A 124,746-nucleotide genomic window follows, 5' to 3' on the forward strand; every position below is an offset into this window, starting at 1 on the left:
ATAAGTCCATCAAATCATCCTGAAATGTAACTTAAAATATACAATATTACTAACTCAGTCAAATTGCAGTTGTTGTGAATAACCACTTTCATTGAATAATAGAATATTTCTACAGAGGTTTGTGGCATCACATTATTATGCTGAACCAGTGTTTCATGAATACCAGTGTTTCATGAATTTGGTCTCTCTCGTCATGTAATGAGGAAGCCAAACAGAGAGTCAGTCTCTGTGAATCTGGGGAAAGTAACAACTCTTTTTTTAGAAGGGAATTTGCTTTTTGTGGCACTTTTAGAAACAGAAAATACCGTGATAATCAGGGTGATGTACTGCAAACTGAGGGGAGTTTTTGTTGAATATTCTTTTCAAATCCAAATGCAAAATAAGATGCCAAATTTGTGTGTGAAGTGGGCTGTAAACCACAAACCATCTTTCCTGTCTTGAGCTCCCCTCCTACTGAAGTTAAGCACCTTCATTGGAAAAGTTTTAGTCATTCTTAGTGAATAAGATTGAAAGCCATATTAGTAATCCCCTTTTTTATTTCATACGTTTATTCTTATCATGTTTGTTAATGTTAAAACACTCACTTTTTTTATAACTCTGATCTGAAGGGGCCATCATTTTACTACATTTAACTGTCAGCTAGAAAATGTAGCCTCCATTGAGGAGATATTGTGTGCAAGAGTGAGTTGTAACCACATGATAGCATGTTATCAGCTGTTTGAATACAGCTGATGGAAAAAATTCCAATGTTACTCCTGTCTTTGTGACTTGATCTGGAATTTCAACAAGAATTCTACTGCTGGAGTTTTACCATGGTCTCATTGTGTGTTTTACATATTTCCAATATAACAAAGTCCAATTTAAGTCACATACAGTGGCGACTGTTATAGAGAGAAAGAAGGCTAGGAGGATAATGTACGTCCTTCTGTTGATGCTATAATACCTCTTGTTAGCCTTATTAGTAACCTCAGTGTCACAGAATCAGATGAGTCCCAGATTTTAGCAAAACACCATCAACACTATATTTAAAAAAAAATGATCATATTGTTGTATATACCAAGGCACTGATGACCTGTGACTGTTCACAACGGCTTAGCTTTATTGTAAAAGTAACTTATGTTATCTTTGATCAGAGTTCAATTAGTCCAGACAGGGGTCTTGAAGCAAAATTGAGTTGCAGATGCCTCTTTCCCTTCATTATTTGTGCTTTCCACCCAGTTATCTTCAAGTGCATATAGAGAACACAAAGCAGACTAGAAAATACTAACAAGCAACTCTCAAATTAATTTTCACTCAGGGTATGAATCTGATTGATGTGCAGGAGAAAACAGGTCAACAGTAAAATTATTACACCAACTTTCTTGTCCAAATTTGTCCCATGTGCTTGGCGTGTTGCTTGTGATTTTAAGACATTTTGGACACACCCCCTTTTGGTTTTATGCTGCAATTAAAATGATGTTACCTGGTAGCTCAAGTGTTGTGCCCACAGTAGTTATTTCGGGGTATTCAGGCGTAATTCTGACCATGAGCAATGGCTTAGCTGGTGATTGTATCTTGAACTTGACTTATCTTTTCTTTTTTGTTTTTTAGCACCTTGCAGTGTTACCCCACCCAAACTGTAGCGGAATGACATGCTTGTCCTCTGACATGATCTCTGACTTTCGAAAAGTGGGTCGAGCCAGTGAAGAAGGAAGCATCATATTCTCCGTGATGAGTAACATGTGATTTGTAATGTAACCACAAAACCTCCTTAATTTAACAATTGTCCATTTTGTACAGCATTAATTTCCTGAACTTGGATATGAAATGAGTCCTATGTGCCAAGGAGGTTAACATTTTCAGCAATGTTGTTCTGCGAGGCAAAACACTTCTGTGTGGATTTTTATGAAATACAGTGGATTATAGACCTAAGGTCAGGGAGCTAAAGACTAGACCTTGTGCGTGATCCAGATAGGAGCTTTCTGCCATCAGGCAATATATTATCTATACCAAACCAAGACATACAGAATTAAGTCTGAGTGTTTGCTTGGTGTATTCATTCCAACTGAAATAATGTGCAGGACTGATATCTTTGTGTTAGTTGCTTTCTCTGTGACACACTGCTAACTGTTACAGAACTGTGGTTTCTATGTTTTATTAATGAATTACTTTTACATGTTTTGAAGGCCGATGGGTTGTTTGAACTGTCAACTTTTTCAAGTTTACTCTTATGGCAGCAAATGAAGGAGGATTTTCCAGGGAATGAAGGAGGATGCCAGCAGCCAGTGGCAAGACAATTACATTTTTGATGATCAGCTTTTCCATCTTGTTTTCTATCAAACTGAGATTTATGGCAGCTCGACAATATGTCTATCAATGTCTATTAATATGACTGGATCAATGACTAATTCTCCCACACAGACTCCCTTCTGCTAATAGACATGAAACAGCCACACTCATTGTTACTCATCTCAGGTGATACTGTTAGTTATTGTCTCTCTGTGATGATTTCCTGGGCACCAGGTGAAAACCTGAGAGTCATTATACCCAAGTGTCCTTGAGCAACACACTAATCCCCTACTTGCTCCCAGTCAATACAATAGGCATGCTATTGGCATTATTATGAGAATGAACTTTGTTGGCTGCTTTGATTAGTTGAACACATTTCTTATTAGCCAAATGTGACTTTGTAAGGCCTTTAGTTTAAAATGGTACACACTACATGTGTTTTCTGTAATGTTGTCAATGACTTTAAATGGGATAGCCTGATGTGAGTGTATGTGTGATGTGGGTATTTGAGAGTATGTGCCAGGCGTGTATCTGCCGGCCTGTGTGCGCGTGCATGTGTGTGGTCTCTGAGGTGTAAAAGAGGTTTCTGCGCAAATGTTTGTGGATGTACCACTGGGATAACTCAGTCATGTACATAGAAGCCATGTGTGTAGGAGTGTGAGGCGTGTAAGTTCCTCCCAAACTCTGGGTCTCTTCCTCACCAAACTTTTGTGCACTCATAGAGTGAGTGACATCACTGGAGTTTCCCCAAGAGGAAACTGTTGTGTGCTTATTAACAGAGCCTCGCAGTGAGAGCCTGCAGATCATAGCAGAAGAGCAAAGCAATCAAAACAGCAGCTGAGCGATCAAGGAACTCATTCAAAACAATGGAAGGTGAATGCAAGGTAGTTCTGGACACGATGGTCGACACAGAACCCAGGAAACAATCATCACAGGGCTTCAGGCTAAGCTCAAAGCTAATCATGTCCCTGTTGACATTCACACTTTGCCTCGCTGCTGCTGTACTTCTCTTCAACAGGCATGCTAAGGTAGGAATTCAAATCTTACATTATAGTACCCAGATGATTCACAAAATGAGAAGCTGTACTCACCTGAACCGAGCAATTCTATAACAGTCTCTTTATCATTCTCTTCTTGAAACAGAGTAATGGACAACATGAAGAAAATGATGGTGAGTGCTTTTCCCTTGATTCTCTCAAATGTTTAATAATATACCTTTAGGTTAATAATGATGGCATTTCACAAGTAATGATTAACTGATCTCCTTGAATGTTGTCAAACAAATATGAAAGTCAAAAGAGTATAGTCTTATTCAGATATTTCACATATTAGCAACAGAATGTCACAAAACAAAAAAGACCACATTTTCTAAAATTGTGTTTTCTCTTCTTTGCAGATCTCCGTCACACGCTGAGACAGATTTCCCATGTAAGAGCTGCCATTCATCTGGAAGGTAAAAGCAATCTATATATACAACATAAAAGGACTTGAGGTCAAACTTTTGCCTTAATAGTACATTTTATTTCACACTAAGTGCCAGAGATATGAGATCTTTTATTTCAACATTTCTCTATAATATTCAACAGGAGAATACAACCCTGACAGAACGAACTCAGTGGAATGGAAGACTCAGGTGGATCAGTCCCACTCTCAAGGAGGCCTAAAACTCGAAGACAATGAAATTGTGATTCCTGAAAGCGGCCTCTACTTCGTTTACAGTCAAGCATCTTTTCGGGTCAGCTGCAGCAGTGACCCTGACGACACCACCTCAAAGCCCATGGTCCATCTGAGCCACACTGTGAAGCGCTGGTCCAGCTTATTTGGAAATGACATGTCAGATGATTCTTATCACACCATCCTGTACTCTGTCCGTACGGCTTGCCAGAAGACAGCCAGCAGTGATTCAGGTGACGAGAGCTGGTTCTCGGCCGTGTACATGGGAGCTGCTTTCAACTTGAAGAAAGGAGACCGGTTGAAGACGGTGATGGAGAAGAACATGTTGGAGAAACTTGAGGACACACCAGGGGCGACCTTCTTTGGTGTATTTGCCTTGTGAAGACAGGGGGAGGCAGCAAGTGAAGACAAAATGCACAAGTAGGAGAGGAACCATTTGACATCACTGCAGATCCACTGAGGCCTGCAGACTGCTGTCCTCCTGGAACTCTCACTGCAGACATGCAGTTGTCATATTAGGATAAACATCCAAACTTTAAATGAATGTACAACCAAGTCACTGAACTGCAGCCATGAACACCTTAGCTATCTCTAGTACTATGTACTATCTATTCAGTACCTTTTGTTGTACTACAAAGCTTAATCTCTACTGTCTTTGACTTATGAAAAGAAAGTACCATGAGTGCTGCACATCTATTGTTCACTACAGACTGACAAAGGTGTATAGATAGGTACACGTCTAAGGATGTGCTAATTTAATGTGCTAACAGAAGATTGTTATATTTATTTTATTTATTGAAGTATTTATTTATTTATTTATTATTATTTGTGTGTTTTCTGAATCTTCCCAATGAATGCCTTAAACAGTAACTGTGCTGGATTTTATACATAATTTATTTAAATTATTTGTTCAGGTATTTATATAGATTATTGGTTTGTTTGTTTTTTTGTGTATTTTTGCAAAATTTCAATTAAAGCGTCCATGGTGCCCGTGGTGCTAGGAAACGTTTGTATAGACTCAGTGTTTGCTAAAACATTCATTCTTTTCCATGTTTCAAAAAAAATGTGGAGATGAAATGTATAGTTCAACTGCTAAGCCTGACTAGAAAACTGATTGAGAAACTTCAGGAGAAAGCAGCAACTAGCGCCGGGGAGGAAGTTGCAGCTATTAATGAGTGCACTGAGGTTACGATGTCACCCACACAGCTCTGAAACCACAGTGTTCTATTGCCTTTTTAAACCTTCCCCTCTGCACAGCGGAAGATGCCTCAATACGTTTCCTTGAAACACAAAAAACATCTCTATGAGTTTGATATTTTAATGATATTTTGATCGACATTAACACTATTACTGTCATGTCAAACAGATACTGAGACACTGAATTTCATTTGAGCTACTGTGGAGATGGCTAAATATAATATCCAAGAGCTTGTTGATTGGGGTATCAATGGGCTTATTGACTTTACTATTGAGAGTGGTGTGGAATGATTTGGATTTTTGGAATTGTTTTGAGCCATATACAAAAAATAGAAACTGAACCCAACATAGGATTTTTACACTACATTCTAAAAATCAAGTCCAGTGGACAAGTGGACAAGTCCAGTGTCCCAGTTGCATACCCTGTATCACAATGCCTTTAACATTCCAAGTCTTTATCTTTAGCATAATCCACTTCTCTGCTGTTGTCCGTGCCAGTGCTCAGTATGTTCTGAATTCTAACATCCTTGTGTGGCCAAATACAGCGAATGTATGAATTAGACACGGAAATGTTTGTAGTTTGCTGTAAACATTGTGTTTAATATCACATGGGTTTTAATGAGACTAAGGTCATCTCCTGTCTCCTCCACTGTCCTGAGAGGGACAGCTATCTTAACTTGTCATCTTGACGGATGTTAAGCTGTGCAATAACAGCTCTTATTTTGTTGAATACCTATTGCATCGACTCAGGAGGCAAGGAAAGGAATCGATTCAATCCAATATCATCAATAACAATTAAAATTTACTCTGGATGCTTTACAGAACCCAGAGCCTGAAACCACTCGAGCAAGAACTAAGGAAAAAACTCAAGAAACCATGCACAAACCCAGTTCATTTGGGGCTACATATTTGCTTGAGGCCGACCGGTAGAGATGGATATAAAATGGGAGGTCGGACAGAAGAGAAGGGAGGAGTAGCAGTAGCAGCAGTAACAAGTAGATAAATCCATTCATGCATCTATATAAAGCACACATGCAGCATATGTACGTGATACAAACAATGTATGTGTAACCATGTGATACATGATATATGGGGAAATTGATAATGGATTAAAAGAATAGATAGAGCCAGCATTAAGCATTTATTGTAGAAAACCTTAGTGGGTATACAGTGTGCTTCTAAAGTTACTAATATGACAATAAACAGTGTGATAATTGACATGTCAGGTGTGATATTTGTGGCATAATGTATGGATCTACCGTATGAAGTAGTAATAAGCAGATTGGAGAATTATGCATAACATTATGATTACAATGGAACAATGGATAACTGTAAGAGAGAGTGGGATTGGTGACATGTTTTGACTGGTGTCCTTATTTAGCTGTGGTAGTTACTGCTGCACACTGACTCATGTCTCTTCCTCTATCAGCATCAATTCCGCCGGCGTTCTTTGCCCAAATTTGGAATTTCTCACTGCAGCGGCTGTGGCTCAGTAGGTAGAGCGGGTTGTCCATGGGTTAGCCGTTCGTTCCCCGGAATGTGCCACATGTTGATCTGTGAAGATTCTCAGTCATCTGGGTCATCCAAGTCGCATCTCCAAGACACTTTTGTTACAGCTTTTATTTTCGGATAAAAATAAAGCTGAATAACGAGTCCAAATCAGATACTTAGCAACTTACAAGTTCTTCATGTTCATGCAATAGTCTTTTCAGATGAAGCTATAATTTTTAAAGCTGCATTACTGATAAAGTGGGTAGTTAAAAAAACAAAAAATTCAAGGAAATTTTCAAGATAGTCTTACTAAGAATAGTTCCCAACTCTAAAGAACAACAATCAACCAATGACTAAAATGAATCACAAATGGGGCCTTTTTGTACAGTTGGTATTTTATTACTCATGCAGTCTGTGATGGGTTTGTACAAGTCAAGCAAAATGACATCAAAGCTTTTCTGTAACCTCATCATCGGGATCATCAGTGATATTACATAAGATACCATGACTTGGCTCTGTGCTCCGTGCCTACTTATTTGCAGCGCGTTTCTTACTACATACAGATCACCAGTTCCTCAGCTCAGGGGAAGTCCCTGATAATCTGGTAATCCCCTTGTTTCCTCCTCCATCAGAACTAAATACCACGAGTAGAAAGTATCAGTGTTTCATTTTCTCTTTTGACGTGTTGCATTTGTGGGCATTTTTGTGTGACTGTATAAGAAGAGACTTTTTAAGATAAGACAGGACGTTACTTATTTCATTGATAAATTTGAGTGTGTAACATGTAAGACTATGTTGCTGTCCATCACTAGTTGTCCACCACTACATAAAGTCCACCCAAACATTTGATTGGTGCCCAGCTGATCTTTCCAGAGCACTTTCCCACTAAATTAACCCAGACCTACTTTCATACAAAAAAAAAAAACTATGTGAGCCAGGAAGTTGGTAACTGACAGGTAATGTCAACCACATTATTAGCTCTTACAATGATGTTAGGCCTTCTATGTATGTATTCATATACACACAGAGGCACATGTCACACACACTCACACAGAGGCTAACACAGGTAGGATGTTGACATACTTACCTTCACTGCTGCCGCCTTGCTGTCTTTGTGAATGTTGGGAGAATGCAAGTTTTCTGAGAAAGTCTTATTACAGGAAATGTGCTCAGTTGAGCATGAATGAGTGACAAAATTTGATAGCATCCACCCAAATAGATTGTGAGATGTGTTGCAGCGGAGCGAATTGTGGGACAGACCGACAGATAACAACATACTGAGGCCTTGCTTGCCAGTGGAGCAAAACATAGGACTATATTACAAAATATTCAATTTATTGTCTTCAGGATATCAGGCAGCAGATCGGATGTTGCGCCATGTGTGTCACCATCTGTCTGTACAAAGCCACAAGTTGTAAAACCTATTCCATAGATTAAAATTTCTGATAGGGTAGACCACAAAAATTTACATAACCACAAAGGCACACACGTGAATATTAATTCATTTGCAGCAGCAGGTTGTTATCAGTCGAAATACATTGTTGAACTACATGGCTGCATGCAAAGAAATAATATACATTTGTTAATGTAACTCAGCCCTTAATTTGCTCTTGCATGACAAGGAAAAATTCCCTTTTAACAGGTAAAAACCTTGAGCACCCTGTCTAGCAGTCAAAGCCGTGAGCCTTTGGTGGTGGCTTGTTTGGCAGCATCCAGAGTCCCTCTTGAGGACATCTTCATACTTTCGAGTTCCAAACTTTTATTACTCAGATTTCTACTGTATGTTGTTTGGACTCCAACCACTTTCAACCACAGAAAAGAATTCGATATCAAAATGTCCAGCTCTGTAAGATCATTCACATGTGCTTGAATTCATTTTTTTCCTTTTACTCCATCTCTATACCCTTTACAATACTCACGTTTTTGTCAGCAAAATGTTAACATGGAAGAGTCCTTCTGAACTACTGATCCTCCTCTTAGTGGGCAGAGTGGGCAGCTGTGGTTGTCCACAAAAGGTAAGCGGTTTGATCCCTGGTACATGGACAACACAGCGAAGTGCAGGACAGTAAACCTCGAGTTGCTTCCCATATATACACTGATCAAGTATATGTGGGATGATCCACAGAGGCCCCTCCCCTCAACCCATAGGACCCAAAGGCCCCCGCTAATTACATTCTGTTGCCAGACACCACACCCAGAGAATGGACCCATGTCCATTCTCTGGGTGTGGTGTCCAGAGAAAAATAAAAAAGAAAACAATTTTCAGGAAAACATAATGCAACATAAATCCATGCTGTTTTGTCTCAGTTAAACAGAGAATGGACCCATGTCCATTCTCTGATGATTCACAACTGTTTTGGAGACACAAGGGAGACCTACACAATATTAGGAAGGTAGTGTATATTATGTTCATTCATTCATACATTCATTCATTCATTAATTCATCTTCAGTAACCGCTTGTTCCTGTTAAGGGTCGCGGGGGGCTGGAGCCTATCCCAGCTGTCATCGGGCGAGAGGCAGGGTACACCCTGGACAGGTCTCCAGTCTATCGCAGGGCCAACACAGAGAGACAGACAAACATTCACACTCACACTCACACCTACAAGCATGTCTTTGGACGGTGGGAGGAAGCCGGAGTACCCGGAGAGAACCCACGCAGACACAGGGAGAACATGCAAACTCCACACAGAAAAGCCCAGTCGGCCCATGGATTCAAACCTGGGACCTTCTCGCTGTGAGGCATCAGTGCTAACCACCTCGCCACTGTGCTGTTTCTGTTTTTAAACACGGACAGACATCAAATCTGTGCTAATATCTGGAGAAAAACAAGTAGTTTTATTTTTATTCTTGCATTTGAAATGATCTGTGATCTCAGATGGTCTAGCATATAGAAATATATTTTGAATACTGTACCACAGGAAATACAGCTGGGATATGCAGAGTCTGACTGATTATTTACATTGTTATTCACAGTCCTTGTGCATATTCTCATGTGTATCAACATAACAGCTTCACTGCTTTACAGACTCAACAGTTAAAATACATCATCACACACAAATATAGAGCAGATATTTACACATGGTCACTTGGAATGAATGTAGCACTACACAATGTTCTCATGTTTTTTTTTTTAAATCAGCGCCACATACTCAGTCAGTCAGTTCAGAAGTGCTCACACCAATGAAACAAGCTCTGCTGCCACACAGAGAAAACATGAGAATAAAGTGGAAGTCAAGACGCTGAAATGTTTATGAACAAAGACGAAGCAATGAAATGAAAATTAAAAACTGGATCCTTAATGAATAAAAAGAACTGTCACAAGGACTGGCATATACAAATTTCAATATAATAATGTGATATCTTAGAAAAAGCCATCAAACCCCCCCACCCCCACCCCCGCAGGAAAAACACTAGGGTTGATAGTTTGTGTAAATGCCAAAATCTAAATAACAAACCTTGTAACCAGTTATGTGACTAAGACCTCTGTTGCTATGGTGAATTTGAATTTGTATTAGAGGAAGTAGGCACATGCAGTTAAAGACACAATGGGTGTATATATTTCTAGTTTCCTACTGAGTCACTTTTGCCCAGGAACATGATTTTCAGTGATGATTTTCACGACAAACCTCTAACATTACCAAACATTAACCAGTAGCGGCCAATCAGAAAGCAGCTAGCAACTGCAAATTCAACATTGTTCCTTTATACATATAAAAGGAAATTAGGAAAATCATACCACAGCCTCTTTTCAGTGGACTTTTGCCAAATATTTGGTCAGCGTTTGAGTCAGTAACAGTTTTCATTATGTGGAAACCTTTACTTTTTGACTAAAATAACGATGTCTGACCTACTTGCGGTGCCATTTAAGCAGTGCTTGAGACATCAGCAGCTCTCTTGTTATATAAAACTTTGTGAGAAACATTTGTGATTCGGAGAAGCTCAGACAGACACTAAGAAACCCATTTTGTTATCTCTGTCAGGTATACAGAAATAACACAAATGACAGAGTTTCACTTTCTGCCATGAAAACCTTCAAACTTCATCAGAAAAACTTGATAGATATTTTGAGGTGACACCAAAACAAAAAAAGCAGAAGAGTGAATAGAAAAGAGAAATACTGCAAAAGGCCTTTTAGAGGAAGTCTGATGTCATTCTAGTAATTTCAAGAACATGTTTATTTTAAGCTGAGGAGGAACTGTGTCAAACCTGTCAAAATGTAGGCTTTTTGAGGGGGTGTTACTCCTACTAATACTGAAGAATTAAATGACTTGAAGCAAGAGAGCAAGTCAGATGTGAAAACCAAAATGATCTTTCATCTGAGCCCCTCAAAATAACATGATGAGTATCACAAGAATTAATACTTGTCCCTTCCTCATTTATCTAGTCCTGATCCAGTTAGGGCAGACGCCAACAGTAATTATTACACATGTGATGACACTCAAATCAATATATCTTTTTCACTGGATGATTTTGATCCCCTTTAGTCACATGTTCCCCACAGCATGCCACAATTACCTTTCCTAAAAACAGACAAAACGGAGGTGACTGCACAGAGCAAAATGAAAAAAAAAAAAAAAAAGATACAATAAAAGGTGGCGTTATCATGTCTCTGTTTTAACTCAGTCCCTAAAAATACTGTCACAGAAAGATGTACCTAAAAAAGAATAGGTGGATTTGAAATGCACTGTAAATACGTATTCAAAAATTGTATTGAAAAAAAAATATATATTAGTTTTGTAATTCAGGATTTGAAAACTAAATATTTTTTCCTAATTTCACTAGAAAAGCTAGATTAAATCAAAAAGGAATAATACATTTCACATTTTGTAGGTCAAATATTTAAAATTCTAAATCACAAGCTAATCTTCTAATCTTGATCTTTACTGCACTGTTTTATTTGGTCACTCAACCAGAAAAAATAGAACAGCCACCAAGGTACACTTCACTACACTCTTATTTATGTGTTGCCAGTTGGAAGCTAGTCAGTATTTGTTGCAATGTAAGAGTACATGTAGGGCATGCACAGTGTGCAATGATACAGAATGGTAACAACATGGAAGTCAATATGCGATGCCTGCACAATGGAGATAAAGAAAAAAAATATGTTCAGCTCTTACTTACTATGGGTGTCTGCCTTGTTCTCGATGCCTCTTCCACAGGAGAATTAAACACCTAGATACAGCTGCAGCTTAACGTTAAACACAGGCAGTACAGATGCTTTCCTTGGTGATATGAGCCTCATGTAATGCTCCTTCAGCTCCTGAGAGTGGCAGTCACACCACTTGATTCCTGAAAATATCTGACAGATGACAGCAGTGCCCTCGGCTTACTTTTTTCAGCCTTGAATCAACCGGACTGAGTTGATCCACAGTGACAGGTTTAGTGTTAACAAGCACAACTATCTAACAACTCTGCAGTCTCTTTGAACAGAGACCAGTAACAATGTAACAACCACCGTGGAACACTGAACAAGAGGAGCTAAAATAACAAAGCTTATTTTGGAAGGGACATAACCAGTAACTGGCATCTTTTCCCACAAAGTCTGTCCTTTTATCTAGCCTCTCAATGCCGTAAATAGCACTATCTAAACACATTAGGAGTTCTAAGGTACAGATATGATAAATGATTTGACCCTCTTAATTTGACCCTCTGCTAAGTTTTCATTTTAAAGAGTGCCACGTTTAAAGATGTCTTAAACGTGCGATTGACGGCTACATACATGATCATGCTAAGAAACTGAGGCATTGTATACATTTGAGTGGACACAGGTAATATTGTGTGTTGGACACAAATGTTACAGTTTAGTAAGTAGCTCTTTTGAACTATTTACTGGATATGAGGCTACCAAACTCTTAGTCTTCAGTTTCAAGGTTTGCAATACATTTGCTTAGAAAACATGAACCATAAATATAAATTAAATCTCTCTCTCTCTCTCTGTTGGAATAAATGAAGAGTTTGATATTATCATTGTTATCCTGTTGCACTACAATCCTCAGACTAATTCTGTAGTACAAGACAAGGTTGTCTTCCATGAGTTCATGAGCCCTGGGGATGCTGACTTTATCTCTGGGACATGCATCATTAGACTCAGTCTTTTAGCAGTATCATACGTATAGCCTTTTTGTGCATATTAAAGACCATTTCACGGGGATTTAAGCAGAGCCAGCTTCATTTTGTCAAATGTAATTAACAAACGGCACTCCCACTAACTAAATCACTGGTTGTCAAAATTACCAAGATGCATTTGATTTCTTTCGTCTTCTTTTTGTGCACATTTTTGGCAAACTTGTTAATGCTGTAAACTGCATTGTTTACAGTGTTACTATTAAATGTTTGGCAGGTTAACACATGTTGAAGGTCAACTTCTCACACTCAAAATGGCACATGGAAAAATCACTAGAAGATGAAAGGTGACAGCATCACCTTAAAATGAACAAGACAGTTTTTCTTAAAAAAAAAAAAAAAAAAAAATTACACATAGTTCAGTTCAGACAGAGTGAAACAAGTGGAAATGTAAATCTTCACTGGCGATTTCTTCGACGTGAACCTTTCCACTGATTATCCTCAGGTCTGCTGATAGGTGGACATTTGGAGTGAGCTTCTCCAACAAATCTGCTATTCAAACTTGTTTTTGTAGTTCATTTTTCCACCTCTATGTGATGATGAATGTCATTACTATTCACATCTCTCCACCACTCAGCCTCATCTCACTTGTAGAGAAGCTGCAGCCGGCTGGTGTGGCAGTTATTTCGGCTGATCTTGCTGTCTGGCTGGTAGAGGCTGGATGAATTTGCGAAGGATGGAGGAACGGAGAGGGGGTCGGAGGTGGGTGCAGGGTATCCTGGGGGAGGAGCCAGGGACCTGGGATCAGTCTGGGTGATGGCAAGAGGGGGACTGTGGTTCTGATTGGTGACAGTGGATGCTCTTCTCCTCGATCGCAGGGCTTGTCGCTCGGACAGTTGGTTTCTCAGCTCTGACACGCGCTCTTCTTTCTGAGGGGCCACATTGTAAGGATTCAGCAATCTAGTTTGGTTATAGTTTTTTAAAACCTAGCTTTATCGTCATATAATGCCTCGCTATATTACTCTAGAAGAGTAAGAGTGGTATGAGCAGCATCATTTACTGTGACACTGCCAATTCAACACATCTGTAAAATAGGGTTCTTCTCACCTGTGAAATGCTATATAGTACTTGTGGTTGGTTTAGGTATTTCTTTCATTAGAATATCCAAAAGAATGCAGCACAAGCATTTATTTGAACTGGCTAGAACTGTAATATGTAATATGGACACATTTCACAAACCTGTATCATGTGTCTGGCTATGTATTTACCTATGCCATGGATAGATGTGATGACAACTGACAAGCTGGCTGCTGAGTAAGTCTTGGATTAAAAACTTAAAGGCTTACCTGCTATATCAATGTCACTTAAATTCATCATTGTTACCAATTACATTCATCTGTGCGCTACTGTGTGCTTGTATTTGCATATACTGAAGCTTTTCTTTACTGTTGCAGCTATAGTTTTTCTTAATGCTGCTATAGCTTTTATTTTTATTGCTGCTGTACCAGAGAGCTGCTAAACTTTATGTCGATGTTTTTCTTCCGTACAATGAAATTCTTCTTCTTAAATATGAAGGAAAAAGAATGAAAAGACAATTGTACGGACAATAAAAAGGGCCTGGCTTACCTCCTGAATTATCTTCTGCAGCTCCTTGTTCTCTCTTTCCAGTTGTCTGGACTTCTCCTCGTCATTGTTATTGGTGGACGAGCCGGTCTTCATGGTCTCCTGGGCATCTGACTGCCACTCACCCCGTGTGATCAGACGCCGCATCTACAAATCATGCACATGTTTTCCTTACTATACATGTATAGAATACCAGAATAGTATTTTGCTGTTGTTTCAATAAAAAAAAAACAAAAAAAAAAACATTTTGTTATTTTAGTTTTTTATTGATTAGACCTCTTTCTATCTCCTGCCACCCTCTGTCCATCCTCCAGATGTCCTCTCCTTTCTCCATTCCCAGTCAACCATACTGTAACCTGTTGGATCTTTTGCCTTCACGTCTGTTATCCCGCATTTTACTGAAGAACTGTTCCTAACTGACTTGTTTGTTTCAGCATTTTGGTGGTCCTTCCTATTTTCATCATTTTGAACATGGCAATTTGAAGTCACATATTCAGAGTCCGGCCTTGATATACAGTTTTGTATCAATAACATTCATTCATTCATCTTCTATACCCGTTTTGTCCTGTTAAGGGTCACGGGGGTCTGCTGGAGCCTATCCCAGCTGTCATCGGGCGAGAGGCAGAGGTACACCCTGGACAGGTCGCCATCGCAGGGCTGACACAGAGACAACCATTCACACTCACACGCACACCTACACCTACGGCCAATATAGAATCACCAATTAACCTAACCAGCATGTCTTTGGATGGTGGGAGGAGGCTGGAGTACCTGGAGAGAACCCACACAGACACAGGGAGAACATGCAAACTCCACACAGAGAGGCCAGCCCATGGATTCGAACCGGTGACCTTCTTGCTGTGAGGCATCAGTGCTAACCACCTCGCCACTGTTCCGCCCGTATCAATAACAATCCAAATCTTTAAGATGCTTTATAGAACCCAGAGAACCAATAGTCTGAAACTCAGTTATTGATTTTCATTCATTTCTGCATGGTATGGTGCTATCAGACTATCCAAAGTGTTCTTATACACTGAATAATATCAAGTCTGCTGTTGTAAGTTAGTCCAAATTGTACACCATGACATTTCTTGTCATTTTTACTTCTGAGCATCAAACCCAGAGCTGAATCTAGTACTAATCTAGTAAGTATGTTATTTATTGACTAATCAAGTTTGCTTGCACGTGGAAAGAGACAATGAGGACCTCTGGTGGGTGGACATGGAACACCCAGACTGCAACAATTAATACACAATAAATTAAAGGGTCCCACTCCCCACAAACTGTGACAGTTTTACCTTAGGAACAAACAGAACCACCAAAGTGATGTAGACTGAGAAGACGATGGCCAGAGAGGCAAACGCAAAGGAGGCGTCCTGCTGGGATGACAGGATCATGGTGACCGGAGCTGTGATCATGCACAGAACCTGGGGACAACATGGGATAGACACCACATCTTTAGTTTTCTGTAACACAAAAAATACAATTCGGCCAGGTCATCACAACCTCAAGTAAAAAAAAGTAGGTTCAACAACTACAGACCAGATCTTATCCTTAAAAGAAATAACAATATAATCCCAACACAGAGAACTGAGCTGCAATATGAGTAACTAGGGCGCCGCCATAATCATAGCTAGTGCAATTCTGTGGAAAAGAGCTTTAGCCCCTCTCTTCATATTTCTTCCACAGAAATATTTGTCTGTAAAATAAAGTAAATACTGAACTTTTTTTATTTAGTGATTTTGAAAACATGTGGTCAATATAAAATGTGTTAAAGATAAGGATTCTAAAAATCTGTAACCTGCAAGGAGTCATTCAAATCATTTCAGGACCTCTATATTTAAAATAAATGAGTGCAAAAACAAAAACTATTTCATTAAGAAGCTGTAATATTTTTTTAACATAAGCTGTCAGTATTGCTCTATGCGTTGTTGCTCTGGTAACAAAGGTTTTATTTCTGTCATACAGAGAGGTGATGAATTGTGAGATGGAATGTGAGAGGGTGGAGGCGTGAGCGACACAGACATAGCATGGCATCCAATGAACTTGAAAAACGTGGAGGTAAACCTGGAAATAATACATATTGATCAGCAGTCATCCATCTCTGAGCAAAAGCTGAAAACCTCATCCAGACTGGCAGATGGAAGCAGCAAGCCGACACCAGCAGCAGTCATGTTCTCTTTGCTATCTCATTACTCACAGTGACGCACAATCCTGTCTCCTGCTCCCGCAAAACTCGCCCTGTTCATTTCACCCACCTCACTGGAACAAATACAGTAGCGTTGGTATGCACCTGGAATTCTTGGTGCTAACCATAGTCATTCATCTGGAGACAGATGGTTTCCAGCAGCCTGCAGCCTTCACAGAGACTTTTAAGATTTAAAGTGTTATTTTATTATAACATGGACACAACTGCACAGATTGTCCACCATTTATAAAATTCAGTTGTTCAGTGAGTGAATTAGGGATGGGGCTATTACTGAGTTCAGACCTAATTCACTTTTGGTGAAATAGCGTACAGCTGACCAAAGTGAACTAATAATGTACTATATAGATTTTTGTTTTTGTGTGACGCCACACAACTGTTTCCTCGACATTATTTAGATACCATGTGTAACATGATGAACTCCTGCCAGAGAGTCTTTGTTGAGTTGATACTGTATTCATTGATTCCGCTGTGAAGCTTGGGTTTAGCTCTGTGGGCTGTGATATCAGGGACTGTCTGTGTCACGCTTACTCACATTTTAAAACTTTCTCTTGACTTATAATATAAAAATGATACTTAAATCAAGTCAGGGGAATAGAGTGGCCAAGAGTTCAGTCAGTTCAAGTCTCCATTATCCAGCTGGCTACTCTGATTTGGTTCACTTATGTTACGCAAAAAAATATTTTGTCATTTCCTTCTGGTAATATACAGCCATGCAGAGTGGGTTCATCCAAATGTCTGTGTCTGGGTTTTTTGATGTCAACATCAATATAACAGTGAGGGCATAGCATTTAGTTTGTGATGCTCACACGACTCTCTGCATAATTGCCTAATTGCCGAGATTAAACTAAATTATTCCAGTGAGACAGGAGAACCTGAAAGGCCTTTTCTTCATGAAAAGCAGACCAAAGAGGGAGGAAAAGACAAAACACAACAATGAACACATAAAGATTTTCTTTCCCTGTACCAATCTGCATTTCACCTACTCAGCTTAGGCTTAAATTGGGTTCAGTGCATAATGGATAATCCTCAGAGATGAATTAAAACACAACAATGGGAATGAAAATCACAAAACCAGCCATACCGGAGATGTTGCTGATTAGGAAGCCACTGTTAGTGTGTGTGTGTTTGGGGGGGGGGGCATTTCAAATCAGCAGCATAAGCCTCACTTGTCTTTTATGTTGTTATAGAGAGAGGAATATATTTTGAGTTATCAAGTGTAATTTGGCTACAGCAAAAGAACTCCTTATTCTTGATGCACGTTAATTATAAACACTGAGTGTTGTGATGTCTTTGGAGACATCATAACCCTGTTTGCATTTAGATAGAATTGTTAAAACATACTGCTGCCTAGGGAAATTCAACTGCTAAATCAGCAACCAATACTATGTGATAACAATTCATATGCCAGTGTGTAACTGATAAAGACATGTCACTGCAAAACTCTGTCCACCCGAGAATGAAATCAAATTTAAACTGAATTGCTGCTAGCAATACATATCTTGTCTCAGTCATTTAATAAACCCCATTTTAAAAGACCAACATAAACATGCCCATATTAGTGCTCAGAAGGTTAAAGACTTTTCTTTGTGTTGGAATGTATTGCACATTTCATGTTGCTTTCAGGGAAGCATCACCTCAACCTGCAAAGCTGTGATATATATTTTTTTTAATGTTGGATTATACTTATATTTCTGTTTCCATATATACTTTTATATATTATATAATATACTTCATTTTTAGCTATACTGAGTTGAACCAAACAGCTGTATGTGGAGAACCGGGCCATGTCATAATTGGCACTGAAATTGCATTTCTGTTTTTTATTTTTAATCACAGTGATATAATTCAAGTCTGGGCTCGGGCTGGGCCACTCAAAGACATTCACAGAGTTGTCCTGAAGCCACTCCTTTGATATCTTGGCTATATGCTTAGGGCTGCCACCATCATGCTTCACTGTAGGGATGGTATTGGCCTGGTGATGAGCGGTGCCTGGTTTCCTCCACACATGACATCTGGGCCACGCCAAAGAGTTCAAGCTTTGTCTCATCAAACCATGGTCTGCTCTCATGGTCTGAGAGTCCTTCAGATGCCTTTTGGCAAATTCCAGGGGGCCTGCCATGCACCTTTTACAAAGGAGTGGCTTCTGTCTGACCACTCTACCATACAGGCCTGATTGGTGGATTGCTGCAGAGATGGTTGTCCTTCTGGAAGGTTCTCCTCTCTCCACAGAGGAATGCTGGAGCTCTGACAGAGTGACCATCGAGTTCTTGGTCACCTCCCTGACTAGGGCACTTCTCTCCTGATCGCTCAGACAACCGTCCAGCTCTAGAAAGACTCCTGGTGGTTCCGAACCTCTTCCATTTAAGGATGATGCAGTATGCTCAGCAGAAATCTATCTGTACCCTTCCCCAGATTTGCACCTCAAGACAATCCTCTATAGACAGATGTGTGCCTTTCCAACTCATGTCCAATCAACCAAATTTACCACAGATGGACTCCAATTAGGCTGTAGAAACATCCCAAGGATTATCGGTGGAAACAGGATGTACCTGAGCTCAATTTGAGCTTCATGGCAAAGGCTGTGAATACTTATGTACATGTGATTTCTTAGTTTTTTATTTTTAACAAATTTGCAAAAATCTAAAAAAAAAATAACTTTTTTCCTTTTTTCATTATGAGGCGTTGTGTGTAGAATTTTGGGGAAAATTTTATTCAATCCATTTTGGGATAAGGCTGTAACATAACAAAATGTGGAAAAAGTGAATACTTTCCAGATGCACTGTATGTCCTCCAAGCCTGTCTCTGACAGTGGGCTACAAGATAAAACTGCCATAGCAAAACACAAGTGTGTAATGTAGAACATGCACATTATTTGGGAGGAAATCTGACATGTGATTTTATTCCTGATGATGAGGACAAGTCACAACTGTGTCAGCTCAGCTAACTGTGTTTACAGGGCATACTGCAGAGCCTCATGCAGCAGTTTTGGTGTCATCATTGAGGACACAAGTTCCAGGCTGCAAAGCCCACCAGACAGCCACGTCCTTATTTAAGTTCGCAGACTAGGCTCACCACTAAGGGCAGATGAGCTTCTTCAGCAGTGTCAAATGAAGAAGGAGAGGTCAAAGAAAAAGTTGACATGGCTACAGAGAGCAGCTGTAGTGGTGAAGAACTCAAAGTGAAAGCTCAAGTCTGCAGACTAACACAGCCTGCAGGGAGGTGAACTACCAATGCTACAGTCTAGCTGCCAAGAGCTACAGCCATAAACATACATGGTAATGTTTGTTGTGGTGAATTTAGACAGGCTGCCCAGACACTGAACTCGCACTCCACATGAACATTATTAAGCAGTTTGTATTGGGGAGTAAATACTGTTCAACTGGCCCTGTTTCAGGGCATGTTGAGTTAGGATTAAGGTATGTATATTTAGAGGTGCTGAAATGCTATCCAGGGTTTGTTTATGTGGGGTTAAAACATGATGGGCTCTCTATATTTTCCCACTGAATGTAGCCCTGTTTAATTACAATCTATTTGTAGTTTTGTTGACTCCAAAAGAATCATGAATGGATTTGTTTTACTGGGACATTATGCTAACCTTACTGACAAAGCTATTACTGCTACTTCTCTGTGCTATGTTTTTGGGATAATTTTGCTTTTATGGAAATTGGTCTTTCTGTTGGTTACTAGATAAAGTATAGATAAATGTCATGCCAGACCGCCCATACAGGTACAGACCACATGTTAATGTCAGGTGGAAATGGAATCTGAAAGTTAAACAACAGCTGGTCTGTTAGAAATCAATCAATTTATTTTGGTTCTTATCCAAGTTACCTTATGCTTTGATTAGTTCTACCAATATTTACAACATTTTTAAAAGGAAACATGATGGCTAGTTCAGTCAAAGCGGTTGATTTCTAATAATGTTTACTGATTGCTTTTGTAATCAGGATTACTTATTTGCTGTACTTTGGATTCTGCTATCTTTCTTTCAGCTTTTAGTGGAACATCATGACAGATACAGTGACACGCCTATGGTCACATTTGTTTACGCTGACAAGCTGACAGTATTTTGTCAGTGCCAACTCAGTTTTCAGTTATTTTTTTTCAAGACAAGACCACACACACACACACCAAACTAAACTTACAGCAACATTATAGATGGCCATGCCCACAGCTCGGTGGTCATTGATCTTCTCGGTGGAGATGGATTTGGTCTCATAGGCCAGGAAGATGCCAAGCAGCAGTAGTAAGCCTTTATAACCATAGACCACACCTATGGAGATGAACAAAATAACAGCTGAGAGGAATGGTGATGCTGTTTATCAGAATCAGAATCAAAATACTATTAATCCTACAAGGAAATTGTTTTGTAGCTTTTGCTCCCTTAAAATTCAATTCAATTCAATTTTATTTAAATAGCGTCAATAACAATACAAATCGTCTCAAGACGCTTTATAAAAACCCGGCCTGAAACCCCCAGAGCAAGCCTGAAGGCAACGGTGGCAAGGAAAAACTCCCTTTTAACAGGAAGAAACCTTGAGCAGAACCCAGCTCATATGGAGGAACCCATCTGCCTAAGGCCAGCCGGGTACAGACAGAAGAAAGAGAGAAGAGAACAGCAAGAATAACATACATCTGTCATAGATACACATATCTGACTAAAGCATACATGTGGAATCTTATGATACAAACTGATGATGTTACATGACAACAGTTGATTTTGTTTGGGCAGGCTGCTATCGTAAGTGTAACCTTAAAGATATATTTGGTTAAACCTCACTGGTATGGTGTTATGTGGAAGCAATTGACAGATATAGTGACCGATACGCTGACTGACTGAATAGTGGGTGATATTCCACTCACCCAGCCACGTGTTCATCTTTTCTGAGCTGCAGTGCTCCAGTAAAGGCTGGATCAAAACATCAAGGTCTCCTTTGGGGGCTTCTCTGGTGAATTTCTGTAACAACATGAGCACACAGATGAAGAACAACACAATACAATTTCAACAGCAATGCAGCTCATGGACTTATGGAAGTCCGTAAATAAAAAATCCAGCTTTGAATTTGTATGTCTGAAAAAGGTGTGAGTACTAAACTTCCCAATCTCAATGTTTTCTTTCATAGCTTTTTGATACCAGGCAGCTTTACGTTGATGTATAGCAATAAAATTAAATGAAAGCTTGGTTGAACCCAACAATATTGTAATGCTAGCTTAAATTTTCTATGAAAAGAAAAATTTAAAAGGTTTTCATTGCCATAGCATCTGATTTCACAGTAAATCAATCCTGGCATTATGGACATTTGTTTAGAAATGTAAATCAAATTAGGTCATAAATCCAGTTCAACTATGTATATGTTACATAGTTGTTATTTATTTAATTTTGCTTTAATATCATTGAATTTAATTATCATGTGGCGGTGCTAATTCAGTCAATCAGTTAGTTAATATTCGTCAGTCAGTTAATATTATTTATAGACACCAAATGTAGCAGTAAATGTAAGGTTTGACTTATCAAGTTATGATTGTTTATTGCTCTGTTGTGAGTCAAAACAGAATAAATGGCTGATCATACCTCCACTGTGATGTGCAAAGGATCTACAATCTGCCAAATCATGAGAGATAGGATGTCAATGCAGAGCAGAACACCAACAGTGGCATAGAGTTTCCATGGTTCCAGGTGCTGCAGGGAAATAGGAGAGTGGTTACTAGAGCAGCATAACAAGAGATCAAGAAAAGACACAAATCCCGTCTTTACTGATTTTGTATGAGAGGGATTTATGAAGCCATAAATAGACTGGCCTATGCTGGACGAGAAAATAATGATCCATCACTAACAGAGGCCAATTCAATCTGCCCCCAAAGTGCTGGGCCATGACAGGGAATGAGACACAGAGGCCATACCGATGAGAGTAAAAAGCTCCCTGGCTCAGTCCATAAATAAAGATACTCCTTTATGTATTCAGCTTTGAAGAAAAAAGGATTGCTTTTGTGGGACCAGATCCAACTCTCAGAAGTGGTTATTGATTTTGTTGCAATATTCCACAAAACCAAAGTTTTTTGGTTATTCAGAAATAAAAAGGATATGCAGTAAGCAGTGGGAACAGTTTGAACCCTTTGAAGAGTTTAGGTAAACTGTTATGGGTCCTCTTAATCTAGCATGGATACTGTATACCTTTTTTACCTCAGATAGATTTGCTAAATTACCCACTTATGCCATGTTCTTAAAGTGTTGTAAAGTCAGCTTTGTGAATATGACACAATTAAGTGTCACTTTTGAGTGTGTACCTTATGTTTTGGTTTTAATTGCATTCGGTGTTACAGCGCCAGATTGGGACCATATGGAGGTACATGATCAGGCTTTAACGTGCTTTAATTATGTTCCACACAGGTAGTGTGTTTACATCATTTTATTTTACTTGTATTTTAGTGGCATCATTGTAACTTATATTTAATTTTGTCTCATTACTGATGGATAATTTGACCATTTAACAACTTAGTGTAATTAACATTTGCTTTAGCTGTTGACTTGCCATTTACCTGTGATCTGATGTGTATCTAAGACAGTGTAACAGATCAGAATTTCAGATGCCTTTGTTGTATGTGTGTTAGAGAAAAGCAGCAGATCCCTACGCTATATATGCCTCCCACATTAACTCTGGATAACTGAAGGAGAAAAAACCTGCAGCCAAAACTGAACAGGAATTTCCTTTAACATTATCCCCCATAATTACACCATGGAATAAATATTGCCAGAATATATAATTGAACAGAATAAGTATTTTCATGTAAATAATAAAGTCTCTTATAGCTTCTCAATATCAACAGGGCTGTTGTCTCATTTTGGCCATAGACTTCACAGCGTTGATGCAGTCAAAGCAGAACAGTAAATGAAGTTTTAAACATCATCAGGTAACTGTTTCTGTTACTGTGATATTTTAAATATTGAAACAATCCACCCTACGTTTATAACAGCAAAAGGGCTACAACAGCTGCAGAATGAGGGTTAAGTCACTTAAAGTGATCACAATTAGTTTTGACACACACTACAAATAATCCTGCAGTAAATGCTTTCTCCATCTAATGGGCTTTATCTCAGCAGGAAAGATTCTTGCTCTTGCCTTGCAGCAGGAATATCCATTAAAATCCTCTTTTACATACTGGAGAGACAGGAAGCATGGCAGAAAACTAGTGATAGTTGACAAAGCATGATAAATAGCATGATAAATAGATGCAACACAATGCTCAAGGACATCCTATGTAGGAGCAGGGCAGAGAGTAAATGCAAAATGATAACACTCCAATGGGGAATCGTACATCATCTCTGGCTACAGGGCTTGTCAATGGATAATGTTTAAGTAGAAGCTCACCCCCCCATGACTTGCAGAGGAGCCCAGGGTGGACTTGTTCACTTCCTAAAATGTAAATCCCTAGCATCAAATCCCTGTTACATTTACCTTCCTCTTATCTTTCTTTTCATCCTTCTTCGTGAAGACGGTGTGAACCCACCAGATCTTGGTGAACATGCTGCCGTATGCAAGGCTGAAACCTAGACCAAGCAGCCACAGGCGAAACTAGTGGAGGAGAAAAGAAGTGAAAGGTTTCATAATTAACTCTTTAATTTATCAGGCATTTGAATCAAATTGACTCCTTAGTCAGTCTCCGTATTTGAGCCCTATACTGAGTTTAATAGCATCCGACTTTCCCCTACATAATTTGCCAATGGATTATGTGTTGATTATGGTGGACAAGAGTTAGACAAAATACAACATGAGGGATATGAGATATGACTTTAAATAAATTAGGCTTAGAAGGTAATAGCCTATTTAAGTGGTGCAAAATCAGCACTGCATTGTTTGTCCACAAAAGAACAGCCAAGACACTTTTCAAACAACAGCATTCTGGGGTTTAAGAAAAGATCTTCTTAGTCCTGCTGGGAAAGAATTTCTTTGGGCTCAGGCTTCTCTTAACAAAAGTTAAAAATCTTCCCTGGCATGCAGGGAAAATTCCAAATGCTTTTGTTGTACACAAACAACAACAGAAATAACTATAAATATAACTGTCTAGATAAAGACAGTGACATACTTTTACAAGATAGAATAATAGTGGAAAGCTCAAGACATGTAAATACATGTATGACCAAGGTCAAAGCTAAGTTAAGTCTAGGGAAATTTAAAAATTCAGCTTCAATATGGGATTGTTTGTTAAACTACTTTGGAAATCTGTCATATGGGTGTGTCAGCATTATAAACAATCCAACTGAATATGTCAATAACAAGTATTTGCAGTCCTATAAGTAAACCAAAAATCACTTTTGGCAATGTGTAATCGTGAAACCAAATGATAGTGTTCAGAGAAACTTTCAGTGTGCACCTGGCAGACAACGGGAAACTGCCTCCTGTGGACATGAAGGCCATCGATCCCCAGAGGGAAGACGGCAGCTAGTGCCATCATGCAGCCCACTGCAGTCATGTTGTTAAGGTAGGGCTGAGAGTTCTGAATGTACCTGGAGCAAAAAAACAGATAGATTCACAGAGATCATAAGATGTCATAGTGAAAAATGGAATGACTTCCTGAAAAACTAATTTATATAGGAGATAAGATTTTGAATGTACACTAGATGTAGTACTCATTGTCTTTGAATTTCAGGCTTAATGAAACAAAGGATCCATTCAGCTGCATTGTTATCTTGTACTACAACTGAAATTAATACTGCCAAGTGCTTGTCTGTACTGCCTGCTGTCAGAACTTCTACCTCAGCAGTTGATAATACATTCTATTGAACTGACTCTAGCATTTATACTTTATTCGAATCTATACTGCAACTTAGATATGTTCAGAAGTTACACAACAACTGACATTTAAACAGTTTTTATACTCTTGTGTGATAGTATAGGGTAATTTATCAAAATATAACAGACAGATGTGTTTGCTTTATTATATTAGGACTACAAGTGAAAAGAATTCAAGAATCACAGGGGCAGGAATTGCAGTGTTACAATTTACCCACCATGCATCAACAAACTTACACTATAATGTACGGAAGGGTATTTGTGTCTGTCAGAGGCTCCCAATGTACACAAACACACACGCAAAGCTCCTCAATGCCTTCCTCCAACTGTCAGCCTCAGACTGTCACAGAGCTCAGAATATGAGATAGCTGTGTGTCAGGAATATGAATTCCAGCAGGTCTGGAGTCACTATTAATATATACAGTGAGCTCTGTTAATGACACGATTAAGTTACCTCCAAAATACATTCATATTTTTCCCTATGTCTATCCTGAAAGAAATGCATTTTCATAATTCAATTTTCATTAACATTTCTTTCTGATTTGTCAGTTCACAAAATAACAGGTAACAGTAAAATCTTGTTTGAAGAAAGAGTCATTTTTGAAGTCATACGACACATGACTTTCACATAGCCCTACGTGATGGGACTGTTGCGCCTTTATTCTGTCTTTCTCTCCTGCAAGGAAGGCAGGGAGACAGAATGGGAGACAGAATGGGAGACAGAATGGGAGACATTGTTGTTGCACATTTAAGGCATTAAGGAAGTAGAGGTGGCTATGAATCTAAACTGATATTATTTGAAATGGTGATGACATGACAGGACATGCAGCACTAAACTTTGACACTCTCATATTACACAACACAGTTCTGAGTCTAGAAGATTTGTAAATCTCCAAACACACACTGGGGCTGCATTATGCCAACCTTGTTAGTTTAGTGTAATAAGCAAAGGCAGGAATGTAGGGTCTTCTTAGGTGCATTATCTCTAAGTGAAAATGGCTAACATCATGAAGTCTGCCTGGAATAACATAAAGAGACCCTCCATAATCTGCTTACCATTTTATTCCGTGACACATTTAACTATAGAATTTTATTAGTGTACGTCAGTGTCATCATTGAAATGTCTGAAAGATGCACATATGTAGATATGAGAAACTCAGGGGAAAATATTATAATATAGTGAAAATGCTACGTATCTATGAAACCATAAAAAAAATCCCCAAGAATATCTTGATTGTTACAGTTTGAACCCACAGAAGGACTGTGGTAAACTCTGCCAAGTACCTTGAAAAGCTACGTGCAGCTGAGGACAACTGGTAATTTGTTACTGGAACATTTGAATCGCCTATATTTGAATTAGTATTGTCTAGCGCGAATGACTGCATTGGGAAACTCCAACTGAGGAGCTTGATTTGTAATATAGTATATGACTTTGGAACTGAATGTAATATTATCAAATTGAATTCAGTTGCTCTATAAATGTATTTGACCTTCACAGAAAACCCTGCTATCTAGATACTTCCACATTCAGTTCTTTAAGTTCACTTCAGGTCTTGAAATTCAATTAAAATTCACTGGGACATACATCTGTGTAATTGAGACAAGACCAATTGAGCGCAGATTCATGGAACTCGTTTTCACATGCTGTGATGTAATTCTGATGTGTAGCATAGCTGTATTGTTTGTGAAAACGTGAAACAAAAAGGGCTAATAAGTGCATTGGACCTTTCTTTTTAGTTCTGTAGGATAAAAACCTTGGAAAATGTGTTCTAAATATCTAAATGATATTGGATTATAAGATCAAAAAAAATAAAATCCATATACAAAAATAGGGCTCATTGCAAGTTCAACTTTATAAACGTGAGCTTTTGTACCTGACATTGCTGTTATAGATGTTGAATGTGAGGCAGATAATTCCCAACAGGATTCCTAACCCAGCGAAGACAGATACAGTCACAAAGAGCTTCTGAGACAGGTAGCGAAACTCTTCAATGACTACCGTCTGGTCTGCAGGGGGTCCTGAGCCTAAAAGACACAAAGAAGATGTGATGTGAAAGATGAAGAAACTGCTATCAAGAGAGGTGAAAAAAGCTTGCAAATGAATTGATCAGAAAGGCTAAAGGGATCCCCCATGTTTGCTATGACCACTAGTTAATCAGTGCAGTGTCCAGCCTTGCCCCAACCTCCAATGTTCCATTAATGTGTGTAAAGATCACACACAGACAATTAGGGTGGGGCTCCATTACCAACATTTATTTAACATTCCCATCACAACCAACACAAATAGGTAGACAGACACAGCTTAGGACTGAGAAAAACAACTGCTGCTTTTCACGTCTTGCTTCATTTAATTCAACGAACACTACTGACGAAGTGCAAGGTCTTTTCAATGTGATGAACAAGGCTCAGTCATATGAGACTGTGAAATGTAGAAAACGTTGCTATTATGTTTTGCCGATATACAGTAAGCAAAATTGGTCAGCTAGGATATAAATCTAGCCATTAATATTGTGTTTTGATACACTACAGTATCAGTAAACCTAACACTCAAAATGACAACAATTTCTGTAAACACTGAAAAGACAAAGAAAAGAATAGGTGATGAGACATCGCAAATTTGTTAACAAAAGGACAATTGAAATGCAATAAAGGTTCAAATGGAATCTTGTATAAAAGATATGACTTATTCCAAAGCATACATTGGATTCTGTATGTATTGCAAAAGGAAGAGCATTGTGGCGGTAACTGTTGACTGGCGCTGTCTGCCTCAATTGGCTTGTTTCAGTTCTTCTAATGTAAAACCTATTAGTTACTAAATTACTCTCCAAATCACTGTTTACAAAAATAACCATGTCAAAAACAATTAAAGCATAAAACAGCCAGTATGGAGCACTGCAATTGTGAGCTAAATACAAACAGACCAGTCAGCTAAGATAAAAAAAAAAAAGCATACAAAATACAGAAGAAAAGAGCTTGTGAGCTACTTAGCATTCAGGCAGCTTAGTTGGAGTATAGAACAGGTTCGGTTTGAGCTTGGGTTCAAAAGAATGGTCTGACTAACAATTTTCTCTTTTTTTCCAGAGCAGTTTCAAAAATTGTTCAGTTTTTTGACATCTACTTTTGGTGGCAATGCCAGTAAATACCAGGACATGGACAACACAAACACTGAGTTCTAGACATATATACTTTTGTAACCTTGACTTCTTGTTTAGTAGCGTTCTCCCGAGTCAGGAGTGTGGGTGATACTGCAGGTTACAATTTGCAGTTTTGCCGCATTCTTTAATCATCACTAACAACACAGGACAGTATACAGACTGCTTTATTGTACTTCTTCGTACATGTACAGACTGTCCCAGACTGTCCCAGTCACATTTGTCCCACTGTTAACAATGACAGGAACCAAAATTACTCTCAGACTAAGGAGGTCAAAAAATACTAATGAAATTTTAGACAGACAGATAAGGTGTAGGAGCTGATAATTAAATAATAAGAAAATAAACTAAATCCTGCCAAGTCTAAAAACTAAGTCCTAAAATACAAATAACCTACACAACGTAATATACAAAATAAATTAATATGACAAGCTAGTATGACAAAACTTTCTCCTGTTTGGTGGACCCGAAGGCTGAGAGCTTTACCCTACTGCAGTAAGAATACTTCACTTTACAGAAAGTGTAATACTGTGTAAGCGTCCAAAGTACCAAAAGTACCACCCCAGACTTATTTCCACCACCATGTTTTAATGTGGGTTTGAAATACAAAAGCATCCTTTTTCCAGTTCATCTTCTTGCACTCAATCTCAATTTCAAACTATGATTCATCAGTAGAGGCTAGAGGTACTGGCTGTAACCCAGACTGCATGGTACTGGCTCATTTTCATCACCTGGCCCACCTCCTGACTCTGTTGGAGTGCCTGAACCAGACTTGGCTGATCTGAATCTGACCACTAGTTAAAAAAAAAAATCTAACATAATAAGAAAGAAAAATGGCATCCTTGCTTGTTAAGGACATTAGTGGGTCTAGCTCTGATAAATTCAGTGAAATTTGGTAAATATACAGTATTCTTATTCATAGATACTAAATACTACTGCTACCATCAGGTTCACATTTCTGGGCTTAGGTGAAATATCTCAGAAAGTATCGAATGGTTTGGCATAGAATTTGGTAAAATTAATAGAAACTTTAGTTGTCCCTTGAATTAGCTGCTCCACCAAGTCAAACGTTTCATTTATCCTGTGAAATGTAGTATTTCATTTTGACAGATGACCAAAAGAAACAATACTTTGCGATGTCTAAAGGGTTTGTCTCTCTTCTGGTAATCTTTTGGCAGTCAACATTGATTGACCTGTAAATTTTATTCATTCATTCATTCATTCATTAATTTTCCTCATTTTCCGGTAACTTCTTGGTGAGAAGAAGGGTACACCCTGGACAGGTCTCCAGTCTATCACAGGGCTAACACAGAGAGACAACCATTCACACTCACACCTATGGCCAATTTAGAATCACTAATGAACCTAACAAGCATGTCTTTGGACAGTGGCCTGTAAGTTTTAGCTACTATTTGATGAGAGCAGTGATCACCCTCATTCCTTCTGAGGTTGCTGCCAGGTGGTGCACTATATTTTGAAGAAACTTCCCAAGAACCAATGGTATCTGGTTATTGGAAGAACCTATGAACAATACTTATCATTTTACGTTTTTCATGAAATGCCTCACACCATATTGTGTATTGCCCTGCAAATTGTTCTGCAGTAAAAACAGTGAACAGTAAGGAGCCAGAATCATAACTCATAAAGATTACGCACAGTTCATGTGAGTGGGCATGTTTGCTGAATCCAGATACAGAGTATACTTGTGAATGTGTGTGGGTTACAGAAAGAGAGAGGCAGTGTGTGTGTGTGTGTGCGTGTGTGTGCCTATGTATGTGTCTGTGCAGATGTCCTTTGGGAAAACGTTCTCCTACACTAATACCTCTCCCTGCCCTTGATGGTGGAATCAGGATAGAATGTTACCATGGCGACTGCCTCCATAATAGTTACCATAGCAATATGAGAAAGAGGCAGTGATGCAGCAGCTGTTGTCAAGGAGACCAAAAGAATGACAAAGGAGTAGAACAAATACTGGGAAATATAAGTAAGACAGAGAAGGACACAAGAGGTGAGAGAGTTTAACCAGATACAAACAAGTAAGAAAGTAAAATGGGTATTAGGATGGACTGGAAGTTAGAAAAGAAACAATGAATGGTAAATGGGTTTGTATTCATACAGCATTTTTCTACCTATTGGTACTCAAGCACCTTGTAGTCACAGTGACACATCTACCCACTCATTCACACAAGTGCCAAGCACTGGTGTATGAATATACCGGGGACTGAAACAGGATTGTAGAAATAAACTGAATTGATTTAAAGGAAAAACTAAAATGTATTGAAAAGCAACCAGGGTTAAAGTACATCAGCATGCATTAACCAATATGCAACAAAGCCCTGGGGCCTCATGTACAAAGGGTGGTACACTCAAAAACGTGGCGTACGTTCTCTTTCTTGGCAAAGTTCAGATGTATCAACAGTGAAACGACAGTGGACATGTGTGGTGGTTGGCGCACGCCAGGCATGTCAAATTCCCATACAAGGCAACTGAACAGGTCAACATTAAAGTGCAATTTGCAGCGAGAGCAGGTTTTCCTAATGCAATCAGAGCTATCGACTGCACACACATTGCTATAAAAGCAGCGTCACATGATGAATTTATGTCAACAGGAAACATTTTCATTTGATCAATGTAGATCATATGTGATGTGCAAATGCAATTAGCCAACACTGTGGCGAGGTGGCCTGGTTCACCTTGGGAACAGACTACAAGCTGGCACTGTGAACGATGGGTGGTTTCTTGGAGTAAATAATTTATCCGTTTAATTGTCCTAATATTATTCTGCACTGAGCATGTGCGCCCCTAAATACTATTCCGTCTTCACAGCATCATTTCTAGTCTAGTCTAGTGGTTAAAGTTAGTGACTTTCTGTTTTTTGCTGGTTAAACTACAGCTGCAGAGCTTTCTAACAAGCCCCTGATTGTCTCGGTGTGCAAAGTACTCATGTTAATTACCCCGTGCGTAAAATGTGAAATATCTTAATCAGCCGCACCTTTTCCGAGGCGCACTTCTGTATTCATTTGCGACAATAGTGTGTGATCCATGTAAGTGGTGTACAATTAACAAATGGAAACTATAAATCCAACTATTCACTTAAGAGCTGGCTGATGACCCCTCTCACCAACCCTCAGACTGACCTAGAGCGGAGGTACAAGGACCTCCATTCCCACACTTGAGAGGACAATCGGTCTGCTGAAGGGACGCTGGTGCTGCCTGGACAGGACTGGGGGGCTATGCTGCTGTACAGTCCCGAGAAGGTGTGCCGCATTGTGATGGCGTGTGGTGTCCTCCACAATTATACACACTGGTATGCCATACTACTGCCAGAGCAGCATATCCCCCCACCAGACGAACCAGAAGCTGGACCCATGATTGTACTTCCGAACTGGGAGGCCATTCGGGCCTGGCAACGTTTGATTTCAACCATATAAAAGAGGCAAGGACGTAGAATTTACTTCTTCACCAATGCATTTATTGATTCACTGATATTTGTGAGGATGCCTATCAATTGATCTAGGCGATCATTTATGCCGCCTATTGCTCTCACTATTTCTTGTTGTGACTCCATCACAGCATGGGTGAGGACACGGCCTGTCGGGTGGACAGCAGCAGCACGAGCCGGTGGTCGCGTTGCACTGGGGCCAGAGACGGGGGGGATGCTGGAGGAGATGCTGGGCATGGTAGAGAAATCCCGAGCCTGTGACGGCAGAGATGCCGAAGACGGTGGAGGTGCACATGGCTGGGACTGTGTGTCCTCGGTCTCATTTTCTGTTTTAAAATAATAAATTGAGTAATTAAACATGAGTCAAAGTCTTTGATATCCCCTTTGATATGCTGACATGTTTCAATTTAAATTTAAAAGATTTATTCCAAACTAGGGGTGGGACTCGACTAAAAAAAAATAATCTAATTAATTAGAGGCATTGTAATCAGTCTTGATTAATCACATTTGAATCAATCAATCAATATTTGCCCCAAAAAGCACCATTTTTTGATTTAAATGGATTTCAGTGGATGACTGAATCAAATAAGAGACACAGACATGAATATTGTAAACTCAAGCTCCTTTAATGTCTGGAAAAATGCATTTAATTGCATTTCAATTCAAAACAGTGGAAAAAGAAAATATCCCTGGCCAATTTCATGTTTTTCCTACTGGTTTATTTAAGGGTCTCTGGACCACAGTTTGCGGAATCAGTTCAAGGTCTGGCTAAGTTCTGCACCACAGTCATATCGTACCACTGTCACTCCTTATTTTCACGACCACGCCCCCAGGTTTCTCTTCCGTGGATACAAAAGACCGCTCGGTTAAGTGTACCTAGGCTACGACCTCTACAACAACCCACAGCCGTCCTAAATCATTGTTCACTAAATTGCAGGTAAGTTCGGTCAACCCATACTGCCAAGTTAATTTCATGTCCATTTATAGTGTTTGTAGTTTTAGCTTTGTCGTATTAATCTAAACAGTTGTTCCTACAATTAGCATTGCATCTTTTCCCATCGGCTCCTTAGCTTTTGAACATGACCACAGTGCTAAACGTTTACGGAAGCTTTAACGTGAACAACACTGCAAACAACATTTGTTTGGTCGCTAAATCAGTCACTATCAGAGTGATAGTAGCTATTCCTGTGCGAGACTTTGGCAGGCTGCCATTGTCATAGTTAATTAATGGGATAACTGTTCTTGGTGTTTTTTATGGCAATACAGACGCTTTCAAAAAAAGCTGGGGGTGTTAATTGCCGTGTTGATTGCCGCGATCGCGTATTTATCATACTTTTTTTATTATTATTTTACCAGGCCTACTGCTACTGTCATGCGTCTTTTAATGATTCTCTTTTTTCCACAGAAACCGCTAGGTAGCGCTAACAGCTCTGGCGGTTTCTGTGCTCACTGCAACATGCTTTGCATTTAGATGGTACTGTAGGGTTGAAGTGCTCCTGTACTTTTTTCAGATAAAATTTGACTTTCATTAGTCCTACCAATGTGCTTTCATCCGATTCCTCCATTTTGGTAGGTTAGCCCTCTGACATGTGCATCAGTGTATTCGGTGTACCAGGAAATCGTCCATTGACAAAAATTCCTCATGTTTGGAATACAAACTGCGATTAAATGCGTTGGAAAATGCATAATTGTTTTAACGCGTTAATTTTTTTGTAAGTAATCGTAACACGTTAAAGTCCCACTCCTATTCCAAACCAAATAATACCATACATGCAGCATTTACGCATGAACCTCTGCCTTATAGGGCTGAGTTACACAAATACATGGGTATTTACCTTGGGGGTAGTCAGAGTCACCCACATGTGCTCCCACCACCCTTGAGAGAGCAGCGTCACCCACGATTGCGGTGACTCTGTTCAAACGGGGCGAGCTCGTCTTCTCCTGTCCCGCCGCCCGTTTTGACCACACTTTGGCGGTGGGCAGCCGTCCTCCGCTTCACATCCACCTTGATGTTGGACCACTTCTTTTTCAGTTCAGTGTGTGCGCTTTTCTGACCCCACAGCATTGATGACCTCTCACACACTCTCCCACTCACTCCTCTTGCCTTTGTTGTTTATGCCGGAGGACAGCGTGCCAAAGAGTACATTTTTGCGCGCCAGTGAGTAGCGTCTCCAATTCGCAGGTGCAGGGCCCATTTGAATATGATATGCGTAAAAGGGGGCGTGGACAGGGCAGGGTCGGGTACGCCAGCACGTGCGCTTAATTCCACGTTGATTGGGATGTACAAAGGAAATGTGCTTGGATTCATGAGTAAGCACAGATTCATACATCTGGACGTAGGATGTTCCCTGGATTTGAGCTTATGCCGTGTTTCAGTAGGAAATCCCTTCAAGTCTTTTATACATGAGGCCCCAGGTCACCTTGTGGAGGCATAATTCTGTAATGTCACCACATCAGCTATTTTTGGTGTTCACTACAAGGGAAAGAAGCTGCTGACCGGCTATAAGGGCAGAGACAAAGGAGGACATGTTAACCTGAGATGACTGTCGCTGAACTTGTCTGAAAGTCAAAAGCAGTTGTTGACTTTCAGACCCAATGTGGATGACCCTGCCTAAAGACAGCATGACCACAGTGTCAACTATCAAAAACATATGAGGTCAACGCCTCCTCTGGTCCTCCCTTGGGTCTTGTCATACCAGAGTGAGAGGCCACTTGGATAACCTTCTGTCTGTTGGCTTGGTTATAAAAATTTGTTTGTGGCAACAACTACTTGAGAATCAGCAGCTTAATCTTCAGAGGGTTGGTGGGAAATCCACATCTACAGCTACAGTATCTTCAGCAAGTTTTAAGTCACAGTAAAGGGATTTCCATACAGTGCTAAAACAAACAGCGTTTTACATATGTTTTGTAAGGAGCTACTGAAGGGACATCGGATTGCTCCTTTAAAATACCTTAAAATCTCAATTAAAAGCGCCTGCGACATCTCCAAAGGGTTTGTACTGCCTATTTCCACAGCATTGGTACAACCACTCTGCTGAAAATGCATTTTTTTTTTTTTTTTTTTTTAATATAACAACCATTTTATTTATTAATCAGTTTAACAGATTCCTTTGATCACTGTTAAATTACTGTCAGTGAAACTCAGATATTTGAAGCTCAGCTACCAAAAAAAAAGCAGACAGCGACATATGCTACTAAAATACGGTAAAAATGGAAAAAGTCATATCTATGAGAACAGGAATAATACAAAACAATCTGGTTCTCTCTTCTGTTTTTTGAATTCTGGACACCTTTTGAAATTTTACAGTAAATGCTGACAAAAAAAAAAAAAAAAAAAAAAAAAAAAAAACACTAAACAGAACTCTCAGTGTAATGGTAGCATCCTTGCAATTAATATCATCCCTCCCCAAAACCAGTTAGTAGACAGTGTGACACCTTTCAGTTTTGGAAGAGTTACACTACCCCAACTTCTTCGTTCTTCCTAAATCGATCAATGCAACTTTGGGACTACCCGAAATAGACTCAGTTACGTCCGAGACGACATTTATGACATACAGGTCAACAAACAATCCGATATTACACCTTCCCCACCGTTGCTGATTGATTCTTGATTCTGTTTTCCTCCATAGATTTCAGAACCACTGTTACCTGCATCTTGTCAGTGCTCAAGAAGGTAGAACTGATATGGATGCACACAGATCTCCCCTGTGTACTGATTAAAGAACACAGTTTCATTTCTCATAGTCAAAGTCACATGGCTCTATCTTATTAAGCCACCCACACTGCTTTCTGCTGTATTTTTATGACTGTCAGCAGGCACATTGGATTTTTTGCATTACTGTTATGGCTCTGAATGAGTTGCTATGTTTAATTAGTAAATGGAATCAAATTGTCATCACATTGCTTAACTGCATCTCCAGCTAGCACTGAATCACTTGGATATCTGTTGAGCTGTGACAAGTCAGCAGGAGCCCTCCCCACATGCTAAATAAAACCAGACTGGCTGGCTGACTGATGAACATTTGTAACCATCCTTGTATGCAGAGAGTGGGAAAAGATGAGGGAGAAGAGAAAGCAATAAAGGAAAAGAAGAATTAAAGAGATGGGGGTCCAGGATGCTGGGTCATTGAAAACTGGAGATTGGAAGGTAGAGGGAGTGCAACAGACAGTGATAAAGAGAAAAATAAAGGGGCAGAGGAAGATGAATGTCCCTCACCTATCCACTTGTCATTCCCATACCAGGACAGATTGCCTTTGGTGCTGTCGTAGTATCCAATCTTCTTGTAGCTCCCTCCTGAGAAAGAAAGTGTGTGTGTGTGTGTGAGAGAGAGAGAGAGAGAGAGAGAGAGAGAAAGAGAGGGCGTGAGGGGAAGTAATGCCTCTTACTATAATGAATGTTTCTCCTGGCAGTGTTTAGTATCCACTGATCAGATACTTCCTGATTTAAAATGTTAACAATTCTAGACTCTATTTTACATCTTGCCGTTTGTTGCAGTGTCATTCTCCACATTTTCAACCAAATAGTTGCAGTTTGTAGCACTATGAAATTGTATTGCGATATATATATATATACACACACACACACACACACACACACACCCACACACACGCACACGCACACATAGTATATACAGCACATATATACACATTTCATTTTTAATCACACTGGCATCAAACTTGCATTGCATTGAGTCACTGCAACCAGTCATTGGTAAAGAGTTACACACTGTAATTGCCCCTAAAACCACACATTGAGATTTTGTTTGTATTAGTATGCAACTTAAACAAACAAGATGCACACTTTAGTGGATTGGTTTGTGGTTAGCTTTTTAAACTGAAAATGTTTAAAGCGGAAACATATATGACAGGACTACCATGACATCCAGTGTCATTCGTAACTACAAAACCCACAAAGAAAGGTAGAATTACAATTTTATTTATTTTTTTTGTCTGTACTGCAGCAAAGCTAATTAAAGTTCACTTTAGGAAGCAAGCATACAGGAGCTTGAATGATCATTTTATGTGTATTTCTATTTTACCTCTGAGCTTAGGCCTGATCAAGGAACTTCCCAGTGCCAGTCCAATTACCATGAAACAAACAGCAGCTCATCACTGACCCATCCCATGATGGATGATGAAACCAGCACCAACAAAGCAAATCAGGTGGAACAAGCACAGGGAACACAGGCTGAGCAATCAAAAGGAAGCCACTACAAAAAGGACTCCCATAACCATGTGATCTCTTAGCCACCTCTATCTCTTTCTATATAAAACAGTAATGAAACCCTCCAGGTCTGTGCAAGGGTAATAATGTGATGAGTGCAGAAAACCGTTACCAGTCATTTTAGGCTACTGCTGAAAGGACAGAAAAACAAACCAAACAAACAAGTTTTAAATACTTCCTCCTATTTTCTTATGTAGTAACCCCTGAGAATAATAATTATTAGGGAATGCAAGCTGAAGATTCAAATAATAAAATAATTTCAATAACAATAATGAGTGAGCTGTTGCACTGGTATCAGAATGCAAATATTGTGTAGAAGAATTTTCCAAAACTATTTTATGACAAAGTTTCAGGTCATAGTACACTTTTGCAAATACCAGGTACCATTCAATTTAAACAGTAGGCAACACAAAGCATTTTTTGTATGTTTTAGATCAAATGAACTGAATCTGAACTATTTTAGGCAGCCTTTCTTCCACTCTATTTGCATATCAGGCATTGGAATATCAAAGTCGGGGAAGTGTGAAACAGGCCTGGTGCAACTTGTCATAGAGAAAAGAGAGCTATAATCTGACAGGAGAGTCTGACACAGACTAAAATGGGACATTATGCTCAATATAGACTCTTGAATTTCTTTGACAAAAATATTACTTGAATTTTCCGTTTTAGAGGAAAGAATTTATTTTTTTGCCCATTTTGAATCACTTAACGAGATGTTTCTTTGAAACGCACTGATGCCATTACATATCAATGAGGGTAATCTGGTTTCATTGAAATGGCAGACTGTGTTTCTACTTCAGAAAAGTAGATTTGACAAGGCTCTGAGAGTTGCGTTTCTCAAAATCTCAAAGGAGGCTTTCACAAATATTTCTTTCCTATAATTCTACAATATATACCCAGTCTCAGTTTGCATACATGGGTATTTGAAACCAGAAGTTTACATACACTGTATCATAAGATGTAACTTTTTTTTGTCACTGTCTGACATTAAATCAGACTAAACTTTTTAAAGATTTTATTATTACTTTCTTTAAAGTAAGAAGTTTACATACACTAAGATTACTATGTCATGGCTTTGGAAGCTTCTGATATGGTAACTGACAACATTTGAGTTAATTAGAGGCACACCTCAAACATGCTGCTTCCTTGTGTGACATCATGGGAAAATCAAAAGAAATCAGGCAAGATATCGGGAAGAGAATTGTGAACCTCGACAAGTCTGGTTCATCCTTGTGTACAGTTTCCAGATGCCTTAAGGTGTCAGGTTAATTTGATCAAACAATTATACCCAAGTAAGAAACGCCATAGGGATGTCCAGTCATCATATCGCTCAGGAAGGATATGGGTTCTGTGTCCCAGAGATGTACGTGCAAAAATGTACGTATCAACCTATATACAGTCAATGGTATCAACCCAGGAACAAAAGCAAAAAGATGCTGGCTGAAGCTGGTAAGAGAGTGTCATTATCCATAACGAGGCATGGACATGGACTGAAAGGCCACTCAGCGAGGAAGAAGCCATTACTCCAAAAACAACATAAAAAAGCCAGATTACAGTTTGCAAATGCACACGGGAACAAAAACCTAACTTTTGGAGATATGTCCCGTGGTCTGATGAAACTAAAATTGAACTGTTCAGCCATAATGACCACCATTACATTTGGAGTGAAAAGGGGAAAGCTTGAAAGCCTGAGAACACCAATCCCAACTGTAAAATAAAGGGGTGGCAGCATCCTGTTGTGGGAGTGTGTAGCTGCAGGAGGAACTGGTGCACTTCACAAAACAGATGGCATCATGAGGAAAGAATATTATGTAGAAATATTGAAGCAACATCTCAAGACATCAGCCAGGAAGTTATAGGCGCAAATGAGACTTCCAAATGGAATGACCTTAAGCATACTGCCAAATTAGTTAAAAAGTGGCTTAAGGACAACAGAGTCAGTGTTTTGGAGTGGCCATTCCAAAGCCCTGATCTCAATTCTATGGAAGATTTGTAAGCAGAGCTTAAAAGGCGTGTGCGAGCAAGGCGGCCTACAAACCTAACTCAGTTACATTAGTTCTATCAGGAGGAATGGGCCAAAATTCCAGCAAACTATTATGAGATACCCAAAACGTTTGACCCAAGTCATACAGTTTAAAGACAATGCTACGAAATACTGTAATGGATATTTACTAAAAACCTATATAATTCGTATATCTTTGATATTCTATTTTAGAAAAGTATAGTTCTGTGGGAACCTACAGAGAAGGGTGCACTTGGAATGTGTGATGGTTTCCACGCACATGCCGTAGCTGTCAAGACAGAGAAGATAAGAGGACTTGATTAACACCTAGTAAATATATGTCTGTGAAGGTTCTCGGACTGGTGGGAAGTTTGAGGTTTAAGTAGGAGTTCAGAATGAGTTCCTATTTAAACCTCAAACTTCCCACCAGTCCCCTAGAACTGAAGAAGCTACTCGGATGAGTGGTTAAACATCTTCTCAAAAAACTCTACAAGTCCAGTTGCCTTTTTTGAACCTTTTTTGGATGTACCTAGTAAACATCTTTTGGCACTGTTGAACCTTGCACAGCCTCCATTTAGATGAACCTATAAGTATTGCCAATTCTCTGTAAAAGTCAGACACAGCAGACTCTGGGTCTCTCACCATCTCTTACCTTCGCACTTTCTGCAATAAAACCGTAAATGATACTTAATCCATCCAGTCTCTGTGTTTCTCAACCAGAATCAGTCTCTGTACTGAAGGAAGCTGAAGTTTCTCCAACAATACAAAGGAAATGTAAGAAATGTAAGGAAATGTAATGTAGGAAAGTAATAAGGCTAAAAAAAACTCTCTCTGATTATGACATTTAGCAAATATAAATAATTTTGGTGACCCTAACTGACCTAAAACAGAAAAAGAGGAAAGAAAATTGTCTTTCTATAGAGTGTATGTAAATTTCTGGTTTCAACTGTGCATACATACAATTTGATGGATAGAATAAGGTTACTGAACATTTAATCTAACAGAATGAATTTCGTTTCAAAGAATAGATGTGTGCTGTAGCATACCTTGAAGCTGTTCAATTAGAGTCCAGGCCATTCGAGAACCTTGAGCATCAAATACAACATGACCCTGAAAGAAAAGGGCAGAATTTTAATGTTTTAATAACTCCCTCCATATTTCACGCAGTGACCCTCTCTCTCATTCTCTCTCATATTAGCATCCAACACTCTCAAGCCTTTCTAACCATTTGCACCCTCTCTTTCTGTCTTCCTCTAGGTTATGCACTTACTGAAACTCCTTCAAAGGAGCTGGTGTTCATTGCTCGGTAGATCTCAGAGGTGATATCTTTGTTGTTGTAGTTGAAATCTTCAAGACGGTAACCCTTGGCCTTTAGTGGTCCCACGGTCTTGTTGAGGGCCAGGGCTAGAGCCCATACAGCATCATAAGCCAGTGGTGCCTCCTGGAAACCACCCGTCTCCTCTGGATTTTTACCCCCAAGTTTTGACATCAGCTGGGCTAGAAACTCCTGAGAGGTCTGAAGAGGAGAGAACATCACAAAAGGTTGGTTTGAATGAGTCAATTGCATCAGAAGATTAACAGGTTGAAGTGATATAAAATGGTATATCTCATATGATGTAATATCTTATCACCAGTGAATCAATGGCAACAAAGTATATGAAGCTAACTGACTCATATTTGACTCAGCCAAGCCTCCACACTAAAATGATGAAACATGTTCTTACGCAGTAACTGAAGTCCAGTAAGCACCATTCAAATCCTTAAATAAATATTAATAATAAATCCTCACTGCAAAAAAGTATTCTTGTAATTGTTTCCTTGTCTGTGACATGATTATTTTGCTGATACGCAAGAGACACTCTAGGGTTTATAACACAGCTCTACCCACAGTCGAAATGAAGATGCCATAAAAACCTAATTATGGTTCATTTTAAATAAATTTAAACCATATCAACATCAAGAATGTGGGTGGTACAGTGGAGTGGTGGTTAGCACTGATGCTGTGAGGAAAGGCCCCCAGTCGGCTTCCTCCCACCATCCAAAGACACGCTCATTAGGTTCATTGGTGATTCTAAATTAGCCGTAGGTGTACATGTGAGTGTGAATGGTTGTCTGTCTCTCCGTGTTAGCCCTGCGATAGACTGGAGACCTGTCTATTGCAGATTTGAATATCAACAGGCTCTTGCCTAGCTGCAAATGTATTTGGAATTTTCGCATGTATATGTCATCCACTGAAGACCACCTTGTTAATCAGGCACAGGTTTAATCATCAACAACTTCTATTCCCGCTGTCACCTGTCTCTTTTTGTTGCAGTGTCATTTTTTCAGTAGTAGTCTTTAGTTCATTCCTATAATTCAGTCATCTGATCCATAGATGCCTAATTTTAACTCAGTCTTTGCCAACCCATCGTCTTCCAGTACTTTGTCTACACCAGTCACATTATGATGGCAGAACAGCTACAACAATGTTTGTCCTCCATCAGCATCTTCATTGAATACTTTCAGTCGCAGAACATGTACTGCTTTCCTCCTTATTATGCCCCTAACTCATCATACCCCAGAGAATTATGCATGCTTTAATCACCTATTTTTCTTTAATCAAATAGAAATCCCATGATGTATTTCCCTGTGTGCATTGAACCTTTATTATGAGTTCGCAAATGTCACCCAATTACTGGAAATTAGAGGTATTAAACATATCCCCTTACTCTTACAGTGTTGTAAAAAGAGTCGGCAGTGAGGTTGTGTGATGATGGGTTATTCATGGATTCTCTTTTTGGGCATTTTTTGGGGCCCAGATTTTCAAAAACTCTTTCATCAATCCTTCACGGGGAAATGTATTCTCACCACATTGTGTATACTCAGAGCAGTGAGCGGAGACATGATTTCTCCATAAGCACACAAGATGCACCTAAATACACACATACTATACATGTATTTTTAAAATGTTTAATATTCATGACAGAGTGTGTATGTAGCATAACAGCTGACTGAACTAGTCACTGAGACCTCACTATGACCCCTTTTGTGTAACATTTTACTAAGGTGGGCCATCTCACAGAGGAATGCCAAGGAAAATGAACGCAATATTTCTTTCAACACATTCAATGCAGGCAAAACCAGAGCAACCCTGAAAACCACACTATAACTAGCTGACCTTATAAACCACATGTCTGGAATTAGGTAATGTGTGTTTAGCTGTAGTATAACAAGTATCCTGAAACACAGACAGTGTCACTAACTGTTATCAAGGTAATCAAATTGGTGAAATATACAGTTCTCATTAAATGTATATTCTACCTAAAACCCTTAACAATCCAGATCAGTACATATGTATTCTTTGCGTAAGGCATCTGGGACAGAAGTCAAATAGACAAGGTGCATTTACCCCTCTGTTACTTCGTTTCATGGAAATATCTGGGTTCCTTGAAAGAAATGCATGCCACATCATGTGAATTCACTGTTTACATCTTGCCAACTCCTCTAACACCTGCTTGAAGTGAAGACAATTATCACCTTCATTTCAGACTGTCTCATGGGTAACAGCCATTGAATACCTCGTCGGTTTTAATTATAAAGAGCTATTAAAAACTTTCATCTATCATCATTTATTACAACAGCACCATAGAAACAAGGATTTTATCATTTATATCAAAACCACACTGCAGTCTACAGTATGAGCTATTTGATTTGAAGGGATAACTGGTCACTGTGCACTGTGTCTGCAATTTGACAATGTAACCTTTACAACCAAGCAACTGACGTGAGCTGTGGTGGTCTAGGAAATTGGGTTGTTTGTGTCTCTGGCAGAGGTGCAAGGACCAATCTGTCCAATAAATAGTAAGTAACCCTTACACCTGGTGACATTAATGTAGTATGGCTCTTTAGATGCCAAGAGTTGAATGGCACAGAACTGAAATCAGGACGTTTTAAATATATGCCACTAACGAGGCGACAGTGTGGTCTGTTTACACTTACAATGAATACATGTTGGTAGGCACAAAAAAACAGTGTCCCACTGTGCTCATGATAATCCTTTATTTTCTATCTATTTCCTATTCCCATTTTCTATATTAACTAATCTAATTTATTTTTTTAACCTTCAGTTACTGCATTATTCTTGTTTCGTTGTAAAGCACAAAATGCTTTGAGCATGTAATTTGCACTTTCATAGTCCACTATGCACGTTTAAATTACATTATTGGTTAATTTGGCCGACTTTTGTGTGTTTCAAGCTTTTCGTCCAATGATTACATGTTTAGTCAGCCCATCACACAGAATGAATGACACAGGTGAATTCCAAGCAGACATGGATGAGAAGATAGAAGTGTTCATAGTTGAAGTGTGTACCTCTCACAGTCAATGTCACTTCCCCACACACTGATCAATCACAGGACATTCTTGCATGTCAAGAGGTCCTCCATTAACTCAAACAGAGCTTTCAGACAACGGAGCCACAAAAACCCACATATTAATGTGAATTATAATTGAACCTTCTGTGTAATTACTGTCCGAAGACACAAATCAATTGATCAGACATCAGAGCTGTTTTGAAAACTGCCACAAGATTGTGTTGAAACTGTACAGATACGAGTACCATGGTTAGCTCACAACTTAATCCCAAAGGGCAAAAGGGTGTCCATCTTGCTCTTAATTGCACTGGCTGACCAGGAAACAGAAGCCAGAGTAGGATTCTCCTGCTCGGCTATTACTTTGCCTGGAATGTTGCCAACCTCTAATTCCACTCATCGTCAACAATAACAACTCAACACTTTTATTGTCTACATTTATTTTACATTTGTTTGTGAAAATGTCCATTGTTATGGACCAATGACTTCCTTCTTTTGCTAATTCACATTTTCTAATGGGAGTGCTGAGATATGCATTAGAAACATATTTTAACTTAAAACTTAAAATATGTGACTCTAAAGATGGACTGACAAATCCTAAACATCAATTCAGGTCAGATATTTGTCTGCATAATAAGAGTGTGCTATAGAAGTTTCCACCTTGGGTGTGTTTTAGTCACTAGTGTGATTCAAGTAAAAACAATTCATTTTGGTTTTGGTTTGAGATGGAAAAGGGTGATGTGATAAGCCACTTGTTTCAGAAAGTAAAATAGAGAACATTTACTGTTGAAGGTTATATTTTGCATTGCAGTTGAAAAAGGTAATCATCTTATAATCTAAAACTGTATGTTATTTGTGTCATTAAACGGTCTGCACATTTGATAATGTGCTCCTATACAGTGTTATAAAGAGATAGACTCAATAAGTCACCTTTTCATACAGCACATTATACATGCTTCCCTTAGGCAATATTAGTAGAAAACACAGCATAAATTTCCATTGCTATGCAGATAACATCCAGCTATACTTAACCATGAAACCCGGTGAAACCAGTCAGCTGGTTAAACTCCAAGCATGCCTTAAAGACATAAAGGTTTGGCCCCCAGGGCTACTGTGAAAAACCGTGGTTCCATTCAGGCATAGCACTACATTAAGAACAGTGTTCTGTTCTGTTTAGCTTCTCTTCATTGGCTCCCTTTAAAATCTAGAATAGAATTTAAAATCCTCCTCCTTGCATATGAGACCCCAAAAGGCCTAGCTCCATTGTATCTTAAAGATCTCATTGTACTATGATGGTACAACGAGGTCCCAACAGATCATTTCGATTTCAAAGTGCAGGCTTACTTGTGGTTCAAAAAGTAGAAAGGGAGGTAGAGCATTCAGCTATTATAACCCTCTCTTACTCCTCCTCTCTGCTTTTAATGTTAGGCTTAAAACTTTTCTTTTTGATAAATCTTATAGTTAGGGCTTCTATTTCTATTTTCTTCTCTATTACTACTCATGCATTTGTGTGCTATTGCTGTATAGCATGTGTGTCCATCTCTCAATTGTTATTGATGTGAAATAAAATCGAATTGATTTCAATTGAAAATCAATTACATCAGATAGTTAATGATTACTGTGTTTACTGAAAGTCTTTCAGTGGAAGCCAACTCTGAACAGATGAGCATTGGCAGTGATCATGATTAATTCACATACTATGCAAAAGAATTATCTACAATGAACCAGAAGTCTCATAATCAAAGATCTTGGTTGACAGGTTCTTTGTACATTGTGGTCTACAACTCTTCCTCATCTTTCTCTGGAATCTATGAAATAAAGATGTGTTGATTTGTAATGAGTTGCATCTTAACAGGACACAAGAAATTGTGGAAAAGCATATTTCTCGATTGTCTTTTACTGAAAAAGTGTTTTATGTGTTTTAACAGAAGTAGTCTATGGAAGAACCCTATTCTGGAATATATACACAGCAGTGTAGCTTTGCTGGTGTAGTAAAATATAAAAACTGCTGCATGAAAAAAAAATTGCATAAATTGCCAGCAGCCTCTGCAGCTGCAAATGAGTCTCTTGAGCACAACTGATAAGTCACATTATAAGATATCACATATCTTACCAGGTTTGAGGCTCCTCGCACCGTCTCTGGGTTTAGCATGACAATCTCTGTAGTCACATGACCCTCCACAGCCTCTGTCATCTGCTCCACAGTACAGTTGATGGATGGGTCCTTGATCTTAAACCAGTTGTCTGCATACCAGCCAATGAGGAACCACACATACTTTTTGCCATACAGCTTCTCTTTGTACACCTGCAAATGAATAGAAATATTACAGGAACAGGCCAGGAGACTGCAGGCAGAAATCTGTCTCTGCCTCTTTTCATGCTCTTTGTGGCTGCACATTGCACACAGTGGTATTTTCTACTAAGCTTAGATAAAAAACCTGCTGGGTAACGGGTTGATCTGCCCATCACCACAAGACTCACTCTAAGCTACTTTCTCAGAAAGTCAGAGGAAAATCCCTCTTGCAAATTTCAAACCATGGCAATAACACAATGCTCATAGCATATCCTTGGGAGAAATGTATGCCTTCAAATACACAGCACTGAACAGAAAACTAATGGAAATACAGATATGAGGAGTTTCTACTAATATGATACACCGTTCTGTCTGATCGCATTGGTTTAAAAACCCTCCCTTTTCAATTATTGAAACTCTTGTATTCTGAAACTTAATGTCGGTAGGTACAAAGCAACACACACAAACTGACAACTACAAAAGGCCAACATACACAGACTGGTAAATGGTGCATAAAAACTGTCAGGGCAAACACAAACATAGGATGCAAAGGAAACTAGGACAGATGAATAAGATATCTTAAAAATAAAACAGGGAACAATTAAACAAATGATTACCAAATTGAATGAATAACTGAACAAAACCATGATGAAAACCCAACCGGTCTTCTGAATCAGGTTTTCAGCAAACCATTGTGGAAATGGTTTGTTTCCACAATAGCAGATATATCTTCCCATGATATGGCCATCAGTGCATTAAACTGAAAAAACTCAATAACATAATTAAATATAAAATATAGGGACAAGTGAGTCTTAACATAAGACATTACCTCACAGAAGACTTTCCTTGCTTCCGTCTCATAGAACAGGCCAACAATAATCCTGGCATCCTGGCGCTTCAAAGTGAAAAAGAAAGAGTCACACATAGGGTGAAGATTAAAAGCACAAGTTAAAGGCCTTGTAGTATGCATTAGGAATAAAAGGTCTCCCACCCCCGGCACACACACAGTAGTACTGGGTTACATTCTTGCTGTTACCATGGTTTCTTCTGCGATGGCCAATTAATCTTGCACACCAAAACTAGGTCGACATGCTGGGCAAGGTCATTGTAGGGTGTGTGTGTGCCAGGAAGATAGCAAGTCAGGCTGACACAGGTGGAGAAAGGAGCGGAGGAAGGATGATAAGGAGGGTGGAATACACTGCCAACACAAAGGTTCCAACATGTGCAGTGCTTACTTGCTACCTCTAATCACACTCATAATAGAAATAAAACAATACAAATATTGTGATTTTGGAGCTTTTACCTGATGAGCTCAATCTTTGTGTTGATGCCATGTGTCCTAGTCTGTTGTTTTTGAACTCCAATTAAAATTCACTGATGACTTCAATAACTTGCTGTTTAATGTTGAAAGGCATGTAAGGCACAAATGTACTCCCCAGAGTGGGGCTGCGGTGGTGGTTAGCACTGATGCCTCACAGCAAGAAGGTTCTGGGTTCAAAACCACTGACAGGGACCTTTCTGTGTAGCGTCTGCATGTTCTCCCTGTGTCTGCGTGGGCAGACACAGGGAGACATGCTCGTTGGGTTCATTGTTGATTCTAAATTAGCCGTAGGTGTGCATGTGAATTGTTGAAAGTCCCTCTGTGTTAGCCCTGTGGTAGACCTGTCCAGGGTGTACCCCGCCTCTCGCTCAGTGACAACTGGGGTCCCTTTTATATTAAAGATAAAAGATAAAGAGATAAAGAGCCTTTATTTGTCATTATATTATACAAGTATCATATAACGAGATTGCATGGTCAGACATGGAGGGTTGGTCCTGAGCCGCTGCACTCGCGCGCGCCGCCACTGTGGGCCAACCTGACCACAGTGATATGAATAAAATTTCTAGTAGTCAAGATGTAGATAGTTGAGCTTTGCATAAACATAAACTAACGATCCCAAAAGCAGCCGTTCTGTTCCCGCTGAGACTGTAGAAACTGCCGGCACTGAATAGAAACTCTGCTGGGTCCACCTATATGTGTTGTTGTCGGCATATAGAAGCAGGTTAAGTTGCACAGCTAATTATAGACAAAAAATAGGCCAAACAATGCAGAATATATGATGGGTTTGCAAAAACCAGTAAGTGTGCCTTATGTGAAATATATGAAAACATACTGATGTAAATTATAACTGCCTTTAAATGTGGATAGCATTCTTTGATCAAGTGTAGCCATCAACATCCACTGATGCATTTAGAGAACCTTTAGGAAACCTAGTGTACTTTGGTCACCCTTTTAGGCTCTGTGATTCTGAAGAGCAGAAGAAGCGTCACAATAACAACATTTCCAAAGCGAAAATGACTAGCTGTGTATTCAACTCTTGAGTACTCAGTGAGAACTCAGACCACACACATCTTCAAACTTAACAACACATTCCCAGTGTTGGTGGCAAAATCTGCCCGTAGACCCATAGACATACAGACATAAACACCTCAAGTACTCAAAATTGCCTTTGTGGTAGTCATGAATCCTCTTACAGTTTTTTTTAGCAATCTCCATTTACTGAAGGACACTGAAATGATACAGTCAAAACTGAGACAGTAGCGTCTTTAGGGACTGAAATGCTTTTTTAAAAGAGAAGTAGTCACTTTCTGAATGGACCTCTATGGAACTGGACATACTGTAATTTAACTTTAATGGCGCCATGTCTGAGAACACTTCAGCCTTTGCTTCAACATTTATCATTCTTTTTATGAGACTGAGGCCCACAGGGCAGCTTAAGTGCAGCTACAAAATTTCAGTGTCATACTGAATGACTCCATAACCTTCTGGTTATGGAGTCATTCAGTAAGACACTGAATGCTTCTGTAATGGCTGGACTGTTGTTGCCAACTATCCAGGAGCTCTCTGTCTTGAATTGGCCAGAAAGGGCCCAACTGACTGATGTTCAGCTGCCTGTTATATGTTAGAAATTTGTGGGATCTGGCACCTTGAGGTTTTTGACAGCCACAGCAGGGTCGGTGAGGAAACTCTGGCGGACGCTGATTTCAATGCCTGCCTCCTTCACCCTCTCCTCCAGATCGTCCAGAGTCTAGAAAACACACACACACACACACACACACTATAATGAGCTTGCAAAAGATGAAAGAATGACAGAGACAATAACCAAAATAGGAATGAGGGGGAAAATAGGTTGCGTGAAGAAATGTGAAGATTGACACATTAAGTAGGGGCAAAGTGGTGAGGAATAAAGAGTTGTGGCTCAGTAGGTAGAGTTGGGCGGCTGTGGCTCAGTAGGTAGAGCGGGGTGTCCACGCACCAGAGGGTTAGCGTTTTGATCCCCGGAATGTGCCACATGCCGAAGTGTCCTTGAGCAAGACACTGGACCCCCAGTTGCTCCCAGTGCGTGGCACGTGTGTGTGAATGTGTGAGTGCTTGTGTGTGCGAATGGGTAGATGTGTCTGTGATTGTAAAGTGCTTTGAGTACCAATAGTTAGAAAAGCGCTATATAAAAGCAAGGCCATTTACCATTTACCATTTGTACAGTATATCACTCAATTACACAACTCTGATAGACATGTCCATATTGTCCATACTGTAGCAATTGTCTCTCTTTGTCACTGGTATAAATGATCTGTTCTTTGTTATGTTTCACCACCTCCACATCTAAAGTTATGGATAGCATGCTCCCTTCAGGTTAAAGCACCATTTAAGTACCACGGGACGCAGATGGCGTAACCTATGCAGGTGGTGCTGGTGCAAACCAGTTATACTTGTATACTTGCTCTGTAACAACGCCACCAAAATGCTGTTTACTTCCTCTACTTCCTGCTTCAATTTCAACAATGGCGACTGAAACTTTCGCTGAAAATTTGCTGCGGATGATACAAATGTTTCTATCTTTGAACTTCCTCAGTTAATCTTTCCTCAGTGTGTTCCATCTTCATCCAAAACAGTACAATTTGAAAACTGCGGAGATGGAGAAGCGTCTGGAAATACGCTACTACCAAGGGGACCAATCACAGATTTTGTGGTCTGTGTCACGTGATGCTTACATTTCTGGGGAGGTGCACATCAAACTACGGCGTTAGGGTCTGTGTACGGTCTGCATAGGGTCTAGGGCAATGCCATAGCAACTGCGTCATTGTGTAGCTGAAATATAATCGCACATAAGGCTGAAAGTATCAGATTTTTCCAAGGTGAGGGAAATATTCTGAACTTTGACAAATCTACCATGTCATATCTACATACTCATTAACATAGTCTAACATAACTCTACACTGAACATTTCTTTGCAGGAGAGGTGTTTAGTATGAGGTCAAATAAATTCACCTCTCAAAGTATAATATTATTATTATTTAGAAATAGGGAGCCGTGACAAGTTCTCATATATTTTACATGGCTTTTATACTTTTTGAGAATAGGCTTGAGACAATTAGTATTGTTATTGGCGCTATATAAATTGAATTGAACTGTATTTAAGCCCTGCGATAGCCTGGCGACCTGTCCAGGGTGTACCCCGCCTCTCACCCGATGACAGCAGGGATACGCTCCAGTCCCCCCGCGACCCTTCACAGGACAAGCGGTTACAGAAGATGAAGAAGACGATGAATTGTGTTTAGCTGAAAGTGTTGCACAAAACTTACTGATGTAAAAACTTCTGTTGTTTGCTGAATGGTGGCAATCTTAGTCCATTTCCACTTCTGAAAGAGCTGCACTCGAGTGGGGTTGTGTAGAGTTGCAGACGGATGAGTGCGGAAGAAGGTGGGAAAGCGCTGGCGGTTGGACAGAGCTGGAGAGCTGGAGCCATATGACAGCTGAGAAACAGGGTGACAGAAATAACTACATCAGAACTCAAGTCTTTCAGCTACAAAATAAGGGCACACAAATAAATACAAACACAGTTACATCAAAAAGCCTTTGCATAACTTCTTACAAAGACAGACTAAATCCTAGTATTGCAAAAACTGCACCAATCAAGTTTTCTATATGACAAAATATAAATTCTGTTGATAGGTCTGTACACAGTTACAGGGACGGGAATAGAAGTCCAGTAACATACATCAAATAGAGTCATAATTCTTATGTGTACACCTTTCAGGTCTCAGGTAAATGTCACTAATGTTGCAATCTTAAGTCATGTTTACAAGGAAGAAAGAAAGAAACATTTTAAGGACAGTCAGTACACTATTTACTGTTGGCTATTTAAGATATTAGAGGGCTACAATTTGCATGACTCAATTTAACACTGACGGCCTGCAGCCTGGACATGGAAGAGAGAAGAGAGGCTGCAGGCACCAGCTGGAATAAATAAGAACAACCATAATCAGGTCACACTATCTTCATTTATTGTTCAACAATAAATTAACAGACACAGAATTTAACACTGAGTTTTAGGCAGTATGTCATGATGATGAAAATGAGTTGCAGTAGGAACCAAAGGAAAAGCTCCTTGTCACACAAAAATAGCAGCGCATATACAAAATTAAAGCACATGTCAGAAACACTTTTTAGTCTGAGTAAATGGCCTTGCTTTTATATAGCGCTTTTCTACCTATTGGCACTCAAAGCGCTTTACAGTCTCAGACACATCTACCCATTCGCTCACACAAGCATACACACATTCACACACCAGTGCCACGCACTGGGAGCAACTGGGGGTTCAGTGTCTTGCTCAAGGACACTTCGGCATGTGGCACGTTCCGGGGATCGAACCGCTAACCCTTTGGTTCGTGGACAACCCGCTCTACCTACTGAGCCACAGCCGCCCTACACTTTAGTACACTTTACTACCATTTCCCAGGGAACAGAAGGCTTTGCTCTGAGACACTTGTCTGACCTCTAGACAGCATCACTGATGTGTAATTGATCTGTCCAAAAAAAAGGTTCAAAAAAGGCAACTGGACTTGTAGAGTTTTTTGAGAAGATGTTTCACCACTCATCCGAGCAGTATATTGACTGTTTTTATTTAACTGTAATCTGGTAGATTTTACATTCACTGCTGCAAACACCACAGAGTGACATTGCAATCTGCATAGGATTATATCTCAGGGTTTGAGGTATTATCTTATTGCTGTGCAGGACTCAAAAATAACTAACATCAGGGGCAGACATGAGTGAATAGCTGACATAATAACTTAATGTGTGCGTTCTCAGTGAGTAATAGAGACTTTACACCTCATTACCTTTCACAGTTTGTATTAAGTCGTCATGTTGGGATGCACACATCCGTGCATGCAGTACAACAGCGTTGTTCGTGGTTCTGAGACAGCGGTTGCAATGCACTCAAGGCAGAAGCTATTTGCACTGTTCTCTACTGTGCCACATATTGATCAGTTGGAGACACATTTCAGTTGAAGATGTGAATGCACATAATTTAAACTGGCCACTTGTGTTCCAAGCCTTCTGGACGTACAATATGTTAATCCAAGGTTTGAACAGGGCCTTAGTCATACATGACTGATTGAATGAATCAGTATCACTGCTGTAACCAAGTATTCAGTTGCTGATTCCTTAACCTTAGTGTGAATTTTCACTGTGACATCACCTAAGCTTGCTGAGGCCCACAGGGCTGATTCCTATACTGTATGTTGAAGATCCCCATACATGAAGTAGAAGGTACTTACCACTATAAGGTTCCACATGCGAGCAGCTTCAGCCACCAGTGTGGACACAGAACTGCAGCCAGGCATCAGCACAATTTTAATGGGCTCTGTGTACAGAAGGTCATACAGCAGCTTGGTAGCCTCACCAGGGTCACACTGTAAACAAACACAGAAAGCACGACCGTCAATGTATGCACACATTCTGCAGTTTACTTGCAGTGAACTGCATATAGTGAAAGGATGTAAAATTATTAAAGAATAGGAAAAAATAGTAACAACAAATATTATTTAAGAATAACTTAATGTTGGACAGAGTCAAATATTTAATGTTTGAATAGTTTTAAACAGTTTAATGTAAGCCTCACACACAAAAGGACACACACACAAACCAATGGAGGAAGCTGTTACACGTCTAATGAAACTTCAGCCAGCTAGGGACTGAACCACCAACCGCAAATAGTACACGACTCTTTTTACCACATGAGAGTCACAGATCTACAGTCTACATAGGATATTTTAACACGCTGGGAGCAGAGCCAAGTGGATTCAGGGAAAACCGGGGTCAAAATAGTACTGAGGGCTGGGGTAGAACTGCAAAAGTCTCAGCGGTCAGGGAAGGGTCATTAAAAGAGGTGTCTATGCCCAAAGCGTTGTGAAATGCTTGATTATGGAAGTACTATATTGTATGTGTATGTGCATGCATGTTATCTATGTTGAATAGATAAACTCATAAATAGAACAAACAGTTGAATATATGTGGTCGAAAACATTTTTAATTAGAAAGGGGTTGCAATTAGATGCCTTTCAGCATAACTGCACACAGAGCTGTGGCAGAGCAAGCAGCCAGGGGGTGATGTGAGGCACGTTCCAAGGTCACCTCAACCTGAGCCCTGGCAGGCTTGTCTGGAGAGGCATTCATCTGCATAATGCTGGGGAAAACATTTACCCACCAGTCAAGCCCCATTATCTTGATCGCTATGCAACAAATAAGACGTGATGAAGGCATGGTGATCATTAATCATTTGAGAAAGAAGTTAAGTTGGGATGACTGTTGGGAATTTGATTTTGCCATCAATGGCATGTCAAGGACATGCCATTGATGTGTGTGTCATATTACTCCACTCAGACCATTTGGTAATAACAGAGCAATAATAGAAAAATATGGTCCAAACACTGTCACTTAGGTGTCAATATAGCCTACTATTGTCAAAACAAATGGTGGTAGTAATGGATGCCTTGCAATACAGAAAATCTTTCTTTTCCAATCCAGAAATTCTGTAGAGGTGTCAGGAATTCAAAGTGGTCAGATCCAAGAAGGAAAAGAACACTCTGATCCACCACAGTTTGCTTTTGCATCTATGTGGATACACAGGGACACGACGAATGAGAGATACAGCTCCCATATGCTGATTGTACAGCTGATCTTGTATTGTCACAAGATGGTGAAAGTTATTTACTTCTCCTGTCAGTGGTCATAATGTTGTGGCTGATGGTGTATATGACAAGCCAGTTTTACTGACGCCTTATCTAGCTCGTTAACATACCTTTTCAAATTGCTCAGGGGGGCATTTGAATGACTTTCATCATTTTAATTAGTATCTGCAAAATAATAATAATAATAATAATAATTAATAAATTAGTAATTAAGGTCAGAAACCTTTTAATTCCCTATTGTTTCCTAATTTCTTGATTTGTCGGTGCAAAGCTGAAAAGATGTAAAACTGAACTAAAGCTGTTTCCTAGCAACCAGTTCCTGAAACACTGTTTGTGAGGGTAAAATCCATTCCTGTGGCGTTATAGGAGGCTGCTCAGGCATGTGTTAGATTTCTGCTCTTCACCTAATGGCAGTAAGTCAACAGGCTTGGTAACAAGTGGTTTGGAGAAAGCTTCCCTCTTCAGTGGTGAATAAAATAGATTGGTATGTAATCTGGAGCTACATTCCTCACAGCTGACTGCACTCATACGAGCCTTCAGTGTGTAGCACTACAGGGCCTGCACAGACACACCAAATCATCTTTTTGCTAGATCTGGGAAAAATCTTGATACATTTATCATCCACCACCTGATGACGCAGTCTTTTTTTTTCTGGCCTCTCAAGCATCTCTTCATGCTTTGTTGGTTTGTGATCAGTGGGGGATCCATCAGTGCATGCATGGTGTGATGCAGCTGGCCTAGAAGCACAGTGAATTGGTTCAGAGGTCTGTGATCAATGAGTGCTCAGGCATCTGCTCCTGTTTGTGCAATGATACAAAGCGCATGATCTTGCCTTTTTTTTTCGTGGAGCCAATCTGTGTTTGTTTAAATTGAAGTTGTCATGGTTACTGTTGTCATGCCAACCTCTACAACCCCTAACCTTGTACCCACCCCACTCTTGGTTTTAGAAGTAGGAATCCAATGCAGAACAGACTGAGCCAATCAGAGTGATGTGTTTAAAAAAAAAACACCAGTCTGCCACAGTGCGTTTGACTTTGTTTGTGAGTGGCGTCAGAAGCTCAGGTGAGAAGAGTCAACGTGAGAGAATGAGGCACATTTTCCTCATTAAAAACTCAGTGAGCGAACAGGTATAACCACAGCACACACGGTGACACTGAAGATAATAAGACTCCTCAACCTGAAGGCTGCTGAACAAAAAGCTCCTATAATCCCTGATGTGTGTTACTATTTCTCATTTGTTACTAAAATCATTTGATGAATTTGAATGCAAAATGTAATGGACCCTAAAGCAGCAATCATTTTAAGCACCGTATTAACAAAAATCGGACTTTCACATATCTACATAAACACTGGCAACAGTACTCCAAATTTAGCTTTTATTATTCAGAGAATATATACTATATAGAGATACATCATGTCCCTGTTGGTTAAATGTTACTTGTAACAGCTGCTCCTCTTTTTCCATGCAATGTGTGTGTCATCCAGTAGAATGACTTATGTTGCCTATGTGTTGCTTATCAGAACTGATTGTTGGGCTTGTGTAATAGCTGACAACTGATAACCAGCCTTTGACCTCTGAGTCACAATCCACATCTTTGGTTTGCTCAGTGATTGGGGTCTGTCTGGCATTTGTTCACTGATGGCTCTTTTGCCCATTTGGAGAAACAATCAGCCTGTCCAGTTTTCTAATCTACGTCCATGACTATTCATACATTCATTCATTCATCTTCATCATCTGAATCCATGTAACTGCAGAACGATAATACTTAAATAAATAAAAATTTTGTAACGTTTTCTTGCTTTACACAAATAAATAGCAGATGTGTTGTGAATAGCATGTTGGGGAATCATTAGCCTAGGGGTTTGCATACTTTTTCCAAGTTGTGTGTTATCATGATGATACTGGTGTAGACAGTTTTATTGAAAACTGAGATAGAAAGCTAAGATGTGCAGGATGTGCAATCTAGATTTGGGTTCTTTTTTATACAGTGTCTGTGGGGGGTGCAGCTCACCAATTCCATTTGAGGGCAGCATCAATATAATGTAAATACAGGCCTCATACGCAATTTTAGATTAGTATATGTAAGTCGTTAATAAAATAATGAACTAAAAACTGTTGCCTTGTTGTATATGTGGGTAATTCATTCATTTAAATTAGCCTTCAAAACTGTATTTGACAATGACAAACTCACAGATGAAGGAGTTTAATCATAATTCTTATGCTTAAATTCCTTCATCTGTTAAGTCTATATTAAAATGCAGTCTGTTTCTAATGGCTACAAAGCATGAACACATGTTCAGTAAAGCCATTGGTTTCAACTGTCTACTTTCTTTCTTAAAGTAGCCTTTTTGAAAATTGAAAATTACTTTTTTCATTTTTAAATTCCTAACTGTGTTCATCACACACATACACAATACATTTTCTTCATGCCCTCAGGGCTGTCAGTCCAGTACAGAGGTACCACTGTTGTGGTGGGTTGGAATAAAATTGTTTCTAAATGATGCACGAATGTAGCAATTCACTACCAGAAATCCAGCATCTTTTGTGCTACAACACGTGTAGTCTCTGTCACATATCTGTCCAATTGTGGTCAACATATAATTAATCAGATTTAATTAAAGTTGGAAAGAACTCAGCGTATTCTGACAAGAGTCTATAGACTGTAAGTTACTCACCATACTGTCATAGTGTATCAGCTCCAGCTCGTAGTCAGGAAGTATGTCGGTCCTCTTATTCACCAGCTTCAGGGCCATTTGAGCAGCGGGGAGGCAGGCTTGTCCACCGGGCCAACCTCCACTCATGGGAAACAGGGCTCCAATGTAGAGTTTCTTCTTGCCTAGAGCCGGACATGTGCAGCAGAGGAGGAGAGTGAGGCTAAGGGTCAAACAGTAGCTGGTGACGGACCTGCGGGGGAAGATTTGGCAAAGCCAAGCCATAATGGTGGATGCTGCTGCTGGCTCTGCGGAGCTCGATCAAGTCAGTGTAATCCTTCAGTACAGCTGGAAGTCTCCAGGATGTGCGGTGTGTGGGTCAAGGCAAATGAATTCCCATGAAACAAGCTGATGTTCCTCAGAGATGGAAACACATTTGTACTATTACAATTTGCCCGAATATACTTTTAACGGACCGCAAAACAGTCACCAAATAAATGCAACGAACGTCAAACAATCTCATCCAGCTTCGTTTCTTTAACTAAATTAGCACTCCGAAAATGATCCTCATCTGCTCAGCCGTGTTTGAAGGATAACCTCACAAACTCACAACGTCGTCGCTTCTAAAAGGATCCTCATGCAAGTCGCTTAAAGCAACCAGTTAAACACCAGATTAAAGTGCTGAGCAAAGACAGATCATCACGTGAGAGCAGGACAAAGTTGCTGTTTGCAAACTGAATTTGAATGAAGTCGAGACAGGCGACTAAATCAGTCTTTAAGTTCGCTGTCCAAGGTGCTCTAACTAAACTCGCGGAGGCTCACGTCATTGAGCCTGTTTCGCAGATAGAAGAGATCGTATCAACGGCGCGTCCTCTTCGTTCTCTATGAAAGATGAACTCATCCACGCTGAGCTCATTGGGAAACGTCGAGGGTTTTATTCAGTCTGGATTCTCTCGTCATTTATCTGCCCTTCTCCATCTCTCCGTCTGCATAGGCTACTCACGGCCCCCTGCCCAAAGGCTCATTGCAGCGCATGTAACAGATTACACAGGGACACCGCAAAACACGAGAAAATGTCTGTTTTCAATAATCCACGGGAGCCTATTATGAAAGCGGTCGACTCGCAGGCAAGGTCGATCTCAGGATGAAAACCTGGCCTCAGTGTTTTCGGAATGCAGTCAGCCCTTCATGAGGAGAAAATGGAAGAAATAGGGAAAGCGTTGAGCTCGCAGGTCTGCCTCAGCTTGTGCCTGACTGCAGCGGCGTGCGAGAGAGTGTGAGATATGGGGAGGAGGAGGGGGGAGAGCAGGAGGAGGAGGAGGAGGAGGAGGAGGAAGATGGATTTTCGGTCCCTCCGTTTTCATAAAACCACTTTGAATTTGCAGTCCCTTAATACACCGGAAAGACACACTGTACGATTGTGCCTTCTAAACTACTTAGGATATGATAATCCGGATTCACTGGCTTTAGAAATTACGGTCCAGTTCTTTCCAGGTGTAACAGGGGTAATCACATCAGCAGAAATAGGATGAAGGCATTGTTTTAGAAGTCACTAGCAAGTCTGAAGTTTTTAAATTCACATCCTGAGTCAAGTCCTAAAGTTTTATTATAATAATGTACTCTTCATCATATGTGATGCATATAACTGAAAGTATTGGCATCACATACTTGCTCTAGGCACGTACTTGGGTAATTGTTTTTATTTCTTTTTGTCATATTTAATACATACATTTAGATGATTCTAGTTTCACATTTTAATAATTGTAATGTATTTTTAATCATTTTGAGGTTAAGAGTGCAAACTGCCCCAAGTACTGTGAATGTGTAACTTTTGGCTATGGGGAATTGTAATAGCATATATTTAAGATTTTTTTGAACCAAGCAATCAGTTGATTTCATTATGAATGCAGCAGACTAATCATTACTCATCTAATCATACAACACCCCATAGCAGTCACAGGGGGCATTTTCTGTATTCAGTGTCTTTAGTCATTCATTCATTCATTCATCTTCTGTAACCGCTTGTTCCTGTTAAGAGTCGCGGGGTCTGCTGGAGCCTATCCCAACTGTCATCGGGCGAAAGGCGCGGTACACCCTGGACAGGTCTCCAGTCTATCACAGGGCTAACACAGAGAGACAGACAACCATTCACACTCACACTCACACCTACAGCCAATTTAGAATCACCAATGAACCTAATGAGCATGTCTTTGGACGGTGGGAGGAAGCTGGAGTACCCAGGGAGATGCACATGCAAACATGCAAACTCAACACAGAAAGGCCCAGCTGGCCCATGGATTCGAACCCGGGACCTTCTCGCTGTGAGGCATCAGTGCTAACCACCTCGCCACTGTGCCACCAGTTCAGTATCTTTACTGAATTATTATTTTCAATAAGAAGTACATTTACTTAACTGAGAATCTAAATACTTCTTCTGCTGTTTATAGCGTTTCTGCCATTGCAGACTGAACTATTTTCATATTATATATTTTATCATAACCTTTTATCATAAGCTCTTTCTTGTTTCTCTCTGTGACCCTGTGCGGAGGTTGTTGCTGAGTAGGTAGAGCAGGTTGTTCACAAACTTAGCAGTTCGATCCCTGGTACATGGACCAACTGCTGAAGTGTCCTTGAGCAAGACACTAAAGCCAGAGTTGCTCCCAGTGCTTGGCACTGATCTGAGAGTGTGTGTGTGCTTGTATGCACGAGTGGGTAGATGTGACATCGTGACTACCTTCCTAAATGTCACACAATGACTACCAATAGGTAGAAAAGTTCTATATGTGCTATATGTAAAGCGCTTTAAGTACTAATAGGTAGAAAAATAAATCTAAGTCATTTACCATTTACTACAGGAAATTTTATGTAGGTCTATATTCAATCCTCAGGAGCAGCAGTAACGGTTACTACTGGCAGTCCATCAATGACAGATAGCAAACTAACATTGCATATGTGTGATTGCTCACTGATTTTATGATTCAGTATTATGACTAACAATGACTAGCCAGCCACGTAACAAATTTGTGTGCCCTGACTGTAAGCAGGCCTCATGCTCAAAATACAGAAACTGGATTCAGTGTAGAGCGTTTTTGCCTTGAGGTTTTGTCACCAAATTGGAAACAGATATACTGTATAGTCTTGCAGCTATAATAGTCTTATTTAATAGCTAATGTTGTATGTGACAAACATACACTCTAGGGCTTTGTGCAAGCATTTTCAAGTCAAAAGGCTCAAGTTAAAATGAAATTACGTCACTGGTGTGAAGTCCAAGTCAACAGTCTGAGTCTGCAGTCTAAAAACATTCAAATTAAAGGGTTGAGTTTCATTATACCTGTATAATGACAATAAAGATATTCTATTCTATTCTAAAATGATAAATCAGCCTCATAAAATCAGAATATTCTCAAAAATACTATACTATCAATTTGCAGCAATCAAAATTGCCATATCAATAGCTAGTAACGTCTGAAGGGTTAATCTAAACAGTAGAGGGTGGCAGTCAGTCTTGTGTGACATGAAATAGGCCAGCTGTAAGTTGAAAACCTGATGATAAAAGTACTACTTTTTTCTTCTAGTGCCTACTGCAGCTGACTTCACAAAGTACACCCTGGTGTCTTGAGATGGTGTATGAGTAACATGCCAAATGTATCACTTTATATTTTTTTGTTTCATTTTCCTCTGTGTAGTCTCAAAGGTTTCTCAAAAGCTTTATATGGAATTACATTACATGACATAGAAAAATATGCATTGTCACATGCAGTATGCATACAAAAAGGACATACTAATGTCACAACGTTGGGTCCTGGACTTTGACTTTCTTGTTCATGTTTGTAGCTAAAAAGCCAGAAGTGAATACTGTTGACAAAATGGTAAGTGCTACATTTCTTACATCAGATATACAAGAAAACTCCATTTGATATGTCATCTGCTCTTATTGTTGTTATTGTTGCACTGTCACCTTGTCTTTACTATTTCTGTGAATCAGTCACGTGACGTATCTTCATCTGCGAAAAGCTTTTGAGTCAGAATAGATGGGAAGGTATGCTGGCTTGCTTAATGCAAAAAGAGATCTGACTTGCATCTGAGTGAAGCAACTCAGCTCTGCAGTGAAACAAACTACCCAACAACCAAGCTATGAGAGGAAGTCACAACAATGAAATGAATGCACCAGATGTACAGTAACAAAAGTTAAGTGGCCCTGAACTTAGCTGTGGTACACGATTACACTATGCCATACTGTTGTTTTCTGGTGAGGCAGCCTGGTAAGAGCTGTGACTCTAATTCCAAATGTAGTCTTTGCTGTACAGTTTCCAATGGTACAGGTCAGAGGAAACCGGTCACTCAATTGCGCTCCTTGGAGAAGTAGCAGGTCTGCACTGACGTGCTTTGTTGCTCATGTTGCTTGTAAAGTTAGCTGGCAGACTGTGTGTTGTAACTGCCAATGAGAAATAAATGTGTATACTCTCAGTTGGTGGATTGCATGAGAGTTGGGTGCATCTTTCTCAAACAAACTACTAGGTCAAGGGGATCTCTACTATGAGGTCAGAGACCATCCGAGAACAGAGAGTGGCAACAGCAGTTTTGTGTAAGTGCAAACTAAACAAGAACTAGTTCAAAGTTCAGTTTGCACAGATAAAAGTGAACTAGTTCAAGTTTATAGTTCATTTTTTTAATCTTGAACTAAGTTCATAGACTCCAAACAGTTCACATTCATTTTCTCCATTTTTTAAATTTTATTTATTTATTCATTTATTTAAATGAGCCGCTTCGAGCTATTCTTGTTCAATAGAATCTCTGTCTGACCTGCCCATCCACCTCCAACCCGTCATATATTTTCCGCCAGGATCTGTACTGCTTTTTTGAATAACCATTGACTATATATACTAGGAAATAACTCAAATGTTTGTGTGCATCAGTTGCTTCTGCAGTGCTTCTCTTTCAGCTGCACCAGCCATGCTGTATGCCGTAAATCAGACGTCGGCTGACAGCTGTTGTAAAACCTTTTTTTCTTTTTTTTTTCCTGAACGGCCTGAACGTCGTTATTTCCCTCCAGATTGAGGGAAACTCGCATCTACTCACAAATTATGCGTTTAGTTTACAGTTAAAAATATGAACGTGTTCAATGAACACTATTCATTGAACACATTCATGCAAAATACTGGGCAACAGAGACATACAGTACACTGATCAGCCACAACATTAAAACCAGTGACAGGAGAAGTAAATAACGGTGGCCATCTTGTGACAATGAACTGTTTTGCTGGGAAGCTTTTGGATGGCCAGGCCAGGCACTCCCACCCCTTAGGAGTGCCTTGATAGCAGCAGCCATCCCCAGCAGGATGCAGCCTGACACAGGCACACACAAAGACAATTTAGGAACAACTCAAAAAACATGAAGAACAGCACAAGGTGTTGACCTGGCCTCCAAATTCACTAGATCCCAAACTGATCAAGTATCTGTGGGATGATCCACAGAGGCCTCTCCCCTCAACCCATAGGACCGAAAGACCCCCACTAACAACATTCTGCTGCCAAACACCACAGTACACCCTCAGAAGGCCCATGTCCATTCTCTGATGAGTCACAGGGAGTCATAAGGGAGACCCATAATGTTATGTCTGATCAGTGTAGAACAATAGGGGAGCTGGGGTTTCCTTGACCCAGTGTTGTTTTCCAACCACAACCTCACCAGCTTGGAATAACATTCTTACTAGCAGTGCATGATGTCCTGCAGCATGTCCTTGCAGGAGGATTTGCAAGACTAAGTTAGGAATTAATAACATTACAACAAATACATAGCTTTGTTTACATATCAAGTGTATATGTACAGACATATGGACAGTTTTTAACCTTCTGATAAGTGCTGCTCCACAAATTAACTCAGGCCAAAGTTGGTTCAATAAAAAACTGTATCAAACAGAGAGCCGCTGAGATTGTTCACTGTATTCATCTTCTCTAAATTATTATGAAGTTTTACTCTTCCTCTTCCCGTATTCTTCACTCATGCCTAACATGTTTTAGATTCCTGATTTGGCCAGGCACTGTAAGCCCTGCAGGGTAGCTTCCAAACAAAATCACATGCGACATCTTACCACTGCTGCTGTGCTCCAGATTTTCTGAGCACAGCTGCATGCAGCCACAATCTACTATACTGTATACTGTATTCTGTAAGATGCACAGCATGGCATCTCTCAAGGCAGCATGAACATCCATGACAGGCCAGCTGCACACAAGGCAAAAATAGGTCCAAAGAAGACCAACAATGACACCATACCCCAGAGATGCATAGTCATAAAGTCATAAAAAATTAGCTGTTCCCCCTACTGAGCCCTCCTGTACAATAACAATGATCTCTTATTGAGCTGTATGTGTCTTCTGTCACATCATGCATTACCATAAAAAAAACATATACATATAGATATAAATAATAAAACATCCAGCCCCACTGATTAATGGGAGGTCATAAAATTTACATTATAATGCATGCTAATTAATGCATGTAAATGCTACTGTCAGTACTGGTGATATTGTAATGAAGGTATTGGCCAATACCTTCATTACAATATCACCAGTACTGTAAAAAAAATCCTAGAGGACTACTTGTGGAAAGTTCCCATTTTGAGTTGCTAGTAATCAAGTTCCTCGTGAAATATACAATGAACAATTAACTGATTTTGTCTCTCTAAAAGCAAAACTTAGAAATAAGGAGTTAATTCAACTGAGGAAAACATGAAAACCCTGCCATTAATCAGTTAATAACTAATTTGGTTATAAACCAAAATTAATTGATATAAACAGCTTTAACATGACAAAGTTGACAAGACAAATGAGGCAAACTCTCTTTGTTTGCATTTCTCCCTGTCAACTCATGTCAAGGTTGACTGCATAAGCCACATTGAAATGCAACTTTCAGCGCAGTTACAGAGGCCAGTGTCAGCCATGGGTTTGCCAACACAAAAACAAAATTAAAGAGGCAGGGAGCCTCTGGAGATGTTCAGAAAACAAACACTGGGGTCACCAGTGTAGAGACTGTAGGATAGTAAAAAAGAACAGTTTCCCCTCATTGATCATGCAAGAGTGTGTAGTGCAATTCCCCAGACTAGCTAGCAATAACGTTGCTATCTCAGAATCCCCATGTGCTTTTATGAATTATTTATTGACATTGTCTATAACTATATAGATATATAACAGAAATATTTTAGTTACACATGAAGGTCATATAATGAATATTTCCCTTATTATTCAGAATAATATTTCTATTTTTTTTTTAGACTTTTCCTATTATTAAGAGATTACAATGTTCTTCTTTCACTAGAGGCCAGAACTGCACAGTCTACTCTAGAGTTGTACCACTGATACAGCTGTTAGACTAAGGCAAAACCATAACTACTGCATAGTATGGCTTTGCACAACAAAGACAGGAAGTGCTTTTTTTCGTGCCTCACACAAACATCTCTGAATAGAACCAAGAATAAGGCTTGCAGCTTGAAAGTGTCTACTATGTGTCCTATTCTGAGGTCATTCTCTCCTTTGGCTGCCAAAACCACCAACAAACCTCATTCACATTTTGCACCATCTGCACTATATCAGGGTAAAAAAGGATAAATGTGGTGTTGAGACCTCTTTTTCACTGGCATTTTGTTTCTGAATGGCACTATGGGCATCTTTGCAGGTGGGAGTTCTCTAGAGGCAGTACAATTCTTCAGGGTGCTGTGATTGGTTGCACGAATTGCTAGGCAGCACATTTGGCTTCAGAGGTTGCTAGATCACTGCAGGGTGACACAATATGCTCAACAGACTGCCAAGATTACTGCATGCAGAGGGATTTGGGTCGACTCAACTCTGAAAAACAACAATTTAAGATTTCTCTCTAACAACAAAGACGTGTTTGAATTAAAGGAAATCAATACACTGATCAGGCATAAAATAATAACCACCTCCCTAATATTGTGTAGGTCTCCCTTGTACCTCCAAAACTGTTCTGATTTATCAGAGAATGGACATGGGCCTTCTGAGGGTGTCCTGTGGTGTCTGGCAACAGAATGTTGTTAGTGGGGACCTTTGGGTCCTATGGGTTGAGGGGAGGGGCCTCTGTGGATCATGCCACAGATACTTGATCAGTTTGGGATCTAGTGAATTTGGTCAACACCGTATGCTGTTCTTCATGCTTTTTGAGTTGTTCCTAAACCGTTTCTGTGTGTGTGTCTGTGTCAGGCTGCATCCTGCTGGGGATGGCTGCTGCCATCAAGGAGTGTCATTGCTATGGGGTGGGGGTGTCTGGCATGAATGGCATGAATGGCAGGTTCAAAAGTTTCCCAGTACTGTAGATCTGACGCATAAACAGCAATACATGCAATGTAAAACGTAAAAACAAAACTAATGCACTGAATTACAAGGTATTTAAAAAACATTATTTAACTGAAAATAGCACAAGACAACATATGGGGCGGCACAGTGGCGGGGTGGTTAGCACTGATGCCTCACAGCGAGAAGGTCATTAGGTTAATTGGTGATTCTAAATTGGCCGTAGTGTGTGTGTGTGTGTGTGTGTGTGTGAGTGTGAATGGTTGTCTGTCTCTCTGTGATGGACTGGCGACCTGTCCTCGCCCGATGACAGCTGGGATAGGCTCCAGCTCCAGCAGACTCCTGCGACCCTTAACAGGAATAAGCGGGTATAGAAGATGAATGAATGAATGAATGAACATATCAAATGTTGAAATTGGAAGAGAATTTTTTTAATATAATCATTTGAAATTTGATGACAGCAACATGTTTCAAAAATGTTAGGAAGGGCAAGAAAAGACTGAAAAAACATGGTCTCCAGGCACTTTACAGAGCCCAGACCCTGAAACGCTCAGAGCAAGCACTAAGGCCACGGCCACCTTAAACAGAACCAACCACATATGGGGGGACTCATCTGCTTGAGGCTAGCTGGTAGTGACAGAAACAGAGAGAGGAGAGAGGAAAGGAGAAGAAGAAAGGAGCAGGAGGAACAAGATGATACATACACACGGCATACATACATACATACATACATCTGACTTAAGCATACATGTAGGACTGATACAGGCAAGAGTACAAGACATAACTGATGCATGATACATGAGACTGAAAATTAATTTAAAAAAAAAGAATGGATAGAGTTGGCATTAATTGAAGAAATAGTGGGTAAACAGAGTGCTTATATAATTACTGTCTTACAGTATGGGTTACCCAAGAGCATAGAGACATAAAACATTTGACAATAGTAGCTCTATTAAAGGTGAGATAGACGGTTTTATGATGTGAGAGGTAATAAGCATAGGCAGGTTGGACAATTATGCATTCTGGTAGGAGTGGATAACTGTGGGCCAATGAACACTGGTCACGCTGATGAGGCTAGGACCACAAATGAGCAGTATGGGTCTATAAAGGTCAGAAACACACAACTCCAGGCCACAAGAAGATGGAGGAGGATGGGAGGGGAAATGGAGAGAGAGGCGCATAACTATCAATGTGCTGTACAGTAGTGACGCACAATGCATGAGGAGGAAGAGAGAAGAAATTAGATAAGACATTAGAGGAGAGGTGCTCAGTGCATTATCCCCCAGCAGCCTAGGCCTATAGCAGCATAACTAAGGAATGGTCCAGTGTCCCTGAGCCAGCTCTAATTATAGCTTTATCAAGAAGGAAAGTCTTAAGCCTAATCTTAAAAGTAGAGAGGATGTCTGCCTCCCGAACCCAAACTGGGAGCTTGTTCCACAGGAGAGGAGCTACCTCCCATTCTAGTAAGCTTGCACCTTGAGAGTGAAGTGATCTACTGGGATGATATGGTACAATGAGGTCTTTAACATACAATGGAGCTAGGCCTTTATGGACCCGGATTTTAAATTCTATTCTGCATTTTACAGGGAGCAAATTAAGAGAAGCTAAAACTGGAGTAATATGATCTCACTTGCTGATTGAGTATGAACTGGGTGCTACAGGTTGCATCTTTCAGAAGAAATCTTGGATTTCACTAGTGTGGAAGACTTACATGAAGAAATATTTATCATGAGGTACACTAGTGAAACCAAATGCATTTTAATACAACAGTCCTACACTAAACTCCCCTACATCATTGTTTTTGTTGAAACAGCAATAATTTGAGAGGACGGAGTGCCACCCTGCTGTGTGTTCCTCTCTTCCTCGGGGGGTTTCAGGCTCTGGGCTCTGTAAAGCGTTTTTAGACTATTTGAATTGTTACATTGAACTGAACTGAAAGTTCAACTGTACCGTGTGAATCAAACAAACACATATGTAAGTTAAAACTAGTTCTGGAGATGTATATACAATAAACATAAAGGAGCAATTGGTCCACAGGCAAGGCAGAGCACCACTTGGGCCAGCTGGGTGCCCCGAGGGCTGTAAACTTTAAACTGCAGCAATGTTTTCAGTGAGTCCTCCCTAGGGGCCCACCTGACAACCCTTCACACTCAATCCCATTACACGTTATGTGCATGACTCCTTAATATAGTTAAATGTGAGGTGAGGTGTCCAATTCAAAATGAAAAGAATTTCTCACTCAGGGAATTAAAAAAAGAGAAAAGAAATAAGAAGAGTTGAAAAGAAAGCAGGATAGTGGTAAGTGAAGCAAATAAGACAACTGCTGTTAGTCTAACCTTAAGTAGAGATATCTGAATAAAGGAAGAATCAATTTTTTTCTATTTTCTGAGTTAACATAGTAACAGACAATAGAGCTAGACACACTGCACTTAGGGGGCGGCTGTGGCTCAGTAGGTAGAGCGGGTTGTCCACGAACCAGAGGGTTAGCGGTTCGATCCCCGGAACGTGCCACATGCCGAAGTGTCCTTGAGCAAGACACTGAACCCCCAGTTGCTCCCAGTGCGTGGCACTGGTGTGTGAATGTGTGTGTGCTTGTGTGAACGAATGGGCAGATGTGTCTATGACTGTAAAGCGCTTTGAGTGCCAATAGGTAGAAAAGCGCTATATAAAAGCAAGGCCATTTACCATTTACCATTTACTGCTCTACTAGCTAAGTTGCCAGCATGAGTTGAGATGCCATTGCCAGTCAATTTGTTAGCTTAGCTGGAGGCTGGAACATGAGTAAGCTAGTGATTATTAAGTACACACTTAATAACCAAAATATAGATGGTATTTGCCACGGCAAGAGTTTTCCCTGTTGTTTTATAAGTGACAGTTGATGGGGAAAATAACTTAATCTGGACAATATTTATTTTCAGTAATGTTCGTTATTCATCTCTGTATATTTCAGAACACAAATTACATCAGCACCAGTCTCCATCTCTCCCAGAGCAGTATACATTTAATGGTGTGCACTAAGATTGGAGGCAAAATTAAGCCAGAGACAATGTACAGTGTCAGACCATGATGTCATTTGTCAACTGACTCCTCTCCAGGTTGACACAGATTTTACTGTAGCAGATTTCATAATAACACACTGGTGAGACGTCCAGCGATGAAATCATGGCTTTTAACCCCCCTTCTGCACCATCCCACTGCCCAGTCTGCTCAGTTGATCTGGAGTGTATATTATGAGTGGCTACTGATTTCAAACACACCTGCTGTTCAAACCGTCTGTCCCTGTAAATGCTGGTCAGGTCCTCTACACACCATCTGACGCCTTCCTTTTGTTTGTTTTTTTTGATTTTTGTCTCCTTTTGTCAACTCCCTCACATCTTTCTCATACACACAGCCCCTCGCATCTTTTTCACACAAGCATGCTAATCGCCACCTCTACAGAAAACACTACAACAATCTCCCTTCTCTCCTGTGATCAGCACAATTAAGACACTTCATCAGATTTAATGCTTTTTTGACAAAAATTAAAGCAGGTAGATCCAACCTTTAAAACCAGACTTGACTGTGGCTTAAAATTATTACAGCCCCTATAAGATCGGGAAAGTGATACAGCAGCAGTTTAGAATTGAAATGAAAATGATTAGATTTAACTTCACTTCACTGCATATATATATTTGTGTCAAATTTCAAAAAAAAGTTAAATGGTCTTGTTTTTATATAGCGCCTTTATACCTATTGGTACTCAAGGCGCATCAAGGCCCTTTACACATACATTTACACACCAGTGCCATGCACTGAGCAACTGGGGGTTCAGTGTCTTGTTCAAGGATACTTCAGCATGTGTCATGTTCAGGGATCGAGCCTTTGTTATATGTAACATAGCAAACTCATAAGAATATGTTGGTAATGCAAAACTATCTTTATGTTTCTGAAAGTAAAACGCTGTGCAATTGGGGTAGGGTTTAAAAAGAAAAAAGAAAAAGACTACACTATTTCCAGGCCTGTTGGTACTGGGCATATGCATAGAGAGGTCCAAATGTGAACGCCACAAAGTGTAGTGAAGAGTAGGTGTTGCCTGAGAAGCCTATATCAGGGCAAATAAAATCACAAATACAAACACAAGCTGACATATTGTTAGTAGAAGCTAAGTCAATAAAGGACAGTCATTTTTGTTGACATTCTGAGACCATAATTATAGCAAAACTGCCCGTTCCCGCAACAATACTGAAGGGCAGAATTTGAATTTGAGGATTCATTCTTCCCAGCTCAGCTGAACTTTTTTGGACTCCTTGGACACCCACAATTATATGTATAAAGTTCATGTTATGCCCTTTGCTGGCCAAACTCCAACACTCCGCAGATATGAAACTTTAACTTACTACTTTCTACATCCACTGCTATTATGTAATAACAGTCAGGGGTCACCCATGCAGTTCATTTGACTGATCTCTGTGACAACCACCGTCTCTGCAGGCTCAGCTTTCTGCAGCTGGTCTCCCCTTAGTTGGAATTAGTTCAGAAACACAATGTGATTCTCTCTTTCCTAATATCCTACTTTCTCTACTTATTCTCACTCACACAGTGTTTACTTTTCACCTCTATCTCATTGAGCTTCCTCTGTTTGGCTCTTTTCCATCATTCCCTATGTTCATGTATGTTGAATGTAATAATGTTAATGTAATCTTCAGCACATCTGTAAAACACAGTCTAATCTCCCTGAACCTGTTCAGCTTTTTCTGGGTCCTTTATTTCTCATTTTCTCTTATAGTATGATCCCTGAAGTGATATCTCTGCTGCAGCATACATCTGTGTGAATGTCACTGTTGCTATGAAGGATGTCAAAATGACTAACTTTAGACAGCATAATGCGCTTACATTTCATGTAAATGGTTACGATCGGTGATTCAAACCGGTAGAGTGTTGTGCTCACAGATGGCATTTTCTGATACTTGGAGAAACAATGATCCAATTAAAGCTTTGCAAGCAGAATGTGTATAACTACCTGGTCACAGCAGAGCCAAAAACAAGAAAATGGCACCGGTTGTTGGGAGCCGTTAACAAGTATGTATATAGTGTATCTTATCTTACATAACTTTTGGTGAGCAACAGCAACAGCAGCCTCTGCTGCCATCAACGGTAATCAAAGGAACCTGTTCTGAGCAGTGAAGGTTACTACAATACAATGTGTACAATACTGTAATAAGAGGGAAAATAGAAAGAAGGACATCTGAGTGCACAAGAAACATCCACAGAGGCAGGAACATTAACATTCTATCAGTGTGTTTGAAATAAGCATGCAGGGATACTAACTGGTCAGGACAGAAAACAAAGTGAGGCCCCCTGAACTTTGGGAGACAAGTTAACAGTGCTTTCTTATATTAGGCAAGTGCATTTCTGTTGGGGGTGAGGCAGACAGTGGTCATTGTAATGCAGAGTATACAGTGTTTACCTTTCACCTCCATTTCATTGAGCTTCCTCTGATGGCATAGCTTATTCTGCTCTTTTCCACTCCAGTGTCTCTATTCAGCCACTGTCTCGTTGCCCTCTCGCCCATTTCCATTCCCTCCCTTCCAGCTTGGCTCTCTTCTCCATCATTCCCCACATTTCTGTTGGGGGTGAGGCAGGCAGTGGACATTGTAATGCAGCTCAGATCACAGCCTTTCTGCTCTCTGGCAAGGCACTTAACCTCCACCGAACCTCTGAAGCCTCAGCCAGATGAGGAGAGAGGAATCTGACAGGCCAATAAATTACAGAATTAAGAACGACATCAGTCTGAATCAACAAGCCGACACATAGCAGCTGTGTTAGGCATACATTTGAGAAGCTGTTCATCTCATTCAGAACACTGGAACTCGGCCCACCTTATACTTATGACACAGAGGCATGAGATGCAAGATATGAGACCATTATTGTTGCATGACAAGGTAGTTAGGATACGAGAACAAAGGTAAACTTCATAAAGAACGACAAATAGAAAAGATTCCTGCCAGAGCAACAAGGCTAATCGGCGAAGAAAACTATGTGAAATGATGACTGCAAGATTCCAAAGTAAATTCCAAAAGTCACATGTCAAAACACAATAAAGGTGAAGAAGGAGACATTGTTTAGAGCTGATGACACAAAAGGAAGTGAAACCAGTGGGGAAACATGAGGTAAGTAACAACCACAATACAACAGCAAAGAGTGACTCACACCAAGCCAAACAGGGAGAGATAGACAGGGGTGCATGGGAGACACAGGGGAATAGGAAAACACAATCAGAGGGGAGGGCTAAAGGAAAATAAAGAGAGGTGAACATGTGAATCCTCGTTCATTTAAACGTTTAATATACAGAGCAAGGACTTCAGGCATTTCTTCAACAACAGCATCGGCAGTATGGGAAGATGCTGCTGTGCATGTGTACAGACAGTGCACATGACTAGGTGGGTAGGTGCTCTTCACAATTACCAAGAGAGACTGAGTGGGAAATGATCCTATCACTATTAAAATGTCATGTGCTTAAGAATACTGTAAACCTTGATAAAAATTTTGCTATGTAATTTACCCAGGGGTATCCAAACCTTTGCATTTAATTGTATACTGTAGCCTTTTCATACATACAGTATGCAAAAGCTTGTGCAAATGGCATATTCTGTGTATATTTTGAAACGTGGAACTCCTGGTTTGGAGATCTTTATGCAGGATAAGAGTTCAAAAGGCCTGAAACACAAAGTGTAGAGAGACCGGGTAAATATTATAGCTACAAATGACATGGCTAGCGGAGTGCTATTTGCTTCACATATTTACATATTTTTGATGAAAACTGCACTGGGGAGATCCTACACAGCTTTTGAGGCAGTTGTCCAGTCACTTTTTAGCCCATGAGAATACAGGACTGTGTACAAAAATGGTTGTGATTGATTCAGCCAATTTGGATGTGATCATCCTTAAATTAAAGTTGGTAATCTTAGCTTATATAAATTATACATAAGTCTTCATTAGCATGACTGCAACTTGAACATGCTTTGAGACACCCTTGCAAGATTATATTCATATATGTTTGCTAAGCTAATCACATATCTTGGCCTGGCAATTTCTTTCTAGTGAAGTTTCACAAATTGAGCTAAGACTTATTCTTGATTCAATAGGAAGAAAGTTGATTAATAAATTTTATCACTAACTCCAGTGTAGTTGTGTAGTAAAAGTGAATCTTGGCCCACCAATATGTGAGTCAAGGTGTGAGCTTAACATCCATGCACGCCTCGACTCCTGTGAATCAGGTCTGCTGGACACACAGAGCGCTCATATGAAATAATTTCCTCGCTAATGCTTACTTAGATTTCATCTTCATTCTCATTATACTTATGAAGTATTATGAACATTACTTCACGTTGCTTTTTCCTTCACATGTGATCAATGCGGCCTCTAAATGCAGTCAAATACGTCCAAATGTAATTCCCTCGGAATGAAGTAGCAGATGTGTTAATATCAGTCCAGAAGCAGGAATATAAAGAAACACTGCGTTCCAAACTGATTGCTTTTTTGCATAGCTCACTTTAATAGTTGACTTTATTGAACTATTTAACACTCAGAGATGCTTTGATTTACTTTTTTTCTATGAAAAAGTAAATGTTATTGTCTGACAAAGATCTGAAATAAACTGTTTATTATACTTTATTTGTATTTCTATGTATCATTACTCCTACAGTGACTTCATAAACTGAGCACACAGTCAAGCTAGCAAGTGTCCAGATTCCGTGAATGAATTTATGACTTTCGGAATTATTTTGGAAAAAAAAGAAAAAAACAGCTCTCTACGCCAGATCCTGTTCTAAAGTTACAGGGATCAAAGATATTTTCATTCTCTAATCTCCAATACTGCATTCAAAACATTAAAAATGTATACATTGCCAGATGGCAGGGAAAGCAGTGATTTAGCGTCACTGCAATAAGTAATCAATTTCCACCTGCCACTCCACATTTTTCAAAATTTGTAAAATCAGTTAATAACATAATCTCAGAAAAATATCTAAGCATAATATACAGGGTACAAACAGGTCAAATGTATTGGTAAGTGGTAAGCCTTTTACTGAAGAAAACCTATGTTGTTCTGTATGTAATAGTTATGCTAGTGCTACAGCAACATACGTACAGGTTCTGTAATTTGGGTTTGTTGTAGTTATTGATGTTTAAAATGAAGTGAGATGTTTAACTGAGGAGAACATAAGCACCCACTGTCTAATGTCTTTCCTCAAATGACTTTCCAGTAATTTATTTAATCATTAGAAGTCTCCCTCACATAACGTGAATGGCATAGTCACTGCCTGTTGTCCAGGGATGGAAGGGTTGCTGGCTGTTCATTAAGATGAGGCATGAGGACACAGAAACGACCCAGCTGGAGTCTGTGGCACTGTAATGGACTTTCATGGGCATCCACAAAACATCCACACAGACCCATTTTGCTACAAAGATAAGAGACATGAGCCTCCTGCTCTCTCCTTTTCTTCCACTCCCCATGTCACTCCCCTCTCCTCCGTACTCATCAGTATAACCACCATCAATACTCTCCTGCATCCTAAGTGTCTAATTTTTCTCCTGTATCTCACCATTTCTGCAAATCTCTGTGACAGTGACATAGCCATTCACCACTACACACCTTCTAAGGAGGCATCTAACAAAGCAGCACTTTGGCATGAGAACAGATCTGACACATAAATGTTTTTGAAAGATTTCCTTCTATTGTTGTTTCTGCCATATATGTTAATCTTCTACGGCAGACTTTAGAACAAAGTAGAAAAGTCTTCTGGTACATATCATTTTTCAGTCAAATATAGAGGGTGAGACAAGCCAGACTTCCAGACTACAATTTTAACATCTTCCCCACAGCATCTTTTTAACAGTTGTCCCACACATGTATGCACTACACTTCTACATATAAATCCCAATGTGCAAGGGTTCAAAAGTTCAGGAAGGATCAGATTAGATCAGACTTAATAGTTTATCATTTTGAATGACATACTGTATATTTGTGTTTGGAGATGACTCTGCTTGAGAGATTCTCTGAAGCTGCTAATGAAGTAAGGGGAGGTTTTAGAGGTGGAGGAGATGTGTTGCAGATTTGTAGGCCACAGTAGGAGCAATTACATGAGTACAGAACAGGCAGAAGGGAAAAAATGCTGTCTCAGTTATAAAGTGCACTAATTCAGCGGGACAGACGGAAGTCATGAATGACTGAACAGAAAAGGACTTGTGACTAGAACTGACTGCCTGTCTGAACAACTGCAGTGCTCTATTTCAGCCAGCACACTTACATCAGATTTTACTGTTTATTCACAATGACATATTGGTACATTTTGGCACCGACTCCACTCAAGTAATGTTCTGGAATGACCTGAGTAAGCGTGACAGATAGTCCTTGAGGTCATGAACCCCTAAATCTGCACTCCCAAAGGGAGCTGACAAGCTGACTCACTTGGTACTAAAATCTGAGCAAGAACAGTATACATGCAGAGTAGAATTACACGTAGCAGCAAGCATGTCACATTTCCTTCTAATTCAGGCAAGCTTCCATTCCTTTCATATCTAATGCAGCATGCTCAATACAAAGAGATCCACCTAGCAAAACTTTGCGATATTGACTTGATACAAACCCCAGTTGCAATGGTTGGGATATTGTGTAAAACGTATATAAAAACAGTATACAAGGATTCTTTTTCAATCTATATTCAATTAAATATACCACAAAAACAATAAATGCTCAAACTGATAAACTTTTTTTTCCCCAAATATACACAAATTTTAAATTTGATGCCTGCAACGCATTCCAAAGAATCTGGGACAGGGGAAACAAAAGACTATGAAAGTTGAGGTCACACTACACAGGTGAACAGGTTATGTGGAAACAGGTGAGTGTCATGATTGATAATTGATTGCGTTAGTCGTTCATAAGCAAAGATGGGGTGAGGTTCACCACTTTGTGAACAACTGTGCAAGCAAATAATCCTATAGTTTAAGAGCAATGTTTCTCACTGTACAACTGCAGGGAATTTAGGGATTTCATAATCTACAGTCCATAATATCATCAAAACATTCAGAGAATCTGGAGAAATCTCTAGATGTAAACAGCAAGGCCATTGCAAACTATTCCTTATTGTAACAATCCCGACAAAAAGCTGAGGAACTAGGTGACTACATTTTTTCTTTTAAAAAGAAAGATAGAAAGATATGCCATTCCAGTGCCTGCAGTGACCAAAACCATAAATCTGATCTACAACGGGTATAAAAATCTGCATATCCGTTGAAGCTAACCCACTTTATGTTTATTTATTTTGTTATCTCTATTGTGTAGTTTTTCTGCTTTAAGCTTATGTCTGACTTCCTGTTTTTACAAGATTACTTTTATTTGGGTACACAAATATATAAAAGAGAATGTGTTTAACAAAGAATGTATAAACAACGGTTAATGCGTAAGCAACACCCGAAAAGGCACAAGGTTAGCATTTATTGTCATAGTATAATATTCATTTAATATATTAATTTGGTTTGTGTCATGTATAAAACTTTCTCTAACGTATTCTTTAACTGACATGATGAGAAAGCAACTAACAGATTGTATGTTGTTGCGACCAGCTCTTATGTTGGTTTTGGAGTTTCATTAAATCTGAAATCATCAGCTGAAGTGTTTGACCATAATTTCAGTGGGATATGCTACACCCGTTAAAACAGCAGCATGTTCTGATGTGACACATTTACTTGCATCAAAGTGCACAGTGTTTTATAATTGCTGTGTACAAAACCAAAATGTAAGGTAGCTCATACGAAACAGTACCCGTCTTCACCTCGACTTTGATCAACTCCACATATCCCAGCTGCTCTCTAGGAATTCAGAACTGAGTGTTAAATTTAGATTTTGGAGCTGTCTGTCAAAATGAGGAGAAAAGAGGTTACCACGGAGGTGAAGATGATAATATTGAGGTCGGATTTAAGGCAAAATCTAGCAGATGGATATTAAAATACTTCTGTTTTGACTTGTATGGCTGCCAGTGGAAGGAACAGAGTGGATTTTATTGAAAGGAATGCAAAGGTACACAGGAATAGTCTGACAAATGCATCACAACTAAGTGGAGTACTTCTCATCATTCAGCGGATAAACAATTAGAAACATTATAACTTTCCAATTTGAATCTGACTGCAGGCAGTCATCGACTGCTAAGAATTTTCCAGAAATTAAATATTCAATTAAATATGAACATTTTTTTGGGGATGAATTGGAGTTGCATATCTTAAATGAAACATGTAATAATGTAATGTATAATAAAAATGATGTCGTACAAAGGCAAATATTCCATGCATAAACATTTCCCAGTAAATGGACGCATCTGGTCATCTTTAATAAGCACTAAGCTGCAGGAGCTGACCTTCACACTGACATCAGGTCTCATGTCTCTTTTTTCACTTTTGGATATTCGCATGATCCCTACAGACCTTAGAGGGAGGTCAGTGCACACAGATTACACATTCTGTCCAGTTGAATATGAAAGCTATATTTGTATGATGACAGAGACTGACCTAAGGCAACAGCCACAGCCAACCAATATTGCCTTGGTGACAAAGGAATTCCTAATTTTAGAACAAAACATATCAACCACAGCAGCTGGTTATTCACAGCATATTACCAGAGTAAAATTTGTAACTTACGGATCTATACCTTGAACAAACCCAATAGGTTCATAGAATTAACCCGCTATCTACTCTTTATCTACAAAGCAGCTCTGCTGTGTTATAAGCAGCCCAATATTGCCACCCACAGATATGATGGGAGTACTGCCACTAGAGAATGACTGACCTACTAGCAGTGAACATGTTAACCTGAAGCAATTACTTTATTTCCACTACAAATTAATAATAATAATAATAATAAAGTTTATTTATAATGCACTTTACATCAAAGATCTCAAAGTTCTACAGGTTAAAAAGAAGAAGAAAAGGTTTAAAAAAAAAAAAAAACATCTAAAGGGGACCAAAAGCTTTGCTAAAAAGAAATGTCTTAAGACCTTTTTTAAAACAGTCAGTGGATTGTGGTGCATTCAAGGTGTCAGGGAGGGCATTCCACAGATGTGGGGCAGCAGCACAGAAGGCCCTATCTCCCATGGTCCTCCGTCTGGTTCTGGGTATGTGGAGGAAGTTTGAGTGAGTGGCGCAGAGGGAGCGTGTTGTGTTTTGTGGATTGATAATTTCTTTGAGATAGGGGGGTGCGTGTCCATGGATGCATTGGTGAGTGAGGAGGGAAACCTTGTACTCAATCCTGGTGGAGACGGGAAGCCAGTGGAGTGAGTGGAGAATGGGGGTAATGTGCTCATGTTTCCGCACTCTCATCAGGATCCTAGCTGCAGAGTTTTGGATGTACTGAAGCCTCTGCAGACTCTTGCTAGGAATCCCGATGAGAAGTGCGTTACAGTAGTCCAGTCTGGAGGAGACAAAGGCATGAACCAGCTTTTCAGCATCTGAGAGGGAGAGAATGGGGCGGAGTTTGGAAATGTTACAGAGGTGGTAGAAGGAGGTCTTGCAGAGGTGATTTATATGGGCTTCAAACGTGAGTTGAGAGTCCATTTTTACACCAAGATTAGTGACTGTTGATGAAAGGTTGATGTTGGAGCCAGAGAAGGTGATGCTGGTTATGGATGATGATTTGGTCTGGTGAGGGGTGCCAATCAGTATGGCTTCGGTTTTGGAGCTGTTTAATTGGAGGAAATTGTGCTCCATCCATGCCTTTATCTCCTCCAGACAGGAGGTGAGTTTTGATGGGGATGACAGTGAGGATGGGGTTGCAGCTGTGGCATTTACATAAAGCTGTGTGTCATCAGCATAGCAGTGGAATGAAATTTTGTGACGGCTGATGATTTGGCCAAGGGGGATGAGGTAGAGGATGAAGAGGATGGGGCCAAGGACTGATCCCTGGGGGACACCGCAGGTGACCATGTAGTTTCTGTTGGCTTATTCTCATGTTCCCCTAACTTTATCTTCTATACTCAGTAAAGAACAAAACTATTTAAAAAGAAAAAAGTTGCCAACAATATAATTACTAGCATTATTATTGTGAACATTTAATGAAAAAGGAAACATATAGGTACACAGGTCTATCACATGATAGTGGAGACAATGGAGACAGTCCTTTTGGTGAAATGGTAAATACATGGACAAGTAGAACAATTGAATGATGGGTGATAACTGTTCGTATTGTTCCGCATCTTAAGATAGATCTTAAGGTCACAGTTTATATACGTTTATATAAGGCATTATAAATGTAATTTAAAACAAATACTCATGTTAGTATGGAACTGATCTGTTCATACCTAAATGCACCAGCACTGTTGTTAAATATTCGTATTTGTCACAAATATTTGGAAGAACCACACAAATGTCAGTGTTCTTACCTTTGTAGTGCCGATCGTCTTTTTGAAAAGCACAGAAGAGACAAAACTAAGTTACAATACAGCTCATGAGATACACATGTACATGAAGCTTTCAAGTGTGAAACCACGGTATTCCACTCATCAGCCACATCAAAAAACATGCAAAGCAAAGCAGCAGAAAAAGAACTGGGGGATTACTAGCAAACAAACATGCAATACATTGTGCTTTTTAGAGCTCAAGGACCGTTTTAATTCAACACAAATGCACATTCACTTAAACTGCAGGAAAAAAACATTATCATTTTGTAATTTCGTTTTGCTCAAAGTGAGCAGAGGCATACATATGAAGGAATAAAAGTGACTCACAGTGACACACAGGTTTGGGTGTATCCCACTTGCCCATCTTATTGCACTGTGTTGAGTTTCGGCCCATGAGTATGAAGCCAGGCAGACAGCTATAGTGCAGCACTGTCCCCTCCACTGCAGGTCCTAGGGGCCAAGAAGACACTCTGCCATTTTCCAGAGATGTCCACACTCGAGGGCACAGCAGCACTGGAAACAGAAGGAAGAACAGAATTTATTTCATATCTAAAAATAAGCTTTGGATATAAACTGGGAATGTAGCCCAGCGCCATGTAATACAGCACTGTAGCCACAGATGTACTGGTGGTGAGCCAAAATGTGTTCACACTGAGCGACAAAAGCTGTTTGGAAGGGCACTGACTGTATATATAGTATTGGAACATGTGATGAAAGCACATACGAGTGGTTGACATATCACAGTGTCGGTGGAGCGACCAAAAAAGTTGAAGGCAGCAGAGGCAAGGGAGAGGGAAGAGTTAAAGGTGTCTTAATCTCACCATCAGCTTCCCCTTGAAGTTGCACCTGTCCAGCAGGCAACTCTACAGTAAGCACAGCAGTGCGGTGTAAAGACAACAATCTCATCCTCAGAAGGCATAGTGAACACAGGCATCAAGATCATCGGTCCCCCTCTGCCCTCCCTCACAGACATTTTCGATTCAATTTAATTCTATTTTATTTATATAGCATCAACAACAATACAAATTGTCTCAAGATGCTTAACAAAACCTGGCCTGAAACCCCCAGAGCAAGTCTGGGGGTGATGGCGGCAAGGAAAAACTCCCTTTTAACAGGAAGAAACCATATGGAGGGACCCATCTGCCTAAGGCCAGCCGGGCAGAGACAGAAAAGAGAAAAGAGAACAGCAGGAGGAATGAGATATTAAAGCATACATGTAAAAAAAAAAAAAAACTTTCTCAGGGCTCAGTAAATCAGTGGAGACCAAATAACTTTCATCACCTTCTAAGTTTGACAAAGTAAACTCTGTATGTTTTGCTAATTTGCCACCTGCATTGCTTTGTGCTTTCAAACTGTGCTTATGCAATGAAAATGCATACAAGCCAGATAGCACGGGACAGGTCAGAGGGTGTTGCAAATTCAAAGAAAGTAATACAACTAAAGTTTACTAACAAGGGCTTCAGTAGGCAATCTTACAGAAGAACAAACAGAAGAAACAAATTCCAATTGTCTCTATCCAAATTCCAGTTTTTCCTGGAGTATCCCAAGTCCTTCCCGGGCCAGTCAAGATATATAATCCTTCCACCAAATTCTGGGTCTACCTCAGGGTCTCCTCCCAGCTGGCCATGCCCGGTCATCAGATCAATGCAGCATGCACATTACTGCAGTTGCTGCACCAAGCCGACTGTACATTTCTACAATCATTTGTAGACAACGCTCTTAACATACTTCAGCTGCTTTGCTTGGGGTAGGAAGTCGCCCACAATATGGAGAGAGCAATTCACTATTTTCCGGCAGAGCACCATGGCCTCAGATTAGGTGTTGACTCTCATCCCAGCCCCTTCACACTTGGCCCTTGTGCATCCTGAAGATCACAGTCTGATCAAGCCAACAGAACCAAAAAGCAGAGATTTGATTCTTTCTGTGCTTTGAGATCCTTCTGATGAATAAACAAGATCAGGGGCACCCACTGGAAACATGCTTGAGGATACAGACAGAGCTCTCACTTTGGTTATACAAGGACCAGATGGCTCATAGTACACCGTACAGTAATGGTCGTAAGCATTCTCACCTAGACTGAAATGTCAAATCCCATGAATCCCTAAGCAACTCTGCAAGGGTTCACTAATTAATTTATGTCCAGGACAGAATCTGGATTGGACTTCCAGAATCTGAAGTTCAATAATTGGTCAAACTCTGTGGAATAAACTTTCCCAGGGAGGCTGAGGAGTGTGCTCGACATAGTTAACCCTCACTACACATTTGGGTTTACCAGGATTTCCATGTCACTTGACACAGACACATTCCTCCCAATCACCCCCCTCCAAGTCACTCCATTGTTGCCGACAGTCTCAAAGCAGAAAGTCTCCAGGCAAAGCTTCGAAGAAGACTATGAAGTGCTGCTTGGTGCACACACACACACACCCACACACACACACACACACACACACAACAGCCATAGTCTTCCCCCAGCTTACTTAGATGTAAATGATGATGGCCTGTCCAATGAAAAACACACACAATGGTTTGGCAGGTTTGATTATTCCTTTATAATTTCTCATTGTGCAATATCACCACAGTTATTTTGTTTCGTTTGTGTGGTCCACATTGTAAGACTATACTTCTAAGGTGAATGGTGTACCTACTTTTCCATTATATCTATGTTTTTCGGCTGCCTCTCAGTCTTTCACTTTGGAGTTTTAACCTTTGATAATGGATCTGCTGTTTGTACTGATGTGCCAGTGGTAGGTTTTGGCATTAAAGACATGCCGTTGCATAAAGTCTTTGTGAAATCAGACTCAGGTGAAGTGGCTGTGTGACTGAGGATTGACTTTCTAATGGGGAAGGATTTAGCAGCTGATGGCTGATTCCCATTAGACAGTCTCCAGGTGAGCTTGCCTGGAAGTTTTCAACAGGTATTTAAGCTTGTGCTGTTATTTAATCTGTGCATAAACTGTACAAGGACAATGTTGATTTGAGTGACAGTTTTCTTTCTGATTCTAGTGTTGGTCACTTGTGTTCTTCAGAAGTTGCAGAGGATGCCAGTTAAAAAAGTGTTTTGAGCACCTGTCTTTGTCTCGTGAACAGTTGATTGCTGTGCAAAAAGGTAATGCTAGCTTACCGTATCTCCTTTACTCAAAGCTGCAGTCGTAGGAGATGGTGTTCAATGTTTATCAGTGGGTTATCTTGTGAAGATTGGCGACTCAAATTATTATTCCATGTGCAAATTGTTCGTTCGTACAAAATTGTTTTTGGTCAGGGTTTAAAACGGATGTTGCTTTTATTCCAAGTCTTGTCACATATGTCAGATAGCTGGAAAATCAAATCAAACCATTCCTCCAGTTCCACTGTATCCAATCCCAACAGTAGGTGATCCATTTGTATTTGTTTTGGTCGAAGTGTCCCTTTCCTCGCACAAAAGCTCGTAATAAGTTTTTAGTGAAATTGATGTGTCCATCCACTCACTTCCCAGAGGTGTTTCCTGTGTGAACCCCTGTTGTTGTAAAAGCTTTTACAAAGTTCTTCTCATTGTCTGGCTTACCTAAGGTGGTACAAACAGATGGTACAGGAATCTCTGGGGTTTAGTCCATCTGAGTTGGTATTTCCCCATGCAGTCCAAGGTCCATTATAACCTTTAAGCAAAAAGTGGCTGTGCGAAAACAGTCCGCTTCAGAGAGAAAGTCTTGCTTCAGAGTCCTGGAAGCGTACAGCTCGTCGACAGATTTCAGACTGCAGCCAATCACCTTCTCTGCAGAGCGAATGACACGCTGCAATCTGCTCTTGTCCTTAGCAGAGGCTGCAGCATACCAGGTGGTGATGGAGTTGGTGAGGATGGACTCAATGATGGCAGTGTAGAAATGAACCATCATTGTCTTTGGCAGGTTGAATTTCTTCAGCTGCCGCAGGAAGTACATCCTCTGCTGTGCTTTTTTAATTAGGGTGCTGATGTTCAGCTCCCATTTGAGGTCCTGGGAGATGATGGTGCCCAGGAAACGGAAGGAGTCCACAGTGTTGACTGTAGAGTCAGACAGGATGATGGGGAGGAGTGGGGCTGTGTTCTTCCTGTAGTCCATGATCATCTCCACTGTCTTGGAAGCGTTCAGCTCCAGGTTGTGGCGGCTGCACCAAGTCACCAGGCGGTCAATCTCTAGTCTGTAGGCTAGTTTGCGGATTTCACCACCCTCATCGGGCTCATCTCAGGTGGAGCTCATCTCCACCTGAGCCCGATGAGGGTGGTGTCATCCGCAAACTTCAGGAGCTTGACAGACTTGTGACTGGAGCTGCAGCTGTTCGTATAGAAACCTGTAAAGAAACGTCACAGGCCCTCACACTGGTGCCCCCCTCCTCCCCGACGACAACAATGGCCAAGGCTCCCTCACAGCTGTTGGACTCAGAGCCTCCCTCCTCCATCTCACCTCTCACCATCCTAGAGAAGGACGTGAAGAGGCTGTTTGCGAGGCAGAACCCCCGCAAGGCTGCTGGACCAGACGCTGTGTCTCCATCCACCTTGAAGCACTGTGCTGATCAACTGTCTTCAGTGTTCACGGATATCTTCAACATCTCACTGAAGTCATGTCATGTGCCAGCTTGCTTCAAGGCCTCCACCATCATCCCAGTCCCCAAAAAGCCAAGGACTACTGGACTCCATGACTACCGCCCTGTTGCCCTGACATCGATTGTGATGAAGTCTTTTGAGCGCCTTGCTTTCACACCTTAAGGACTTAACAGACCCATTCCTGGACCCCCTGCAGTTTGCCTACAGATCAAACAGATCTGTGGATGACGCCGTCAACCTGTCCCTCCACCTCATCCTCCAGCACCTGGACTCCCCCAGATCATATGCCAGGGTCCTGTTTGTGGATTTCAGCTCAACACGGTCGTTCCGTCTCTACTACAGGACAAACTCATGTGAGGCTGGGAAAACACATCTCAGACTCCTGTACCATCAGCACGGGTTCCCCTCAAGGCTGTGTCCTTTCACCTCTGCTCTTCTCCCTGTATTCCATGTGTATGCAGGGTTTTCTTGTTCCTATTATCTTCTATATGGATCATAACCCATAACAAAAATAAATGTTTGTTGAGTTGGAGTGTGCGGTTGCATGCCTTTAATGTACAAGGCAGAGATAATGTTCTGGCTGATGCATTGTTATGCTTGTTAAAAAAGATAAATAAACTGCTTCCTGAACACTGTATTCTGGGATAATAGGTTTTATGTTAACTACTTTTGCCCATATCTAGTATATATTGTTCATTAACTTAGGGTGGGGATGTTACAAGCTCCATTTGTTTCCCCTCATGAGAGGTAAAGGATGGCCTTGTTTTTCTCTCCCTCAGGTGAAGCTGATCTACGGTAATCGGAAGGATCTGATAAGTAAGGGGAGGAACCATGGCTCTCTGTTACACATTCTTGTCCCAGCCACTGCAGCAGAAGTTTTGAGTTTATGCATAATAACTCTTTGCCGATCTATTATATTTGATGGGTTCGGTTAACCCTAGTCCCCTGGCCCTTTGTGGGCTCGTCTGAGTGGCTTCTGATTTGTTTAGTTATTTGGACTGGCCTATCATGTTTATGTTTATTGTTTAAGTTGCTTAATTTTTCTTAATAAATTTCAGTTTAAAGTAACTTTTGCTTGTGTTTGATCACTTTTTCATGAGCCTGTCTAAGGTGATCGTAACAATGGGTCAGTCTGAGTAAGCACAGCCACTGTTTAAATGTTGTCACAGTTTTTGTCATTGGACTGTTAATGTGTCATTTAATTGTTGATAACATTCAGGTGAGAAAGTTTATTCCCAAAATTTCTATTCTGAAATCTGTCCTGATGTGACAACCTGCCTGCAACATTTTATTTTCATGTTTTTGCATTCCTCTTGTACAATATGAGTATTCTCATCCGGGGCCACCATAACAGGAAGACAATCTTTGCCTCCTGAGAGTAAACAATGTAGGACTAAGTTATGGAGGATGTATACCTAGAGCAGCATATCATGTGGAAGATGAATGGATATGTGATGGATAACAGAGTGGTGAGTCAACCAAGGTTAAACTCACAGCATATGCTGCGCTGGTTCAAATCAGTCCAAGTGCCGTTGGGCAAACACTTCCTGACTTTGGGTCCCACGATGACCCTGTTGCCTCTGCAGATGTATTCTATTTCATAGTCTACTGGGAGCACCTGCACACTGCGGATCTACATGCACACACACACACACACACACACACACACACAGACACACTGAATCAGAACAGGTAGGAAATAAAGTATAACACAATATAAATTTGGCTATATTGTTTTAACTGGTGGAGAATGAGCACTATGCACTACCATCCAACTAGAAATGTGAGACTTTATGATTTTGCATGCCAAGTTCATGTTTATCATCTGAAATTGTTGTACATCTAATACCTCACCCTGTGTGAATGATGTCTACATACTGATTCCAACATCTTCATCCACCATTGTACTTTTTTGAACAGGTTTGATTTGAAATATTTTAGCAAAAGCATTTTTCACCATCATAAATGCAAGTGACACCATCCAAAACAAATATCATAACAAGGTTTGTACAAAATATAATGTCACAAAGCTGGTTTTCTGGCTTTAACCAGGATTTTAACACCCATTCAAAACATTATGTATATTCCAATCAATAGAATCCTTCACAGTATTGTCATTTAATTTTTATATATAGTTTTAAAGGCTAAGCAGAAATAATTAATAAATACGAAGACTGAATCTATCTATCTATCTAAGAGTTTTCATAATCACAAACACATACACCATTCTCATTCATTAACTCTACCTGTATACCATCCTAAGAAAACACATAACAATAACACTGGATAGCTTTCTGGATTTGAGGGATCAGTTCACTTACATTTCAACTATATTTCAGAGATTTTACCCAAGATTTAATTTTACACTGTATTCACAGACCTGGCAGGTATCATGATATAATCAGGCATAGCATTATAACCACCTGCCTAATATTGTGTGGATCTCCCTTGTGACTCCAAAAAGGTTGTTACTCATCAGAAATGGACGTGAGCCTTCTGAGGGTGTCCTGTGGTGTCTGGCAACAGATACTTGATCAATTTGGGAACTAGTGAATTTGGAGGCCAGGTCAACACCTTGTGCTGTTCTTCATGTTTTTTGAGTTGTTCCTAAACCATCACTGCTGGGGATGGCTGCTGCCATCAAGGAGTGTCATTGCTATGGGGTGGGGGTGTCTGGTCTGGTCTAGGTGAGTGGTACATGTATAAGTCACATCCACATGAATGCCAGGTCCAAACGTTTCCCAGCAAAACATTGCATTGTCACAAGATGTTACTTACTTTTCCTGTAAGTGGTTTTAAAGTTGAGTAGCTGATTGGTGTATATTCAAAGTTTGTCACCCAGTCAGTAAAGTATCATTAGACGGACAGAAAAAAACGGCATTTTATTTCCTATAACCGTTGTTAAGTATTTCGTCAAAACTCACAGCTCAGTTGAATGCTTAACTATTTAGTTTGAGTTTATGGCTGAAAGGGTTAGGTAATCTACAATCCCCTGTTAAAACAGCAGGTTTTTATTATATACAGTATACACTCTGGAACAGAATTTTAAGACCGAAGTGTTTGCATTTCGCACTGGTGGATCATAACCAGGTTGCAAGTACTTGCAGTTTGGTCACAATCCAATCAGAACGTTTGTGTATATAATTCAAAATCACAACCCATGCACTGCCACTAAAAACCAAGGTGACACAGAAAGATGAACTAAAAATTGACTACCTGCATATACCTTTTACTGCTGACAAGAACACATGGCTTTGGGAAACTGGATATGATTAAATAATTTGCAATGTATTTCTAATCTTGTGTTTTCTCTAATCCACAACATCCATTACGTGATACTTTGTTGGTACAGTTCTCTGTTTTCAGTTAAGTAAAATTAATCTTTGTGAATGACTCAGTTCAATGGAGGTCCAGCCCATTGGAGTGCAGTGACAGTATCTCAAGTGTGGGTTGTGGCATAAAGACACCCGATGCTGTCACTGGTTAATCATTTTTCCTGGCTAAAACTATACTATGAAGCAACTCAGAGAAAAGGCAATTGAAAAGTACACATTAAAGGGATAGATACGATTGCAAATTGCTGTTAAACTTTCACACAATCTCATCTTCACTGGCTCTCACTCATTTTATTACAGAAGTGAAAGAGGATTGCTCACTGTTGCTTATTTGCAATCCCCTAAAGATCAGCTGCCGTGCAACCCACAAACAGAGCGGGGGAATGGCCCTGTCACCATACACATTATACTCGAGTACTTAAGCGATACAAGTAATAAGTTAAGTCTACATCTCTGAGTGATGAAGTAATTTTTGCATCTCCTCACAACTGTTAGGTTCATATGCTTCTGTGCACGCACATACACCACCCCATGGACTCTGAAAAGCATTTGTTTAGCTGGCAGAAACTCTAAGCCATTGCCTCTCATTTGACGATAACTCTAGAGCAGGGGTGCCAATACTTTTTTGGCTCGTGAGCTACTTTTACAACGACCAAGTCAAAGTGATCTATCCATATATATATATATATATATATATAGAGAGAGAGAGAGAGAGAGAGAGAGATCATACTAATTGTTGCTACAGTGTTAAAAGCTCTATCCATCTCTGTTTTTCTTTTTATCAAGAAAAACTGGTGCACTGCACCTTTAGAAAAATAGCGCTGTCTCTTTAAGAAAGACGGTAGTCTTGAGTTGTTGTTGAAGATGTGTGTGGCTGTGCATGTGTGCCGCTGAACTGAGGGCATGTTGCAAATATAAAGTAAAAATAAATAAAGATGAACGTTTGTCTTGCTGTTTGTTTTGGAGGTGAAACAGATAAATGTTTTAGACTAACATCTTAAACATTTTTTTCAATGGCACACGATCTACCCGCACTACCTTCACGATCTATATGCTAGTTCAGTGTGTATAGCTGCCTGTCTATAGTTGTAGTTGAAGAATAGATATTTTTGATTGCAGCACTAATGACGTTAATTGAGAGTCATCACATTAATACACTTTGTTGCTCTTTTTTACAAGACAAGTTGTTTTGGTGTAATTAGAATGCATGTTGTGCTAAAGGCTGGCTTGGATATGCCTTCACAGTAGTGATGGACATTCATCCGAAACATACTGCCAAGACAGGTGTAGTAAATGACTGCCAAAGAGTTATAAAGGAGGAAACACATTCTTTGGGGATCTCCAGACTCTATTTGACTCTACTCATTGCCTGCAAATGTATTTGCATGTCTCGTAATCTTCCACATTTCTGCATCAAAATGATAGAAAGCATCAGCACTGGGATTACAAGTTAATTTCAAGGGCAAATTAGAGCCCATCTGTGCAGAAGTGTTTCCAGCCAATTAAATGAGACTCAGGTGTCATACAGTGCCCTGCGTTGTTTAAAAAATCAGGGATTTGTCACAGTCTGATTTTCACAACACATGTTTGTGGAAGTGCATTATGACATAGATAAAGGAGTTTTCTGAGGAGCTCAAAAAGCAGTTGTTGATCATCAGGCTGGAAATAGTTACAAAACTATCTTAAAAGTTTGGAATCCACAAATCCACAGTCAGACAGATCGTGAACAAATGCAGGATATTTAAGACGCTCGTTAGCCTCCTTGATCAACAAAGATCACTCCAAAAACAAGATGGATATTAGTTCGAGAGGTCACAAATGAAGTCTTCTAACTTATAAGCAACTCTCACATTGGTTAATGTTAATGTTCATGAATCCACCATCAGGAGAACTCTGAACAACCATGGTATGCATGGCAGAGTGGATCCACTGTAAAATAACCTTTCTGTCTGTCTGCAGTTTTCTAAAAATCATGTGGACAAGCCAGAAGACTATTGAAAATGTTTTGTGGATAGTAGAGAATTAGAGAAGTAGAATCGTTTGGTTTAAATGAGAGACTCAGGTTTTGGAGATGAAACAACACTGCATTACAGCATCAACACCTCATCCCATCTGTGAAACATGGAAGCTGTAATGTCTTTTGGGCCTGTTTTGCTATTTCTGGGCCAGGCCAGCTTGCCATCATTGATGGACCAGTGAATTCTGAATTATACCAGTGAATTCTAAAAGAAAATATGAAGACATCTGTGTGGGAGCTGAATCTGGGAGAAGTCGTTCTACAAACGAATGATTAAAAAAAAAAAAAAAACTAAATTAACATTTTGGAATGGCCAAGTCAAATTTCTGACCTTAATCCAGAAGAAATGTTATGGAAGGACCTGAAGCAAACAGTTTATATGAGGAAACCCACCAACATCTCAGAACTGGAGTGGTTCTATACTGAGGAATGGGCTAAAATTCCTCCAAACCATTGTAGAAGGCTGAACAGTTACTAGGAATGTTTAGCTGCACTCCAGGCAACCAGCAGTGAGTTGGTTACTTGGCTAGTGGCGGTGGACAAGTCAGGACTGCCAGGCAGGTTTAAGGCTTGGATATATCAGCATGGCAGAGGGTTCGCTGGCCAGTCACTCTGCAGGGCTCTCAAACTGTTGGGCATAAGAGGACTGCACAGCAAGAAAGCCATCAAGAATATCATTTGAGAAGGCATCAAGATGGCTGTGGATCAAGTGGGGCGATCTGTGGACCACACAAGCTTCCTAGACACAAGCCCTGGACTGATCACTCCTGGTTGCGTCGCCTGGGCGAGGATGTATGATGTTGAAAGACCTGAAACACCCGATGACCCCAGGTTACATCACTGATGATGTGTCTAGGTTGGCATCACAAGGTGTGTATTGAACAATCGGTTCTTGCTGCACAAGGGGCTCTTACTTTTGCATCTCACAGATATGAACAAATGATTGATTTTATTATAGTAACAAACGCCTAAGCATAATATTTCAGTTTCATTTGTTTATATAGGTTCATTGTCTCTCGTTGTCTACTGTCTGTACTGTATACTTTAAAGTGGCACCGTTTATGGACCTAACAGTGAGTCTTTTGTGCTGTGAACCTCCACAAATAGTTCATCTTTTCCCAACGGTTGTTAACAATTTTATCATTTTAAACACTGACATTTCATACTTGTGCTTTACTGTGTTTATTTCCCTCATCTTATTGTGGCGTCTCTTTCCCATTTCGTGGTGTCTCTGCCTCTGTTAGTTTTGCACACTACTGTTCAAGTTATTCTGTACTCAACCAATATTTTTAAATTACATTACACTTTTTATTTTTTTTAATGCTGATTTCTGTCTTAAGATAGTTTTATCCTACCTCGTTGCACACCATGTCTTCTTCAACTTTTAGTATTCCTTCTGATAAAATAAATAGTACTAATGCAACTAACCTTTGGTTAAACTTCTCTACATTTGTTAACAATTCAGAGTGAACAAATTGCTGGTGTTGGAATAATTTACATTGTTTTGAATTTACCACGTGAACCAATGAAATCCTGAATGATGCATGTGACAGTTAACTTATCTTCATGTACTTCTAATCAGTGCAGCAGCAGCCATTCCTTACCTGCTCTTGTGTCAAGCCTCTGTACCTTATTCCGCCATCTCTTGGGGGGCGGATGATGGTACAACCTGAAAGAGAGACACGCCATCAGGTGGAGCAGTAAAAGAACCGAGCCATCCATTCAGCTTCCCTGTTTTTCAGTCTGCTGGATTTAAACAAACAATCACCATAGGACCTCTGTGTTAGGAGAAAAATGGTAGGTAATTTACGGTTACTTTACGAATTACAGACATGGCCAATTTGCATGGGATTAAGATCACAGATACTGGAATTATTCCATAGTTGGCTACAGCTTAATTTATAGACTTGCATCACTCCTACACCATAGTTACAGCCTAACTCCACTTGCAGGGGACGTCTGTGAAAACATTTCTGCAAGGCCATGCTGATGGAACTCTATTCACAGATACTACATAGTACATTCAGGTATAGTCTCCAAATCCGTCTTAACACATTACATGAAAGCACATGTTATGGGCCATTACACTTGTACACTTTCTTATAATTCATACTTTGCGATTTGAACACATTTGCACAAATTCTACAACTTCTTTATTTAAAATCCAATTCTTTACATATTCTTTATGTTGGGACCATGGGAACTCAATTGTTCTCTCTCTTTCTATCTCTTTCTGTTTCTCACCTCTACCTATCACTCCTCTGAAAGGTTCTAATGGCTCACTGACTGCAAAAAATGGTCCTGTGGAACTTTTCAGCAGGGATGAGAGAGTCTGACGATTCCTTGTCGGCCATGAACTAAGTGAGAGTAAGCAAGCTATTTAGCCATCACCTACAAAACAACGTCTACTTGCTGAGTACTTGCTACTTTACCATCAAAAGGAGTAAAACCTAACCTGAAAAAATTACCTTCCACAGATCACGTTCACAGACTGATTTCCAAATACAGGCACCCAAGTAAATTCAGTTGTCCCACTTTACAGTTCCTTTTCTTCAGACCTAATGTGCTTATATCCATACTCGTGAACACACAGATGCAGAACAAAGGAATTCCAAATTGATAGTATTGAGTATTTACTGGGACACATATTCTGATTTTATGAAGCTGAACTGAATAACGCTGTACCTCAAAATTGATTGTTTTTGTCTGCATACTACGCAACATTATATATTTTAAATTCTTAGTGAAATGTTTTATTTATGTATCTTATCTTAACTTCTCTTAATATGTTTACTTTCATTACTATGAACACCAAAACAAATGCCTTGCAAGCTCTGATTCTGATTTCTGTGTAGTATGAATGCAAATTTGTATACTCAAATACTGAAAGACAAAATTACTTCTAGTCTCAAATTAATGTGGTATGTGGAATGACGAGCAACAAAATCTCTCCAGTAAAGGGCAGGGGAATCATGTGTAAACATTAAATGTAGCTACTGGGCATCAGAACAACAACAGTTACAACAAAATAAGCAAAACAGTAAACCTTTATGATCCTTACAAATCTTCAATGTGGAAGGATACACAGCACCAAAGTTTTACAGGGTATAAATTAAAAAAAAAAGATGTGGAAATAAAGATATTAATAGTTTGCAAATGTAGCAAAGCACTTTAAGACATTATTCCTCTTTTTACAAATTTTAGAAAAGATGTTATTGACTGTTTTAGGATCTGACCACTAGATGGAGACAAAGGTTATGTTAACACATGAAAAAGGACCAGACTGGTTTAGGTTCTAGTTGTTATCCACAAAGATTTTTCTTTTGTAAGACAACTACTAATAATGTTTTTTCTCTAATAATAATAGAGCAAAAACATGGGATAAGCAGTTATAAAAAGATGTGTTTTGAGTCTTAATTTTGAGTGGGAGAGTCTTTCAGAGGCTAGGGTGTGAGCGACTGAATGCTGTGAAACCCATATTAGACAGCTGTGCCGGTGGTGAGATGACTCGAATGACAGAGGAGGATCTGAGAGTGTGTATAGTTGGAAGAAATCAGTCACATATGACAGAGCTTGACTGTTAAGAGCCTTAACAGGATATTAAGAGTCTATACAGATTTTCACAGGTAGCCAGTGGAGCTTGCAGAAGAGGTTTCTTTTGAGGGGGTTCAACTGATGATGCAAGCAGTGGCGTTTTGGACCGGTTTCAGTTCATGGATCCATTTGGAAGGGTAGACCAAACAGAATAGAGAACCATATGAGGTTTATGTTTGTTGCTGCCAGCAGAGCTTATTTGTCAACTGAGCAATGGTTCCACATGAAGGACTATTGGTTTTAGTGGTAAGGCTAACGGAGCCAGCTAAGGCTTCATCACTAACAGGCCACAAGCCAGGTGCTGTTTATAAAAGGACACACCATATATTTTGTTTATTATTATTTGTGTAGTTCCACAAAACATTTACAAAGTGTAGTTCAATTCAATGGAAAGCCTTGCACAGAATAAGTGATTATTTCACAAAGCAAAATATATTGAAAATGGCCATTACTAATGAAGCCCAAGGCAACAGGTTGTAACTGCAAAAAATGATCAAAACAGTCACACGTGTTAAAAAGATGATGATAAATGATGTGTCAGAGATAAACTGATTAAGTGTGAACACCACAGAGGTGTCAGCCCCTCTGCACTCTAAACCTGATCATCCTGTTCATGTTAGTGCGTAAAACAAGGACACACAAAGGGGGAAAAGGCAAAAAAGGGTAAAAATGTAACAGCTTCTTACAGATGAAGATGCTATCCTCGCCTTTATGTAGTTGGGAAGTGACCTTGATACATGTCAAGAAGTATCTAACTTTAAACTGTGGCCATAAGTAATTCATTAAAGCACATGCAACCAACCAGTTTCTTAAGAAGAAATCAGCTCCATGAAGCTTCAACAGTATTTTCTCATTTTGTGCCAGTTCACAAAGGTACATCACAAGTATTTTCTGTGTATCTGATTATCTTGACTCTCTGTTTCTCTTACTGCCCTGCTCTCCCTGGGGATTGCCTGCCATTTTATTCAGGTTCACCCACAGTCTGCAGCTCTTATTACTAAGCATTCAACACATCTCTCACTGGAGTCCAGGAAAGACCCATAGACGTGACTCTCATAGCAAACGCCCTCACCACCACACCACTCCTAATGCTTAGCACAAAGAGGAAATAACATCTTACTAATCTGATGGCAGGTTTATGCCTGTATTATAGAGATCTAACATCTGCCTCTGAGGCATTATTGTCAAAGAATGAGCTTGGATATAAAAGCACCATGAATATGATGAATATTCATTAGGGGTTACACCTTCAGTGGGTTGTTATTTTTGAATGTCGAACTAAGCTCAACAAGAGGTGGGAAGTGTTTGTCCAGTCCTCAAGATCTGTGGCAGCAATTTCACGTTCAGATTCTGTGACCCCATTCAAAAACCCATTCAAAACCACTACTAACAAGATGTCTTATCAAAACAACAAGATAGGTGTCTTAGTTTGCAAGGAAGTAGGATTATGATTATAAACTTAATCTCCCAACCTTTTTGACTCCTGACAACTGGTATGTGATTGAAGCCTCTTGGCATTTGTCAAATGAGTTTCTAGCAGTTTCACCAAGGAGACTTCTAAGCTTCTTACATAGTGTCATACAATAAATACCTTTTCAGTGGCCAAAGGGGTAAAAATGCATGTACACCATAAAACATTCACTCACACACAGAACCAAAGACAACGAAAGCAGGCTTGCACAGCACACATTGCACTGTTGCAGAGACATTTGCAGAAGTACAGAGAACTGGAGTGTGTTTGAGATAGCAAAGTCATTACCAGCAGATGTGTTATATGCAGACATGCTGGGTGATATCGCTAGGAAGAGGGTAAGAAAGGACAGCACCATTCCCCAACCTGAAAAACAAAAACACAGAGGGGACAATATATTAATAACAAGAAGCTGACAGAGCAAAACATCCCTGTCATCACAAGAAGGCCTTTGGACTGTCGTCACCACATCCTGCGTGATAGCATGGGTTATCCGGTTTGGTCAAAGTCATGGAGTCCATGCAGCTCAAGCGCAGCTGTCATTTAAATAAAAGGGGAACAAACTAAAGTAGACAACCTGAAATGTATGCTTATTTGCTTAAGTTTATTTTTAATAATAATTATTTTTATTTACTTGAATGAATGTGAAATAGAAATGTCGTCACAGGTACATTTTAATGTGATGATATTTATCCATACCTAGCCTACTGACAGATATTAAAGTTACATTTATTCAAAAGTCCATATTTAACACAGAACACTGAAAAGGATGAGCCTGTGCATTTGAGGCACTTGTCTTTAAATGGATGAGATGTAGATGAGATTCTTTATTGTCATTGTACATTCACTATATACAACAAATACGCAGTGAACAAAATTCAGGTGCGCTACCAGAAACAGCTTCAGAAGGTGACTGCCTGGCTTTTAGCAGCTGACGCTCAAAAGGGCCAAAGAAATAGTTGAGTTGCTCTGCTAAGCTCTGCTAAGCTCTGCTGCAGTTATGTTGCTTGGTGATTCGACGTATACCTTGCGATGTCCAGTGGGGATCTAAGTTCTCAAAGTTGTTCTGTTCCTCTGTTTGTAGAATGCTTTCGCCTACCATATGTCTGTCTTCAGGTCTACCCTGGCTACACTGTACTCTTGCATGTCACCAGACTGAAAAGCCTTGTTGTGGGCTTAACAGGACACGAATGTCTTTGGTCCGCCGCTGCTTGATGTTGGGAAATATACACTACCGCTCAAAAGTTTTAGAACACGCTAATTTTTCCAGTTATTTATTGCAGTTCAAGTCGTGCAAGTCCAATGAATAGCTTGAAATGGCACAAAGGTAAGTACTGAACAGCCAGAGGTTAAAAAAAAAGGTTTGGTTACCCAAAACTGAAAAATAATGTACATTTCAGAATTATACAAAAAGGCCTGTTTCAGGGAACATGAAGTGGGTGAACAATTTAAAGCTGTTCTGCAGCAATGAAGGTTGAATCAGCCTTGAAAGCTGGTGCTACTAATTCCTACAGGTGTCCCAACTTTTCTTGGTTACTTACAACCCCCTCTGTCTGCATAAAAGCAGTGTTGGAACACACTGTGGTACCAGACTCTCATGAGCATCAGGTGAACAGTATTGTACTGCAGAAAGTAGTGTGTTGCTACATAAATGGCGAGAAAAAGGCAATTAACAATGGAAGAGAGACAGACCATCATAACACAAGTTTCTGAGAGTTAACAGCTCGCGTGATAGGCGGCTCACAGGACAACAGCTTCAAGCACAGCTTAATAGTAGTCGCAGTAAGCAAGTCTCAGTTTCAATTGTGAAGAGAAGACTTTGAGCTGTAGGCTTGACAGGACGAGTTGCAGCAAGAAAGCCACTGCTAAGATGTCAGAATAAGACAAAGAGGCTCGCCTGGGCCATGAAACACCGCCACTGGACTACTGAAGACTGGAAGAAGGTATTATGGACTGATAAATCAAAATTTCAAATCTTCGGTTCATCACGCAGGATCTTTGTACGCCGTCGGGTAGGTGAGAGGATGGTTCCACAGTGTGTGACATCAACTGTCAAACATGGAGGAGGAAGTGTGATGGTCTGGGGCTGTTTTGCTAGATCCAGGGTCGGTGACTTGTACAGAGTGAGAGGCATCCTGAACCAAAACGACTACCACAGCATTCTGCAGCGCCATGCAATACCCTCTGGTATGCACCTAGTTGGTCAGAGGTTCATCCTACAGCAAGATAATGACCCAAAACACAAGTCCAAGCTATGCCAGAACCACCTCAGGAAAAAAGAACAAGATGGTAAGCTTGAAAACATGGAGTGGCCAGCACAGTCTCCAGACTTAAACCCCATCGAGCTGGTTTGGGATGAACTGGACAGAAGAGTGAAAGCCAAGCAACCTACAAGTGCCACACATTTATGGGAACTTCTGCAACAGACTTGGGAAGAACTTTCTGAAGAATATTTGATTTCTATTGTAGAAAGAATGCCACGAGTGTGTTCAGCTGTTATATCTGCCAAAGGTGGCTACTTTGATGAGTCAATAGTTTAGAATACATTTTGGTCTATAAATTGATTCCATGATTTCTTCTTCAACTCAAATTGCTTATTTGTTCTATGCTTTCATTTCAGAGTGCAATGAGACACTAAACTGTGTTCTAAAACTGTTGACTGGTAGTGTATTTGTGATGGTGATATTTTCTGCTTGCTTTTAATAGAGAGCAGTACAGTGGCCGTGTAGGTGTCAATGGTGTCATCTCAAATATACTCCAATTTGTGCAACTGAAGCAGCCCTGGAGCAGCTCAAAAGCACTCCCTCGCCACACTATTGATCTAGCCATAAATAATTTCTCTCCACACAGTTTCAGTCCTAATTGTATGCCTGGTGCTGCCACCATTAATACAGCTTCCTCCTCAGATTCCACCTCTCCAAATTTCCCTGCTGGCGTTACACCTTTTCGTTTTGATGAGTTTGAGTTAGATATGGAATGTGTTGCTCTAGTCTATCCATGGAACAGGACAGAGACAACAGCCTGTCACTGAATATGCTCAGAGCCCTTTCCTCTGATGTTAGGGTTCCCTGCTCGACCCGGGCCACTACAAAACCAGCCTTCCTCACCAGCTTCTTCTTAATGCTGCCTCCCCAGCACATACCAGAGGACAGTGACTACAACAATCTGATAGAACATCTGCAGCAGCTTCCCACAAATGTTTTAGGACCTCAGCCTCCTCAGGAAAACAGAGCCATTTCTGTCCTTCCTTGTACAGTGTGTCTCTAACGGCTGACCAGTCCAGCTTGTGATCTAGTTGCAGACACAGATAACTGTAGATCTGAACAAACTCCACACAGTTGCTGTTAAGGTTACCAACTACAGATGGGGGCTGGGCCTCTGAAAGTCCACCACGATTTCCTTGGTTTTGGAGGTATAGGTGGTCAGACCTGCACCACATCACAATCATCTCTGGTCCAGTGTGGCAAGTCGCACCTTCCAGCAGTACTTTAAAAGGTTGCTACAAAAAGCCCTTAATTAGGTACCTTTCAGAAAGTGGTTGCTGATGCAGAGACCATTGCTCCAATGTACACTGGTTCGTGTTTTAACAATTATTGTTTCTGATTTATGTTTAAATTATTTTTGTTAATACATTTATTTTGGTTCAATGAAAACACTGACAGTGTTTATATAGCACCAGCGGCTAAGCATGTGCGAAAGGTGCAAAAAACAAATGATAAGAACATATATATGTGTGTGTGTGTGCGTGTGCTTATCTGTTATGCTTTTGTATTTGTTTATTCAGGAAAATGAACCACTATTACATGTGTGACTTGCAAAACTAAGCGCTCCTCTAGGATTACAAGATTAGAGTCAGGGCCAAATTAGAGTCCATCTGTTCAGAAATGTTTCCAGTCAATGTAATGAGACTCAGGTGTCATACAGTGCCCCGTTTTGTTTAGGGAAAAAAAAAAAAAAAACAGGACTTTGTCACAGTCTGACCTTTACAACACATTTTTGTGGAAGTGTATGATGGCACGGACAAAGGAATTTACTGGGAACCTCAGAAAAGGAGTTGTTGTTGATCATCAGGCGACAAAACCATCTCTAAACAGTTTGGAATCAACAAATCCACAGTCAGACAAATCGTGAGCAAATGGAGGAAATTTAAGACAACCATTCTACAAGAGTGGTTGACTGGCAAAGATCCCTCCAAAAGCCAGACACATAATAGTGTGAGAGGTCACAAACGAACCCAGGGTGACTAAGTGACCAGTGAGATGAATTTATAAATAATAAAAATAAATAAGGAGTCATGCAGCAAGACAATGACTCCAAGCACACAAGTTGTTCTACAAAAGAATGGTTAAAGAGAACAAAACGAATAGCCAAGTCAAAGTCCTGAACTTAATAGAACAGAAATGTTGTGGAAGGACCTGTAGCAAGCAGTTTATGTGAGGAAACCCACCAACATCTCAGTATTGAAGTGGTTCTATACTGAGGAATGGGCTCTATCGGTTTTACAAAAGAGGGGCCGATATCCAACTCAATACGAGAGATACGGACCTGTGAGATTATGCCATAATAAATGATCTAAAAAATGTTACAGACACACAGGTAAAGAGGAAGCAGAAAAACCAAACCAATCAAATTAAAACGGACTAAACAGGATTTATTCCAGGAATATAATATCAAGTTCAACTACACCATATACCTGCCATGCTACATAGTCTAGATGGGTAGAAGGCTTTCGGTATGTAAGATGGTTTTTTTATTTTGTTGTTGTTGTTGTTTTAATATCAAACATTATCAACTTTTGGGTTTTATCCAAACTCTGTGCAGTGGATACAAATGTTAAGAATAAGAATAAGAAAAACCTTTATTAGTCCCGCAATGGGGAAACTGCAGTAGTATCACTGATTATCTCTTCATCACAGCACCTGTCAGTGGGCAGGATATAATAGGCAGTAATTGAACATTTTGGGTCAGAGCATCTCCAAAACTGGAGCTCTTGTGGGGTGTTCCCGGTCTGCAATGGTCAGTATCTATCAAAAGTGGTCCAACGCAGTGGTGAACCGGCAACAGGGTCATTGATTCAATGTTCTGTTGACTAAATAGGAGCTATTGCATTAGGTAGGGCAGATTATTTCTGTTTTAGATCTGTAGTGGCCTCATTGACTGAGTTATTGAAGACTAATATTAGATCTGTGCTAATTTTGTCAGGTATTTGAACAAGTTAAGAGCCTGTTATCTTCAGTTCTTTTGGCACCTTGACTGGACCTGCCTTTTCAGTTGCAAGCTGGTGCCAGAGATGTTGGGGCTAGGGTGGTTTTGCTACAGACAGATGACAAGGAGGTTGAAGGGGGCAGACAGTCCCCTTCATGACCTGGGACTGTCTGGACTTTCTCACCAACAGACCTCAGGTGGTGAGAACTGGGGACTACACATCATCCACACTGGTCCTGAACACAGGAACGCCTCAGGGCTGTGTGCTCAGCCAGCTCTCTTCACACTCTTCACACATGACCACTACCATCCATCCCAGAAACACAATTGTGAAGTTTGCTGATGACACCACTGTGTTGGGTCTCATATCGTACAATGATGAGACCCATTACAGACAGGTAATATCCAACACCTGACAGAGTGATGCTCAGACAACAACCTTGTTCTGAACACCTGCAAGACCAAGGAGGTCATTGTGGACTACAGGACGTACAGAAAGACAGAGCAAGTGCCTTCTTCACACCTGGTGATGCTGAAGAGGGCTGGACTCTCCTGTCAACTAGTGACAAACTTCTACTGGATCACAATAGAGGCCATCCTCTGTCTCGGTAGAGTGTGGTATGGGAGCTGCATGGCACAGGACAGGAGGGACTGCAAACCAGGTCTGAAAGAGGGCTAGCCGGATACAGAAGTTTCTAATGCCACTGTACTTACATCTTTGACAGCTGTCGGAAGGATGCTTTGAATGTTTTCTCTAATGCCTACAATTTTATTAGTAAAGAAGCTCATGAAGTCATTACTACTGAAGGCTAATGGAATAGATGGCTCAACAGAGTGAGTGTGACTCTTTGTCAGCCTGGCTACAGTGCTGAAAAGAAATCTGGTAATTATACCAGGGAGCTAGCCTCCAATAGATGACCTTCTTTTTCAGAGGGGCAACTAAGTTCAGGGTAGTACTAAGCGATGCTGCAGTGCCATCAACAAAATAATCTATCTGTGTAGGAGTTTAATTGTGGGTTAAAAGGGGGTTATGAGTAAATACTGTTAAACCTTCAGTTTCTATGCCGTATGTTAGGACAAGATCTAAGGTGTGATTAAAACTGTGAGTTGATCTGTTTACATTCTGAGAAAAGCCAATTGAATCTAATAATGATGTAAATGAAGAGCTAAGGCTGTCACTGACAACATCAACATGGATGTTAAAGTTACCTACTATAATGACTTTATCTGTTCGAAGCACTAAATCACATAAAAACTCAGAGAATTCAGCTAAAAACTCAAGGGTAACTAACAGGTGGGCGACACACCACGACAAAAATAATTGTTTTTTGTGTTGTCCAGTCTGGGTGAGCAAGACTAAGAGTAAGACTGTCAAATGAATTAAAGCTCTCCTTAGGTCTAGGATTAATAGATAAATCAGAGTGGAAGATTGCTGCCACTCCTCCTCCTCTACCTGTGCTTCGAGGAATGAGACAATTGCTATGACTGGGTGGAGTAGACTCATTTAAACTAACATATTCATCATCCTGTAGCCATGTTTCAGTCAAACTAAACAGATCAATCTGATGATCAGTTATCAGATCATTCACTAAAAGAGATTTAGATGAGAGAGATCTGACATTTAAAAGACCACATTTAATTTTCCTATTCTTCTGTTCTACCATTGAATTTGAATGAATAACTCCTCTTTAGTTGTTTTTTTGATTTAAAGAATCTGGGAGCAGACAGAACATCTATGGAGTTTAGAGGGTTTTGGGTGTGAGACAGTCCTAGAGAAGCAGCAGAGAAGAGACTACAACTCCGCCTCCTGGTCTGAACTCTGGGTTGTCATGGAGTTTACAGTTCTGAGGTAATGTGAAAGGTAACCTTAAATTAAATTTTTTAAAAAAGTTTTGATAAATTTGCATTTGTTCACCTACAGATGGAGGGCAAATGAACTGAGAAATGAACATTAAGTGTCGTAAACCTGGTCAGACTGAGTGGTGCTGCAAAACATATCTTTACACCATGTATTGCTGAAGGCTAGAAATGATGGTCAATTATTTTTGCAGTTTTTTATTAACTATTAAACTACCTGCCATCAAATTTAACCAGAACAACCCAGCGAGATGGCACAAATGGTTCACATTAAACAACCGTAGCTCAGACGGTAACCTCTCTTTCCCTGGTAGGTGTTAAATGTGAAAAATTGGCGGTTTCAATTACAGCAGCCTACTATATGAGAATAGTATCTGTGTAGCAAAGAGTAGAAAGCCACGTATTATTGGACTATTGGATATTATATGGGAGCCATAAACTAGGTAATTCTACTCCCTCTTATTTACCAACCTGGTTATTCTTTTATGTGTTGGCCATAGCTAGGATTTGAAATTTCTTTTAAACATTATCTGAGGAATCCTGGAAATCATTCTCTCTCTGAAATAACATAAATATAGCAAACAAAAATGAATCCACTTGTGACATCCTTCGAAATAAGCAGCCACGTAAAAGGATGTTGAGCCTAGTCTCTGACAGCAGTTTTAAATATTCAGAGCCAGGCAACACTTCCCCTTCCTTATCTATTTGGCTTTTATCTGGATCCCTGTTGAAACAGCTTTAGTTCTTCTGACTGAATATAAATCTCTGGATATTGAGAAAAAATCCAAAATGCCAATTCTCATTCCATCAAAATCACTGGGTTTGCACAGAAAGAGAAGCTATAGGACGTGACTAGACATGAGGCAATTGAGGGGAAATGATCTCATCACGAAGCGCTGTAAATTAGCCAGACGCTAATGTGTTCACACAGATTCAGCTCTCACTGTCCACCCACACCAAACTTGTACACACAAAAGTTATATGCACTGTTTAACAAGACAAACCAAAATGTATGTTCTTAGTTATGCATTATGCATTATGCATTACTGCGTATAAATGTGATTAAATATGTTCTCTTGACCCTTGACTCTATTACAATTCCCTCAGTTTCTTGTTTGAGGGCCCAGTACCTCTCATCATCTGAACTTTGAGATAGAGTGTGTTGCAATATAACAGTAAAGGTAATTTTTCTCTAATCTGATACTGAAAAGATGAAAGACATCTATTCTCCTGCAACTCGACTATGCAAACAAAAAAAATGGGGGGGGGGGGGGGCTGGGGGCATGTATGTTTATCTTGCTGTTCTCTTCTCTCTTTCTTCTGTCTTTACCCGGCTGGCCTTATGCAGATGGGTCCCTCCATATGAGCTGGGTTCTGCTCGAGGTTTCTTCCTGTTAAAAGGGAGTTTTTCCTTGCCACCGTCGCCTTCAGGCTTGCTCTGGGGGTTTCAGGCCGGGTTTTGTAAAGAGTCTTGAGACCATTTGTATTGTTATTGACGCTATATAAATAAAATTGAATTGAATTGAATTTGTTTATCTAAACAAAGAAATTGGTCAAAAGTTGATTTTGATGAGCAAAATATCTAAATGTATCTAGTGTTGTGTCAACTAATATGGTGTGTGGAATTATTAAATCTTATAGAAACTGCTCCTTTTGATGTTGCATCCTCTACTACTCCATACGAGGCAGGGTTGAAATGGTAAATGGCTTGGATTGGCTTAGGCTTTCAATGTAAGCACATGGAAGAACAGGGAGGTGTGTTCTCCCTGCCTCAGGCGTTCCATGTAAGATTGAGGTCACAGCACCGGGCCACACCACCAAGAATAATATAATGCAAATACATTTCTTATACCAAAGTGGTCCTGAAATATACACTGCATGCCATTGAATCAAAGAACAGTATATGAATGTGGTGTCAATGCACAGTATTGTGAACCCAGCCAGATCAGTAATCCTTAATCAGTTCAAATGAGGGACATGTTTAATTCCTCCATGAGGAATACCAAGGAAGAGAGCATCTGTTTTCCTGAGTTGGCCCATTTAATGGCATGTTTGTGACATGTTATGACTCCCTGATACTCCAATCAAGTCAAGGCAGCACAAACCTCAAAGTCAAAGTTGCATGTTTTAAAAAGGCGATAAACATGATGATTAAGGATTTCTGAAGAGATTATTCCAGAAACCTTGAAACAATTCATACTGTATATGCAGTCTTTCAGGAATGCTTTACTAAATTTCTTAAAATTTGGCACAAATGTTCACTTGGACCCAAGGAAATTTCAAAAAGACTGTCAAGTGTATTTAGTGATGAGTATAGCTTTTAAGCACTGTTTTGTGTGAGTTTTTTCTGTGTGTTTCATGAGTACTGATATCCCAAATGTTATGGTCCAGTACTATAATATGATATTGATCAAAGTTACCAAGGTCAGAACTAACCAGAATAAAGTTTCATTCACAAAGTTACACCATGACTGACTGCAATAGTTTTTTGTATGAATGGCTCCCTTTTTCCTTCATCTTGTGCACCCACAAGAAAGCTCACACAAATTATGGGTGATGCAATGCAAAGTCCTACACAGTCAGTGTGTACATGGCATATGCAAGTCAAACCCACCTGAATAACTGCAGCACCGGCTGAGGATGGCAACAAAATACTAAAGAAAGGTAGTGATATTACATCACTGATGTGGAAATAGTTTGATTATAAACCGCTGCACAGCTACAGTAAATTGTAGTTGCCCAAAATATATGACAGCCCTAATTTATAAGACACAGTTATAAGTGAAACATTAAATACAGCAACACGTGAATCCCAAATTAGCGTATCTTGTCTCTCACTCTTTCTCTCGTTCCTGTCAGCCTCTTGAAGCTCAGAATCATTTTTTCTGACAGCTACATTTTCCACTCTGTGATTTTGAGCTCATTCTCTGTGGCAGCTGTAATTCTTGTCTGTGACACATTTTGTTCCTGCTTCACTTCTGTGATAGACACAAAGGGATAAGGTATGAACTTGTTTTAAGTGGTGATTATATTATCTCCTTTGTGGTTGGAGCAAAACGGGCAGCATTTCTTAAACTCCAACAGGTGTAACTGTTCTAACCTCACCCTAAATGAAATGGAACTGAAAACACTGTCCAATATCATACTCTGAAATACCTGCACCTATACAACTGAAACACCACACCACACCACACACAAACATCCACCTCTTCAACCCTACTACTTGTCATTTTGGTCATGAATAGCATCTAACTTAATGTCCACTTCCTTCGCAGTATATCAGTGCTCTTCTGACACATTGTTGGAAGTTTTATTATTATGTTTCCTAATTATTTCCTCTTTCTGTTAGTTTTTAATACATTTTGCTCTAATAGTATTACTTCAAGCTCTGTAGCGCAAACTTCTTTTTAGTCTTTACGAAAAACAAAAAACTAATGTTTCTGAAACTTACAGAGCAGCCTTATTTGGTATCATAGTGCTCGTCATGAAGGAATGTATCTTCCTGTGAACAGGTGGCATTCAACAGGTAAGAGAGATTTTGTAGAATGCAATTCAGGAAAAACTTACAATCTTGCTCTCATATCCTTACATGGAGGAGTATGAAGATGTTTGTTACATGTCACCATAGGACTCCAGAGAGAGAGAGGGATACTAGAGATATTAATTCATCAGTACCAGTACGTATCTGTTGATGAGTTAGTCTGTAAGTGCTTTTCTTGAAGTAATGTCAGCTGCTTAAGTGAACCTGGAGGTGATACTTAAGTTGACTGTTTGTCAGTGCCAAGCCCTAATCTATCACACTGACCAAAGGTGGGCAGCCCTATACGCGTTGCAAATTAGCCTCCACCTCATGTCAAAGCATATGTCATTGTTAACAACTCTGGTGACAGGATGAAGTGGAACTATACTTCTGGTGTTGTGTTGTCTCCTCTCCAAATTTAAAGGCAGCAAATAGCCTTAATCGTAAGTTATGTGCTACATAGTGCATCTTTCAGTGTCTTGCTTGCCTGTTAGCCATTTCCAGGGCCCGGTTTTGTGACTTTATATCTCACAAATGTGAATGAGAATTATTCCAAATAAAATTAACAGGCAACAGTGTTTGAAAAAGATAACCAGACTGCAAATAAAAATAAACTTTCCAGCAGCAACTTTTGTGGAGACCCTACAAGATTACATGTGGACATAGATGTGCATTCCTCATAGGTGCACAAAATAAAAATCAAATTAATTATCTAGTCTCTTAGTCCAGGTTGGTTAAAATCGTCTATGAGATAGCCTACTGTGAGGACCGGACTACAGGCAGCAGGGTGCTATATCCATCCGTTCTCACAGTAGTGTGTACCCGTGTAGTACCTGGGGAGCAGTTTGGGGGTTAGGTGCTTGCTCAAGGCATGTCAGCCATGGACATAGCTGGATGAAAGCCTGTGAGCATACGGTCCAAAAGCTTCTTCTCAAACTACTTTTATTTTATTTTTTACATTTTGTTAATGTTGATGTTGATATTTGGGTAACATTTCATATCATATTCTAGTCAATACATGTTGTTTGTTTACCACACACCAGTCCTATAGAGAGACACATATTGTAGGCAGGGGCAAATGGTTTCTGGTTTCCTTAGTAAGATAGGGGTTCCCTTAGCAGAATTTGGCTTTGGGCCCCAGAGAGGTCAGAAGCAGCTGTCTACACCTACTCTACTGTGGCGCCAACGTCTCAGGGAGAGAAATACTCGCGTGCGCGGGTAAGAGCGCACGTGCCAAGAGCAGAATTCAGTCAACGAGCAGTTGCTACGAGGGAGGGCTACCTTGCTAGCAATTCCGTGATATTAAATGAATGCAAATCCCCTCACCGGTATTACGCAAATATAAAACATGGCAGCCTGGCGCTGTTGTCATTAGCAAAATCTTATATTACAAAAACTGTCTCAAGCATATTCAAACAACTGTGGATAATCAGCCTAGTGCTCAAATTCACCGCACATTCATCGCTGTCATGTCAGTAAATCTCAGTGACAGCATTAAAAGCCGAGTTGAATATGTCATATTAGTCAAAATACCGTCTTAGAGCCGTACTCACACGTAGAAGACGCCAGCTGGATTAACAGGCTCCCATCGACTGCCACTGGAAGGGCAGAAAACGAAGCTTCCCTGTTTGCAGCAGTGAGTTGAAAAGTGCAATTAGTCCTGAAAAGCGTTCGGCGGAGCTCCGCGCACGCCTGTGTCGTGGCCCAAATAGAATCCTGTCAGCTCACTGGCGGTTACAGAGCCGTCTCGAAAAAGCACATCACTGAATGAGTGAACACACACACATACACGCACACCTGACCGGCACTAGCGGCGTTTATTTCACGGTGTTGCTCCCTCCCTCTTCGCTCTCTCCATCTCCCTCACTCTCTGGTGACGTCACTGAGAGATGCAGCGTGAAATGCTGCATTTACTCACTCTGGAAAAGATACAGCTCCTTTAGACCCAGAAAATAGACCAATAAATCGCATCGGTTGGAAATTGTCTTTTTAAACAATGATTGGTATTATGAACGAAAAGTCAGAAGTTCAACAATCGTATTACAGTTCAGCTAGGAACATGCAGTGGGTCTGGATAAAGTGTCATCACAGTTCATCCAGTTCTCAAGGTAGGCTATTAGGAAAACTTGATAACCCATGTTATCCAGCATGATACTCATAAAACCATCTTGCGATGTTATGTATATCAAATGCACTGGAGTATTTCCACTTAAGGAGTGAAGGAAACCCAGCAGCCGTGCTAAAATATGCTGACGTTCCAGAGTCGGCTGTTGGGACTCATCAGAAGCCTCCGCCTCCCCATCACAAGGCCAAAGACTGTTCAAGAGACACAACACTGGCAGAGCACCCAGATCAGACACTAGCCATTATCAGAGGAACATTTAAGTACCCCCCTATTTTTGTAACTCCCAGTAAGAACAATCATAGTTCATAGAATGCAGTTTTTGATGTATTTTTCAGCTCCTACTTCAGCTACTCCAGGTACTTTCCCAGCACAAGTGGATGTGATGTAAGTGCCAGCCACAGTCACTTTTTAAAATGTGAACAGTGTAAACACTAGTTTACTAACATCGGCTACTAACACTTAATTGATGCATAAAGATTACTGGTTTGGAGGACCCGAGGGAAATAAATGGAGGGATGACAGGGATTGTCAAAATGTGCTGAAGGGAAGGAATGAGGAGTGGAATGCAGAGATGGGTGGTGGTCTGCATCCTTCACAGAGGAACTAACGGAGTGAAACTCAGACCGGGGGCAATACAACTTAATGTGCTGCTGACCAAAACTTTTGGACTGCAAATTGGCTATGGTCAATCTGGACCAATCTTGCCCATTTATGAACTGAACGGCGTCCAAATTGTAAAAGCAGAGGTCACTTTACTGTATTTGTGGTAGCCCTGATTGTCCAAGACACTTTTTTTGTATGATGAGGTTTAGCTGTGATAGATCTGAAATCAATAGAACTCAGAATTAGGGGAGCCAGTCTCTCAGATTTTTCATATGGTTGAATGCCATTCTGCCATGTCTGTTCATATACTGATCAGGGATAACATTATGACTGACAGGTAAAGTAAATGACATTGACCATCAAGTGACAATGCAATGTTCTGCTGGGAAACTTTTAGACCTGACATTCTTGTGGATGTTACTTAGACATGTACCAAACTATAGGTACCCCCTACCCCATAGCAATGACATTTCCAGGATGCAGCCTGACACAGGCACACACACATCTGTAGGATGCACTGGAACAAGCCTTACCCACAGAAGCCCCTCTTCTCAACCAATAGGACCCAAAGGCCCCCACTAGTAACATTACTGGACACCCTCAGAAGGCCCATGTCCATTCTCGGATGAGTCAGAACCGTTTTGGAGGCACAAGGGAAACCCACACAATATTAGTAAGGTGATCATAATGTTATGCCTGATCGGTGTATATTTGTGTAGCATTTGCACATCATTTGCAGATATGGTGCCATGTTTGATGTCCGTATGCAAGCATTGGTGCAGATACCAGATTTTGATCAACACTTCAGATCATCTACACAAAAACTTGTGAAAGTTTGTTCCTTGGGTTTTCCGGTGTTTAGGGCATTTGTGCCCTCCCCCATGGACTGGCCTCAAGATACTTTGATAAACATACATTTATGATTATTAGATTAACGGTCAGTGTGTTCGTTGGTTCATGGTTCAATGTCCTCTTAACACCTCCTACTGATGCCAGGGTAATAAAGGTAACCATCACTTTAGACCACTCCTGCCCATTCATAGTCAAATTTTGTAGGTCGATTTGTTCAAGGTTTTAGGCCAGTAGTGAGGAGCTGTTGCCTGTTTCTCTTCCCATAGCATATCCATGGCATTATAAATTTATTATAAACTAATCTGCTTCATTACCGTCAATAATAATTTTAATTTGTTTTTTCCACCTTGTTGAAGGGAAATGATTGAGGAGCTGAGTGCGGCAGTGGGCATCCTGGCTGACCTCCATGTTCAGACCTGTCATCTGTCTCCTCTCATCCACCCTGTGTGACTGTGCCCTCTTCCATTATGTGTCACCTTCACCCGTTACAACTCTAAAATTACAGTCAGTGGCACTTTTCCCTTCACCTTCCCCCCACTCAGTCCTTTTTATTCTCATTATCACACATGCCATCATTTCAGTTCCCAGCTTTCCGTCACCAGCACAGATGAGAAAAGAAAAGAATGATTGTTTATGATGTTTTTCTGAATATTTTCTGAATATTAAACTGCTCACAAATGACCACTGATATAGTGGCTGTATAGATATAAAGAATACGTATAAAATATTAAAATATTAAGACCAAAATCATGAAACAATTATTGAAGTAGCTATATAGAACTACTTGATATGATTATCTATAGGGCTTTGAGTTGAGTAGGTAGCAGGGAAACTCTGAAATGTATCTAAGTGCCGACGTATGCATTTATATTAAGGAGCAAAATACTGCTGCAAGAATTCTGCAGCTATGATGGTAAGAACTGGGGAATACTTAGGTACAGTCCAACCATCTATTACCGCTTCTCCTCTAGAGGCTCAGGGGATTTGGATTTAGGTATGGGCAACATGGACAGTCACATAATGTATTATACAATATAGGCCCATCATTTCACAGACAGAATTTTATGGTTTGTGTTACAAAATGAAGTTAATACAAAAGCTGTGCAAAAATCAAGGTGAAATGGTTTAGTCCTGAGTCTTGACTGATGGCTAATGTAATCATTCTCCACTGCCAAATGAACTCCATGGAGAGGAAGAGGTCAGCGCCATCAGGTGCCCAGTTTAGAAAAAAGAGAAAAAAAAAAGAGAAGAAAAATATCCAACAGATAAAGGAACACTGCTGTCATCTATTTATGAGTATGATGGTGATGATGATATTATCCAGTACTGTAATGAAACTATTACAATAGTAACAGGACACTCACTTGGATGTTCATCCTTACATCTGCCAAGTGTGAAGTAGATCAGATGATCTGATGGTCGTTGAGAAAATGCACAACTACAGACAGAGATTCCTTACTTTTATAGAGAGCTTATTTACAGTTAAGTTACTTTATGTATGGCTACACCGTATGTCTATTATTACATCTTTCTTTATCCAGGAAATGGAAACTAAAAAATATGAAAAATATTGCAAAAAATATTGTGATTGAGACCAGTAAAAAGGGCACTGTTACCTGGTAAAACATGATCTCAAGTCAGGAGTTAGGATTTTGTTTTCTTTTTATTTAAAACTATCATTTCCAGCTTCATTTAGATGTGAAACTGAATATCCTCTGTTACAACACAATAACACAAGTTACATTTTAGTTGGAGCTTTTTACTGTTGAAGGACCATAAAATAACATTTACATATAAAATAAGATGCTTGATGCTTAGCAGTGTTATGCAACAGTTTTCTGTACATTCACTCGCAACAAACTGTCAATATATACAGTCTCCAAATTTGTTAACCATTATTTATAATAAAGTTATTAAATACACTGTAACAAAGACATCAAGTGCAAACATATAGGTACTTTCCAAGCCTACTATTTAAATAAAATTATAGCACAGCTCTGCAAAACCTAGTATGCACACAACACTGTCTGATTTTAAGTCCTGTTCTAGTTTTCACTTCCCTTTATACGTATTAGAACAGGTCAAGTGAAAACTTGATAACCTATTATTTCAGTTTACAATATACATCAATTCCAGCTGGCCATGGACTGAAAATCAAACATGCCAGTCCTGCCAGTATCATCTACCTCTGCAATAATGCAGAGTACAAAACCTGGAGCAAGATCACATTCTTACTGAAAATAACCAACATTTTGGGAAATACACTTTTCCTTTGTGTTCAAGAATGTTGACATCTAATTCATGTATGTACCTTAGGTACAGAGATGGATTCAGGACAGCCCAGCAATCCACATCACCTTGAGACATGACATCGCTATCAGCGTTCCTGGATAAACTCTGAACTTCCTGCATTACTCCTGGGAACAGTCTGAGAACAGCAAGTACTATAACAAAATATTGTTTATAATATGCATCAAACACTTCCTTTTATGTTATAAAGCTATAGTCTACCTTAAACATTTCAAAAATAATTACAGACTACTAGTTCTTCAGTGTAAGCGTTGGATCCATTTAAGCTCCATTATTTTAATGAACTGAAAATGGGCACACACTACTTGTTACCACTTATCTTGGGATATTATAGTAGGGTCATTTTTGGCTAATCAAACCCAATTCACAGGCACTTAAAATAAGTCTTCAATATCTCTAACATTTGGCTAAAGGTATGGCTCTCAGTGCAACAGCAAAGCTCCAGGCCTCTCGTGTGACAGTCATAAAAAAAAGATATCCAAGTGTACTAGAAACCACTTTGTCATCTTGCACTAAGCATGACCCTTGAAGAGATTATTTACACAATCAGCTAAACAAAACAGTCTTTTTCCACAGTTTCGCTCTGACTGAACCAGGTCAGTCAACAAAGAAGCTTTGCACATATTTTAAGACCTATGAATTACCAATCAATTAAGTTCATTTTGGGACAACTACAACTTTATAGGGTAGCATTACTCTAACACTTGTATAGTGAAAGAATAAATACCTATTCCTTAAAAAAAAATATTCTAAAGATCTTTGAATCTTAACATTGCAAATGTATGTATTTCTCATTAATAGGATAACTAATGGTGTTCATGTTAATTTATGTTATTTGACTAGTCTCATTTTAGGTCTACAACAGGAACAACCATCTTCAAATGTCCCAATTTGGTTATGCAATAATTGTGTGATTCCTGTTCCTGTGCCTTGGAGACATCTGTCCCTGCCTATAAAGTCTGAAGTCAACTTGGCTTTGTCCAGACTGTCAGCCCAAATTTGTCTTTTGGCATGTCCGGGTTGATTCAGATGCTGGGATGTGCCTGTGCGGATGTGCCGCTTTAATTAAAATATGCTTCTAAGGAAAGCTGACCCTTGTGCACAGTCTAGCTGATGTTGCACTTCAAGTAGTAGAAAATAAAAGTACCCCTAAAACAACCAATAAAGCAAAAACAAGCAGATACAATGTCAACATGGAATTACAATCAGATGAATGAATTAGACACTACAACATGTTAACACTGTTACGTTTGTAATCTAGAGTATTTTGTTTTCCTGAGATGTGTGTGGTGAGGCCAGTGTTCTCCGCAGGGCTGTTCTATCTGGTTATTGCTGTCACATAAAGACTCCTTACTGTGTGACTGATGTACCTGCTGATGTACCTGCTCTTTTCCTAACTACAGTGTCAGTCACTGTCAGCCATGGCTTTTCACATTTCTATCAGCTCATCTACTGCCTCTTAGTTAGGGGCACATACTCTCTGCACTCATAAGTTCTGCTGTGATCCCTGAAATGCTCAGTATGATCCTCACTCATCAGCTTCCTCCTGCTGCTGACTATCATAGACTAATACTTCTGTGGTGCTGCCTAACAAAACTTCCCTGCATCTCTCCCTTCTCTTGCCCTACCCTTTCCTGCTGGGCTCCCACGGTCACTATCTCCCTGCTGACTGGGCTCTTATTAGGCTTTCTGTCGTGATCCCTGTCCTCAACCAACATACTACCGGCATCACTTAGGTCACCCAAGTGCTCCACAGAGTCACACTTTTCCAGGTCAGAGGTTATGGTCTGCAGGCTGATAACTGACATGCAGTCTGAGTCTGCATGCTCTGCTACCAGCTGCTCCCTCTGGCCCCAGCCACTCTCTCTGTGCCTCTCCACCCACAACCGGGTTTTCTCGCCAACTGCCCAGTTGTAATTTACACCACCAACTCCCACACAGCTGCTGATGTGAATCCCAATTACAGCCTCGGCACCTACAGGGGAGCTCCGCCCACCGCAGTCCACAGGACGCCCCCTGCTTGCCCTGATTTGCCCCCTCTGGGCATGGATCTGTTCGCTGATCTGCTCTAGGTTCCGCAGGGCCACGGAGTAATGCGTTTTTACTTTTGCCACCTGCTCCTCCAGATGTACTACTTTAGCCTTATGTTCCTGAAAAACAGAAAGGATGCGATGAGGATTACGAACACATTCTCATGTATTTTGAACTTTTTTCATTTGTTAATTTTAACTGGTCTTTATTAAGCAATCGAGATACATGAACCCATCTTCTTATACTGTGAGTTCAAGCTATACCTTTGGTCCCTGACTATGTTAATGTGCAATTAAAATTCAAAGAAAGACATTTACTGTAAACTTGACAATGCACAGGTCTGACAATGGTTGCAAGGAATGTGAAAACATATAGAGAAGTTTTAAGGAGAGATTTTTTACCCTAACATGTTCAACTCTGCAGTAAAACAACTGTCATTCATCTCAGTGTTATTACCCTGTATTCAAATGACACTGATGAGCTGTAAGTAGTTTGAAGTTCTTTCAAGAAATTTTTCTAGTGTTTGCAAATCCATTATCTGTTGCTAGTGTTTATTGGCTAAGAGAGCTAGTTTCTCCAGTTATGAGTGCCATCTGTTAAACAAGGGAATCTTTTGCACCTTTTTGTAATTTCAGTTCAACAGAGGAACCAAATACAAGACAAAGGGGGAATGAGGCCAGATTGGAGGTGAAGGTGAGTGTAGGCTTGTCCAGAATAAGTCCAACAAAAAATAGGAAAAAAACAAAGACTGAGGTAACCACATGACGACTTAAAAGTCAGTGAAATGGTGGGTGAACCTGCAGGGAAAGCAGATGAACTGGCAGACGACGGTGTGCAGACTACTGAGTATATATACACAGGGATGAAAGGATAATGAGACACAGGTGAGGCTCATAAGAGAAGAAAGCGTTCAATATGCTTTCTTATCTGTACTCCCATTCTTGTGGACTTGTACTGTTCCAGTTTAAAATTTGCATCTAACCAAGTACAGTCCAAATGCCTGGATGTGTTCTTGGCACATCCGTTTTATAGAGGACGTGTCAGGAGGTAACTTGTGTGGACCCTGGTGTCCCAGGATGCATTTAGCATTTACTGTATCCTCCAGACTTTTAGAGTTTCTACTTCAGTGTTGAATTTGTCAAGTGTGTAATAGCAAATATGCAAGTCCTGAGTTTATGGACTTGATATTAATAAATGGGAAAACCAACAAGACTAAAACTAAAATACATAAAGGCAACATATTGCATAATAAAACTGGTAAAGATGACAAGACAAAACCCAAAGCTTTTCATGGGATGGCTCCCAGATGTCTCTGTGAACCAGTCACCTAAGTTCAGAAAGTCCAGAGGGAACTGGCTGGGTGGAGTGGATCTGGAGAACAGATCAAGAACCTAGAAACTAGGAGCCAAGTCAAGGGGAACCAAAGACTAACAGCAGGGGACAGCAGAGTTCCGATGACTCAGGAGTAGTCCCGTTGAAGTAGCCAACAGGTGAAACCATGGATGAGGATGGGACCCTCTCAAGGGCAGGAGACCAGCAGAGAAGACAAAGACCATCATGAGACTTGAAGCAGACGGGGAAATTATCTTGAGGCCCAGAAGGAGGCTGACGGCAGTGGTGGTGACTCTCCAGAGGCAGGTAAACCTATAGTAGAGCGTTTCTAGGATCCTGGCAGGAGATTGACAGTGACAGCAGGCCAACTGGAGGTCAGACAGGAGGCTGGTGGCAAAGATGAAACCCCTCTGGAAGTTTAACTAGAGGATGGGCAGTAGAGTAAGTTCTCTCAGATGTTTGAGCAGGGAGCTGAGGAGACGTCAGGCGACCCTGACTGACTGCGGAGCTGAAGGGAAGTAAGACAACCATGACTCCAGAAAAAAAAAAAAAAAAAACAACTTACTGGAGGTGAGTAAAAAAAGGCACTGCTGTGTTTAAGCAGGCGTTGTCATGACCTCTGCTTCTACCTCCCCTCCTTCTACTCCTCTAGTTTTACTGGGGTCCAAAGTCCGTGTTTCTGGACCTGCTTGATCAAGTTCCTTGGACTCCCCTGGGTTCTCCTGCCGTGATCAACTCTCACAATCTCAGCTACCAGACCATGCTTGAGCTTTGGATCCTCAGTTCGCATTGCCTGCCTCAAGAATATTGCCACTTCATTAGGTACATAAACTCAGTTATTTCTGTTACTCTGTCTCCCGTCTGTTTTGGGTTCACCTACCATAAAACCTGAATATACCATCCAAGAATAACAAATGAGGAATAAACAAAGGTTCAGGCTAAGATACACAGTATAACGAGTAGAATTACAGTGGCAAGCGTCAACATATGTACAGGACCTCATACATTTGTTTGTCACATAAGGCTGATTGTTCAGTCTTCCACTCTTATCAAGCATGAACATTTTCTGGCAAATATAAAAATGTACACTGGAGTTACAACAACTTTCTGTGAAACACTGTAATCTATTTGACTGCCAAAGCAACTTTGGTCAACAAAACCAAATAAAAGTCACATTAGTTGATTGAAGCAGGAGCTTGTCCCTGCTCACTGTTGGTTACTATAGAAATGCTTAAGCAATCAGTTTGTGGCTTCCAGTTTAAATTCTATTATCTTGCAAAAAATAAAATGATTGTACCAACCTCCAATATGTGATTAAACTGAGCCTTGAGTTCAAAGTAAGGTTTGGACTTGAGGATGACTTTCCTGAGGGCTTTCTGGAGAGTCTGGACTCGAGCCTCTGCATCCTGGCAGAGTTGAGTGACACGCTGATGCTCCTGCTCACTGCGAAAGCGCTCCGCCTCTGCCTCATTCACCTGAAGAGCACAGGAAATGTGACTGAGAGTAGAAAGGCTGCATGACCAAATTACACTTTTCCTTCAGCCTCTACCTCCAAGTCTAACATGGTTCTAGCATTTTGACTTGTCAAAGGAGAAGAATGGGTGTTACTAATAACATTAAAAAGGATTTCATTGTTCATGACTCATCCATCAGTCGAATATTCACAGACATGTGCTTTGTCCTGATTAATCATATTTGCTGAACACGTCTTGGCATCAACAGATATATTTGATCTTATCATTTCTTCAGAAACAAAAGCAAATTAAATTAAATATATACTATTTATAATACAAGCACATGATATAATATAAGCATATGACTCACATCATATATATATATATATAGTAAAGAACTCACCCAGTCCCTTATTTGTGTGTTGCTTTAAAGCAATATTTTTCACAAATAGAAAAATAAATAACTTTTATTAGCTATGAACAGAATAATCATGCTCATTTACTACATAAATTTCAACACCTTCTGTGTACTGTTGCATTCCACTTATTCGACTCATTCTACACTGTTGCTGACAGACAGTGCAGGATTCACCAAATTGCCACTCGCTATAGTGCTTGGTGCTGAAGAGGACATTAGGGGTATGTCCTGGGGAGACAAATGTCACATCCAATGTGATAGAACCTGTACTAAAACAACTACTCATGCTAGATCTTTTTGGCCCCATGTCGGGCTCTAACATAAACTACTTCAACAGTTTGCTGTTTCCAATTACTGACACTGACAGTGATTAATCCAGTTTCTTGTTCAAACTCATGAAACATTTTATGCATTTGCATTTTTAGAAAATAGCCGAAAATCATAAGAATATTGCCTTGACCTGGACCTGTTGGATAGATTTTATACAAGGTCTTCCCTTCCATTGAGGGCTTAAGCGCTCTGTCCAATTTATAGTGCAGTATGTAAGAGAATCATAATGTTGTGCTTCATTAAAAGCTTCTGAATCTACCTGACAACACTTGAGTCACAGTGTACCCCTGGATGTATTTCCCATACCTTCGAACTCAGTGCCTCTTTGTTTAACATCATGGGAAAGTCAGCTAAAACAAAAAAAATGCGGGCCCTTTCTAAATGCCTGAAGGTACCAGATCTGTACAAACAATACTATGCAAGTATGAACGCCGCACATCACTGTGTGGTTTGGCAGCTGTCCATCACAGATCAGAAAACCCTGAAGCACATAGTGAATGCAGCAGGCATGTTCATTGGTGCCTTACTCCCCTCCCTCCTGGACATCTATAACACTCACCCTTCTGTGACTGTCTGTTTCTCTCTGATTTTTTTTCAAAATGAATCTGCCAAATTTCACTAATTTTGCCTACATATATTGCACCGTTCTAGTGCTTGGGTGGGGTGTATACCTTGGCGGTGGCGTGATTAAGCATTTCCTGCCAGGTTGGGTCCATGGTGTTCTTGTCAGCCAAGAGGCCCTGTTCTGCCACAAACACCATTTCTCTGGCAGCAGTGTGCATGGACACAGCCCTTTCATACCTCAGAGCTGCTTTCTGGGTCTCCTGTTGGGCCTGTGGGAACAGACAGAGGCAGCTATTAAACTATTTATTAAAAAACAATAGCTACTGCAACACTAAATGGGACTGACTAAATTGAAGTATACAAGCAAAGCAGAGCTGGTCATTGTTCTATTGTTTATCAGAACAATGAAATCTCATTTGGAACAGACACAGGATACGTGCAGATGCCTTTCTGCCTACCCCAGAATGGCTACATTTATATTCTCACAACATCCTAGTGGGTATAATTATCTTTAAACATGTCATTTTGAGAAGCTGTCAACGTACTGCTTAGCTAATGGCTGAACAGTTCCAGCGGCCAGATACTCTGTAATCGGAGGAATTTCTTCACAACAAGGAATGGTATGCTAACAACCAATTAATGGTCAGAGACTCCAGTCTCCAGGTGTGAACAGGGGTGAAACATTTTGATAAGACCACCTCCCCTGCTCAGAGAGGAGTCTTCCAATTTGACATAAATGGCTTCCTTTACTGCCCTTTCAAATGTCTTCTCTGGCTGAAATGTGTACGTCCTTTGTCCTTCAGGAATAGGTGAACTGCTGAATCCTGGTCTGACGATCTGACTCTCCTGTGTTGAGCCATGTGTTTGTGAATTAGTTGTTTAGTTTGTCCGATATCTATACATTCCTCAGTGCACTGAACTGCCGAAACAATCTAAAGTTGGCTGTTTCTCAGTAGAGTGGGGTTGAGGTTGGTTCTATCAAACGTGAAGTAACATAATAGGACACAATGATTTTGAAACCATTGTATCCTAGGATGCTACCTCACTGTTTATGTGTGTTCCCATCACAGAAGGAACACGAGTGGTAAGGAAAAGATTACTACACATTAATTTAAAGAGATGAGCAACTAAGTGTTGGATTAAAGTAATTTAACATAAAATTATGAGATCTATTGACAGTGAATTCAGCATTTTTATTTGTGATTAAAAAATGATTGTTTCTTACAGAGTTAGTTGACATGTTTGTTATATGTATATTGGGACACCTCAAAATAAAACCTCAGTGGTGCTGGGGTTTTAACAGCAAGGATATTCCTGACAGGCAGCAAGGTGAGTTCTGTCAAAGCTTGTAGAAATGTGCATCTAGTCTAGCACAAAGCTTACTCTGGTCATGTGCAAAGGCCTCTGTATGAGAAAGCAGTGTGATGATAAGCTGCACAAGCATGTTGTGGTTTACATACTGCTGGAATCTGCATATGAACATAATTGATATGACCTTGGCAACATTTTCTAATTTGCATTTTTATAACTACAAATGACAGTGATTAACAGTTCAGATTAATACTTTATTTTCTTTATTGCTTTCAATTAGACCTCTGCTCTTTCCCCACACATTTTCATTAGATCAGTTACAGTCTCAAATGACTTCTCAGCACATTGATTAACTGCCACACCTGCCCCTTCCATTCCATTTTTCCATCTCAGCTAATACTGACACTAGACTAAACAGACAGACTAAATAGACCATTATATTTCATAATATAAACCTAAAACAAATCATAACTATTTTACAGATGAGGAAATAGATGAGAACTTGAAGTGGAAAGGATAAGCAGCTTCAAGCACCTAGGGGTCCACATCACGGAAGACCTCACCTGGACACTGAACACCACACAGCTGGTCAACAGCAGCTGTACTTCCTGAGGAGGCTGAGGAAGTTCGGCATGTCGCCTAAGATCCTCGCAACTTCTACAGCTGCATCATTCAGATCATCTTGACCAGCTGCATCACCGTGTGGTACGGCAGCACTACAGCCATGGACCGCAAACGCCTGCAGAGAGTGGTGAAGACTGGTTCGAGGATCACCAGGACTCCACTGCCCTCTCTGCAGAGCATCTATAAGCACAGAGTCCACAGGAGAGCTGCTTCCATCACTAAGGACCCCACCCACCCCCAACACAGAGTGTTCACACTCCTACCTTCAGGCTGGAAGTACAGGAGTGTGAAATGTAGGATCTCGAGACTGCAGAAGTCCTTTCCCCCCACTGCCATCAGACTCCTTAACAGCTAACAGGAGTCTAAAATCATAGACTAAAATCATGGACTACTTCATGCCATATAATGCACTGTTCACTTGATCAGTTTCTGTTTACATTTTTCAGTTCATTATTTGCATCTCCATTTGCACATTGATATTTGCACTAGTTATTTTACATTTTGTATTATATATATCTTTTTATATTCTATTTCTAATGTTTTTCTATAGTTAGGAATTTGGGTAGACGGCAAACAAAGAATTTCATTGTACAAGGAAACGTGTTTCTATACTGTGCACATAACAATAAATTTTGAACTGAAATTAATTGAATTGAATTGAATTGAATTTGAATTTTTTAATTGCGGGTGATCAGGCGAGATAGCGTTTGGCTAGTTGTCAGTCACTGTTGTTGACATTTTTGTCATCCTTCTGCATATAGTCCAGTCAGTGTCAAGCTGTTATCGTTGTTTTGTTTTTCAAATTGCAAACACGGCAATTTGATTTCAGTGGGTTCCAGAATGGGTCGCGGGCCTTTTCATAGCGGTTTTGTTGTTGTTGTTTTTCCTGATCATTGGAAAAACATTCTGTTAGCTAGCAATCAAGACATTCCTACAAAATTCAATGGCTCATTAATCTCTGATGTACTGAGGACTGAGGTAGTAACGAACAAAGTGATCAATGAGAGGGTACGCACTGTGTCCACTGTTAAGGATTTTTTAGGGTTTTCTTGTACAGTTCAAGATAATAGATGTTAGTTATGGACAGTAGTAAGTGAGTTAGTCCTATTCCAACCTCACAGATCAGAGACTCACAGATTGTTTATCTGCCTACTGACAGAACAACAGAGGTCAGGAGGAAGATCGCAGGCAGAAGTCTTCAAAGTCACCACTGAACAGCGGAGAGCCCACAGCAGATCTCGTTGCCTAATAACTAACACACCTCATAGAATTTCCACGCAAAGGTATGTCATGACAGGATCCAGCCTGCATCAACAGTCTTGGGTTCCGACCACTCATAAAGCCTTCCCTACAGAATCTAAACCAATCAGGCATAACATTATGTCCACCTGCCAAATATTGTTTGGGCCTCCCTTGTGTCTCCAAAACAGTTCTGATTCAGAGAATGGACATGGGCCTTCTGAGGGTGTCCTGTGGTGTCTGGCAACAGAATGTTATTAGTGGGGGCCTTTGGGTCCTATGGGTTGAGGGGAGGGGCCTCTGTGGATCATTCCACAGATACTTGATCAGTTTGGGATCTAGTGAATTTGGAGGCCAGGTAAACACCTTATGTTGTTTTTCATATTTTTTTAGTTGTTCCTAAACCATTATTGAGCCTGTGTCTGTGTCAGGCTGCATCCTGCTGGGGATGGCTGCTGCCATCAAGGAGTGTCATTGCTATGGGGTGGGGGTGTCTGGTCTGGTCTAGGTGGGTGGTACATGTCTAAGTAACATCCACATGAATGCCAGGTCCAAAAGTTTCCCAGCAGAACATCGAATTGTCAAAGGACGGTCAATGTTATTTACTTCTCCTGTCAGTGGTTTTAATGTTGTGGCTGATAGGTGTATGACACAGCTCAGCCAGCATGCTATGTGCCCTCTGGCATGGCATGTAATGTCTTAGTACAAGCTTCGTGATATACAAATCCTTCAGCATGATGGCTTGTTGCTTGGAATCACAGGGCATAGCCACTTAGCTCAAGTGTCCTCCAATTCATATCATACCATCCTGAAGTATTGGATTCAATTTGTAGAGGGAGAGACTTTACTTCACCCTTTGACACGCCTTAGCATTACCAAACATTCTTTGAATGTTTTTGACATTACTTATTACAGTGTCTGCTTTGTGTGTCTTTGTCCTATCTTTCATCTCCTTAAACAAGCCTTTCAGTATCATAAACCAAGCAGCTGCTCGTTTTAGATTTGTCCTGGGTGAGTAGTGGATCATCAGACTGTCTGTTGCATGCTTGGACTCCTTCACCTAAACAACATGTGCTTAGTGCTGTTAATGTCCAGCATTCCAGGATTCTTGGCCCACTGGTCTTGTGCATAATGCAAAAAAAACTGCCTTGAAAGCCAGCTTTCACGTTAAAAAAATGATTAAACAGCCTGTCTTCCTACAACAAGATCAGCCAGTAGTACTGACATACAGAGTCTCCAATGGAAAGTTTGTGCATGCTCGAGTATGACTGAGACTCTGTTTGGAACAAAAGTCTTCAAGTATTCTAGCACAGCCGCGCCATCTGTCCAAAGGACTGAGTCGTGAAGATCCACTTCCAACTCGTCAGAAGCATGTTCATGTTGATTGCAACTGTGGCTGCAGTCGGTTCCATTCTTGGTATGGTTGGAAATTTTAGTGATGCGACACTTGCTCAAGCTATCATCAGAGTGGATTGAGCTTTGACATTCGTATTGAGGAGCACTAAGTATCTTGTAAGTATCTTCCATAAGCATCTCATTTGCATCAGAATTTATGCAGCTGTACAAAGACTGGCACAACAAACTTATCTCCTCATCAGCAATCATGTTGAGCAACTGCTGAAAGCTGAACAGTCAGTCGAAGTTTGCCCCCAAGATGTGGATCAGCCCTTTGTGTTTAGCAAGCTCCTGCCTGTAGTGACCATCAGACCACCAGACAAATGGGGAAATCTGTGTCTTCATTGCTAACGCTGATGTGATGGTACATGGCATCCACATCATCAAACAGCCACTTGTTCTTGTTAAAGCCTTGTGAGGATGCCCACAAGAGAGCGTGTTAAGTCTAGACATTGTCTTACTTGACTGTTAAACACTAGACGTAGTTTTTGTCTAGTGCTGCTAGGGGGCAGTAGAGCCTTGTTTTAATAACTGCCAGATAATAGGGAACTGGAGCAACAGAGTTTTTTGACCTCTCATTCTTGTTTCTTTTTTTCTCTCATTTAAGTGAAGGTTTTGTTCAGTTGAATTTGTAATGGACAGTTGTTCTAGTTAAACCTGGCATGAAAGTAAACAACTGACTTTACTTGCGTGGCGCTGTGGATTTTTGGATCTGGATTCAGCCAAGGAGAGAAATTAGAGAGTCAAACTCAAGCTTCGCTCAATGGAAACCTATATTATTGGTCAAACATCTCACTCTGCATGGTTTAATGGACTTTGGAATAGCCTGACTGCTTTCTTTCTCTCTTTTCTGCTCATCTTGCAATAACACAACCTCCAGTTCTCTTCCCTGCAGATCACTCGTTTGCTAAAATAGTGTCCAGTGTTTAAACTAAGCTTAAAAAGAGACGCTAACATGTCGTCACAGTAGTAGTGAATGTTTTCTGTTTCATATTTGTACTTCATACTTGACTCAAAACTGCAATACCTCTTGCATGACTGTAACATTTTCATTTCTACAGTTCAGTTTTAACCAGACATTTCCCATCTCTCCCTACTGCAAATGCCTTTCCATTTACAATTATGTCTGCTGCGTTTCTTCTACCACTACAAAATCATCTTTGATTAGAAGACCACAAATCCTGCTTATAGTGAAGTGTCTCCGGTGCACATTTCACATGTATACACAATGATTTGAACTTAATTGTTTGAACACACAGTGGAAGAACTTTTGTGGCATTTATCAGTAACTAAGTACTTCTGTGTTTTTAGGTGAAAATTAAAATGTAAATTGCCCTCTATCACACTTAAGCTAGTAAGCACAAACATCAACTTGCATGCAGTGCTGTGAAATATTTATGGTGCTGAAAAAGCAATGTTCTACAATCATCCATTCATGTCTTTGTTATATAATTATATAATTGATTACACTTTTTTTGTGAAAAATATATTTTTTTGTCATATTTTCTGTTAATCATCATTATTTAATACAGGAGAATTTCAAAATAAAACCCCCTAACAAACACTAAATTCCGGCCCCTTAGCTGTCTGTAGCATAGGTTAGGCTGTGTTTTATTCAACACCAGGTGATGTTGAGAAGTCAGGTACCAAAGAAGAGGCTATAAGTTGAATTACGCTTCATAAAAATGTTTATGCTTGTTAGAACTGCCCACTGAGACCTAATGAAAAGCCATCTGGGTGTAGCTATATATCTCACACTATGGACGGAAAACAAAAAACAAAAAAAACTCTACAAGTCCAGTTGCCTTTTTTTTGGACTCACACTGTGGACACAATGCACATTTAGTGAAACTTCACGAGCAGCAATAACACGCACCTCTTTGGCAAGTCTGCGAGCTTCATAGTAGGGTCTTGCTTTCTCAATGCAGGCACCGAGTTGGGAGGCCTGAGAGTTGAGCTTCCTGGCAGAATCAGTAAGAATCCTCCTGTAGCTGGACCTGGCATCCTGAAGGGAGCACACAAATGACAAAATATTGCAAATCAATCCAGCTAGCCCAGCCATGTCAGGAAAAAATAAAAAAAAAATGAATTTGAGATTCCTGAACTACTTTCAAACTTATCTAACATACAAATAAAAATAATGCACTAAAAAAGAAATGTTGATAATACAGACTGATCAGCCACAACATTATGACCACTGACAGGTGAATAGAATAACAATGACCATCTTATGACAATTCAATGTTCTGCTGGGAAACTTTTGGACCTGGCATTTATGTGGATGTTACTTAATAATGCACCCACCAAGACCAGACCAGGCACCCCCATCCCAGAGCAATGACACTCCTTGATGGCAGCAGCCATCCCCAGCAGAATGCAGTCTAACACAGACACACACACAAGAACAGTTTAGGAACAACTAAATAAACATGAAGAACAGCACAAGGTGTTGGTTGACCTGGCCTCCAAATTCACTAGATCCCAAATTGATCAAGTATCTGTGGGATGATCCACAGAGGCCCCTCCCCTCAACCCATAGGACCCAAAGGCCCCCACTAACTACATTCTGTTGCCAGACACCACAGGACACCCTCAGAAGGCCCATGTCCATTCTCTGATGAGTCACAACTGTTTTGGAGGCACAAGGGAGACCTACACAATATTAGGAAGGTGGTCATAATGTTCGGCCTGATCAGTGCATTCTAGAATGAAGACCAATTGAAAAGATGAGTTAACAGGAGGGCACCATCTGTCCTAGGGTATCAACATATCCAGGCATGGGCCTGATGCTGACTGCGACAATAAAACAAACAACTTTCTCACATCCAGCTGCAGCTCCAGCTTGTTGATCTCGTCGCTGGCCTGGTTGAGGTGCTCCAGCTCCTCCTGGAGGCACAGAGAGAGAGGGATATGTGTTAACGGCAGATGGGCGGAACAAGAACAGAGAGGCTGGAAGGCTCCTGGAAATAAAGTCGTCCCGTCGCTGTCCTGACAGCTGGCTGAAAGCTGCCCGTCCTAAGTACCATAATGGAGAGACGGATATTCTCGTGCTTTATGCAGTATTGCTATTTCAATATGACGCAGCAGTGTTCGAAAACACAAACATAACTCCTTGCTGTTGCAGTGATACTAATCATTATTTTCGTAACGTGCCTGGATTCTTGGGTCTAATTCCTCTTCGTATGTGCCGACATCTTCTTCCTCTCTGGTTTCAGCCTGGTTCTCAGCCGATTCGCAATTCCCACGTTGCGATTTCACCTTCTCCGTGGTGTCTCGATCCGACATCACAGTGCTCCCCTGTCCGCTTTTCGCCTCCTGCCCCGGGGTCTCCTCTCGCTCACCGGACAGTCTGGGGTGCCCTGCCGCTCCATTCTGGGTCTCACGCGAGGTCCTTTTCTCCATTTGAGGCCCGGATCTTGACATCCGTTTTATTAGATTAGCCTCCTGGTACAGTAAGGAATCTGCGTTTTTGCTACTAGAAAATTGCAAACCACTCCCCCATACTCCCGAGTCTCCTCCACATAACACACCGGCTATCTAGCCGCTAGCTGTCTCGTCTGTCCCGACTGCTTCCATTCAGGCGGCCCCGGGTACTGTGGCACTCCGCTTGACGCTCCCTCACTAAGGTTTCAGCCTTCTGTCAGCTGGTACGTACCCATTTCAAACGTAGCCTACTTTGTCTTTTGGTGGATGGAAAATGCCAACACAAATTTGCTTTTAATACTTAGAAAGGCGCATACTGTTGGGAAGAGAAACCGTCCAAAAAAAATTAAATATATGAGAACATAAAAAATTCATACAGCATTATTAGCAGGTCCCATGAAAGAAAAAAAACTGCCACCTATACGCGGGTGATAAGAAAACCAGTCAGGGGTTGTCATAAATGTAGTTTTTTCTTAGGTAACTGTTTTCAGTTCTGCTCAAAATACAAACTTACTTGTAACATTGATCAGGTCGACTGAGGACTCAGTTTATTTGTTTTCCAGTCAACAGAGTGTATTATTGACCAGGATATATAAAGTAGGGCTTTAAAGGCCTGTTTTCATTCCTACCACTTCATTTATTCCATTTATACCTTACTGGTACCACTGCGATAGACTGGTGACCTGTCCAGAGTGTACCCCACCTTTCGCTCGATGACAGCTGGGATAAACCCAGGACAAGACGAATGAATGAATGGTTCCAATGTAGCAGTGGTAAAGAAGACAGTGTAATGAAAGGGTTACTGCAGGTTAGCTGGCCACACTGAAGGTAGGAAAGATGGGTTTATATTGCCAACAGGCAACTGCTGTTTTAAATGTCCTGTTTGGAAGGAGTTCATTCAGTGCTGTTTGCTACATTTTTCAAAAACTGTAACTTGGCTGCTAATAACAACTAGCTAACACCAATGTTGATTACACATGCGGTGACCATTGATGTGAAAGTAAC

The 124,746-nt window shown here is 40.2% G+C and overlaps 3 protein-coding genes across 3 annotated transcripts; 1 reads left to right on the top strand and 2 right to left on the bottom strand.

Moving 5' to 3' along the window:
* The first annotated feature begins 2,375 nt into the window (after positions 1-2,375).
* Positions 2,376-4,801, top strand: tnfa (tumor necrosis factor a (TNF superfamily, member 2)). The gene is made up of 4 exons (XM_084562968.1): positions 2,376-3,296; positions 3,412-3,439; positions 3,665-3,721; positions 3,855-4,801. The coding sequence occupies exons 1-4, from the start codon at positions 3,135-3,137 to the stop codon at positions 4,322-4,324; spliced, it is 717 nt and encodes a 238-aa protein (XP_084419094.1). The 5' UTR covers positions 2,376-3,134; the 3' UTR covers positions 4,325-4,801.
* An 8,382-nt stretch (positions 4,802-13,183) lies between these two features.
* On the bottom strand, positions 13,184-56,772 carry gabbr1b (gamma-aminobutyric acid (GABA) B receptor, 1b). Its single transcript, XM_084563595.1, has 18 exons — positions 56,470-56,772; positions 52,381-52,515; positions 50,401-50,571; positions 48,744-48,845; positions 46,607-46,672; positions 45,598-45,789; positions 40,406-40,651; positions 40,182-40,245; positions 36,126-36,203; positions 27,190-27,340; positions 24,897-25,029; positions 23,981-24,097; positions 22,099-22,206; positions 21,390-21,483; positions 20,672-20,799; positions 15,616-15,744; positions 14,321-14,464; positions 13,184-13,623 (listed from the first exon to the last, which is right to left on the bottom strand). The coding sequence occupies exons 1-18, from the start codon at positions 56,728-56,730 to the stop codon at positions 13,339-13,341; spliced, it is 2,604 nt and encodes an 867-aa protein (XP_084419721.1). The 5' UTR covers positions 56,731-56,772; the 3' UTR covers positions 13,184-13,338.
* Positions 56,773-110,112: 53,340 nt separating this feature from the next.
* sh3bp5lb (SH3-binding domain protein 5-like, b) lies at positions 110,113-123,989 on the bottom strand. Its single transcript, XM_084563480.1, has 6 exons — positions 123,472-123,989; positions 123,142-123,204; positions 122,195-122,323; positions 115,857-116,018; positions 114,285-114,458; positions 110,113-111,770 (listed from the first exon to the last, which is right to left on the bottom strand). The coding sequence occupies exons 1-6, from the start codon at positions 123,739-123,741 to the stop codon at positions 111,180-111,182; spliced, it is 1,389 nt and encodes a 462-aa protein (XP_084419606.1). The 5' UTR covers positions 123,742-123,989; the 3' UTR covers positions 110,113-111,179.
* Positions 123,990-124,746: the final 757 nt, after the last annotated feature.

The sequence above is a fragment of the Chelon labrosus genome (assembly GCF_963514085.1).
Source record: "Chelon labrosus genome assembly, chromosome: 16".
Classification (NCBI taxonomy): domain Eukaryota; kingdom Metazoa; phylum Chordata; class Actinopteri; order Mugiliformes; family Mugilidae; genus Chelon; species Chelon labrosus.

What these genes read in the sequence shown, in the direction of transcription:
- tnfa (XM_084562968.1), top strand. Translation starts at nt 3,135, where the DNA reads ATGGAAGGTGAATGCAAGGTAGTTCTGGACACGATGGTCGACACAGAA. An exon ending in TCTTCAACAGGCATGCTAAG is followed by an intron (nt 3,297 to 3,411) that starts GTAGGAATTCAA and finishes TTCTTGAAACAG; the next exon opens with AGTAATGGACAACATGAAGA. An exon ending in ACAACATGAAGAAAATGATG is followed by an intron (nt 3,440 to 3,664) that starts GTGAGTGCTTTT and finishes TCTTCTTTGCAG; the next exon opens with ATCTCCGTCACACGCTGAGA.
- gabbr1b (XM_084563595.1), bottom strand. Translation starts at nt 56,730, where the DNA reads ATGGCTTGGCTTTGCCAAATCTTCCCCCGCAGGTCCGTCACCAGCTAC. An exon ending in AGTTTCCCGTTGTCTGCCAG is followed by an intron (nt 24,098 to 24,896) that starts GTGCACACTGAA and finishes CTCCTCCACTAG; the next exon opens with TTTCGCCTGTGGCTGCTTGG. An exon ending in AAAGATGAACACGTGGCTGG is followed by an intron (nt 20,800 to 21,389) that starts GTGAGTGGAATA and finishes TCATCTCCATAG; the next exon opens with GTGTGGTCTATGGTTATAAA.
- sh3bp5lb (XM_084563480.1), bottom strand. Translation starts at nt 123,741, where the DNA reads ATGTCAAGATCCGGGCCTCAAATGGAGAAAAGGACCTCGCGTGAGACC. An exon ending in AATTAGACCCAAGAATCCAG is followed by an intron (nt 123,205 to 123,471) that starts GCACGTTACGAA and finishes CTGTGCCTCCAG; the next exon opens with GAGGAGCTGGAGCACCTCAA. An exon ending in AGCTGGAGCTGCAGCTGGAT is followed by an intron (nt 122,324 to 123,141) that starts GTGAGAAAGTTG and finishes TGCTCCCTTCAG; the next exon opens with GATGCCAGGTCCAGCTACAG.